This window comes from Platichthys flesus, chromosome 5 (assembly GCF_949316205.1).
Source record: "Platichthys flesus chromosome 5, fPlaFle2.1, whole genome shotgun sequence".
NCBI classification, from domain to species: Eukaryota; Metazoa; Chordata; class Actinopteri; order Pleuronectiformes; family Pleuronectidae; genus Platichthys; species Platichthys flesus.
The window spans coordinates 23,861,124-23,966,932 of NC_084949.1; the positions used below are offsets into that span (position 1 = coordinate 23,861,124).

The 105,809-nt window shown below is 43.9% G+C and overlaps 10 protein-coding genes across 12 annotated transcripts; 5 read left to right on the forward strand and 5 right to left on the reverse strand.

Moving 5' to 3' along the window:
• The first annotated feature begins 3,075 nt into the window (after positions 1-3,075).
• Positions 3,076-6,685, forward strand: actb1 (actin, beta 1). Its single transcript, XM_062387689.1, has 7 exons — positions 3,076-3,181; positions 4,054-4,179; positions 4,274-4,513; positions 4,979-5,225; positions 5,316-5,507; positions 5,608-5,789; positions 6,011-6,685. Exons 2-7 carry the CDS (start codon positions 4,057-4,059, stop codon positions 6,152-6,154), a joined length of 1,128 nt encoding a protein of 375 aa, XP_062243673.1. The 5' UTR covers positions 3,076-3,181; positions 4,054-4,056; the 3' UTR covers positions 6,155-6,685.
• A 2,085-nt stretch (positions 6,686-8,770) lies between these two features.
• On the forward strand, positions 8,771-13,950 carry fbxl18 (F-box and leucine-rich repeat protein 18). 2 transcript variants are annotated; one of them, XM_062387692.1, is made up of 8 exons: positions 8,771-8,906; positions 10,168-10,365; positions 10,537-10,886; positions 11,574-11,709; positions 11,790-12,868; positions 13,048-13,266; positions 13,385-13,585; positions 13,714-13,950. In XM_062387692.1, exons 1-7 carry the CDS (start codon positions 8,853-8,855, stop codon positions 13,539-13,541), a joined length of 2,193 nt encoding a protein of 730 aa, XP_062243676.1. In that variant the 5' UTR covers positions 8,771-8,852; the 3' UTR covers positions 13,542-13,585; positions 13,714-13,950. The 2 variants fall into 2 exon arrangements, with proteins under 2 accessions (XP_062243676.1, XP_062243675.1); XM_062387691.1 differs by having other exon boundaries at positions 13,385-13,950.
• LOC133953464 (stonustoxin subunit beta-like) lies at positions 13,856-16,780 on the reverse strand. The gene is made up of 5 exons (XM_062387389.1): positions 16,616-16,780; positions 15,466-15,517; positions 15,163-15,195; positions 14,928-15,064; positions 13,856-14,881 (listed from the first exon to the last, which is right to left on the reverse strand). The coding sequence occupies exons 1-5, from the start codon at positions 16,649-16,651 to the stop codon at positions 14,462-14,464; spliced, it is 678 nt and encodes a 225-aa protein (XP_062243373.1). The 5' UTR covers positions 16,652-16,780; the 3' UTR covers positions 13,856-14,461.
• A 307-nt stretch (positions 16,781-17,087) lies between these two features.
• Positions 17,088-21,361, forward strand: ptcd1 (pentatricopeptide repeat domain 1). The gene is made up of 8 exons (XM_062387693.1): positions 17,088-17,659; positions 17,746-17,886; positions 18,363-18,581; positions 18,677-18,778; positions 19,167-19,823; positions 20,305-20,421; positions 20,564-20,746; positions 21,001-21,361. The coding sequence occupies exons 1-8, from the start codon at positions 17,195-17,197 to the stop codon at positions 21,232-21,234; spliced, it is 2,118 nt and encodes a 705-aa protein (XP_062243677.1). The 5' UTR covers positions 17,088-17,194; the 3' UTR covers positions 21,235-21,361.
• A 415-nt stretch (positions 21,362-21,776) lies between these two features.
• On the forward strand, positions 21,777-29,597 carry zgc:112980 (uncharacterized protein LOC503706 homolog). Its single transcript, XM_062387696.1, has 20 exons — positions 21,777-21,888; positions 22,874-23,009; positions 23,090-23,198; positions 23,290-23,383; positions 23,671-23,821; positions 23,932-24,049; positions 24,166-24,291; positions 24,402-24,464; positions 24,598-24,720; positions 24,845-25,000; positions 25,097-25,150; positions 25,581-25,807; positions 25,913-25,992; positions 26,476-26,565; positions 26,668-26,745; positions 26,846-26,950; positions 27,384-27,489; positions 28,202-28,274; positions 28,518-28,578; positions 29,232-29,597. Exons 2-19 carry the CDS (start codon positions 22,883-22,885, stop codon positions 28,534-28,536), a joined length of 1,899 nt encoding a protein of 632 aa, XP_062243680.1. The 5' UTR covers positions 21,777-21,888; positions 22,874-22,882; the 3' UTR covers positions 28,537-28,578; positions 29,232-29,597.
• Positions 28,851-38,477, reverse strand: smcr8b (Smith-Magenis syndrome chromosome region, candidate 8b). Of its 2 annotated transcripts, none has more exons than XM_062387695.1 (6): positions 37,046-38,477; positions 35,119-35,531; positions 34,275-35,011; positions 33,090-33,539; positions 32,008-32,500; positions 28,851-31,210 (listed from the first exon to the last, which is right to left on the reverse strand). In XM_062387695.1, the coding sequence occupies exons 1-6, from the start codon at positions 37,229-37,231 to the stop codon at positions 30,808-30,810; spliced, it is 2,682 nt and encodes an 893-aa protein (XP_062243679.1). In that variant the 5' UTR covers positions 37,232-38,477; the 3' UTR covers positions 28,851-30,807. The 2 variants fall into 2 exon arrangements, with proteins under 2 accessions (XP_062243679.1, XP_062243678.1); XM_062387694.1 differs by having other exon boundaries at positions 33,090-33,542.
• Positions 38,478-38,537: 60 nt separating this feature from the next.
• mief2 (mitochondrial elongation factor 2) lies at positions 38,538-47,120 on the reverse strand. Its single transcript, XM_062387697.1, has 8 exons — positions 46,971-47,120; positions 43,639-43,799; positions 42,592-42,751; positions 42,387-42,466; positions 41,564-41,740; positions 41,279-41,442; positions 40,954-41,106; positions 38,538-40,621 (listed from the first exon to the last, which is right to left on the reverse strand). The coding sequence occupies exons 2-8, from the start codon at positions 43,774-43,776 to the stop codon at positions 40,114-40,116; spliced, it is 1,380 nt and encodes a 459-aa protein (XP_062243681.1). The 5' UTR covers positions 43,777-43,799; positions 46,971-47,120; the 3' UTR covers positions 38,538-40,113.
• Positions 47,121-47,914: 794 nt separating this feature from the next.
• Positions 47,915-52,713, reverse strand: alkbh5 (alkB homolog 5, RNA demethylase). Its single transcript, XM_062388655.1, has 4 exons — positions 51,346-52,713; positions 51,159-51,239; positions 50,927-51,055; positions 47,915-49,755 (listed from the first exon to the last, which is right to left on the reverse strand). Exons 1-4 carry the CDS (start codon positions 52,062-52,064, stop codon positions 49,596-49,598), a joined length of 1,089 nt encoding a protein of 362 aa, XP_062244639.1. The 5' UTR covers positions 52,065-52,713; the 3' UTR covers positions 47,915-49,595.
• A 387-nt stretch (positions 52,714-53,100) lies between these two features.
• myo15ab (myosin XVAb) lies at positions 53,101-94,026 on the reverse strand. Its single transcript, XM_062387390.1, has 73 exons — positions 92,419-94,026; positions 92,194-92,313; positions 91,756-92,073; positions 91,023-91,220; positions 90,653-90,885; positions 89,839-90,232; positions 89,451-89,533; positions 88,763-88,826; positions 88,514-88,623; positions 87,301-87,375; positions 87,080-87,170; positions 86,962-86,967; positions 86,768-86,871; positions 86,379-86,442; positions 85,999-86,112; positions 84,272-84,433; positions 83,940-84,053; positions 83,763-83,821; positions 83,327-83,450; positions 83,125-83,220; positions 82,042-82,173; positions 80,929-81,054; positions 80,441-80,518; positions 80,140-80,291; positions 79,516-79,561; positions 79,286-79,410; positions 78,660-78,777; positions 78,361-78,536; positions 77,676-77,764; positions 77,528-77,546; positions 77,362-77,471; positions 76,816-76,946; positions 76,457-76,552; positions 75,778-75,906; positions 75,582-75,688; positions 75,209-75,387; positions 74,368-74,440; positions 74,032-74,223; positions 73,127-73,194; positions 72,896-72,969; positions 71,337-71,445; positions 71,017-71,103; positions 70,859-70,923; positions 70,372-70,779; positions 69,476-69,542; positions 69,239-69,334; positions 69,062-69,122; positions 68,679-68,772; positions 68,474-68,591; positions 67,460-67,575; positions 67,311-67,370; positions 66,263-66,338; positions 66,028-66,143; positions 65,810-65,928; positions 65,199-65,340; positions 64,743-64,854; positions 64,580-64,654; positions 60,428-60,633; positions 60,226-60,344; positions 59,114-59,183; positions 58,914-58,986; positions 58,743-58,816; positions 58,534-58,616; positions 58,288-58,418; positions 58,102-58,196; positions 57,223-57,300; positions 57,030-57,126; positions 56,097-56,257; positions 55,881-56,014; positions 55,124-55,257; positions 54,257-54,390; positions 53,978-54,118; positions 53,101-53,856 (listed from the first exon to the last, which is right to left on the reverse strand). The coding sequence occupies exons 1-73, from the start codon at positions 94,024-94,026 to the stop codon at positions 53,755-53,757; spliced, it is 10,110 nt and encodes a 3,369-aa protein (XP_062243374.1). The 3' UTR covers positions 53,101-53,754.
• Positions 61,353-64,572, forward strand: LOC133954294 (E3 ubiquitin/ISG15 ligase TRIM25-like). The gene has a single exon (XM_062388654.1). It carries the CDS (start codon positions 61,393-61,395, stop codon positions 63,055-63,057), a length of 1,665 nt encoding a protein of 554 aa, XP_062244638.1. The 5' UTR covers positions 61,353-61,392; the 3' UTR covers positions 63,058-64,572.
• Positions 94,027-105,809: the final 11,783 nt, after the last annotated feature.

Genomic DNA, 105,809 nt, shown 5'->3' on the forward strand with positions numbered 1-105,809 from the left:
CTAATTCAAATTTAATTGTCTGAGAATAATGCAAGCTTGATCCCACAGGCCTAACTGTGGGATCAATGTCCCTTGGTCTGTCCAAAATATCTCGGAGAAGTTCCAGTCAGAACTAGATCACGAGCAGAGCAGACGCCTGTCCAGTGGCCCCAGACCCCCAGGAGGCCCTGAGGCCCTGCTTGTTGTTTGTACACAATTTGAGTGGAAGTGCAAATATGTTGAGGACATTACTCATGGGCCCTGTTTGACAGAGGGGCCCAGTGTTAAATTCTACCTACGAGAGTTTGTTGAATGTCCAGAAGCAAGTCGTCCGCCCCTAACACCCCCGAACAGGTTAATCATTGTTCAGGAACAACTCAATGGTGAACATTTTGAACCACATGCTGCTTGGGCGTGTTTATTTTGAACTGAAACGGTCACAGCAAATGATCTGAGAGGCAAAGAGGGGGTCATGTGGTTCCAGACAGTCAAAGCTGTATCTGGGAATAATCCACAGTATCACACGCTGTGCACAGACCTCACCATTGTTTGGAGAATTGTGGTATTGTTTTTGACATCTGTACAAATGACTGTCTTGTAATATTACATTTCCGACAGCATTGCACGTATCATCCTACCTTCCCCTCTTCTGCTTTCTTGCCACACCTCTTCTCGGAGCCTGTGTATGAAACTCGACTGGAATGCGATGCCTCAACCGACTGAGAAAAGACCGGTAGGGAGCGAAACAGGCAAAAATGTGCCCTGACCTCACACTGCACTCCTGTAACTTACCTTACCCTGGGAAAACCCAAGAGGGGAGATGTTGATTCAGGGGTGAGGAGCAATGTGGCAAATAAATGAAACAACGTGAACGTGATTGAGAGAGAAAGAGAGAGGGCTGGAGAGAGGAAGATGGATGGGAGGAAAGTGGACCGAAGCTACCTGCTAGCTTCTTCCATATACGGTCTGAGTCAGAGCCGAGAGCCAGGCCTGTGAGTTTCTCTGACTGTGCTAGTGAGCAATGCAGGGAGGGAGCTTGCATGTTTGTGTGTGTGTGTGTGTGTGTTTGTGTGAGAGAGAATGTGTGTGAGTGTGTTGTAATGCATGCATGACTCACGCACAATGACAATTTTTGAAATATCTTGAGCAATGGTATGAGTGTGCAGAGGACACAATGGGGACTTATTGTCAGGGAGGAGATGGTGAGAATAAAGTGTGAAAAATAAAAGAAAGAATACAATTATTGAAATATAAATCTGTGTGTGAGTTAAGAAAAAAATGCACATTCATTCCCATAAACATACACACACACACACACATACACACACCCCCCACCACACTCACCCACCCTTTAAAAGGGAGATTCATTCATTTCCTCAGAATGGTCACATGACCTGAGCAGTGCATTCTCTCCCCCCATGTGACTTGCTCCAATATCTCCTTATATGGACGTCATCCAAAGGAACTCTTAAAGGGATGGTTGTCCTGCTTTATGTGTGTGTGTGTGTGTGTGTGCGTGTGTGTGTGTGTGATCCTGCCTGTCTGGAAAGCCAGTCTTATCAGCCTCTTCTCTGCTGTCCTCAGCTGCTCCACACCTAAGGATGTATGTGCATGGGCATCATAGGTCTGTGTGGTCACTTCCTGCGTGCACCTGCACTACTGAGCCTCCGGGAAGCCGACTTCCTGTCTCTTTTTGGCGTTCCAGCTCCCTCATATATCCTTATTAGGAGCACGTGGAGCCAGTGAGAATTCCTGGTGTAAGTTTATGATTCTTTGTCCGGTGCCCTTATTGAGTTGAAGCAGCGCCCCCCCCCCCCCCCCCCCCCCGACCCACCCTCTGAGTCTCCGGCCAAATTCTTACGGTAGCTTTGCACCCAGATTCTCCCGGAGAAAGTGTGCGTTTCTCAAGAGTTAACGCAAACATCATAACAAATTTCCCACGCTGGAGAGATTCTGTGCGTGGAGTTGTGTGACATATGTGGGTGTGGGCCGGCGTGTACGTACATGACGTTGTATCAGGTACATGAGTCAAATTTGGGAACAACGCTGTCACAACAGGCCTCAGTTTGATGTCGATACCAATTAGAAGTGTGAGGAGGTTGTGACACACCTCTTTCTGACCCCCCACACCCCCCCTCCCACTCACTTTAAGATAATCAGGCAGGTGATGAGAGATAAGAGATTCACACCCACTCAAATGTTTGCTGTAAACATATCTCACTCAGCTTGACCGCACATATCACTGTCAACGCGTGATCTGTGTGTGTGTGTGTGTGCGTATGTGTGTGTGTGTGTGTGTCTTTGCCAAGGGCAGACATGTCAGTTGAAGTGTCAACGCTGCTGTCAGTGCCCCTGAGATTTCCCCCCCATGTCCTGGCATCACCTGCCAAAAGTGTCTGTGATGAAAGAATGAATTTGCACTTTGCAGCAAATGCATGACGCGGGTTTGATTCTTGAACCAGTGGATTTCTAAACCTCCTTCAGAAATCAACTTCTGAATAGTGGACGTGTTTAGTCCGAGTTGTGCACTTTGATCATCTTTCAATGCTCGGGAAGAAGCCTAGAAGAAACTATCACGGGTTTATCGTTATAATAACTTTATTATTTGCATATGACACCTTTAAAACAGCAAAGGCAATAAGTTAATGCCACAGTGTTGTTTCAAATCAAAGACATTGGACAAATAGAATAAAAAATGGCGGCTCCCTCTCAGTATGGATGATGTCAGGGATTAAAACTAATACCAGTGAATTAATATCAGCTCAATAAGAAAACCACATACTTCTTACAAACAGGGCCATGTTGTATGCTGTGCTAGCCCCGCCCACATGTGTCACACAGTAATCGAATTAATCGCGAACAACCAGAGAGAATCGATCGATCATCGACCACCTCCCGTATCGATCAGTGTTTGATAGTAAAGTCGAGGCTCTCTTTTCACGCTGCCCGTCCCATCCGCGCGCAGGGTTGGGGGGGGGTCATCATCCGCAATTTACGCCACGCCCAGTGGATGCAGCGGGACCAATGGGAGGCCGCCGTGCGGAAAGTTCTCCTTTTATGGCGCGGGGCTGCAGCACGAGCGCTGATAAAGCGAAGCGGCTCCTCGGCCTCCGTCGCAGTCGAGATCAGACATTACACGGAGCCGCATCTTTGCAGCGTTTCCCCGCACAGACCAGAACCCGCAAACCAACCCCGCACACAGGTGAGACCCCCGCACGCACCGACACGGAAGCTGCTCTGATTCATGTGTAGTTTAATTGTGCGTGTTTGAGCTGCATTCATGCACGCAGCGAAGTTATGATGCGATTTCTGTGCGACTCAACTTTTAAAATCCACCTCATTCATTCGTGTTGTTGTGTTGTTCCTGCTCCGTCGCTACACAATATCTTTTAGTTTATACACTAGTGGTTTTGCGGTGTGATTGTGTGTTTGAACCGGGGGCTGCTGCGGATTTAACCCGGGTGCTCCCGAGCTGTCACCGCAGAACAGATCACACTGACCCGGGTAAGAAGATGCTTTGGCCCCAGAGAGACGGATGAAGGGAGATTAGTCGGATTAAAGTTAAAACCACTTAAACTGAAGGTGGAAGCGTATCAAGAGGTTATTGTGACATTGGCATAAAACAACAACTGTCAGTCCAACCTTTTCTTACATATAACCCTTATGGTGACGACATGACCGTTACTGATGGAAGTTCATTCATCACAACCGTCAGTGGTTGGTGGGTCGGTGGTGAAAGGGAGTGGCCGGTCGGTCGGTGTTAGGACACTGGGCGGTTTCACTGGGGGCCACCGCCTTTTCCAGCTGCCCCCCGTTTTTCCTTATATGGCCATGACCAGACCAGAGTGGGAGAATCAGCCTTTTGTCTCCCAGCTCCGGATCCGAGCTGGAGCGTGCGCCACTGCGACATCCAGCGTCCACTCCCCCCCCACGGCAGGGGTTCAAACGGGTTTGCCAGATGTGAGGCTTCACTGTCACAGGGCATCAGTGATTAACAATCCCCTCCTCTGTCTCCGTCCTCCTCCTCCTCCTCCTCCTCCTCCTCTGTCTCCCTCCTCCTCCTCCTCCTTCCAGAAAATGGAAGAAGAAATCGCCGCCCTCGTTGTGGACAATGGCTCCGGTATGTGCAAAGCTGGCTTTGCAGGAGACGACGCTCCCCGTGCCGTGTTCCCCTCCATTGTTGGACGCCCCAGGCATCAGGTACACAGCTTCCCCCTAAACACAATATAAATCCAAAAAACCTTGAATAACATACAGTTCTGTACGTACTCACACTCTCTTCTTTGCTTCCCAGGGTGTGATGGTTGGAATGGGCCAGAAGGACAGCTACGTGGGTGATGAGGCACAGAGCAAGAGGGGAATCCTGACCCTGAAGTACCCCATTGAGCACGGTATCGTCACCAACTGGGACGACATGGAGAAGATCTGGCATCACACCTTCTACAACGAGCTGAGAGTGGCCCCAGAGGAGCACCCAGTCCTGCTCACAGAGGCCCCCCTGAACCCCAAAGCCAACAGGGAAAAGATGACCCAGGTAACATTGGCTTGATGCACTCAGCTCACCTGCAGGGCCGACCAACGGGAAACCATGTTGTCGCCCAGCAGTTTCTTCTTCTTCTTCTCAATCCATTTCCTTCCTTGCTGCTCCTTCAATCTCCAGGTTTCTTCCTTCCTGTGCTGATCTTTTCACATCTGCGGATGCTTCAGGTCTTTATCTCTCTGCTTCAGGAATGACAATCTGCAGCATGGTCACTGCTGTGTTGCAATATATGAAAAGTCTCTAACCACACTCTGGTGTTTGCATGATGCAACAGATGGTAGAGCGGGTTGTTGCACTCCATCGTGTAGAGTTAACATGATCAAACTAACGGGTAATGAGTGGTGTTAATATTCAAAACACAACGGCTCCTGTTCTGTGCCCTTGATCTGATTACACTAACCAATACCAGTTTACTTTAACACAGTTCATTGACTCATCCTTTTTCTCCCTCTCCTCCAGATCATGTTTGAGACCTTCAACACTCCTGCCATGTACGTGGCCATCCAGGCTGTGCTGTCCCTGTACGCCTCCGGTCGTACCACTGGTATCGTGATGGACTCTGGAGATGGTGTCACCCACACAGTGCCCATCTACGAGGGCTACGCCCTGCCCCACGCCATCCTCAGGTTGGACCTCGCTGGCAGGGACCTGACAGACTACCTCATGAAGATCCTGACGGAGAGGGGCTACAGCTTCACCACCACAGGTGAGCAGCGCACAATGGTTTCAAAGCAAGCTGCTATTTAAAGCTAAAGGAACAAATCATGATGGAGATTATTGTTTTCTTCTCTCTCAGCCGAGCGTGAGATTGTGCGTGACATCAAGGAGAAGCTGTGTTACGTTGCTCTGGACTTTGAGCAGGAGATGGGAACCGCTGCCTCCTCCTCGTCCCTGGAGAAGAGCTACGAGCTGCCCGACGGACAGGTCATCACCATTGGAAATGAGAGGTTCCGTTGTCCCGAGGCTCTCTTCCAGCCGTCATTCCTTGGTAATTAACATCATGACACTTGCAGAAGATGAGACTTGAATTTCAAACACGGTCACAACACACATTTCCTTCGGTTTGACTGAACACCTTCTTTTCACAGGAATGGAGTCTTGCGGTATCCACGAAACTACCTTCAACAGCATCATGAAGTGTGATGTGGACATCCGTAAGGACCTGTACGCCAACACTGTGATGTCTGGAGGAACCACCATGTACCCTGGCATTGCTGACCGCATGCAGAAGGAAATCACTGCCTTGGCTCCCACCACCATGAAGATCAAGGTAAAACTCGTCTGCACATCCTCTGAGGCAACGATGCAAAAAATGTTAAAGGCTCTTTATGCTCTACTGGCCCTTAGTGGACAAACTGTGTAAATGCAGTATTCAATCTCTTGCATTCCCTGTTTTACTGTATTTAATTGTAGACTTAAATACTTGCAAGAAGTACAATTATAATAACAATTATGGTATTTCTAACCCTATTTCTATTTTGGTCCCTGCAGATCATTGCTCCCCCAGAGAGGAAGTACTCTGTCTGGATCGGAGGCTCCATCCTGGCCTCTCTGTCCACCTTCCAGCAGATGTGGATCAGCAAGCAGGAGTATGATGAGTCCGGCCCCAGCATTGTCCACAGGAAGTGCTTCTAAACAGACAGTCTCCACCTCCCCACCCCCTCCCCAAAACACACTGCTACAAACCCAAACTACAGGCTCTGCATACATGCCTACACCAACACACTGGTGTATGCTGAGCCCAAGACACCTCTTCCATTTCCCTCATCACTATGGCTATGGCACCACGCCCCCTGATGGGGAGAAACTCTGCTGGAAGTACAGAGCGTCCGAGGCGGTGTGAATGTGTGAGGAACATGATGTTCGTTGTTGTGTTTGTGTAGGTCATTCCAGATGTCTGTGTTCACCATCTTATTTGCCTCTATGAAGGTTTATTCTCTGGTTGGGGCCGTGGCCCAAAAGGCCTGTAGTATTACTTAATATGTAAATTATATAATCTGAAACTTGTTTTGTTTTTTGTACTATCAGCCTTAAACAATACTTGGTCCAGTTTGTGTTTGTCATTATGCAAAAGACAAAGCTTCTACCTTGTATGGAGGTGTAAGGTTTGTGCATTATTCGTGGTGTTCACAACAACCCAATAAAGTGCACATGTCTGAGATTCCAGTCTGTCTACTTGGTCTTATTCACGTCACTACTCACTACTACACTACTCTGTCCCATGTTACTGCACAAATTTTATAATCAAGGGTCGGTGCATAGACTGTTTATAAAAAGGGTCGGACACATGTTGCATGACAGACAGCAAATTAAAAGATCTATACATTAAAGTATAGACTCTGGGTAATTGATGGCAGTTTGTCTTGCAACCATAACAATGGGTCTTTCATGGAAGAAATGACATCACAGCAGGTGATGTCACTGGGTCTAATGGCTGAACTCCAGTAGAGTTGAGTTTCAGGCTCTGTGTATTGTGCCTGCTGGCTCACTGTCAAGATGAGGGCAGCTGTAAGGAGCCGAGGGAGATACAAAGACAGCTGTGTGTGTGTCAAGTCAAAATGCACTGTCATTTTCTTATTTAAATCTGTCATTTAAATATTAAAGGCATCATTTGAACTATTTGAAATGCTACAGAATTCTATAAATTCCTTGATCTCAAATGATGTAATGAAGCCATAACTTTCGATGTCAGCAAGGACATTTTAACCCGGATATATTTAGCCCATCCTCACCTTCAACATCTCATCTTGGTTCAAGGCCCTCACAACCAATCAAAACTCCTATATAAATAATAAGGCCAGCAAAATACCTGGTATCAAACACCCCTATCTACCCCTATTAGAGATGACCAATCTCTCTCCCTCCACCAGTCTTTCCAGTTGCTGCCATCAGGCAGATGTTACCAAGTTCCACTGGCCCCAAAAAGCATCTGCCGCAAATCCATCACTCCTTTGGCAATAACCCCCCTCAACAATTAAAAATGGACACTTCACTTCAACCTGTTTTTCACAATTGCGGTTTCTAACAGCTCCTTATGTGTCTATTTAAGAAGTGAGTTCAGATGTTTAAATTTAATTTGTGAGCATTGCTGAGCCATATTTTTTAATATGTAATGTGTATTGTCAATTATGAACTAGGTTTTGAGCCTGTCAAAGATCATTTCTTTCACTTGGATGGACAAAGTGGATCTATATCTACCCTCAAGATACGACTGCAGTAGTAGTTTTAAAAGTGTGAAAAAAAGAAATCAAATTCAAAGAGTCAACAAATAAAATGATTATAACATTTATTGGTAGAGCCCATGTTCACAAACTAAACTTCGCTTGAGGCTTGTGTGCGTCATCCTCTGAACTTTAACCTTACCATGGGTGAGGAAAAACCAAAGAACAACATTTGAAAAGGTAGAAAACCAGAGTGTCTCATGTGAGGGATTCTTCATATAGGACGGTCATAAACGCAATAGATGTATCATTTACATTCATGAGAAAAGACAACGATTAAAATAAGTGTATGAACACTTGGACACCCAGTCCAGGGCAAACTTTACTGCCACCTTGTGTTGTACTCTCAAGACAGACTGTAACATGTTTAATTATAGTACCATCATTTACACATCTAAATTAATGTGAGAATAAATCATTGATGATGAATTATTGATTGTTAATGCACGACTACTTGAACAAGTACAACATATAGGGTTGTAAAATTAAAATAATATATAGATATCAATCTTGTTTTTAATCAAACTAATTTACCACATTTTTATTCTCATAAAATTACAACTTTATTCTTGGGATATTGCTACTTTATTTATAATGTTTAAAATATATTGTATGGAATATTAAGTGCAGAGTGTCAGATGACTTTTAAAAAACATTTCTAATGAATAAAGTTTCTAAATTTTGTCTGCAGCCGGGTCCTTTAAATTTTGCCTCCTGTCAATGCCCTAACATGAAATTAAAATTGATTTTAGAAGCTTTAACCTTTTTATTAGATTTTTACTGACCTAATAAATATATAAGATGTATATTAAAACCACAAATCTTTGAGCCACATGAAAACCATATAACATTGAGGTATTTTTCATTATTTTTTAATCTGAGAAGCGTGTAATTTATTAAATTTCCCTTTTTATTGAGTTTTAATAAAATAATTAAAAATAAAACAATTCATTGGAACGGACTGACAGGAAATGGGTCCGTCGCTGTAAAACCCTCCGCCGGCGTGCAGCAGTGAACCCTGTCCGTGCTCTGAGAAGTCGTTCCGCCGTGCTGCAGCCCGGTGGAAACATGAGCTCTGTGTGTTTGCATGAACCTTTAACTTCCTGTGAATCATGAGTGGGACATTGACAAGTGTCTCCGAGGACATGGACCGACAGATCGTTCAGGTTGGTTGGACAGACCGAGCTCGACCACACACGACACCGGGCTCTGGTCGGTGCTGCTGGGAACTGGTTAGCTAATCATGTCAATGCTAGTCAGGACTTTACTTCCATTAAACTGTGGACTTCTTAAATCAGGAGAGGGGGGGATTCAGTGTCACTATTCAAACATTACACGCAAGTTAACCTGCTGATAAACACAGGTACACGTCGTCTGTGTACAAGCGGACCCTTCAGCAGCTGATCGAAGTGAAAGTGGCTCCACACATGTCTGTCTCAGTGTCTGGAGTCAGGAACCCGAGCAGCTTCATCCTCAGAACATCTACCACAAAGGGATCCTCTCACATGTCTGTTCCTGTCTGCAGGAGCTGCAGCTAATCCTTATTATAATAGATTCATCCGCCTGAGGATTGTTTCTCTAGTTGTCGGTGAAAAAGCCTGAAAGTAGAAAACTGCACCGTTATAATTTCCCTGAGTCCATAGAGACGTGTTCAGTGCTTTGTGTTGACGACACGTTCAACACAAAGTGACACACAGTGACACACACTTTACATGTGCGACCATCGGGTTCTCACGTCTGAATACAACACAGCAAATATTCTACGTTTCTACTTATGATATAAACTGTAGCATGGTAATAACTCTGAATGAAAATACTTCACTGATTGTTTCTTGTATACTATAAATAAATAATCTGTGTGTTAATAAAGGCCAATATGGATAAAACCATCTGCTATGACAATAACTCCAGTGACAAGATACATTAAATTCTGTTTTTAGCTAATTCACTTTTTTATAAACTTGACAATTAACATTAACATTGATGCAAACGTTTCCTTTAATAAATTCAGTATTGCCATGAAGCAGACCTGCTTACTGATTTGAAATATTCCATAGCACAGTATTGAACACCCAGATGTTGCTCACAACATAATGATTGATCTGTAATCCATTTGATTATTTACGGCTTTTACTATTGTGACGTGTCAATTATTCCCTTGATAGATTAATGGTAAATTGAAGACCCACATGGGGCTTTTGAGTATCCATAACGTGTTTTATTCTCTTCTCAGACTTTTATTCCTACTTTACTTAGATTTGTTCCTGTAATGTCTTTCATGAGTTTTATTATAAAACACTTTACATGTGCTTTATACATGTTTTTGTTGATTTTACCACATTTACAGTCTTAATTGAGTTAATGATTAGTGAAGGACCTGTTGCATCTTTTCCATAGTGGTAATTTCTCCCTTTCTGTTGATCTCAGGCGGTGTGCGATGAGGACACCATGTCTTCCACCTCAGTGGGCATGTCAGACCTGAGCGATGAGATCCTGCTGTGCATCCTCCGCCATGTGACCGTGTGTGACCTGCTGCTGAACGTGGCAAACGTCTGCCACAAGCTGCAGACGCTGTGCCACGACAAGACCCTGCTCACACACGTCAGCCTGTCTGAGGAGTATCTGGTAAGACTACGCCACCAAGCTCTTCATTATTTCTGTGCACTGATCAGGAGTGTTTCAGGATCTCTGCCACAAATTACCTGCAGATCTCGAAGATCATTTGAATGTGTGGAATGTTTTGTATATTGAAATCAATGTTCTTTAACAAACATTTTGTTATTGCTTCTCCTTCAGGCTGATGATCAGTTGGTTCGGCAAATACTGAAGCAGCTGGCCAATCACGTCCAGTCTCTGAGCCTTAATGGCTGCTACTGGCTGTCCGGCTCCACCTTGGATCAACTCGCCCGCTGCAGGGCCGTGACGCACCTCGATGTCACCGGCTGCCGCCTCACCTCCTTGCGTCTGTCCCGCCTCCTCTCCTCCCTCTCCTCGCTCCGATCGCTGGCTTTCGATGTGACAGCAGGTTTCAACTCGGCGCAGCTCAGCTCAGAGGCCGTGGGTTCGCTGAGCCGCCTGTCGGAGCTCAGGCAGACACTGTTGACTCCGAGTTATGGCGTGGTGCCGTGCTGCGCCCAGCTCCGCAAGTAAGCATCCGTCAGATCGCTGAGATTTCAAAATATGTATCAGTTTAAATGTAATTATTGGAAAAGCAGCATTAGCATTTATACTCTATGTGGCTGCTCTTAATATAAAGTACAGATGAGGATTGTGTGGCTGTCATTAGTTTCATGTCGGTATTGGGGAAAGTAAAATTCTCACTGATAATACTTAAGGAATTCTCAAAGTTATTACAGCTCATCTCAAATCTTCCTTTTAAGCCACACGTTGCAACTTTTTCACCTTCGGCTTCTAAATGAGTTTGAAGGTTCACTGACTTGGAATTAGGAAAATGGTGCCGCCTTCCTTCCCACTCCTAACCGTGAACGTCTTTCCTTGCTCTATCTAACTTTGGTGATTGGGTACAAACTCCGCTTAGAAGTGTGGAACTGACCGATAGTCACATCTTAAAGTTCAATTTAAACACAATTAGAAGTCATTAAAAACCAGCGTTTATGTCGATATCAGCCAGAAAACTGTCAAAATAGGAAAAGTTCTTAACAGAGTTTGGTGTATTTGTGACAATGGCAGCTCCTCTGGCTCAGGAAGCTGGGGATCATGGGTAATATCCACCATTCACTTGTGTTTCAGCTCAGTGAGTGGGACCCTGATGCTTTAATGATGGCACTGGGTCAAAGGTCGAGGCGTCACCATTTTCTCTCTGTGTCTTTCAGGCTGATGCTGCAGTTTGACATCTCGGATGTGACCAGGGAGGGCGTCGGTGTCTGCTGCCAGTTGATGGTGGGTCAGAGCAGTGTGCCACATTACCAGCAGCTGGAGGAGTTCACCGCACGTTTGGCTCCAGGAGAGGTCAGTTTGTTCCTATACGTACACACCTGTAACACACACCGCTGTGAGTAGAGTCTGTAACCATGAATTACTGTCCACAGGTGAACCAGACCTTGCTCCTCCTCTACCTGGCCGTGTTCAGCGTTCACGTCCCGAAGCGTCTCAGAGTTTTCCTCGTCTCGATTCCCGGCCCGAACCCGGCCCACTGGCCCGCTGCCCCCTCGCTCGCCCAGAGTTTGGGTCAGCGAGGGGAGCTGGAGGCCCTGCAGCTCCCCCGCTCCTGGCTGGACTCCCTGTCTCTAAAGAGAGCGCTGGAAGGAAACAGCCCCAAGCACCTCAGCTTCAGCCGCTGCCCGTCTCTGTGGCCCCAGGTGTTCCAGTCGCTGCTGGAGGGGGGGGTCCGAGACGCCAAGCAGCTCACCAGCCTGAACCTCAGCGGGATCAACCAGGTCCTGTACTCCGAGTGCAGGAATGTTGACGATCACCTGGTGCCTGGCACGATGAGCCGGCTGGCGGTCGGCTGTTCGAACATTAAACAACTGAACCTGATGCACACACACTACCATCATGAACACACACCTGGGCCGGCCGGGGAAACACACCTGTGTGGCAGCTTGGCCAAATTCAGACACCTGCGCTCTCTCACTCTGCCGGCCTGCGCTCTGTCAGACAGCTCAAACTCCCATCACATCTCTGCAAATAACACATCTCCCTCCCCGTTGTTCCTGGGGCTCAAGAAGGTTCCTCGTGTGGGGATCCAGAACCACAAGCCTGATTCAGAGTCGTCCCTGTCGGGGGACACCACCTCAGGGCTCGCTCAGCTCCTGGCTGGCTGCCCTTTTTTAGAGACCTTAGAGCTCATCGGCCCAGGATTTGTCTCCACGCTGCCTCGGCTCGAGCCCTGCGCTCGTGCCAGCGTCGAGCCCCGGGGCATGTGTGCGTGGGCTCGAGGAGTCGGTGATGCACACTTAGCTGCACTTGAAGCTCTGCATCGATTGCGTCGTCTGACGCTCGCTGGGCTTCCTGGGGTCTTGCGGGGGACGGGGCTGGTCCAGCTCGTCAGGCAGTGCAAAGAACTGCAGGTTTTATCCCTCGCCAACATGGGATCACTAAAGACCATGAACTACACCCCGGCCTTGCTGGACACTCTTAAACAGTGCACACAGCTGCAGGAACTCCGGTGAGAACACGTTTTTGTAATTTACTGCAATAATAGACACTCACCATCAGATGAGTATTGATAATAAACATGAAAAATCTTATAGTTTGATGTAGAGTTTTTGTTATTAAACGTTCTGGGGCAGTAAAACACTTTGATTTATGTTTCAGTGTTGAAGATTGTGTGTGTCTGTTCCTCAGGTTAGAGCAGCCGCACCTGAACGCCAACGCCTCCTTCTTCGAGGCCCTGTCCTCCTGCTCTCGTCTGAGACGCCTCTGCCTTATCTCGCGCAGCGGCACCTTTGACCCGTCCGCCACAGAAACCTTCATGGAGCGGTGCTGTCACGTCGTCATGTGTCACATGTTCATGGGCGGCACCTTGGTGGCTTGTCGCACGCTGCAGAAAGTGCTGCTGGAGAGGTCAGTGAGTGTGTGAGTGTGTGAGTGTGTGAGTGTGTGTACACATATTGAACACCTTCCATTTAATTGTGAGATGAGTCTTTAATTTTGCCTTTCCGTGTGTTTGTCTCTCTGTCAGATTTTCGGCCGAGCGCTCGGCACTGAGCGTGGTCATCTATCCTCTTCAACATGAAGACCTGTCTTCAGTCATCAGAGACATCCCTCTGACGCTGCTGGATCGAATCACGCTGTTTCAGAGCCACGTGGCCCAACCGCCGCATCTATCACCTCTGTGACCTCAGCAGAAAGCTTCCCTGTGATTGGTGCTCAACAGCTGAAGGTGTTCAGACTGATTTTTGTTTTTTGTTTTTCGGTAGGAATATAAATTAACAAATGAAAGTGAGTGTTTGTCATCTGTATTGTTATCAATGCTTGTTTACATTTACTCAGTAATGATGGTTTTTAAAGGGAAACTTACTTCAGAAGTCACGTCGGCTTCGGATCGACGCTCTGGAGCTCGGAGGGATTTTAAGTCCCTCGTCCAACAACTCTTCACACTTGATGCCACAAGGGCCTCAACTCTGGCTCCTCAGTTAAAAATCATCTCTGCTATTTTGAAGGCAAGTGTCAAAAATATAACTCAAGTGATGTAATTGTTCTGAAACTTTAATGTTGTAATAAACCTCCATATTAACGCATTTTCAATTGTGGTCTGTGTACTATCATTATATTTGTGCTCAGGTCGCCTCACATTGTCTTGAACTTGTGTTGTTCCTGTAGGACACAGACACTCAGACATCCTGCAATGACATCAAGTTTGATTTATTCATATCATATGTAACCACATAGAGGCTTTAATACATTTTTTTTGTTTTGCATCAAAACATATATATAAATGTATATGTACTTTTTAAACAAAGTGCCCAGTGACACTTTTATTAGTTAATATCTGAATTACAATCAGATAAAGCCCTAATCTGTTATAATTCTATTAAAGTGTTTTTTTACTATAGTTTTTACTTCTCAAATAAAATACACTAAATTAAATATTATACATATTAAAGTGTGTTGGCTATCAATTCAATAGTTGTTCAAATATTTCAGAATTTAATTTCTCGTACGGCCATGGATACATTATTACTTTTTTGGATTTCTAAATCAATCTTTGCATGATCAACGAGCAGCCTTGATGTTTTGTGTCACACTCCTTCTGAAATCAACATCCCATCCCCGCTGCTGCACATCCGAGACGTCCCACTTGTTGGCTGGACGTCAGGTCACACAGCCGGGCACTGCCTGCGACCCACAGCCCGGGGTAGAGCGGCTCGGTGAACGTGGTCTCGACTCGGTGCATCAGCTGCAGCGTCGTGTCACAGACGCAGTAGTGGGTCAGAGAACCTGCTTCATAATCCAGGTACACACCCACTGTGGAGGACTGGGACTCCGGCACCGAGGTCTCCTGGTCGTTGTGTCTGAAACACTCTCTGTTCACGTTTAAGTCTAAACTCCAGGATTTGTCGTTGCAGCCAAACGCACACTCGTGATAATAATCTGACCTTCCAAGGCCTTTGTACGCCACCGCTACTTCAACCGACCCCTCGAACTCCACCTCCCAGTAGCAGCTTCCTGACAGGCCCTCTGTCAGGAACCTGTCTCCCCAGGTGGGAGACAGGTTCTCCCACCTGGAAGCGGTGGGAGAACCTGTCTGGGTGTTCAGGGTACGACTGGACCGAGTCTGTGAGCTCTACCTTTCTGTCGCTCTCGGACAGAAGCAGCTCTCTGTACGCTGTGTTCGGGTCCAGGCTCAGGTGACGGTAATCTGGAGAGGTGAGCAGGAAGCGTAGGTCACATGACATGTCCTTCATTCATATGGTAGAAGTAAGTGTTTAACCTCAGGACTGATCTCATTTGACTCACGTAGCAATAAGTCCTCTCTGGTCTGAAGTTCATCTGTTCATTTTAAAATAGAAACACACAAGAGATAACACGTGAATTCAGAATCTCATTTAAAAAATAGAGCTTTAAGTGACTCTTTATAAACTGCAAAGAGGAAAACATATTTTATGAAACAGGCATCTATTAAAATGTTAAATTGAAACAATAATTGTTGGTTTTGATTACAGCTGGAACAAAACTAAAATGCGATAAACTAAAAAACATAACTATAATAACATGTTTTCATAGAACATGCTGCTTGTGTGTGTGTGTGTGTGTGTGTACCAGGAGGAGGCGTGTCATTGGAGGGTGGAACTTGTAGTCCATGTGCAGGTTCCTGTAACAATTGTCACAAACTTTTACGATAATACATAAACATAACAACCTGTTAATTTTATGGATTCTAAAGTAAACTATCGCCAGTAAATCACTCACATGCTGATCTTATAAGTTCACTTTTAAATCACATCAAGAAATATCTCACCATGAACGTACTTCAAAATAAAGGTCAAATTGTTTCCTTGGACTTTGGAGCCCTCTGCTGAGACACTGCTGATGCACTGTGATGTGGTTTCCTCAGATTCACATGTTTAGTCATTGCTTGATTCAAAGTGTGAATTTGGAAATTTTAATAGTTTGTAAATCTACATTAGCTGTTGGCAGAATCAACAGAGGTTCCAGTTTTAAGCAACAATGTGACTCATTCATTATAGATGCAAACAAATGCATGTACCAAGTCGTGTCTGAGAATCATGTGAGTACAATAGGTTGGATCATATCAGATTAAGCCCGACTTTATTTGGTTAGGTTGTGGATACACACACACACACACACACACACGTACACACACAGGTTTTTGTGTTGTTTGCTTTTTGTCGCCATTTCAAATCCCTTCTCAAAACTCATCTTTTTAGGAAAGCTTTTTATTAATTATTTTAATCAATGCAGTTAACTGTTGTTCTTTTATTATGTCCCATCTGTCTCATTTGACTCCAAAACATAAATTATTGAGGGGGGGGGGTCTTATATGATATGAATTGATTGATTTTATTTGCCTCTGTCCTGCCATCTTCATCTTGTTTTAACTTTGTAACTTTGTTATGGAGTTGATCATTATAATAACAAGCAAAACATGTTCCCTTAATGTGACTGTGAAGACAGATTTAGGTCCCTACAACATGAGTAATACCTGGACACACACACAAACACACACACACACACACACACACACACACACACACACACACACACGCACACACACACACACACACACACACACACACACACACACACACGCACACAAGTGCATGATCTGAGGGTCAGAGATTGTGTATAAGCCCTTCTGTGTTCTGTGTTATTGTATCAACAGAGTGTGTTATTGTGTATTATTATGATAAATACTTTCAAGGCTAAAAGTAGGAGGAATAGCTTTTACCAGTGTTGGTGACGCATCTCCAGCTCTGTCCTCCATCACCGGAGTGTGTATCCGTGAATCGGTGTGCACTTTGGTTGTTTAAATGAATCATTTAAATCATTGACTGTATATAAAAGTATATAATATAAATAAATGTCTATAATAAATGGCTGGACCCGTTTTCACCTCACGTCACCCCAGGAAGAGACTGGAAGTGTAAAAACAGTTTGAACCAGCAGGGGGCAGTGGCGTAAACAGAGAGGCCAGAACAACTCAGCCATAACAATCAATCACCAATAGAATAGATGGAACATCTTGTTTAACCTGGACAAACTACGTCATTTTAAACACTTAAATCAACACAGTAATTAACATTAATGTTTTAATCTAAAGAAACCCGTTGTTTAATCTCTCTGTGTCAAAAAATGTAGGTTTATGAGTCTGCTTGGATATCTGTTGCTCGGGTCTGACTCCGTGTCATTGAACCAGCATGGTGATCGTGATGTGCGCAGTCGCTGATAACTAGCAGAGAAGACGTCTCTTAAAACCGCGTTGATCGATTAACCGGTTAACTAGCGAGCTAGATAACAGAGGTCCGACATGCTGGCGGCCGTCGCCTGCTCCTGTGTGCGGAGCGGGAGGAAGATGACCGCCCCCGTGGCTCAGCTGTCGCTCCTCTCTGCGAAGAACTCCCCGAGGTGTGCGACTCCAACCGGGGTACGAGGTGCGTCGCAGCACCGGCCCCCCCGGCTCCTCAGCCCGGCTCCCTGGGTCCTGCCGAGCGGAGCCTCCCTCCGGTGTGTGTCCCAGTCGCACCCCAGCCACGGGGCCGCCTCAGCCCCAGAAGATGGAGAGAACTTCGGCTCCCTCTCCATGGACATCTCCTCCCGGAGGTCGTTCAGGAAGAGCGGGCCAGAGACCCGGGATCTGCGGCACCAGGAGCAAGTCTCCCGGGTTGATGAGGAGGTTGAGGAGGAGGAAGAGGAGGCTGTGAGGAGGCCCCAGAGCAGAAACACACAATACTGGTACTTCTTACAGTGCAAGAAGCTGATCAAGGAGAAGAAGGTGAGTGTGGTGGAAGTGTCATGTCTGTGTTTGTTTCTCCATGTGTGTGTTTGTGTGTGTGTGATCGTGTTTGTGTCGCCTCTCAGCTGCAGGAGGCTCTGGAACTGTTCAGCAGGGACATGCTGCAGGTGGAGAAGCTGCAGCCGGAGGAGTTCAACTACACCATCCTGATAGGAGGCTGTGGACGGGCTGGACAGCTGAAGCAGGCCTTCAGACTCTACAACGATGTAGGCACACGTCATCTTTAATTCATATTTCACACTTAAAACTGATCCAGAAACTGTTTCAGTCTGAGCAATAGCTAACAACGCCTGTACGGTGGCCCTGAGGTGCACAACACAGCGACAAAACAGAGCGACAAATTACAAAACATGACAACAAATCACAAAACAGACCACAAGTCAGAGCAACAAATCTCAGCAGAAAACACAGCAACAAATTACAAACATGACAACAACACAAACCACAAATCACAGCAACAAAACACAAAACCAAACACTGACAAATCTCAAAACACAATGACAAGATCACAAAGCACGTAAAAAAAAGCGACAGAAAAATCTTGCCAAACATTTGCCGTTGTGTTAACAATTTACGTCACTCTTCTCTGACTAATGCATCGTCTTCAGTTGTACATTTCTTGCACCTGAGACACAAACACTGACGTCCCCTGGTCCTGTAATAATCTGTGTGTGTTTTCCAGATGAAGAAGCGAGGTCTGGAGGCCATCGATGCGACCTACACCGCGCTGTTCAACGCCTGCGCCCAGTCGCCCTCGAAGCGAGCCGGTCTTCAACAGGCTCTGAAGTTAGAGCAGGAGCTCCGGCGCAAGAACTACCGCCTCAGCACCATCACATACCACGCCCTGCTCAAGACTCACGCCTTCACCAACCACCTCCAGGCCTGCATCCACACGCTCAGGGTACGTGTCGGACAGAAGGGAACCCGTTCAGTGGATTGTGTGATATTTCTGTGTTAGTTATGAATGTGTGTGTCTGTGTGTGTGTGTGTGTGTAGGAGATGCTTCAGAATGGACACGTGGTAACTCCGGAGACGTTTCACTACCTGCTGATGGGCTGCTTGAAGGACAAAGAAACAGGATTCAGACTGGCTTTACAGGTACATGCATGTTTACAGGAAGACGCCATGTCTAAAAGATTTTCGAGGGGAGATGACGTTAAACCTGCCATATTTAACAATAAGTGATTTTAGCTCATGTATTTATCTGCAGATGATTTAGAGATTATTTGATAATTCATCTGTTCCATGAAATGTCCAAAAAACTATTCCTGAAAGGCCAAACTAATGTTTCAAAAAGTTTGTATCATCTGAACATAAGATTATAATCCAAAAATATCTCATTTACAAGCAAGTGATTAATAAACCCTGTGTTGTTGACATTTGAGAAGCAAGAACCACACTCTCCAGAGCAATGGAATCCTGAAAAACTGTTATGTTTGCCTTTTTCTATTTGATTACATTTCAATATCGTTCATATTTGTTTCAGGTGTGGCGCCAGATGTTGAAGTCAGGGATTCGTCCGGACGCCAAGAATTATACCCTACTCTTGAGAACTGCAAGGGATTGTGGGATTGGTGATCCCGCCCTGGCCTCTGACGTTCTGCTCGGGCGCGAGTGGGAGAACCTGCGAGAGACGGCACAAGCGTCACATGTCAAGTCAGAGTCCCGACGTAAGGACACAATAGACATTGAGCTTCTGGAGAGGCAGCTGTTTATCGAACCTGGTTCACACAGACACGGGGACAAGTCCGTCAGCAGACGAGAATCACCCCAGTTGGTACCAGTCGGTCAGAGAGAAAACCTCTCGCTGTCGGTGGACTCAGTGAATTCCTCAGCCCCTAATCTGCTGGACCTTTTTGAGGGGAGGAAGAGTGCCGTGGTCTCCCTCGGCGTTGTAGACGGAGCTTATGATCGGCTTGCCCTGATCGGAGGAGCAGAAGGTTTTCTGGAGAAGATGGCGGCCAACGGACTCAGTCCTGACCTCAGGACGCTGACGCTGCTGGCGGATACGATGGAGCCGGGCTACCAGTCCCTGCAGATGCTGCTGAGAGCCGCCAAGCAGCATCACGTTAAGCTGGACGCTGCGTTCTTTAACTCTGTGATCCGCAGGGCGGCCAGAGCTGGTGACCTGGAGGCGGCGAAGGTGCACAAACTAACACAAACACAAACACAAACACAAACACACACACACACACACACACACACACACACACACACACACACACACATTGATCCATCTGTAGCTGTGACGCTCGCTGTGTAATGAAATGAATGGAAATTTGTGTCAGGTATATTTACTATGCTTATTATATTTAAATAGAATTACATTTAATTGAGTGCATACCAAATTGTAAACACTTATAGATATCAGTCCCCTAAATATGCAAGATATTTGTGTTCATCAAGATCCATGCATTATTTGTGGGGAAATAAAACAAATGCCCTACGATAAAGAAAGTAAAACCAATTCCTGGATCTTTACCCTGATCCGGATATGCACCATATTTAATGGGTTCTTCCCTGAACTACACCACATCCTTCGGGTTAGGAAGATGTATTCTTCTTGTAATTTGGACAAAGTGATGCTGGAAGTGTGTTATTGATTTCTTCTTTTCTCCTTCCAGGGCGTGTTGAGTGTGATGCGGCAGCGTCACGTGAGCGTGGATGTGCAGACATTTGGAAGCCTCGCATTAGGCTGTGAGCGACAGAAAGACGCTCTGCAGCTGCTACAGGACATGGAGGTGAAGAATGACACCTCCTAAGAAGTCAGAGTAGACATTGCTGTGTACTGTTTGCAGTATCTGATGAACCATAACAAACAACAGTAATAGTATTCATACAATCTGTCCATCATGGCGTCGGTCGCTTTGTGTTTTTCTGCAGGGGGCGGGGCTCAGGCCGAACGTGCATGTGTTCTCAGCTTTGATTGGCAGAGCAACACGGAGACTGGATTACATCTACCTCAAAACTATCCTTCAAACCATGAGTGAGATGGAGGTGTGGCCGAACGAGGTCATCATCAAGCAGCTGGAGTTTGCTTCCCAGTATCCTCCCAACTACAACCAGGTGAGCGCCCAGTCAGTGTGAGCCTGGGAATCAATATCTGCCGGGGTGGTCTGGTCAAATTCCGATCTCAAGTGAAGAACCTGCAGACTCTCCTATAATCTTCCTGGCACAATAACTTTGCTGGAAGTGAAGGAAACAGATTTGAAATGAATCACAACCAGCTGTCCAAATGCTTCTTGTAGTAGAGACCTTTTCTCTCTTTCCTGTCTTTTTATTTCAGCCCCCCCTCATCTCTCCTATTCTCTCATTCCCAGTACAAGTCCAGAAACAACTACCTGGTCCAAATTGATGGTTTTCGTGGTTACTACCAGGAGTGGCTGAAGTTCATGCCTGCCCTGGATGCGAAGGATGAACAAGCAGAACTTCACACTGAAACAGAAGCTGCAGAGCTGAACACAGAAGCTGCAGATGGACTGACGTCGTCTCAGAGGAACCAGAGAGCAGCCGCCAGGAGATACGGCTCTCGTAAAGACAAGACTGCTCTGTAACAACAAGATATATTTCTTCATTATCTCCTTTGGAAACTGAATGGACTGTATGCAATTTCATTAAACACAACAAAAAAAAAATTATGATATTGTTATTTATATTGCAATAAAACATTTTTTCAGATTTCTACAGATTTTATCTTTGATTTCTTCTAGATTGTTTTATTTTAACACTTTGCTTTTAATGTAATAGTTGAGCGACCATTTAAATATTTCAGCAGAGAATATTCTGTCACACGAATTTGTGGTGGACTGGTTTGGACAGCATGGGCTATCAGACAATAAGATAACACACGTCAACTTTCATTTAAAGCTTTACCCATAAGACCGTTAGAGTACAGAGTAGAAATACGTTTTTTAAATATTCAATTATTTTGGGGAAATTAACTTTAAATATACTTATCCATAAGGGTCACTAATGCTGGTCTACACTTACACATAGTAGTTTCGTTATATTTTATTATATTATACTATATTATATTTGCTTCATATTTTACCCTGAAGTTCCAGTCCGGTCCAGCTGGGGGCAGTAAACACAGCTGCTGATCTGCTAATAAAGTCGACGAAGAAGAAAACCAGCGTTTTCCGGTTACTATCAGATTTAAGAGCCCCGGCGCGAAACATTTTATTTTGGTGACGCGACAGTAAATAAAGGTAAGAAAACGAATAAACAAACAACACAAACATTTAAATACACTTTTAATCAGCTTCCGGTGCACGACTAAGTGGTAGGAAGTGAGACTCTGGGTTTTTAACAGTGTGTTCGCTTCCCTGATGGAAGCTAATAGCTAACTTCCGGGAAGTCAGTACAACGTGAATGTGTTTTGGTTTTGAGTGAAAAAGCCACGTTAAGGTTTCTGAATAACACAAATTAAATATATACACGTCTCATTTTGGGACTTGACAACACAACAATGACGATGAGTGTCGCACTAATAGCACTACACTCAAAGTCCTGTTTGTTTACATGTTGTTTACGCTCATTTAGGAGCTTTTTAACGGGTTTTTAAAGTGTTCTAAAATGTTTTGCTGTCATTAAGACTAAAACCTTTATTCAGTCTTACGACAAAGATAAAATAAGTTTTACATTCTAATGTATTAATCGTTGATATCCAATTCTTATGAACATTGTCATCGCCCAGCCTTAATTCACACAACTGGAATCATCTATAAACATTTATATATACACCTATTGACTGTATGTCTGTCAGTGTTTTCTATTTATTCAATAATGGCTCATCTCATTAACTTGTGTTTATTGTTGAGGACCCAAGGAAGTACAGAACTGACCATGAATCATTTTAGAGGAACCACAGTTTCCTCCTTAAGGGCAGCACAGCACCTTACACACAATAAAACATTTTATATCGGTTACAAAAAGTGCCAAAATCAATCTGAGGTAGATAAAAAACTACAAGATCTGCTCTCCAGAAAACTGAACCTGCTTTTATCAGACCCATTTTCAATGAACACTGCAGCTCTCCTCGAAAACCAGTCATTCCGCTCTCTGAGGTCATTACTGAGGAATGAAACATGCAGGGTTTGATGAGCGAGTCATTCAAACACATAGAGAACTTGTATAGTGATAATTCGAGTACAATAACTTAAGAAGAAGTTTTCTTTTCCTTGTTTCTCCCAGACATTTCTGATGTGTACAACGGGGGACAATGGAGTGATAATAATTCTCAGTGATGATGAGGAGGATGAAGAACACGACGTATCATGCAGTGACGCCTCGGTTTTCATAGTGGAGACGGAGGATATCAAGAAGAATGGTAACAACTTTGTTCACCTGTATCATGTGTTAAGATCGGAGCTTAAAGATGCTCATCGGCGACTCCTCCTCCTTTTTCAGATGTTGCGTTATCGCAAACCGCTCTGGACGAAGACCTGGTCGTCACGTTCTCCCGCCGCGCGGAGGTGCTGCCTCACGCCCGCTACGACTGTGCCATTCATCCTTTCACGTGAGCAAATTGGTAAACACACTTTGTGAAATACTGCCACCCTCCCCCCCTGTATACCATGATAACCCTGCTTCTCTTCTGTCCTGCTCAGGGCTACAGATTGTGAGGTTGGTTCTCCCGTGGCCAGTAACCAGCTAATATGTGATCAGTGCTTCTGCTACATCTGTGACAAGCTGGCATCAGTGGTATGTGGTCTGTAAAGATGCTTGATGTGTTGCAACAGTGATACTGATATACTTCATATGGTTGCACTCTACTCAATACTGGTGGACTTGATCACCTTAATAAACGTATGGAAGGGGGGGGGGCAGCTTTTTCATGAGCTAACACGGCATCTTTGGCCCATTCAGTCACGGCTAACAAACAGAGAACAGAAGAGCAAACCTGCAGAGGAAATGTGACTGAAAATAGTTTTTCTAGGTGTTTGTCATAAATGATGTGATGTGTGTGTGTTTGTGTGTATGTTCTTTAGTGTGTACTGTGGGTCCAGAGCGGCGTGTGTCACTGCAACAGCCACAAAAGAAGCGACTTCTGGAACAGCCAGCGGAGCACTGGACTGCTGGGAGGACTGAAGCCTTTCAACCTCACGTTGTCTGAAATCGATGCTCACCTCCGACATGCAGGTACTCGCTCACGAGACTGATGTTCACATCTTGGGGGAACCTGAACCTCTTGGTATTGTTTTAATTACACGTCATTTCACTGCCATTGGATCTGTCTTCTTCTTGTTTAGAGACACTGCTCCAGAGGTTCAAGCAAGAGCTCGCTGCACGGTTCGCTACCTTCCAGAAAGGAATGACGTTTCAAGAATATGGTTTGAACCTTCCAAACCAGCCCGGCTTCATCTTTGAGTGAGTGACACGGCAGATGTGTTCGAAATATCTAGGGACAAATTACAGCCATCCACCCTCAGATGATCTTACTCTGGTTATATGCAAGAAATTTGTGAATTTTCCGTTTTCTGCAGTTACACGCAAGTGTACGAGTTTGTGTCATCGTTCCTCAACCAAACAGACAATCAGAACGGCAGAGCTGCTGCCATCTTGAGACTGGGAGCCGCAGAGCAATTTATTAGACATTATCAATCCTCAGGGTAAACACACTCAGACAGACACACAGCATTTTCTGTTCTAGATTCCTTATCTGCCTTACTTTGAATTCTGTGGGCACTAATTTGATTGTGATTGATCTGATTCTCTCCAGAGGTTACATCTCACCATCGTCCATGGCCAATGCTAACCAGGCTAAAGTGGTGCTACTGCAGAGGTAGCGTCACGCCCACAGGGGGCAATCCAGCTGATTTGTCCTCACTATTAGAGAGCTGTGATATCTCTCCTCTCCATAAACAGTCTATGGATATTCACCTGCTCCCTCTGTGTGTCTGCTTGTGTTGTTTCAGGGTGGTGGCGTCGGTGCAGAGACAGATGGTGATGGATGATTTTACTTCAGATTTCCTCCAAAAGCTGCAGGAGTTTTACAAAAACATAAGTTTACCAGCTGAGCTGAGAAGCATGAAGAACAGGTGTGTGTTCAGATCTCAGGGTGAATAGACCATGTACGTGGTAAATGTTTCCCCAAAGGTTACATATTTAAGTCTCTTTAGGTTTTTAATATAACTTTACGTGTGTGTGTATGTGTGTTCGCAGCCTGTGTGTTCGTCCCTGGGATGACGTCCTGCTTGTGTCGGTGTTGAAGGGACAGAATGTGTCGGGCGTCCGCAAAGACAAAGGCAAGAAGGACGTCCTGTTTGAACAGAGTCCTGTAGTTCAACTGAGAACAGAGCTGCTGCAGCGACAGCACAGGTGCTCCTCCACACACACACACACACACACACACACACACACACAAACACACACCCTTGGCCTTTAAAACCAAACTTGTCTGTGTTGTGTCTGCAGGTACAGAGAGTTGTGTCGCTACCTACGAGTTGTCCAGACTGATGACTCCAAACTGTGAGTGTGAAAAAACAAAGGACCCGATTGCTTTCCTCAAATTTTGTTGTAGAGTGAATTAAAAGTTGTATTTAATCACAACTTAAATTTTCTGTAAATTCAATTTTATTTTACAATTGACTGATTGTTGTTTGACTATTTAGAATTCCAGTCCATAACAATAAGAAGACATTTTCCTTTAATTCTAATTACACCAAACAACAATTTGTTTTTTTTATTACCAAATGATAATATAGAATTATTAAAAGAATAATAATAATACAGTTAAATCTATAAATGTTTAGGTTTTGGAACAATCAACTAGATCATATTGATAAAAACAATCAGTCATAGTCATGAAAATAAACAACAGAGTAACTGATAATCAAAATAAATAAAATGTTTGGAAAGTTATCTATTTAAAATCTCACCATCTCAATGTCTCCAACAGCCTCCAGCCGCTTCACGACCTAATGCCGTACTTCATGTGCATGGACGGAGACTTCATGTCGGCCTGCCACAGTTTGGTTCCGTCGGTGAACCCCCCCGCCGCGAGCTTCACGCCGCTCATCTTCCTCTTTTATCTCCGCATCTTTGAAACGGCGATGGCACCGAAGCGGGCGGTCGGTCACATGACAGAGCTCTGCCACCCTGATGTCACATGGGAGCCAATTAAAGGTCAGACTGAGCTTCAGGACAACATCAATCTTTTTTACTCTAAAACACAAATCTTGAGGATTTAAGTTGAAGGAGATGAAGTCTAAGTCCCTCCTGTCTCTTCAGGGGCTGTTGCACTGAAGCGTGCTGAGCTGGTGAAGTTTGCTCTGCGGGTTCAGAGATGCTGCTCGGCTGTCTACGCTGATGTGAGTCCACAACATTCATCACGGTTCAGTCTGACCTCAGTTTTTAATGTAAAAGAACCGAACATCAACTTTTTATTGCTTGAAAAAAATCCAATCTGAGGCTTCTTGTCAAAATTGAGAGACTGGGAGACAAGTTTCCAAACTTTTTTAGCTTTCTAGCAGAGAATTTTTTTTTTTTTTCTTGGAACATGTCTCATCCTTCCACTGAGTTTTGTGGAAATCTATCGAGTAGACCCTTACCTGAAAATACATATTTTTGTTGACGTCTAATGGCTTGAATGTGTTTTAGCCATTTGATGCAATTTGCATGTGCAGTTTTGTGTGCTTGTTGTGCCTCAGTGATTGTGAATGTCATTGATTTGCCTTTGAGGCCACTTGAGTTCCCCCTTGTGTGGGAACGCTGCTACTGCAGTTAAATTCACTTTGCCTTTGTGAGCATTTTCTGATACGTGATATTTTGTCTGATTTTTTTTCCTGATTCAGTCTCAGTGTTGGCACCGTTTACTCACACTGGTCAACTCCCCCTGTGGGTCAGTCACCGCTCTTCAGGCCCCGAACGCACAGTTTCTACACGTAGGCATTTCTGGCTCTTTTACCTATTTCTTATTTAAAAAAATTAAATGTCCTTTTCCATTTATTTATACTGGTTTTGTTCTGATTCTCAATTAACTTCAGGAAGCAAAGGATGTTGTGAATTCAATACTGCTGAAGCCGCCCGGGTCAAATATACAGATCCCGCGTTTCTTTCAGGAGGTGAGTGTCTGTGTGTGTGTTTGTTTGTGTGTAGATGTCAGATGAGTGTTCAAACTAATGGTAATAAGCTGTTAGTAAATGTGTGTTTTTGTTTTGACAGGTTTACCCAGATCAGGCCTTGTTACTGCTGGTTACAGGAGCGTTAGGGTTGAGAATCCTCAGTGCTGCTCTGACGCCAGCTCTCCCTGTGCTCAACACATTCCAGGTATTTTACTTTTCTATCTTCAACGTCACATCCTGTTTGTGGACAAAACGTCTCTGATTAAACATTTTCCCAATTTCTCACATTTTTAGGAAACAATTAAGGAAACAAATGGTATCACATGATTTATCACTTATGCACTTTGCTTTTCTGAGAGGTTAACGTGAAACTCAAAATATTGATTATGATCTGTTAAATAACTGCAGTGATTTAACATCAGAGTGAGAAAAACATCAGAATTAACTCTTGTGTTAAATACAGCAGTTTTTGTAAAATACTGCAAAGTAACAAATAAACAGACCAGAGTGAGAAAAAAAGTTATTTGTCATGGATGAAATCTGTCAAACTCTTTCATTATGTGTTTTGTGATAATGTCTGGATGAAATGAGGATCTCAATGTTTGATGTTTTTAAACGATATCGTTTCTGTCTCTCAGGAGAACCAGTGGGCCCTCTGGTGGCTGTGGGAGAGTTTGTCCTCCAACGTAGAACGTCTCAACTCCTTCTTACAGGAGATCACACAGGAAGTGGATAACGCCACAGGTATGTAGCGTCCACTCATTGATATTGCTCTACAGCGCCACTAATGGTGAAAAATCACTTCCTGCACACAGGCGAGCATGTAAAGTTTTCACCTGTTTGCCCACAAAATAGCTGATTCAAATTTACATATTTACACCAAACCTCAGATAATAGATATCAAGGTCAAGGTCAACCATGGTCCGAAGAGCACTTTTCAAAGATATCTCTGTAAACGGTAGAGAAAATCTAAAGTTTAAATTGATATGAAAATGATTCTCCATCATATGATCTTATATGATCAGTGCTGTCATGTCAGAAAATGACTCAGAAATTGCATGGTTCACAAATACATTTATTTCAATTAAACTCTGCATCCTATCGGACGATAGACATGACCAAAGGCTTATATAGTTTGAAAATTGATTTATAATGAAACGTTGGTGTGATGTCATCAGGAAATCCCTATAAATACAGGAAAAGACATCATATAATGTTTTGAACGGATAAGTTCTACAATCAATAACCTTAGAGACATGAGCTGCAGTTTATTCAGAAAAAACATTCTGTTGTCATCATACGCAACGTGATTATTACAAAGTTTTAAAAAAGTTACCTGATGAGGATATATAAACAGAATGCACACACCGCCCCTTTGATGCTTTTCAAGAAAACAGCTGCTCTGAGATGAAAACAACTGCTTCACAAACCATCTCTTTGTTTCTGTTTCTGACAGGTGGGGATAGTTCATTTTCCTTTCTCCGCGCTATAATACTCACTCTGTCGTCTTCAGCACGGAACTGGGACCAGTGAGTCTGATTCATTTTAAACCACAAACTTCCAGCTGTAGAGTTTTTACCATTTCCCTTTTTAAAGTGGATTCTAAGAGGTGTTAAGATCTGATCTGTCGCCCCTTTCCCCCTCCATGTCCTCTCCTGGTGTGGTGGTGATCAGCACCTACTGTAAGTTGTCACATGGGGTGATCCTTCACCGTGGATCGGACCTGCTGTGGCTCTGATCGGTAACTCTGTGTCTCTGTGTTTGTCCTGCAGGCAGCCCAGCAGCAGTTAATCTCTTCTCTTCCCTGGTGAAGGCCCAGTCCCAGTGTTAACTGTGAGTCCCTCAACAGCTCCTCTTTCATTAGTTTGGTTTCTTTAAAGAAAAGTAGGATGTTTCTTTATTTTACTGGAGGATGATGTGTATATGTTTTGAATCAGACTGTAAATTGAGGCATCCTGTGGAGTTTTGTATTTTATGCCTCCACACCAGCGACACCCAGTGGCTGGAGGTTTTATATATTATGGGTTGTCCGTCCGTACAGTTCACGACTTTAAGATGAACTGATTAGAAATTGGTGGTTAAAGATTAAAGGTCTATTTAGTCCATTTAAAAAAGGACTAATCAAACAATTTTATTTAAAAAAAAAATGACAGTACTCAATTTTTTGGGTTCTTTTAGAAATTAACCTTCAGATTAACTGTTCGTGAAAATAATCATGAGTTGCAGCTTTAAGTGAAGTTTGTGTCTGATCTGTTTTTAATTGGTGTCGTTGCAGATACAATCAATCAGGTTCAATTACTGCATCAGAAACCTCACTTCTTTAATAAATACAATCAATTAGTCAGTTAATCCTTCAGCACTAGTTTTGATTCAGGGTTTCAAAATACTCTCTGAGTGGATGTGTCAATATATTATTCCCCCTTCAGTGTGAATCCTCTCTCACATCAATATATAACATCATATAAATATTTGCTTTGTCTTCGCAGATTGTCCTGATTGCACATCACTACGCCTCAACATCCTGGAATCGCCACAGAGTCGAGCACTGGGAGATTTACACATCACACAGAATAAACCTGTACAGACCAGGTAGTGTCGGCATAGTGAAGAGAACAATATCTCCACTGTAAATTACATTATTAACACCTCAGAGACACTATATTCTACTTTATTCTTTAATAATCTACTTTCCAGTCTGATCTGAACAGGATAAAAAAAGTTGAATTCTTCTCTGTGGGATTTTGTTCTATTTGAACTGAATTATGTTTACTTTCTGGAGATACTTTTAGATATTCACTATTTTATTGAGACATTTATGTAACTGTAAATAAAAAAAATAACAGCTTTATGAATTACTTGAGTCAAAAGAGAAGAAGAATTCTGTCTCTGGGTTATTGTTTAACATTTTGAAATTCCAGTGTAAAAAATGATGTGATATATTTTCAGGGAATATATAAAAACACGTTAAAATCAGTTCAAGCTTGTGTCGTAAAAATAAACGGTGATTCACAAGAAGAGGCTGTCGTACTGTCTAGAGTTGAAGGACAAGTGGTGGAAGTTTACTGCATTCAAATTAAACTAAAGCTTTCAAAATAAATGTATTTCCCTGCGCGTGGTGGAGGATAAATATTAAGTATCATAACATGGACTTATCTCTCAAACCTCAACTATTAAAAGTAAAACTCACCAAACTGCACATTGATTAACTGATGACATGAATATTTCAGAAATAAGAGAACATTTAATTTTACGTATTTGTTATTAGAGGTAATTTATATTGCACTGATACATTTCTAAGTATTTCTTCCACCACTGCCCATTATTGAAATTAAACTAAAAGTTTTTTTTTAACTTCTTTACCAACAGGTAGAGTTGAACTATAAACTGTCTAAAATTTAAAGATGGACGACTCGAAAAGACAAAAATAAAGCCCGGGTTCATGATTGCCCCCTAGTGGATAGCTGCAGTATAAACAATCTGAAAAGTCAAAGTAAACATTAAATATATTTTTTTTCTTGAAGAGGTTTTGTGTCATCATGATTGACAGCTGAGACCGACTCAGCTTGTGGGACGCTTCCCTTCTGGATAACGAGAGGAAGTGCAGATGTGTCGTCCATCTTTATAAACAGAATCAAACTCAAAGCTTCAGCTCATATCAAACTGCAGCTCGACTGTTTCACTACTGAATATCCATCATCTATCAGAATCTGCCTTCAGATTGTTCCTCATTTTAAACTTGCACAGTGCACATACGTGGCTCAATTGTCAGTTCACATGTTAAACCTACATTTTAAAAACACACTTCAATAAAACGTAAAAGCTTCGGGTGCTGGAGATGTGGAGGCTGCCAGCGGGTTCAGGGTTCCGGTGCCTGAGAGACACTAGTGCACTAATGTACAGTAAACAGAGCTACGTGATGGAGCAGGAAGCATGTAAACACACGTGTGATTGTTTTGTCTTCACATGTTCACAGTGTCAGATGATGTGAAACCTTCAGCATCGGATCAAATTACACAGGAATCAGTGCGTTTAGTTTTTGGGGTTCTCCCGACTCGGTGGATTTCATGTTGTGTACGTGTTCCTGTGAAGCTGCACTGCGCTGTAAGAGAATCTTAAGACCGGGGGTCCGCGTCCCGCGTGGCGCTGCTTGATGAGCTCGGACAGGAAGTTCATCACTCTCACATCCTGTTCACTGCTGGACAGTCCTGGTGTGGAGAGACGGTGTGAGGCAGGACGGAACGTGTGCAGCAGAGCCTGGTTCACCAGCGCGGCCAGGCAGCTCTCCAGGTGCAGCAGGTAGGTGGAGCCGCGGCTGATGCCACTGTGAGGATCGGTCATTCTGCTGATGAGGGAGCCGGAGTAGCACGGACAGCGCAGCGTCTTCTGGTCCAGGTCCAGCAGAGCCAGGTACCGACTGTAGCGGCTCAGGGAGTGGATGATGCTGGACGAGGAGCTGGAGGGGGATCTGGTGCAGGGGGAAGGAGGAGCACACGTTTAAAGGCTGATCGTGTATTAAAGGCAACATTTAAAGCTGAAATAGTTTATTTTGTTGTTATGGCTGTGTGTAAATGTATGTCCTCTCCTTGTCACATCAACAACACCTCAGTCATAAGGGCAAAAAGTCCTTTTTAGAAAGTTGTCTTCAAAGTAAAAGCACAACATTTGTTTTGTTGCTGCTGTGCTTTATATTGAGCTGAATTACAGAGCTTTTATTTTGAAAAGATTTAATCTTCTGACATAGCAGCGAATGCAAAGTCGGAAAAAATAACAATTCAGTGAAGCATTCAAACTTATATATACACACTACACACGTGAACGAAAATACAGACTATAACAGCTTCATTGCAGATAAACCAGGTCGGATAATCACAGGTTAATTCACTCTGCACCTTAGACTCTATAAAAAGAGCTGTACAATAGAAAGTGTTTGAGAAGACGACGCTACAAACAGGCAGGTTTAGAATGGGCCCTGCACTCGTTCAATTAAAAAAGGATTCTGGGTGAGAATATATGGTTCTAATGTAAATGTTCTCAAGCTGGTTGCTAACTTGGCTGTTTGGTGCTAAATGCCACTCAGATGGCAAACCTCTACCAAAGGCTGAGGAAAGTATTTCAATATATATATAAAATAAGGATTGTATTTTTCATCCTGCGCCCTATGTTTATGTAAATGAATGGTCATCAGTGGCTTTGATCTAATCTTATGGGTACTGTATAGATACTTAAGGATTGGCTGGTGCCGTCGGGGGGGTGTCGTGGTACCTGTGTATCCCGATCAGTCTCCAGGTGAGCAGGTCGGTCAGTTGAAGGGGCGTGGTCAGACACGGCGTCATGGCGTTTCTGTCGGGCGCCGGCAGGAAGAGACTCAGAGCGTCCACCAGCTTCCTCACCAGGCTCTCGTCCCCCCCGAGGACAACCAGCGGCCGGCCGCTCAAGAGGCAGAACACGGCGTGATGGGAGAAGGAGAAGTGCTTCACGAACCTCAGGGCTCGGAGACCGGCCTTCCTCCTCCTCTTGTCTGAGCGGGGGTTGATGTGGATGTGCTGAGTCGGGGAGGGGGGGTCCGAGGAGCCTGTGAAGCTGGTGCAGTCTGACGCCTCGTCGATGCTTGGCACCCTGAGGGGAGCGCGGGGGGGGGACCAATGGTCTGCCTCCGCCGGGGCCACGGGGGGGGCAAAGTTCACAAGGAGGTCCATCCACTGGACCATCTGATGGACTTTGGACGAGTTGGACATCGGCTCCACTGCTTCATGGACTGTGAAGTAGAAAGTGTTTTGTTATGTCATGTTACCACTGGAGCTGTGTCCTCTGGCACCATTCAAATCAAACTGAATGGAATTACATTAAAACTAAATTGTTCTATCGTGTGCACGCTGTTAGAAACTCATATAAACTCTCATGAAAACCCCTTTTTGGTATGAAGGCAACAAGATATAGAGGAATCATTTTTATTATCAATGTAAAATACAGCCACACTATGATGTACGCCTCCTCCTCCTCCTCCTCCTCCTCCTCCTCCTCCTCCTCGTTGGAGGTTTACGTCCAACCCAGAGGAGACCCCGGGGTCGAACCAGAACTCAACAGGATGGACTACGCACAAGGGAACTGAGCGACCCGAGAAGATAACGGAACAGGAAATGATCCTACGCTGCCCAAACTAGGCTTCTGTTATAGTTTTGATCAGGAAACCCCTAGAGGCCGAAATACGTATTGCACATTGTGAAAAAAATGGCTTATTAACCAGCAGGAACAGGATCAATGTCTAAAGAGATCTGTGTAGTCTGAGTAGATTATTATTTGAACCCATAAAAGTTTAATGAATTCTGTATCAGATGTTTTATTACCTTGCAGCTCGTTGGACGTCTTCTCCGTTCTCTCGTCTTCGTGCTCTCGATTCTTCTTCCAGCTCTCCACTGGCTCCTCTTTGACCTCCACGCCATCACCGACAGTTAAATCCTTTAGAGGCTCGTCTTCATCAACATCACCTTCCTCTCTCCGAGCAAACTGTTCGTTTCCATGTTCACCTCCTTCACCGGTCCCATTGAGGATCTTCTCCTCAGGTCTGCCCTCCTCCTCCTCCTCCTCCTCCTCCTCGAAGCCGTTGCTCAGAGGCTGCTGCTCCGCCTCCTCCTCTGTGATGGCGGTGAGGTCGTCGGGGAAGATGGACTCGGTGGTGCTCAGGACCTCGATGCTGTCCTCGCTGTTGGCTCTTCTGGCGTACGCCCGCACGCGTCTGGCGCCGGTGTCGACCGGCACTCGCCGGAGGGGGGGGTCCATCAGCATGACCGGGGTTTCTGCTGAGGAGAGGAAACTGTCAGCTGCCTCTGTTGGTGGCATAGACCGGAATATATATATATATTATCTTTAGATTCATTTCTATTTATCAGTTGATCATTTAGAGTCAGATTAGAACTGCTCGTCTTCAAATTGAATGTTTAGTTTGAACAAAACAGAAAGATAAAAAAATAACTATGATGAAAAACATTGAAGAAGAAATGTCACATTTTAGAAACTGGACCCATAAAATATAATAAATCACAGTTTATGAGTTATTTTGAGTTACAATTTACCCTTTTGACGTGGACCCAAACAAAAGGGTAAATTGTGTCATTTTTTTAATCACACTATTTATCATTGTCACCATTTACCCACGGAATCATTCACAGAGAAAGTAAATCTGACATAAATGGGGAAGTGATATCAATGCAGATTTAAATATGGACTGTTGGAGGAAACATGTGTTTCTAGTTCCCTTTTCTAGTTTCTTGTTTTGTTTTTGCACTTTTTGTTGTTACTGATTTGTGAGTGTGTGAAAATGTGGCTTGATTGAATCTAAGGGGACTGATGGACCTCGGGGAAGGCTCGTGCCCGACTGAGTGACTTTCTCATGGCTTCCAGAATCCAGAAGTATGAATTATGAATTTGTTTTCAGATTTAAGAAGCTGATGTTTGTTTGTTGATGTTTGTTTTCGTTTGTTTTGATGAATAATTCCAGCAGCTAACTGACGATCTGAATCTGTCGGACGAACCTCTGCTGTCGGATCCGTCCACGTCGTGCTGCGTCCGGTACGACTTCTCTGTGCCGAGCACCTCGATGCTGTCGCTGCTGCTCACGCTTCCTGCCATCTCCGTCACAACGCCGGGGTCAGAGGTCAGCGCCCCTCCGGCCTCCAGCTTGATGGGGATCTCCTCCACGCAGGAGTAGAAAGAGTCCAGGCTCCTGGGTTCAGAGCAGGTCGCCCTGACGCCGCTCTGACTCGCCCTCGGCAGCTCCTTCTCCTCCTCCTCCTCCTCCTCCTCGTTCTCGGTGCTCCAGGAGTCAAACAGGAAGTTGGTGAGCGCGAGCCTCCTGGACAGGGAACGCGAGACCCGGACGGTTCGCAGGACGCTCCTGTCGCCCCGGAGGCGGCGCTCCGTGTCCGCCAGCTGCTCCTTCGTCAGGGACAGGAAGTAGTCGTTGCAGAGCTCCTGCAGGGGCTTCAGTTCGTGCTCCGACCTGCAGGGGGTGGGGGTGGGCCTGGGGGGGCTCTGCTCAGTGGGCAGCAGGGCAGTGGGATCGGTGAGGGAGTCGGCGGGGTCGTAGGGCAGGAAGTCAGGTTTCTTGAGCTTCCTGTTCGGGTAGGAGGTGACCTGGCGGAGGAGGTCTCTGTGGGTTGAGATTGAACGCTCCACAGATTCCAGATCAGCCGCTTGTCCTGCGTCTTCTGTGAAGCCGTTGACAGCCGACAGGTGTTTGGTCTCCTGGAGCAGCGTCAGCCTCACGTACCTGAAGCAGAGAGTTTGATTTGGTCAACAGTCGTAAAGTGTGGTTATCTAGTTTCCAGACATTTGCAATAAATAACATCAGCTGTGTGAACTTCCTTCCGATCTTACTCGAGCTCCTGTAGTTTCCTCTGCAGCTCCATGGAGAACGCCTGCCTGTTCCCCGTCTTGAGGCTGTCAGCCGCCCGGGAGAAGCACGAGGACAGTTCGGCGAAGTTCTCCATCAGCTTGGCCAGGTCGGAGCACACGTAGGCCATGCAGAAGGGCCGCACCATGCCCCGGGCCTCCAGGTCGTACAGGGTCAGGTGGTGCACGTACGCAAAGGCGTCCTCGGCCGAGTCTCCTAAGATCACCTCGGAGTCCTCGCTGAAGTTGAGGCGGGGGCCGGGGCCGGCGTGGGAGGCGTGGACGGGGCCGGACGCCTGGTAGTCCACGGACATGATGCGGACGGAGAAGTGGTTGAGGTCGAAGGAGCCGATGACTCTGGGGTCGTCCGGGATCGTCAGCACGGGCTTTGGACCCACCTGAACACAAAGAGGAGGTTTGAATAATAAACATCACAAACATGTTCACCTTTAATCCTCTATTTAACTCTTAACTCCTTTGTAAAGGCTTGTTAAGTTGCTTTTACAATTCTACAGTTATATATTAATAGTATTATTTATTTATACACATATTATAATGTATTATTACCTCAGCCAAGGAGCTTATGTGTTTGTCTGTTTGTTTGTTAGCAGGATCACATGGAAACAACTAAACAGATGAAACTTTGAATAGGGATGGGGTTAAACTTTCTTCAGATCCAGGAAGTTTTTCTTTTCACTTTCTTTATCGTTGTGAGAAGAGTTTTAAATTTTCATTGATTTCTCAGAGGATGATTCATGGATCTTGATTTTAAAAATATGTATTACATTTATGAGTGTGTGTCATTTGTTGCAGATCCCCCAAAAAATATAGCTCTAGCGAATCTGGCAGTTTTTTGTCTTGTTCTAGTTATATATTCAATGTAAAGCTCTATTTTTCCCTCTCTGTTGAAATGTTCTTTAGAAATTCATTCATTCAACCTTTATTTCAACAGACCTCCTCTATAACTGAGCCTATTAAAGAAAGAACACATGCCAAGACTTCAGGAAAACACAAACAGCCAAACGTGCCAGACAACAAACTCAGGAGCAAAAGGAAAAAAGCCTCATGAACAAATACAGAACATAAAGTTTAATATAAAGCAAATTAATTAATTTAAACAAGAACAGCTGGTAAGATAAGGTGACATTAAAAACTAAAATTGTCCTGAGAATGAAAATGAGTTGAGCTTTAGATTCACCTCAATGTTATTACATGTTTGCAAACCTGGATGAACCAATCTCAGGAACACAGTGTTTATTATTATTATCAGACAGCAGTGATGTAATGTCAGGGGCTTAAAGTCCCATAAGGTACGAATAGATAAATAAAACACATCGATGGACATCCAACCTACATGTAAGTTCAATTTACTAATTATATTTTAATGAAGGATTTTTTACCTTCAATTTAGTTTCTTTACATAGTTGTATTGATACTTTAAAATACTTATACACTAAAAATGATGTATGTATTTATGTATTTCAATAATAATTATATTTGTATTGCCCATATTCACAAATCACAGGTTGTCTAGTAGATCTTAGAGTAAATCTACCAGAAAAACATTAACATGGGGGAAATAATGTGTATTTCAATGACATTTTATTACACAAGTTCAAACTGTAAAGAGTCATATTTAATGTTGAGCTGGTGAATAAATCAAATAAGTTGAGTGAATTACACTCATACAAAAATATATACACATGACACACACAAGTATGACTTTAACTTAATTGAATCAAGTCACTCTCAAGTAATTTGATTTATTCACATTAAATCTGACCCTTTACATTGAACTTGTGTTATAAAGCAACATGGACATTTCAAATGTCATGGAAATACATCGTTTAGGATTATAAACAGTTCTCCGGCACAGACGCAGCACAGACAGACGCAGCACAGACAGTCCCACCTGCTCGGAGAACTCCGCCACCAGGATGAAGTCCCGTTGGAAGAGAGCGGAGCAGCTCCAGGGGTGTGAGAGAGGCAGCAGCGGGACGGAGAAGTCCTCCGGCGGCCCCGCAGACCCCCGGTCCTCGTCCCCTTCCCCGAAGCCCTCGGAGCTGGTGAACGCCAGGAGGTCCGGTGACCCGATCATCTTTCACACGGGCCGGAGGCGGCGGACGAGGAAGAGGAGAAGGAGGAGGTGGTGGAGGAGGAGGGTCGACCCATGGAGGATCACAGCCGAGAAACAGGAGGGCTGTTCGGGCTGCGCGTCCCGGTGTCCCCCGGCCTTCAGCGGATCGGACCGGACACAACAACCGGGCAGTAGGACACTTAATAACTTCACGGATCCTGAAGTTGTCACATGTTAAAAACTGATTCTAAACTTTCTTGTCAACAACAACAACAACATCAAAAAGTCCCGTTAACAAGCGTCGTGTTCGGGGGAGAACCTGGCGGAGAAGTGAGCGCCTCTTGCGGGCAGCGGTCACTCAGTCACACGGTGTCTCCGGGTTTCTCTTCCTCTTCCTCCACGATCCAGCTTCCACATTCATCCAGGCTCGGTTGTTTCACCCGCGGAGTGAACCCTCGTCACCCGGCTTCAGCCATGTGACACACGCCGGAGCCGGTACCCGCCCGCCCGGGCGGCGTCTCCGCACAAAACAAGCTGGAGTTAATATAGACTTCTGCTCAGCACTTTCAAAGTAAAACCTTTGTAATTTTGGGAATATCCGCTGGTAAATACTCTCAAATTGCAGTTTAGTAGATAAACGTTACTACTAATGATACTACTGGAGGCTGGGCAGTAAAACTGTGTTTCATTTGTATTGTGTAAACGCAATTATAACCTCAAACTTATAACATGTTTATAAGACAAACTTAGCATCTTCTTCTAAATCTCTCCTTACAGGAATAGTTCAACAAAAAATTTGAAATTCACTCATTATCTACTCACCATCGGCATACTGGTGAGTAGATAAATTAATTTAAAATTGGGTGAACTATCCCTTTAAAGCAGGGCCCCCCTAAAGTCCCTCTGAAGGCTGCACAGGCCAAGGCAAGTTCCGAAGCTCAGTGCAACTTGAGCAGCAAAAGCTTACAGCTCAGTGACCCCCCACGTGTGGTACAACAGCCACCCATATGAAAGCGGGGCCTTGGGGGGGAACTGAACCACCACCTGCCTACAGGAAAAACATAAAGAGCAGGAATGTGATGATGACCAGTGAGTCATCATCACATGTTAGTGCCCAGCTGATGGTGGAAGTGATCAGCTGATTACACAACTGAAAGTCACATGACACGATTTCACCATCTTTGATGCATATGATATCTGCACAGAGTTTAAAACTCTTCCTGGTGAATGAACCTGAGGTCGACTCTCCTCAGACAAAGTCCCCGGGTGATTCACACATCATCTGCGGAACATAAATTAAAATAGGAGCAAATGAGCGAGAATCAAAAGTGGTTTTGTTTTTTATTTTCAGTTTCAAATCACAGAAAATCTCTCTTACATCCACAATGAAGAAAACACAAACGACCCCCCCCCCCAACACTTTCATTCTGTCTTTAAAAGCAATGGCTTAAAATCATTAGGCATCTTTAATCATAAGTTAAAGGGTTAATTCACCCAAACATTATTGGCAGACATTAAACAAGCCAAAAATACTGCACACTTCAATCTCAAGTATGAAAATATACACGCTGGAGTTAGATAAGCCCAACTCTGAATAGTTAAATAAGTGCAGCCACACCTGATGGATTTCAGCAGCTCATTCTTTCTCTGCATAGTTATAATCTATTAAAGGAGATTCAGGAAAACGAAGCAGAGCGAGCGCCATGAACGAGAGGCAGAGTTAAACCAACTGTCCTCCCCCCCAAGCTGTTAAAGTACTGAGCTGTATGTGGCCATGTTGACCACCTCTTACTCCTTGTGAAGAATAATGACAAAGGCCTAGCTACTGTATATGTGTGGGTGTTTGTGTTCACATTGACACACACCACAAAGCCACCAGGCATTGGTTTGTCAGGAGTATTCATAAAAAAATACAGAACGTATTTCCATGAAACTTGGTAGAAGGATGGGACAAGGCCCAAGAAAGAACCCCGGTAAATTTTGGCATGGGTCCAGACATTTGTTGAATTCTGAATGGATCTCCTGCAGCTTTAAAGGCTCAGTGTGTAGAACTCAGTGACATCTAGTGTTGAAGTGAACATAGCATCTGATTACCCCTCACCTCACCCTCCCCTTCCAAACAGGAGAACCTGTGGAAACCTTCAGTTGTCATGAAAAATCAAAACGTGATAGTTTGTATGACTGTAAAAAAACATGGCGGCCTCCGTAGAGAGGACCCGCTCCTGCTTTAAATATAAACTGTTTAAATATAAAAGGACTCATTCTAGAGTAAAGAAAACAACCAGAGAAAACATGACTAGTTTTTTTTTTATATATTCCATTTCTACCATTAGATCCCTTTCACCTAAATCTTACACACTAAACCTTTAAGGCAGATTTGACCAATTTAAGGGAAGGAAGTGTTGATGCTGTGGCTTCAAACAAATCAACGCATGGACACTGAGGAGTGTAATAATATGTTTGGTTCATTGTGTGGTGGATCACTCAGGATGGATGTTAGTACCACATCTGACTGAGTTCTATGAATGACTGTGTGTGGCTGGATTAAATCTGAGGTGAGTGTTGGGCCTTGACGGAGGTGTGCGTTCTACTGAGACCCATTCTGGTAACATTTGATAAACACTTCCTCAGCTCCTTTCCTTGGCACATTTCCTTTCCTTGATTAACCCTTTCACATCTGCAGCCTCCTTATTGCCTCTCGTCCGGTCAGTCCATGGTACCTGCCATTTTCTTATTGCAACTGTTCCCTCTTCCCTTCCAATAACACCGGATGAGGAAGCTCCACAAGCCGAGATCGCAGTGGGAATAAAATGTCTTTGCCTTGAACCAAACGTCAAGGATGAGGAAAGATTAACTTCCCGACGTCTGTGTGTCAAGTAAAGTGTTGTGTGTGTGCAGCTCGGTCATATGAGCAGGATTTCAGGCTCTGACACGGCGCAGTAGAGCATGAAGCCCATCTGGTCCACCTGGTCCTCTGACAAGCCGCTCAGCAGATTGACAGCTGGTTTGAAGTAGCTGTGTAACGCCCCTTGCTCAAGGTAGCCAATCAGCTCTGTGATGCACTGCTGGAATCTCACATGCAGGCTGGACTCGCTCCAGTCGCTTTCACCGTCACTGAGGTGCAGGATGAGATTGGCCAGCGGGGCAGCTGGGAGCGGTCGCAGGGCCGGGTTCAGTCTGCACACCGCCTTCAGGATCTTGAGTGTGTGTCTGCGGCGGCCGTCGTCTGCGGCGTCGAGTTGTGCCAGACGCTGAGTTTCCCACGGGTAGAGCGACAGGTGCCAGGCGTTGACCCAGGGAGAGGTGAGCTCGGGCTGGGCAGTCAGGACAACGTCCTCCTGCCTCAGCAGAGGCAACATGGAGATGAACAAAGGTGGATCACTGGTCTCTACTCCCTCGTCATCACGAAGCCTAAAGGATTAAAGCAGAAAGGTTTATTTGAAAGGTGAAAATTACAAGACACAAACATGGATTTTCTACATCTATGCCTCTGTAACTGTGGCAAATTGTTTATTATCACTCTGAACAATCAACATGAAGGAAAACAAGGAATAACTTTTAACATCCTGTATATTCAGCGCATTCAAAGAATTGGCTGCAGACCATTAGAGACAATGGGAAGGTTGTTACTCATCACCACCTACAGATTCTTACCAGTGATACTTTGCCTCCTTGCTGATGACTTTTCAGATTTAAAGCAAAGGTACTTTAAGTCAACTGTGGCTAATTTCCAACACACTCACCGAATCTCCAGTCTCGGGTCCGATCCTCCCGGTACTGGTCTGATGAGACAGTACATCACGCTGCTGATTGACGGCCAGTTTATAGTTTCCAGGACAGCTTTACTCAACATGTTCCCAACAGCTTCTGCAGACAGGTAGCCACCCACCAGGTGCCTACAAGACAAGGGGAGAGAATGCTTTTAGAGAAAATACTCATTTTCCAATGATGTTTCTGCTTCATGCCTTTACCAGCGTACTCCAGAGTTTGATGAAATCTCGTGGATTCATCTCTGTCATTTTAAAAATATTGATTTGATTCTATGTTAATGTTAAAAGTATTAATCACCTGTCCCAGTAGCTCCGTCCTCTTGGGAAATATTCCAGATTAACCCGGCGGACCATCCAGTGCAGAGGGTGTGTGATCAGAGTCTCCTCCCCCGGGATGAGCCGCCACAGAGAGGGTTCCAGCTGCAGAGGCATGAGCAGACACACATGGTCTGCAGTGACCACCTAAAACACACACACAGAGAAACAAACTCAGCTGGCAGTCGTTTTACATCTCACCATCCCTGAGGTGCAAAGCTTAAAGTGAAAATCAGCAGCACATTTTTGAGCGTGTCCATGTTTGTACCTGAAGGTCGTCCACCAGAGAACCGCCGAGCCTCATTTCCCCCAGCGGCATGTCGGGGTGACGGCTGTGCAGGAAGCCTTGGATCTCCGTGCAGATGTCCAGAGCCAGAGCCTGGGCTCTCTGGACCTCATGTGGAGTGAGCGCTGCCCTCGTCTGATAGTACTGCTGCAGACGCTCCTACACACGGTTAATCAATGATTCAGAACATGACAGAACAAATCAGACACTGGGACAATCTTGACTGTCTGTCTGTACAGAAGCAAATCATTCACACCAAAGCTTTTTGCCAAGAACAATCTAATATACTGCTTTGTTTCAACTATTCTTCACTGAGTCGTAAGTTCCAGAGATGCCAAATAGGAAACTGTGATGTTCAGCAGCTCGTAAAAGATCATCTGCTCTAGCTTTATTCAAAGGCAAATCACATTGTTTCAATTACCCTGTTATGTCCAGTTATGCATTTGCAGCCGCTCTACTACCATTTAGTGAGCATATGATTTCATGTTGCTGTTATAGAACGACTGTGGCTCTGCTTGTGTGGATGTTCTGCCCACGAACACAAAGCCGTTTCATGCTTGTTTGACTTCTTCCATATAGTCAGTGCACACACTCACATCGTATTTTGATGATTCAGGGCTCTAGGGACTCAGTGCAGCCGAAGCAGTGAATAACAATGTGCATCCCCTAAGCACTGCGCTTTAAAAAACATGTTACACATGAATAAATGAATGAGCCAACACTGAGCAGGGCTGTTAGAGCAGCTGTTGGGACTGAATGCATAATGTGTCTCTTCAAGAGCTCGGAGCTGAAATGTCAGGAGTACCTGCAGAGTGAGGACACACAGCTGGAGCCGCTTGGACTTGGACTCAGGTTTGGACAGCTGAGGCTGCTGGTTCAGGTCATCTGAGTTGGAGAAAGGTTAGAGCAGCTGTCAAGTCACATCAGAGGGTTTACGAGGAAGATTAGAATAATGAAATGTGAAGTTTAGTATTTGGGATGTCTTATTTGAGTCTTCCTACTGTTAATACCTTTCTGTTGTCTCACTGCCTTGGTAACATGTTTCTTCACCACGCCCTCGATGCCCTTCCTGATCATCTCGGGTGAAGCCGAGCTCAGCTCCTCCCAGCTCTCAGCCAACTTCTGCTCCACCTTCTCATCATCGGTGGCGCGGCCTGCGCGCTCTATCAGCTGAACACAAACAAACACACATCGTCACAATCACGCAGTCGTGCATGACAGCGCAGTGATAATGCCCTGCACTAATACAGAGCACAGTGCACACAGACAGATAACTTCAGCCTCATGGAACTTCAGACTGAGCAAGTTTTTTTTGCATATATTACAAACTGCTGACAACATTCTGATGCGTTGTATTTTCTGAGGCCAGGCAGCAGTTTATCTAAGAACATATAGAAATCTACAAGTTCATGTCAGCGTTTTGCTGCTTTCAGTGATGTGAGCTGATAAGACTTATATCACAGGGTCTAATCATGAGTCAGTCTCAGCTGTCAATCATGAGGTTTTACATTATTATTCAAGCATCAAATTAATAATTAAAACCAAACTTCTTTGATAAATGAATACTTGAATAAACATCAGCGTAATAAGAACTACATAAAAATTAAAGAAAACATTTTTGATAAAAAACTGATTTGACTAACATGGAGGAGGTGGGGTTTATGAGCTATGCTGCAGCCAGCCACCAGGGGGCAATCAAGATGCTTTGGCTTCACTTATGAGTCATATCATCTTTCTTCACCTAAAGTGAGTGGCACAGAGCTGCTGTGTAACTAGTCAGAGGCAGAGGATAATATGTTTATCCTTATTAAAGTAAAGCGCTATGGAGGAAAACAAATTTATAAATATACATATACCATATAATATTGATTGATTATATTTAAGCAGGAACAGTAAGCACATGACAAGGGAAAATAAAGAAAAATAACTTTCTCCTGAGTCTGAATTATGCAATGATTCAAGTCTTGTCCAAAATACATATGATTTTTTTCCGTATTCCCAAGACGTAAGAATATGAACGACCCAGACGTGCTCCTGACAACCTGAGAGACACTCACCCGTTTCACTGCCAGTGTAGCGATTCCCAGCACGGCAGCTCCCCCAATTCCCAGAACCAGCCGAGCATTGGACAGCAGGAAGTCAATCACCATGCCAATCCCATCCTCTCCTCGCCTCCGACTCCCCTGGAAGTTCATTGCTTCCTTTCTTTGTGGTTACCCTTGGAAAGAGAGAATGCATAAATTGAGGCGAGTAGAAATAACAGGAGACACGACAGTCAGGTGGAGGTGACATAAAGTCTACCTGCTGCATTCTGTATCTCTAGTATCATGGCAGAGTAAACCACGAGACGATTTTAAATATTACATTTTCTCACCAGCAGAATATTAACATATTAACATACAGGTAAAAATTCAAGGACATATTTGGATAAATAAGTCAAAGATATACAAATTCCTTTATAGTCGGAACAAGGAATCACTGAATAGTTTGATAAAAGTGAAGGAAATTTTAATTTGCTTCATTTCCACCAACTCTAGACTCAACTGAACATCTATGGGGAGATTATTAGATTAAGGAGATAAATAAATTTGACTTGAACTTGATGGTGAGAACAATTTTTCCCACCATTCATGACTCCGTCAACAAGCTGCAGTTCTGGGAAACCGCCCACTAAACTGCAGTGTTTTCAATGGCTTTACCCAGGGTGCATCTGGGGTCATATTATAAATCTTGTTTTTGCAAACAAGAAGCTCACAGGATGATTAGACATGCATTCCTCTGATTAAACAAAAGGGTGGCTGTTGGAATGTTTCTCTTGGCTGCGTGTTGGAGAAGTTCCAGTTGAATATGTGGTTCCTCTTTAAGCAGATACACTGACTGTACAGCAGGATTAAAAACCACAGGTGTAATTAATGGCATTACCGATGGTTATAGCTTCTGTTCCAGTGTTTCTGACTCAGCCACATGGAACACAGCCCATTGTTAACGTTATTAATCACAGTTTGGAGTTTTTTTTCAGAGGCCGAATCAAAATGTCCGTGGTTGCAAAGGCCTATAGTTAGAACGGACACCTGTCTGAGCAGATGGCCGGTGATAAGGCAATATGTCTCCGCAACTTTGTTCCTAACTTTAGGGGAAACATTCTAGTTTGATCAGAATCGACAACAGTGAACTCCATGAGCAGACCCATGCAGTATGAATGGAGTATGTATGATTTACCCTGGTTCTTTTATTTTGCTGAACACTGAACACGTGTGTGAAGCTCATAACGTTTCAGCTCCTGGGACCTGAGCGCCAGGAATAACCACTTCAACAGACTGCATGTCCTCTCTCTCTCTGTCCTCTCGTCAGAGCAACAGGGTCCCCAGAATGGCAACACACTATTTATAGACCCAACACATGCCTGAGTCACACAGGCCGGGTCAGATTCACGACAACCTTCCTCGTGTAGTTACAACACAACTAACGTCTGCAGCACGTACAGTACGCAGGTGGCACGTTCACCACCGGAGCAGAGGCCACTTTCTATTTAATGTACAAGGGCTGGCCAATAAAATAGTATCAAATCATAATTTTCATCGATAGCAATACAACAAAAGTTTAATATCTATATAATCTTTATGCATTGTACCAACAGTGAGGTATAACACATAATTGCGACTGATATGAACACTTTATATATTTTAGGATATAATTTTTCGCCATTTCTACCAGCCTCATTAGTTACATTACAAACTGTGGAAGGATCCAGTGTAAGGAACGTATATGAGGGTGAGGGAAAGCTCAATGGACACCACTCATGTGGACACATGTTATCCAACAAGGGTTGAGCTGATTGTAGAAAATGGAGCAGCAGATAAAATCAGTCAATAAGGCTGATGACCATTATACTGATTGTTGTTTTAATTCCCTACAATGGTGAGGAAACATGGCAGCATTTCCAAAATGGTGTTTAAATTGTACAATGCCAACTTAAAATACAACAAGCTGAAACAAATGTGAAGTATTTGTTAAGGCTGGATAACATGGTGAAAAAGATTTCATCATCAAACATCAAATGATATAGATAATTATCACTATAAAAGTCTTTTGATTTGAAAGACTCCTGAGTGAGGTTGTGGTCTTTAACTCTTCTTGAGTAGGAATCTGAAGTAAATCCTTTATGTGTTATAATCCTCTGCACAGTGCCTGCACAATTCATAAGCATTATATCAATATATATATTACAATAATTATCCATATTGTTTCATCGCCCAGCCCAAGTGTTAGGAGCATACCGCCCCCCCCCCCCCCCCCCCAGTTTGTTACTGTCAATGAGGGGACAGACAACTTATCTACATAATACAATGATAATAATGATAATAGAAGTTAATCAATAATTAAGTTAGCTCGCTGCAGCACTTCTCTGTCCTCACTGAAGGTAGCAGCTCTGCGAGACAACAACAGTGAGTTGTTATGTAAGGAAACTGCAAAGAAAGACAAATGGGACTTCTCCTTCTGGGATATTAAATGAAAATGCACTTTTTCACTACTGTGCCGATGGGGGGGGGGGGGGGGGGGGATGTTTGAGTCCGCAAAACACTTTGAGTTGCAGGTGTAGACAGTGTTGCAGCCAAACCCAATACAAGAAGTAAATGGTGACTGACTGTCTAACGTATAAAACTATAGAAAGACAACATAATATGCCTCCAGTCCATACTGCTCCTGTGGTGTTGTCCAAGTGTCTGTAAGCCCCGACATTTAATTGGACTTGAAACTGCTTCATTAACACTATGTTAACTGCTCTTAAATTTGAATGTGTTGGCTTGTGGACACTTGGACGACACCACAGGAGCAGATTGGAGGCTTGTAATGTTGTTTTTCCATTGTTTTATACGTTTGAAGAATTGGTCACTGCTTACTTCAATAGTTTTGGATTTGGCTGTAACACTGTTCACCCCTTAGACTACAGAAGTGTTTTGTGGACTCTTCACCCCCCCCCCACCTTAGTGGTGAGTAGATCATGAGTGGATTGTCAGCTGGGGTGAGTTAGAGGAGAGTTCATCTTATATAAAAACACGTCTTCCTCCTGACTGGATGTCCCACATGTATCAGCTTCACAGATTCAGTTTGAACTTTCAGCTGCTGACTTCTTTCCTCCTTGTGATGCTAACGCCTCCTCCATCCAGTGTTTTTCCACTCAGGCTCCCAGATCGGCCCAGTAAGACGTCCCAGTTAAACACACCGACACGTGTGCGCATTCATCCAAAAGACAGAAATCTAATCTGAAGTATTCCAAACACGAAGAAGAGACGAACAGCTGCCAGTTCCTGTTAGCAGCTAACCTAGCTAGTTAGTGAAGCTAGCCAGTTAGCCGCATTAGCTGTGTGTGCTGGTTAGAAGTACTCACCACTCAGTGAGGAGAGGAATGAAACCGCCTGAATCCGAAACATCAGTTTGTTAAAATGCGTCTTTTTCAATTCGTTATCATCGATAAAACGCAACGTAACTGTCGCTCATCGGTTTAAATATAACTCAGGTAGCTATCAGCTGCTCTTCCTCTTCCTCTTCTTAATAATAATTAGTGGCTTGCACTCAACGTTAAAGCGCACTAGCGCCCCCAGCAGCCATCCCGGGAACTGCTACTATAACGTTCATTCTATTTATTCATGATAAATTCATAAAAGTTTCCTGGAAAGAACCTTGACGTTTAGAATACAAGCGATTCAAATGATTGTTGCTGTTTCAAAATTGATTCCTGAAAAGAAACCAGCTCCATTTAAACACCAGAGAAATATTTAATAATCAGGTATTAATGGGACATTTGATTGTTGTGTGTTTGTAAGATCCACCCCTTTCCTCTTAATATAAATTTAGCGAGCTTAGCAGAAAAAACTGGAAATGCACCAGCTGATCACTGATGTCGACTAAATTAAATGGTTTCTTTCCAGGAAACATTTAAGGAGATTAGTTGGAACTAAACCAACCCCCTGTAAAATAGAGCATTGCCAATAACACCATTACAAGAAGGGGCACTTACAGTTTTGCTGCTTTAAATCAATACATTGTTCTCCCTACATATTCATGACCTGATATGTTGTGATAGTCTCTTACAGCTAAGGCCAAATCTACTATTAATGTTTTATATTTCTTTTTAACTCAAGACCCAAACAGAATTATGTCCAACTTAAGTAGATGTAATGTCTCCTTTTTCTTTACCAGTGTTTATTGTAAAATATCAAATTTAATTTAACTAATACAATTTGCAAACTTTATTTCTCATGTATTACCGGTAATAAGTTTGGAGACTGTGCTGCCTCTGATTGTGCAAATGAAAATATTTAAAAGAAGACAAAAAGTACAAACCCTTTATACATTTGATTGCAAAGATCTCAACACACACAAAAACAACAGGGTGATAATATGATTACTAATGTGATTCGTTAGTATGTCGTCCATCTTCATATATATCGTCTATGGTCACGATTATATAGCCGCTGCATCATTGAACAGAGAAGTTATCATGACACTGCTTGATCAGTTTAAACAGGTTACAAACTGCCTCAAAGTAATGTCACATCTAACATGAACTATATGAACAAGTTACACTGATCACGTGAAGCGGGATCATATAAATTATATGTGAATCTTAACGGCTCCATCGATGACATGAGAGTCAATGTTAATCCAGTCAAATTGAAGAGTTCTGTGATGTTTCAGTGGCTGATCATTTAACAATCAGCATAGTTTTAGGACAATTGTGATTTAATGATGAGAAATTAACTATTTTCAGCCATATTTTAATAAGACGTCACCATCTTTATAACCACTGAAGCTCATTGCACCACTGTAAGTGCTGCCACTGCCCACAAGGCTTGGTGTCCGTTCCCTGGCAGAGGAGCTCCAGTATTCTTCATGAGAAGTTAAAACTTTTTACTAACATGTTCACAACTCCAGCAGCGCTTCAGGAAAACCATGAACGCCGCCCATCCTATTTGTAGAAAGTAATATCTGCTCTGTGGTTATTTTTATTCTTGTGTAACTCCAGACTAACCAGTCGGCTAATGAGTGCCTCTGGAAATATGGCTGACTCAGCAGAAAAAAAATGCATACAGCAAACAAACCAAACTATGACAGTTTCATCTGAAGATACCAACCAAGAATTTAAACCCAAGAAAACAAGACGTAATAAGTTTCGGCTTTGCTCCGAAATCACTACAACTCGAATGAGGAAAAGTTAGATTTAATAGAGATTAGCAATAACATGGCATCTGTCACTATATCAGGAACTGCAACCTCAGACTGAAACTAAAGTGTAAAACAAGGCCTGAGTATATTTCCTCACTCCATTAAGCATCAGTTAAGTTGACATCCCATAGTGTGACCTTCAGGAAGAGGAACCACGGCTGAATCAAATAAAAACACAGAGCCTGGTAGGAAACCGGACAGTCACTGCAACCTGAACTGTGACAGAGGCTAAAGTTAACAGAGAGGAAGGAGATGGGATGGCACAGTAAAGGTTTGGATTAGAGATGAAGGTGAAACATAAAACAAACAAAAAAGTTTCATTCTGCATAAAAGTTCCCCCCATCAAAGACTATACAAATGTTTTGTACATTATAACAAGTTAGATCACAGCCCAGGTTTTTCTTTTGTACAAGTCCAGAGGTGCATCTTCCTTTCAGCTCTTAAGGTCTGTACATCTTGGTTACAAAAAAATACATGCCATTTCGTATCTATGCACATTAGGAACAAAATAAATGTTTGATTTAAAGGTAATCGAACAGTTAGACAACAGAGTCGAGCTGCAGCAGGTAACATGAAGTTCTATAAGGTGCAGCTTCGTCTGCCAGGAAACAAATATACACTCAAAACCAAACTCAAAATGCAGACGCTACGATGACTGGGCTCCGTGCGCCAGACTAAAACTGGAGCAAGAGAAAAACGATGTCTGATCAAATCAAGTTACGAGGCTAAAATACACAGAAGAAACGATAATATTTTAATAGTGTACGTGTGTGTGAGTGACGGGCGCTCAGTGGCGCCTCATTTTGACTTTGCGTCCTGAGCTCTCCCGGTGTTTGTCGGAGTCCTGGCCGCGCCGCCAGTAGGTCTCCGAGCTGCCGCTGCGGCGCCGCTGTCGGGAGAATGACGGGTGTCTGTTCTCCTCTTTATCCATCTCCAGGACCCTCGGCCTGGTGGGGGGGGGGGAAAGAGAGAGAGAGAGAGAGACGTCAAGTCATGTTTAGATCATTTTACAGATGTGGACTGATTGTGCATTAGTTTGCCTTTATGTTCTTTACACTAATGTGTGTTAAGCCCATTTTCAACTGGTCAATAAACCAACTGACATCTGCCTTCTGTCTGACACCCGAGTTGTTTTTTTACATCTTGTGAACAACGTGCAAACAGTGATTCTTTTATTTGCATCATTCAAATTGCAGCTCAGGCAAGACAGCGACATGAGAAAGCTCAGTTTCCGGCGCATTTGTGACAGCAAACACTTTTTAAACAGGTTTACCCGTGTTTAAAAACTAAAAAGAGGTATTATAATGTCTCTGTGTTTTGTTTTGCTTGTATTGAACGGAGGACATTTGTCCGTCTGGAGGTGATTTGTGATTACAAATACACAGCGGAGTCCAAAAGTCTGAGACCACTTTTGGCTGACTGGCTGTTGGGACAACCCCCCCACCAGCCACGACTAATCTGCCGCATCGTTGGACCGCAAAAGAAAACCCATTAACTTCTCACTCCATTCCAACTGCAGGGCCGGTCCCAGTGGTTAAGTCCAGGGCTGAATCTCAGTCCCAGTCAGACCACGGCTCTCCACCATGTGACTGTCTGTTCATTCATGTTCTTACCTCCGTTTCTACCACTCTCTGTCTTTGCCTCCTACAACAACAGACCACTTTCAAAATAACATGTGTCATGATAACAGACGGAGGACATGACAGCTCCCCAAAGGTAAAGACAAGTGTACAAGTCATAAACCCAACCTCCTCCATGTTAGTGGATGGGACATGGATCAAACTCAAACATTGATGTACACCTCAAAGATGGTTTCTGTCATTTTAGGTAGTAAGATTGATTGTAATTAGTATTTAAATTATATAAACACAGGGTGAACTATCATGATTGACAGCTGAGACTGACTATTTATTGGTCAAGCTTGCCCAAACACCCCCCCCCCAGCACTACTGTGCAGAATCTGACTCCAGATGAAACCAGCGTACATATCTGATATATTACTGGATAGTGGGAGGAAGTGGAGGTGCGCTGTCCATCTTTATTTACAGCCTATGGTCATGATCGTGTAGCCACCATGTACAACAGAGTCTGTATTGGGGGGGGGGGGGGGGGGTATACCTGTGTGCAGCATCGGGCCGTGCTCTGCGATGAGAATGAGAGCGTTTGGCCTTCAGAGGAGCGGGTCTCTCTACAGGGGGCGAACTTAAAGGGCTGTCGCAGTCCACTCGAGGGGCATCGGCTCTGGTCCTGGCAGGAGGAGGAGGAGGAGGAGGAGGAGGAGGAGGCACATGGGTTAGACCTGGATGTTATAAAACTACCATATTGTCGGGGTCAAAGTTTGCTGACTCACTTTCGAAGGATGATGACAGCACGCCGCGCTTTGATGTCCTGGGGCCGGATGCAATGGGTGATGTCATCTGCAGCGTAGCCACTGAGGAGGAGAGAAAGCTTTTTTTTTAAGTGACAAAGACAACAACCTCAGCAGCTGCAGAACCGACAGGGATCGAACATCCAACAGACAGTCCGGCCTGAATCACCTGAGCACCGTGACGCTGCCTCTCCTCACGGGCAGCACGAACACCGGCTCGGACACCCGGATGGGTTTGAACTGGAAGCGGCAGCCGAAGCACAGAGCGCTGTCACTGAAGAAGGACACGGACACGATGGGCCGGGCGAAGATGTGCAGGGGGTCCACGTGGGACACGATGCACCCCCCGGGCTGGTAATCATTGATCACCGCACTGTTGACAAACCCTTCCGGGATCACTCCGTTGGCCACCAGCCGCTTGATCACCAGCTCGTCCACCCAGCCGGGGATGTCGTCCACCTCCCCTTTGCGGTACAGCCTCTCCTGGCCCGGGCCACGCTTCTCCAGCTGGGCCCCGTACGTGTAGCCCTCCCCGAAGAAGTACTTGTTGCGGAGGGGCGCCCTGTCCACGGTGTGTTCCCGGTAGAGCCCGGCCTCTCCCTGGGCCACCACCTCGTCGATCTTCTCCTCGATGAGGGCGCACTCCTCCGGGGTGAAGGCGTCCTCCTGCAGGATGCTGCTGCTCACCCGGCGGGCCTCCTGCTCCCGGAGCTCCGCGCTGTCCTCGCCGTGCTCGCACTCGTCGCCGTCTGACTCCCGGTACTCGCGCTTCCGCCCCTTCCCGCTGCCGTTGCTCGTCCCGTCCACGTATTTATTTTTGGACTCGTCCCTGTGCGGAGGCATGGACTTGAGCTTCTGCCTCAGGTCGGAGAATCCGCCGGCTGCCATGTCAGCCACGACGCTAGAAAAAAGGCACTGTGACGGGCGTGTTGCTGCGTGTGCTCCCGACCAACAGACGTGTCAGCGCCGCATGTCAGTGCCGGGTTCACCGACCCTGGAGAATGTGACCGCTGTCAAGCCCGAGTATCGATGAGGGGGGGATCGGTGGCTAAAGGGAGCGTGCAGCGCTTACAAGTAGCATAGGCTAACGTGCTACACCGGCCTGTGGACACTACAACAACCGACCGGTGTGGAGCTCAACAACAAACAAGAAACGAGAGATTAATAAACAAACAGATGATGCGATCAACGCTGCGTCGGGGCCGCGACACGCTCAGCCAGCGGTGCGGCTAACGCTAGCCCGCCGAGCTTGCTAAGGTAGCCTCGCTAGCCTGGCTCGGTGTGTCAGTCGCCGCCTGGAAGAGCCGACAAACCCCGCAGAGACATTTCACATGTCCCCGCCGGACCTCGGAGCACCGGACACGTTCCACCTCAGGTCCGCGGAGCCCCCCGGAGCAACATGGCAGGAGACGTGACGCAGGGCTGGAGCTCGGTCGGTTGTCAGCATCACAGACGGATCACAGACCGAGTCCCAGGGAGAAAACGCTGGAAATAAACTCGTGGAACCTGCTGGGGATCTGCGCATGCGCCGTGGAGAGCTGCCACCGAGGGGGCGTGTCCGTCATGTGTCCTGGACGCGGATTTATTACAGGAGCGTGAGGGGGATATGACGTCACTGCTGCTAAATCTGTCCCATAATAATAATAATAATAATAATAAAAAGTCAAGAAGTGAGATAAGTACAAATTTATTTAAACTCACCCCTTTACCAGATTCTTATTTATCTATAACTATATCAATTATAGTAGTTCATACTTATGGGCCAATATTCATATCTTCTATTCATTAATTCTTTGTGTAAATAATAATAATAATAGCAGAAAATAGAATGAAAAGGTTTTCAAATCAAGCTCTATTCTAATTTCAACATTGTCCTACATGATGGAAGGAAAACATGTAATTACTTAATTGCTTAATGTTTTTATTTGAATGATTTAATATTCTGCAGGAGAGCTTGAACATTTAAGCCTTAAACCGATAAAGCCTTTTCTGAACCTAAATGTTTTTATCAAAGCATTGATACAAATCATTTCATTATATAATCTCAAACTGATACAGATTGAAATAAAATATTTGTTTTTTTATTGCTGTTTCATCATTTTAATAAATAAGCACAGAAGTGCACATATATATCTTTAAAAACTTTTTACAAAATAAACAGGTTGATATGAACATTGGTTGAACAAAACAATGATTTACACCAACATCAAGTGTAATAGTCAAAAGTAATACAAAATTTAAAAAAAACATCAGTTATAAAACACTGTAATAAAGATACAGATAAAAACCTATTTAATGTGAAATAAATGAAAACCACAGTAGGAAAAACTATTATCAAGTTGTAACTATGAAAAGAAACATTAAATAATATTCATATTCTTGGTATCTAGGCTGAATTCTGTGCAGTAAATATAATACATTAAACCAAAACACTTACGCACTGACTTTAGTGACTGAGTAAGCTGTAAAACAAACACCTGAAGTCAAGAGGTAGATTATTTTTGCAGGTTTCATTTCCATGTGTGTTTGTGTGTGTGTATGTGAGCTTTCAAGTGTGTGTGCACAGTTCAGCCCGGTGTTATAACATGGTGATTTCGCTGGGTGGTAGGGTGAGCCTCTTCTCCCGCACTAACATCATGTTTTCCACCTGCATGGCGATGACTCGACACAGCTCCAGACCCTGTGGACAAACACAACCAGTGTCAGCACGGACACTGAACCACAGCGACACAAAAAAATCATTACCAGCATGCGCTGCCTCTGAAGTGTGTCCTTGTCCGTGTGTTTGCTTGCGTAATCACCTGCTCCAGCTGCATCTGAATGACCCGTTGTGTGTTCATGTCCCCCAGGGTGAGGTCGACATACGGGTAACTGGTTCCAGCAGTGGGCCTCTGGGTGCGGCTGGACTGCACGTCCACCAGGGGGACCACTACCATCAGCTCCTGCACCACAGAGTCCACACGTGAGACACTTCAGACTGCAGATACATGAGACTACGTCTGGGCTCAGGTTTCAGTCACGATGAGCTGAGTCATATTAGTGTTTGTGTGTGTGTGTGTGTGTGTTGGGGGTGTCCTTACATGGGTATTTTTGTGCAGGAAGTGCAGCCCATGTTGATTGACAGCGACAATGCAGGGGGCATAGAAGGTAGTGGAGCTGCTGCTGTGGATGTAGAAGAACGAGGAGCCGAACATGGGGAACGCACTGATCAGGCCTGCACACGCCCAGACACAAAAAGATCTCGTTAAAGGGACAATTCACAGATTTTGCAAAATCAATTTCACTTAAATTAAATTATTAGTTGTATAATGCTTTTGGGCTCTGCTTGAGTTTTCTCAAAATAACCCTGAGGCTGGAGGAACAGTGTTTAAACAGTCTGTGTTCCACATAAAGGAAAAGAAGATTAAAAACATGTGTAATTACCAGTTCATTTAATGTCTCATGAAAGATTCAGGGTTTAGTTTAATTATTGGAAATGTCCGACGCAACATTTTGGAGGCCACTGGAGAGGAAAGCTCAAAGAACTATTGAGCTTTGGTGTTTGTAGTTAGACCATTAAAAAGAAAAATCTATCTCTTAACTTAATGGTAGAACAAATAAAATCACTTTATTCCTTCTTGTGAACAGAGGAAATATCTGTAAGTGTGACACATAACCAATGATTAATTCAGCTTCACAGATCATTCTTTGAAATGTGGAAACAGGAGAATAAAGCCTTAATCTACTTTTAACTGTATGACATTGTTCAATCACTGAATGTGGCTTTATGAATAATACTAATGTAACTTGAAGGACATAGTCTGGTCTTTTTTAATCTGCTGATGGTGTGACGGTTGATTTATATGTTTGCTGTTGTTTTGTTGGGGTACATTGTGAATTTAAATGTGGGGACAGTTGGGCTTTGGCAGAAGGTTTGAGCTCCACTGATACACAAACAAAGATCTTACCCATGAACTGCGCTCGGGCCTGGTGCGGATTCAGGGCCTGCACTTGTTGCATGTGCTGCGTCACCATGGTACTCCACTGCTGGGGCGGCTGCTTCTTGAACAGAGGTGCGGAGATGTACTCGGATAACTCATGTCTGGAGGAAGGGGGGGGGGGGGGGCAGAAACAGAATCTAAGATAAACACAAGTCTGCTTCGCTCTGTGATTTCCAGCATGTGTCACAATGATTTTCAACGGCTCAGTGAGTCGCCTCTGCTCTGCGGCTGGCTGAGTGTGTGGGCGGAGGGGGAGACGATGATAACTACAGTAAGAGCAAGAAACAACATTCAACAGTTGAGAAAGATAAAAAAAAAAAAGAAATCATGAAGTCAAGCAACCATCAAGTGAAAATGTTTTCATTTGATGGTATTCTTCACATTTCAAAACTGTTTAAAGAATAAAATCTATAATTTTCTTTAATTTGAATATTATATATAGGATGTTACATCAGTTTTTTCTGGATTAATCACAAACGACAAGAATAAAGCAGTGAAGATGTCTTCATTCACTTTCTGTGCATCTTCATTGTCTGCACGTTTCAATAGGGTGGTAAAAAATCTAATTATGATTTCTCGTGTTTCCATCTTGAGGCAAACAACACGGAGAGGAGTGAGCAAACGGAAAGAACTGGTGAAGCAAATGAAAAACACTCTTGAGACCACGATGGGTTCTGTAAACTGAAAACACGTCGGCCATTTCCCCTTGTTTCTGTTTGCTCACATGCTGGGGACGAAGACCATGTCTTTGGCTCTGTGCTGCAAAGCCGCCAGTTTGGAGATCTGGTGGAGCTGTTGATCGCTCACTTTCCCGTCTGGGAGCACATTAAGAAGGCCTTTACGGTAGTCCGGCAGGATCTACAAATACACACATACAACATTTACCCACACACATAAACGCCACATTTATACTGTGTGTATGTGATCACACCTGGTGTACCTGGTTATAATGCATCGCCACACACAGCTCGTTCTCAAACTTGAGCGGTTGAGTCCAGACGACTCGTCTGAACCAAAAGCTATAGCTGGAGTCGACCACCTCGGCCTCGGTCGCAACATCCAGGATGTACTCGTGTTTGTTCAGAGGACGCACATTCTGACCTGGACTCACACGCAAAACAACAGACGGTTATTGGTGACAACGAGATATGAATATTATCTAAATTGAGCATAAGCTACTCAGATAAAGAGCTAATAAAGGTTTCTCTGCAGTCCAGAGCTCCGGATCAGTTTCCGACCTCCACAAGCAGAATACAAACTACAAAGACACAATATAAAACTTGAAAAGTCATGTAAATATTTGCGAAGCCGCGTGCTGTGTGACGTGCTGTGTTTCTGAATAGCATAGAGGCGTGAGCAGCTGTCAGCTGTTCTCATGTGGAGATGGTTAATGTTAAAACAGGAAAAATAAACAGCAGAATGCAAAGTGTGCTGTTGGAGCGCTGCAAGGGGAGAAATCAGCACTGGAGCTTTCAACACGGGAAACATGTTAAAGCAGAAGAAACAGAAGTGAAGGATGTATTAATTCACTCGTGGGATATAATTGACTCATTAGGCAACATTTTGTAAGATGGATACATGAGAGGAAATTGTGTTTCTGATTGTTACAGACAGAGACGTCAGTGTTGTGTGGTATCTGTATCGGAAATGAGAAGCTGTTATTGAACACGTTCGTGTTATTGTTCCACGGCAGCCATATCAGCACTCGATTGACTTTTCTCCCGCAGCTGGAAAACCAAAGAGCAGCCTGATCTGTGATCTGTGATTGGTTCTGCTCCACTGACAATGATGAGGAGATTAAATGTGTGCACTCATACAACGTTTGACATGTGTGTGTGACAGAGAGGGAGAAGCAGACGTCTAGGGAGCACACCTCTGTTGGTGACTAAAAATATGGCATATTCCTCCATGGCCTCCAGCCTGTGTAAACCCATCTCATAGCACAGCTCCTCAATCACCTCCAGGGCAACCTGGAAAAAAACACACAACAGCATCAAACCCGCACGTCTGTGAGCACCCGGCTCCTTGAGGATGGCTGTGCTGGTGAACAGAAGCTGAACACCTACAGAGCAGGTTTTGATTTTCACATGGCGTTCGATTCCTCCAGGAAACAGAACGAGCTGCCGCTTTGAACTTCGACCCGCCTGAGGAGGAACAAGCACACAGTCATTCAATATAGATACGGTTCACACACTGGACAAGTTGTACTGGGGCTGAAACCTATATCCAGAAATAACAAAGTATAAATATATAGGTTCAACTTTGAGAAAAAAACATAAGAATAATCAAATATGATGCCTTGTGGTTTAAATTACACCAAATATGTGGTAGTAGATGTTTCAAGGAAAAGGATGAGGATATTCTTTAGCTTCCTTATTGTCAAAAAATCTTGTAAAAATAACAAATTGAACATCTTCCTCTTTAATTATGTTTAGCCCCAAGCCCTCTGCTCCCTAAATAAATAAATTTGTCTTTTCCTAAAACGGCCAAGAACTTTATTTATTGTTTGGGGAACTTATTACTCAAAGAGGAGTTGATAGTGATTTTGTTAGCAGACTGTTTTCATGCTATAGTGGTCGTCTTCATCATTATGGAAGAACATGTCACCAGGATTTTATCCTCAATGTTGTGTGCGCTCAACGTTGAGGATAATATCTGTCAGCATTAGGATACACAGGAAATTCATTGTTGTCATAAACAGATTTAATGTAAAGAGAACTTCATCAAACTCATCCTTCTAAATTTGCTCCATTTTTTAAATCATCTAGATGCTGCTTACATTAATATTAGTAATATTATAACATGAAATAAAATTAGCTGCCAATACTTCGACTCTATAATTGAATGAGAAAAGAAATTGTACATGTATTTGAGTATATTTACACTCTAATTACTAGTTCTGAATACTTCTAGGACCTGAATACTTCTTCCACCAGTGCACTGACCATCATAGCTTTCAGCTCCATGCTGTTGGGCGAAACAATGCGGCCGCCATATTGGAAAGTCTTCTTCAGGTTCTGCTCGCATGCTTTAGCTATACCTGTCATATTAAAAGAAAATGTTACATGCTAGTTGCTTGGGCAGCAGATTGTCACATGTCAATCACGTGTGTGTGTGTCTGTGTGTTTCACCCTGATACTGAGCCCCAGCGCTGCGAGAGGCCTGCTGCAGGTACTTCAGGAGGAACGGCTTCAGGACTTCAGAGCAGCGATGGAAAGCAGTCAGGATGTACAGCAGCCTCCAGCCTCGTTGGCAACTATCTCTGCTCCACACAGGAGACCACAGACACACAAACACACAAAGCATCATGGTGAAGAAAGAGACGCGTGGCGTGCGTTGTTTGTGATGTGGAACGTGCAGTGGTTCAGCAGACTCACGGTTTGGAGCTGGTGTTGCCATTAAGCTGTTTGAGGAGCTGGCAGTAAGCCTCATCCCGCATCAAGGTGAACTCTCCTATGAGCTGAGGACACACACACACACCGTACACACGCACACCATACACACACACACACACGCAAACACACACACATTAGCAAACTGTCGAAGAGAAAAAGTTTGTCTACCACATAACTCTGCGTGTCCTCACCTTGAGGAACGTGCTGACTGCCTCGTGCTCCGTCAGTCCCCTTGATGGCGAATCACCCATGAAACGCATGGCCACTACACAAAACACACAATCAGACACACACAGAGCATCTTTTATCAGAAGAGGACGTCTTAGGAGCAGAGTCACTGTAACAGGAGGAGAAAAACTTACATATGAAGAGATCAGCGGCCACTCTGTTCATGTGCGCATCCGTGAACTCTATCAGAGACTCGGTCAGAGGAGTCTGAAGAGGAGAACATCATGAGAGAAGTGTTATAAGGAAGAGCTGATAGAGCCCGAGACCACACAGCCTCTGGAGAAGAGAGCTGGTGTGTTAAGATTCTGTAAGTTACAGGAAGAAGAAGAGGCACCTTAGAGAACTTGATCATTTCACTGGGCTCCCTGGAGTCTCGGTTCTTGCCTTTGCCTTTCAGGGAATCTCTGAAGAGAAGATCAGTGACAAATGAAGACTTGAGATCAAAAAAGGAAAGAGAGCTTGAATAAAAATATATATTATAGAAATACAACATTTCCAGAAGATAAACTCCTTATTTTAAATTTTTTATTCTATGAAAGTGTAGAATCATTTACATTAAACTGACTCTGATTCTCTCACTATTCTGACTCGACCCCATCTATGTATTTGTATCTAGAGAATTCCCTGAAATCTTTAAAAATAAGATGGGGTTGATTTCAACCACTGAAATATTTTACAAAATAATATGTTTTGAATGTAACACCTGCAATCAACAGGTGTTTTCTGTGTGTGGTCAGACTATTGTTTGAGTGACAGCTCTGCTCTCCTGGTAATTCTGCAGCCCCTGCAGGAGAGTACAACTTGTTGACCTGTTATCAATATGATCACTCATATTATCGCTGGAGGCAGGGTGTTGTTTTTGCCCCTGTCTCTCTCTCTCTATATATATATATATATCTGTGTGTGTGTGTGTGTGTGTGTGTGTGTGTGTGTGTGCGTGTGTGTGTATGTGGGAATGGGTATAACTTGGGGAAGTTTCTCTGGATGACTTATTTGTATTGCCAACCTATATCATTTCAGGTATTGGAATGATTTAATCACAAAAAAGTCACACAGTGTCCTCATATTGTAAACATAATGTCACAATGACATAATTATTAAATAGCATTATTACAATATGAAAAATATAGCATTTGCTGATTAGGTACATACAGCATGAAGTATTATACTTTTCATAAATTTCCATCATAATTTTACCCGATTTCAACCTGACTATGTCTAATTAAGGAAATTAAATACAACACTGAGGGTGTTTAGTGGTTAAAAGTTTTACGTAAATGCAGTGAAATATTTCTATAAGTATAAAGTATCTTAAAATTGTACTTCTGAACACAAGTTGAGTAAATGTACTTCAATTATTTTTACCAGTATATATAATAAACTAGGTGATGTGTGTCTTTCCATGTGTGAGTTTATATGAGTACATTATTTCTCTTTTTGTCTCACCCCTTCCCGCTGGGTCCCCGTCTGAAGTATTTCCTGGCAAACTCCAAGATGTCATATTTACTGTCCTGCAGGCTCCTCTCATCCAGATCTCCATCAGGGAATCCATCCAGGGAAACTTTCTGAAGGGCAAAGATTGACAGTTAAAAACCACCTGACAGACAGCTGCATGTGTGTATGTGTGAGTGTGTGTGTGCATGTGTACCTCAATCGTCTGATCTATCTCGTGTGCAGCCATGGTGGACGCCACAGCAACAGCAATGGCTGACGACACAGCAAACTGTCCGGCTCCTCCACGAGGCTCGGCCTTACGGTCCAGTGGCAGTGACAGGAAGTCCGGAGCAGCAACGGGATGGACGCACTCGGCCGGAAACGCACCTGAGCGTCCGAACACGGCACCAAACTTCCAGCCTGAGAGAGAGATTACAAAATGCAGTTAAACAAACACACACACACATACACCTGGCTGCTGTGGCCTCCCAGGCTGAGACGTGATGATTGAAAGCTGACACTGACTGAAGAGGACAGTGTTTGTATCTTAATATATTTTAATATTGTAAAAAGAGCTAATGGATTCTTCGTGCTTTTTGTGTATGTATGTGTTGTTATGATGTGTATTGGTTGTGTGTGACTACTTTTTACAAACCAATTGGTCCCTCTGGGACAGTAAAGACGATCTTACCATTAACTTTACCTTTATTCTACTTTTTTAGTATTTCATTCTTCAATGAGTGAGTTTTTATTTCTTATTTTTACGAGTTTTTCTTTATAAGTTTGAGATGTGCTTTGTAAATAAAGATGTGATTTATTATTATTAAATGCTCCTATGAGATTTGACTTCAATGGTTACTGTATGTTGTGAATGAAGGATAACACACTCTGCATCTCACTGAAAGCTTCTCTGAACACCAGGCGAGAACAGGCCACTGCGAAATGCACTTAGTCCTGAAAAACCAACAACTACTTCCTCAACCACAACCAGCTCCACCCAGTTAGGATCTGTCTGTGTCTCCTCCCTTCACATGTGTGTCAGTGTAAGAACCAGTGAACAACAAGCCGTGCACTGTGGGAGATGAGTCACTGCAGGAAGTGAACGAGAAGGGGAGGAGCAGAGAACTGTTTCTGTTCAGAGGAAGTGAAACTGTTCAACAGTCACTGACACCAACTGAAATGGCGGAGCAAGAAAATCAACTGGACAGAGAAAGATTCTGCTGTTCGATCTGTCTGGAACTACTGAGGGATCCGGTGACTACTGGCTGTGGACACAGCTACTGTCTGAGCTGTATTAACACCCACTGGGACAAAGAGGATGCGAGAGGAAGCTACAGCTGTCCTCAGTGTAGACAGACCTTCACACCGAGGCCTGCCCTGGTGAAAAACATCATGTTAGCTGATTTAGTGGAGGAGCTGAAGAAGACTGGACTCCAAGCTGCTCCTGCTGATCACTGCTATGCTGGATCTGTAGATGTGGCCTGTGATGTCTGCACTGGGAGAAAACTGAAATCTCTCAAGTCCTGTTTGGTTTGTTTGGTCTCTTATTGTGAAAAACACCTCCAGCCTCATTTTCAGTCACCTCCATTTAAGAAGCACAAGCTGGTGGAGCCTTCGGAGAAGCTCCAGGAGAGCATCTGCTCTTGTCACAATGAGGTGATGAAGATGTTCTGCCGCACTGATCAGCAGTGTATCTGTTATCTCTGCTCTGTGGAGGAACATAAAGACCACGACACAGTTACAGCTGCAGCAGAAAGGACTGAGAGGCAGAGAGAGCTCGGGCTGAGGAGACAAACAATCCAGCAGAGAGTCCAGGACAGAGAGAAAGATGTGAAGCTGCTTCAACAGGAGGAGAAGGCCCTCAATGGCTCTGCTGATAAGGCAGTGAAGGACAGTGAGAAGATCTTCACTGATCTGATTCGTCAGATGAAGAAAAGAAACTATGATGTGAAGCAGCAGATCAGATCCCAGCAGCAAACTGAAGTGAGACGAGTCAGAGAGCTTCAGGAGAGACTGGAGCAGGAGATCACTGAGCTGAAGAGGAAAGACCATGAACTGAAGCAGCTCTCAGACACAGAGGATCACAACCAGTTTCTACACAACTACCCCTCACTGTCACCAGTAGCTACACACTCCAGGATCAGGATCCGTCCTCTGAGGTACTTTGAGGACATGACAGCAGCTGTGTCACAGGTCAGAGGTCGACTACAGGACATTCTGAGTGAGACAGAGACAAAGATTTTACAGATCGTGTCTCAAGTGGATGTTTTACTGCCACAACCAGAACCAAAGACCAGAGCGGATTTCTTAAAATATCCACAGGAAATCAAACTGGTTCCAAACACAGCACATAAACAGCTGTTATTATCTGAGGGAAACAGAAAAGTAACATGTATAAGCAAAGAACAGTCTTATTCTTATCACCGAGACAGATTCACTGGTTGTTGTCAGGTCCTGAGTAGACAGAGTCTGACTGGACGTTGTTACTGGGAGGTGGAGATGGTAGGACATGGAGTTGGTGTAGCAGTCACATACAAGAATATCAGCAGAGCAGGAAACTCACTTGAATGTGGATTTGGATTCAATGATAAATCTTGGATGTTGTTTTGTCATGTAAAGAGTTATCACTTTAATTACAACAACATCAGGACTCCAGTGTCAGGTCCTGTGTCCTCCAGAGTAGGAGTGTACCTGGATCACAGTGCAGGTGTTCTGTCCTTCTACAGAGTCTCTGACACCATGACTCTCCTCCACAGAGTCCAGACCACATTCACTCAGCCTCTCTATGCTGGAGTTTGGGTTTGTTATCATGGAGCCACAGCAGTGTTCTGTAAACTCAAATAGACTCGAGTCATTAAAAGCAGTGATTTAGATTCTGTGTGTAAATCTTTAACTTCTTTTGTCTCCATGTTTGTTGATCAAAGTTCGTCGTGGTGACGTTTCTGCTCCGCACAGAGATCAGCTGTCAATCAAACACTGACCTTCCTTTATCACATATATTTAGTTCTCACTTTGTAAAGACAGAAATCTATAATGACACTGACATTATTGTGTTTGAAAGAACAGGCCCATGAAATAAAAACCCAAATATCGTATCAAAAGTTTTGTCTGAAACCCAGTAACCACAAGACTCACCTCTTCTCCACAGCTAGACTCGTAACCAACAACCTGAGTCTCTTGTGCTATGTAAGGTTTGTTTATAGGATTTCTGTTGTCCAGGTGTAAAAAAAAAATAAATAAATACATGAAGATAAATTACAAATGTGAGTGTAGCTGCACTTTCATTGGAATCAGTCTCATCCACTATCTGTTTGACGTGACTTCTCCTCACCTGTGATACTTTCTCATCTTATGTGTCCTCAAGAAATGACACAAATCAATATTTTTCAAATTGCATCGCCCTCGTCCATCTGGAAAAAATTTTCTTCTGATATGATATTGTATTCCAGGAGCACCGCGGGGAATGTTAACATCACTGCACCTATTTCTCCTTGACATAAAAAAATACTATCATACCTCCAGGCTGCACAGACATGGGCCAGGTTAGTAAATCTCTCCAAGCTGACAGTTTGAACTGTCACTTTGTTTATTCTTGGACGATGCAAACACCTGGTTACAGACATCTGGATGAACGATGGGATTCTAAAGTAACGTGATACAAATATTGAATCTTAAAATATCAGCTTCTAATGGAATTTGGTGTTACAGAGGGAGAATCAAACCCTTTTCATTGCCACTTCTCACCCTGAGCATGTCTTCTTGCTCTGTGTATCTTGATTGTGAAACTGATGAGAGTCATAGCATCAGTTGTCAGAGTTTGGCCAAGCCGACTTGAGAGTGATGCTCAACCGTAGATCAGTTAAAAATTCTTAGAAGTCATTAGAGACCTGTGTTTATCTCCAGTAATCAGCAGGAAACCATTAAAGCATGAAGGACATTTTGAAGTCCTTCATGCTGTAAAAAAGTAAATGGTACTTACTTATAGCAATTTGTAGTTTTGCTTTATTTTTAAAGAAATTGTATTTTCTTGATTCTTGTTGTTCTGGGTTTGTACCCTCGAGGTTTAATGCACTTGTTGTGAGTCGCTTTGGATAAAGCGTCAGCTAAATGAAATGAAATGTAATGTAATGTGATGCAATGTAATGTAATGAAGTGGCAGCTCCCCTGGTTGAGGAAGCCCGGGATCGTTCAGTTGTGTTCAGAATGTTGACGGCTTTTGTTTTTTCTACATATAAAAACACTTAATTGGTCGGACACAGATCCCAACAGAATTAATCACAGCATGTAAATGTAGAGGGCGCTGTTGCTCAATAAAATTTGCATTGTGTTGCATTAACCTGGGAATAATAAATCTGTAAAAACTCACCAAAGTCTTGAGTGTCTCTCTTCAGCTCCTCCAAAAACACCACCTTCTTCCTCACCACACAGCCGTAGCTATAACCTGGAGGTGAAAACACACACACACTTGGATCAGAGACTCACATCACACATACCAGGACATGATTTCCACGACAGGAGCTGTGTGTCACCTTTCTCCAGCCCGTCCATGACCTGAAGCCTGATAACGTCTCCTTTGTGGAAACTGAGCATCGAGCGGTCGTCCGTCACAAAGTTCCGTTCAGCGATCACGTAGTCTGAGTCCTGAGGGGAAGGAACACACAGAGAAATGCAACCACACTGTTACATGATGCTGTATTTGATCATATTTGAACTAAATTGATTTTCGCTTTTGCATTTTTGCACTTTCACCCAAAGATCTGCTGATTCCCTGTATCACAAATAACTCTTTCTGACATCTTCCAGGAAAGAGCGTTGGGGGGATTTAGCAATCCCCCCCCCCCCCCCCCCCCCCCAAAATTGGACTAAACTACAGCCATGTCAGGTTGAATGAAAAGTGATGAGTGTGTTTATGTGTTGGGTGTCAGCAAATGAATAGAATTTCGTCTGCCCTCTTTAAGCTAAGAGTGAGTGTGTGCGCTTCTCACCCGTTTGATCTCACAGATGAAGGTGTCTATGAGGTGTTTGACTTGCAGGGCCTTGGCTGAGAACAGGATCAGCTTCTCATTGGTCAGGTTGAACTCCAGCATGTTCTCTGACGGGATGGTTACAAACAAGATGTCTGCGTAGCTGTAAAAAAAAGCAGCGAGACTTAATAGATGACGTTTTCAAACACTTTCCGGGGATCTAGTGAATTTAAATGTGTTTTTAGAAAGGGGGAATGTTGGGCTTTAGCAGAGGTTCTAGTTTAAAATCTATTACAACCTATTTCTTTCCTCTTTCTGACACCTTATGTCAGTCATCGTGTCACTTTACTTTGAATAGCACCATTGAATAGTACTTTGGAAAATTTGTCCTTAAAACATATTCACAAAAGTGCCAAAAGGCTTTAAATCACATTTTTCTGGCTTCACTTCTAATCCTCAATTGTGAGACAGGCCCCAGCTGAACACACATCAGGGAAAATTGAAAACTCACCGGATCCTTACTGATCTGATTTTTCACAAATCAATAAAACAAATATATCTGGCCATTGAAAAATAGGAAATGAAATGTTTTTGCCGATTTGCAGAGAACAACATAAAAGAGAAGCACATACGTGTAGGGTCGCAGGACTCTGAAGTAGTCTGGGGCTGCAGCGCTGCTTCTTACGGTCTTCAACAGCTTAATTCCGCTGTGTGACACTGATAACACCTGCACACCTGTTCCTACACTACCCTGCACACACACACATAAAGTAAACATACAGAGGCTTAATAACAAATGACAGTAACACATGGAGAAACAATTTCCCCTCTGAGGATTTACCGCCCTCACCGAGGCAGGGAAGAGTCGGGAGAAGTAGATTTCCCAGGTTTCCCTCGCTGCCGTCACGACTGTCTTCTTCACGTGCTCCTCAACCGGATCCATATTCTGCTCCACCCCGTGTTTAGCTGTCAGTCACACAAACACACACACACACATTAACTCATGATTGTTGAGGAGATCTGTTTAGATTAGAGATTTTTACTGTCCAAATGAAACATGTCTCCAGGAAGAACAGACAGACTACCGAACAGAGCTTTCATTCTCTGCCTTTCATCACGAGTGATGCGAACGCACGCCTCTGACAGAGTGTCATTCACGATCTGTGGGAGCCAAAAGAGAGGATAAGGAATGTTAGTAATAATTTAGTTGAACTTTCTATGATATATCTGTGGTCAGAAAAATACGGAGCGCAATTGGCAGAAAAGATGGTCAGTGATTTAAGAAACATTTTAAAGGGGAACTCTGGTATTTTAAGCCTGGGCCCTTTGTTTATAAATGTGGTTGTGTAAATTAATGGTACTTTGTAATAACTTTTGGAATTGGTCCACGGGCTGCCACGACACGGCGGCAGTTTAACCTTACGGAGCAACTTCCAAAGTCCATTAAATGTGCACTTAAAGGGCTTTTATTCACCAAAAATGTTATTCTGGGTCTTTGTGAAGAGTCTGGCAACACACGTCTCATTTAACAAGATGTCTCATACTCGAGGTGCGTGAGACTTGGGTTGTTGTAAGAAGATGGAGGTGGAGCCGTGAGTGAGTGAGAGAGAGAGAGAGAGAAAGAGAGAGAGAGAGAGAGAGAGAGAGAGTTGAAGAAAGAGAGAGTTTGGAGTTTTTTTACCAGTCTACTGACAGATGGCTCCTACAAATTGAAAGATAGAAGAGAAATGACAGAGAGAGAGAGAGAGAGAGAGAGAGAGAGAGAGAGAGAGAGAGAGAGAGAGAGAGAGAGAGAGAGAGACAACTAGCTGCTGTACGGCTATGAAGCTCTGGAAACTCCCAGAAAGACCCAGAATAACAGTTTGATTCTATTAACGGGAGAAATAATTTAACTTTTAGTGGACACATCTTGGACTTGGCACATTTGCCCCATTTGATTGCATTGTAGCCACTGCTGCCGGTGGAGGTGATCGCCTGAACCTATTCCAAAAGTTTTTTAAGGTACCATAAACGTAGGGGCCCGGCTGTAAATGACTTGAAATCCACTTTAAATAAAAACATATAAAGCTGATATTAAACACAGCTGTTGATGTCGTTTCCATCCAGCTTTAACTCAACCTCCTCTGAAGTTACCTGTTTGAAAATGAGGTCGAGCACCACTGGGTTGTTGAAGCTGTCTTTGGGATAGAAAACCTGTCATAATAAAAAATACACAAACAATGAAACACAAACATTTTGTCAGTGGATCATGATGTTTTTTGTGTATCTCTGCATGTACACACCTCCTTCCTGAGGTACAGTCTCCAGGGGACGTTGGTGTAGGTGTAGTGCTCTTCGTTGGTGCTCTGATGAAGTTGTGTCTGGATGCTTTCAGTCTCCACAGGGAGCTCTCGAGAAACTGCATCAAATACATCAGATCACACTTCAGCTTCAGTCTTACACAACACGTTAAACGCTCACAGACAGTTTGATGGCTTCTCCCCGATGCTCAAGTTTAAATGAGGTTGTGGAGGAACAGACGTGAAGATAATGTGTGAGGTGGAAGGGACAGATTTTCTAAAAACAATGGTTAGTTGTTGAAGCTGTGGCTGTTTCACAGCTCATGGAAATGAATAAAGCTCGATTGATATTCATATTTGGGGGCGGATATATATAACTATATATATAAAAAAATTGGCAATGATTTTTAAGATGTTCTTATCAAACCCTTATGAAAAGGAAATATAAGTGAGGCTTGAAATTGTACAGTTTAACCACAAAATGTTATTTAAATAATAATAAATAACTTAAAATTAAGTAAACTCAACTACAACCAAAAATATAGAGCTATAAAATAATTTATTAAATTAAGTTACCTCAATGCACATCTTTTTATTCCGTAAATAAATCACTGCATATTAGAACTAATACTAATATATCTGTGAAATGTTTGTGATGGCTGATTTTATACATATTCATTCTGTGATCTAACAGGTGCTTATCTGTATTATAAGATATATGAGAAAACTTTAATGATAATTACCATTGAGTAAAAAGCCTTCGTTGTTTATTGAACTAAAAAACTGTCTAAAATAACAAATGCTGTGGGGCGAAGAAAAAGAAGCAGCATAAATAAAAGGTTAGAAACATTTGAAAAAGGCTTCTCTTGAGGAAAGGAAGGAATTCAACAAGATCTCTCGGGCTTTCGGCTGCACACAGTCTGTTCTTGTGAAAGCTCCACAGGACACAGGAGAGGATGTTAGCCAAGCTCCTCTTGGAATATGTGAAGTGAGCCTAGTGTGGTGGTGTGAAGTTACCTGGAGGATGTTTGGGGAGAGAACGCTCAGGTGCTCTCGTCTTCATACTCTTGCTGGGTTTTAATCCCACCTCTTTCACTGCAGGTGTGGAGGGTGGGGGGGCAGCTGTGCGTTTGGGCTGGACACACACACACACAAGCATTTCCTTGCAACACAAGTATCACTATTATAAGCATCAGAATTCAGGTGTTTGTGTGTTTTTTACCAGGGGAGCAGGAGGATGTTCCATCTGGGGTTTGAGAATCTGTAAAGCTTCATCATGAGCAGTCTGCCTCTTCTTGAACTTCCCCTCTGGTCTCCTGAACACATGCACTCTGTGTCAGCTCTGCAAATTACAAATCTTCGCATGATATAATTGTAATGTATTGTGTAATCTACGCTGTGTTTCTTGTGTAAACACAATCATTGTGGTGCTGTGTGCTCACTGCGAGCCACAACATTGCAATCAGTGTCTGTTGGTTGTTTGTCTCAGTCGGGGATTTCCAGTGTGTGACCAGTGATTCTGTGACTGGAGATAACATCGTGCTGCTGTCGTACAAAACTCCACCATGCAAACTCCTCAGTGTGTTTGTTTGTGTGCGACCTCACCTCTTGCCCGGGGGCAGCTGATCTGTCGGTGGAGGCGGTGAGTTGTATCTTTTGATGATATCTTTAAAGTATAATGAATAAGATGAGCAACAAATAGATAACACTTTTCAAATTACAATTCATAATTTTATTCTCATTCAGCTTTAAAACTCTACATCCAAGGTAAAACTCAGCTACCTTGGATGCCTTGGCTAGGGACGACCTGATCTCTGGTCCCAGCTGAGTACTTCACCACCTCTCCAGCAGGGGGCGGAGGATTCGTCACCACTGGGGCTGAAACACAGACATGAGAAGAACAGGGAGGCAGACGTTAAAGCTTTCTCGTGTTCAGCTCTCTCTGATAAGATGTTTTATTTAGAAAGGGACGTTGGGTTTATTGCTTTCTCACAATCTCACGTTTCCTCTGTTTCTTACCAAACTTCCTGGCCGGCTGGTCCTTATTTATGGGGATGCCTGGAGCTTTCCTCCGAGAAGCGCTGTCCTTACCTGACTGTGCCTAAGAAAACAAACACACACACAGAGTGGATTTGCCATATTTTGCAATCCTGAGATTTTATTTTGTCACTTGGAATAGGAGGAAAGTCAATGTCAGAGCAAAGACAGGTGGAGAACACTATGAGAGCTGAGCTGGTGATAACCTGCAGTTCTGCTTGATTCTTTTTTATTTTGCTGCTGAGTTGTTGTTGTCTTTTGAATTTTTCTATGGAGGTAAACTGGGCTAATTGTCCTGTTGCACCAGGCTGCATACGAATGTTCAGGTTTTGCAGAACTGAAATCATGAAAACAATTTTTTAACCTAAATTTTCCTCCATCACCATCTCCCCTAAAAATCTAGACCAGGTGAAAAAAGAACTTTAAGCCTCACATGACTAAAAACTATCCAATTAAAATACTGAATTATTTCTGAGCATAAAAAGAATTGCTTAAAAAATGATCTCCAAACATTCAGACGGTGACTAACCGGCAAAACTGAAATGAAAGACAAGTTGCGCCACAACCAGGGAAAAAAACTAAATAATTGGCCATAGATATTATCATATTTCTCATCTTCCCTTGATGCATTTTTCTGTAGATGTTGCTCGGTTTTATTCAACCGGTAGAAGCTTATTATCCTACAACTTCACAGCTCTTCTTTTTATTCAAATAAATGTTTTATCATTTCCACAAAACATAATATTTTTAAGCGGTGGCTGTTGCTGGGAGTTCACAGCAACAACCACCATACCATCTTTGACACACTCAGCAGTGCTGAGTCATTATTGCTCTTTGTCACTGCGGACTGTTATCTCCCATGTCTCAGAGTCACTGACCTGTGCGGCCGGGTTAGCTCTGGGCTTTCCTGGCTCATTCTTGTTAGTGTGAGTGGAGCTTAGCTGGGGTTTGGGGTTGGCGGCCTGAGGCTGAGCTCCGGGCTGCGTCTGGGGCTCGGCGGGGGGCTGAGCTTGAGGCTGTGAGGGAGCTTGTTCCCATTGAGCTGGGAGAGGGTAGGTGCTTGGCGGGATTTGTGTGGCAGCGTAGGGAGTGGGAGTGAAGTTGGCGTAAGGGCTGGGTGGGATGTTAGCGTACGGACTTGGAGGCATGACAGCGTAGGGGCTCGGGGCGTATGGGCTGGTAGGGTGGTGAGGCAGAGGACTCGAGGGAGGGCTCGTGATCGGGGTCATGGGAGGGCTGGACACTGGGCTGACCAGGGCCATGGCCTGCATGGTCATCTGCTGAGCCTGGTAGACCAGAAACCACAGAGTTAGAATCCAAAACACGAGACAGGTGAACAGACACAGATTCTCACAGAGGGTTTACCAGGATGATGGCCTGCTGGTTCACGATTGCCTGCTGCTGCCGGGCCAAAGCAGCCTGCTGGGCATCTGGAGGAGAGAGGAGCAGATACACAGTGAATGGGACAGGAGGGGAATTATGTTTTTCCTTTCCTCATATTTCTTTCCATGTTTGATGCGAACCAGGTGTCACAGGTGTCACAGGTGTCACAGGTGCCACGGTTGCAACGCGAGGCGACATCACACCTCCCACAGGAAGGACTCTCACAGCTGAGGACACGCAAACAAACACACACAGATTTTTAAGTGTGTTTACTGCACTTTGTAATGATTTGTGTAGCTTGTGAGTTACTTCCTGTGTTTATGTGTGTGGCTCTGGCTTTGTTCATTATGTTTGACACAAAATGAGGTGATTTACTTTAATCACTACAGTGTTAATTAAATTTAATTATTAATTAAAGTGTTGATGACTGCGTGAGTGACAGTTGTCCCTTGTGTCTGACCTCCAGGTGGAGGCGGGGGGCCTGTGGATGGCCCCTGCTGTTGCCACCCCCCTCCAACTCCCCCGGCCCCCTTCATCCTGCTGGAGAGTCCAGCAGCCGACTCCACTTCCTGTAAAATATCAAGCCCAATTACATTTCTTTGTCACAATGGTTTAAAATAAAATAGAAATCATTGAATTTTTTAAGTTTTTTACTCCTTAATAAAATATTGAAATGGTTTTTGAATAAACTGATGTTTAAAGACTTTTTCTTCTCTGACTCCTTTAAATATTTGATACGAAAGACATTTGCACAGTATTTATTTAATCAGTGCATTTGTGTTGTCCACTTTCCTGGGAAAGAGATAAAAAAAGTGAATAACATTCTTGTGACGTGAGATTTGAGTGTGAGATCAGTGACGACCTTCCTCTTGAATGTGCAGCCGTTCCATCAGGAATCAGCCACTGACCCAACAAATCCACGGGACCATGTGCTCGTAGGCCATGTCTCATTAAATAGTCAGCCCTTCATTTCATTGAGTGTCAGATCCTCGTAAGCGGATACACCCGTTGCCTGGGTCGGAAATCATAGTGGCGATCTAGTCGACGTGACAGTTACGGTAACTGGGTAACGTAATAAGTTGCTGGGCGGGAGAGGTCTGTAGAACACACCTGATACATGCTAATTCCTGTCAGTCACATCCGATAGCACGGCTAACATTCACTGCGCTGCCGTCGCGGCTGAAGACTGATCGAGCCGACGTGGCCAGGATTCAGAGAAGCACTGACCTGACTAAGAACGCATTGAATGACTCAACCCCAATCATCTGCTACGACTGGAACTCCAATGTTTATAACAGTGGAGAAGTGTAATGTTTAAAGTCGCTGTCATCTTTAATTCTCCTCCAAATACTAATTTAATTTATGAGCTTTATTTTATTTAACTTTTTCAATTATTTAACTATAAAATTCGTTGAATTGTTGTCTTGTAAAGCACTTGTGTTAAAAAGTTCTACATATATTTTCATTATCATTATATTGTGATTAATGAAGGAGATAATTAATCCTGTACGAGCTGACGTAGGTGTTGTACTGCTGCTAAACAATCATCTTATTAATATTAAATCATACAAGCTCACAGCAAACACTTCATCTCTACAAATCTGGCACATATACAATGAGGACGTATTAAAGAGAAACTTTCATATATCTTAAAGTGCATCGGGAAAGACCTTCACTTCTTTTATATTTCCTGTGCTATAGCCACAATCTTAACAACTGTATTTTAGGAAATGTTTGAAAATGTACTTAAGATGGAAAAAACTGATATTATCACATTGATGTAAGTATTCAGCTCCTTCGCTCTGTCCCTTAAAGTTGAGCTCAGGTGACCACACATGGGGATGAGAGCCAGTTCTCCTTCTTCATCTTCACACAGTATGTAAATATAAGGTTCCTTGCTCATTAACACAGCTGCCAGCATGTAAATAACAACCTTGATTATGATGTGGGCTCACTCCATGCTATTTTCTGGCTAACAGCTCTTCAGAGTGGTCAGGTCAAGCGAGTTTCGTAACTTACCCCAGTTCCATCAGACAGCACAGGGTCAAACAGGCTGTCGAGATAACGATCCATCCCTCTCTGGGGCTCCGAGTCTGACAGAGTGGAGGAGAGGGGGGGGAGAGGGGGGAGAGGGGAGGAGAGGAGAGGAGAGGAGAGGAGAGGAGAGGAGAGGAGAGGAGAGGACGTCATGGTCTGCTGTAAACAAAATCAATTGGGTGTTAATATGTTTACTTGAATATGTAGACCTACCATCCGAGCCGGGTATGGGTGATGATATGAAATCATCCTTTCTGTCGAAGCCACCGCCCAACAGGCTTCTGTTAAACAATAACAAACACAAAACATTCAGAATAACTGCATCTTCATCAGTGAACCAGTCAGTGGAGGAAGAAATGCACCAAACCCTTTTACTCTACACTGCACCAGCCGATGTGGCGAACTTGTTACAACCAGCTGCCTTTCATTCACACTTCACAGGCCAATATTCACACTCGTTTTAACTGCAATATATAAATATGATATGATATCTGGCTCTTTAGATTCAAGTCTAATGTCCGAAGGAAAGAATCAAAATCTCCAAGAAATTAAGAATTGTTAAGACCATAACTTTAGACCATGTTTAGACAATTTGAGATAAATTGATTGATTGATTGACCATAAGCACGATCTAAGTTCTCTGAAAAGGATATTGAGTTCAAAGACAAAATGAAAACACTGTAGGGTCTTAGAAATACTGGTAATGAATCTTTTTACAACTGGAAGAGAACCTGGAGTTTCACTGAGACACTGGTTCCTCTCCATGCTCACTACACTTTGAGGTCCAATTCTCAAAGTCAAGAAATATAGCTCAGAAATGTCTGACTCTGATTCAGGATGTTCGAAAACAGCTCTGAGTCCATTCAGTTTTGGGTTCAATCCTTGGTGAATTTTCAGTTTGAGTCTGTGACCGAAAACTCACTGTGTTAGAGAAGTTCAGTGAATTCTGAAGAGGCAGAAAAGAGACTGAAAAGCACCGAGATAAGCTCATGTGTAAAATGTTGAAATGTTAAAACAAATGATCAGCTTCTGAAAGACATCAGTTATAAATTCACATTATGAATTAATTATAGTGAATTAATTATTGTAATAAATTGCCCTTCATGTAATAATCTCACATGCTAGCATTGGTCCGCACTCTGGTCGGTTCCTGTGCAGAGATGATGAAGTAGCTGCTGTGTTTGGGGAAGTCGGCAGGAAGCTCCAGGTCCGACATCAAGTCCAGGACATAGTCAGAACCCTCCAGCTCCACCCACTGGGCCGGCTCCTTCAACAGCACCGACCAGCCTCGACGGCCCTCCACTACCCCCCTGAACACACACACAAACACACACACACACACACACACACACACACAAACACACATTAAATATATGTATATAACAACCATTTACAACATTTCTTTATAATCCAATCTGTGTATTCAGTGCTTATGTTTTACTGTCATGTGATACCTGTGTTGTAAGATGTCTTTGGCCATTTCTTCTCCTGTTGTCCAGGAGTGTAGAGGACACAGGAAGGACACACCTGACGGAGAACAATCACAATGCGGACATTAAAAAACCGACTGACACACAGATATTACTCCATCAGAAACTACCGGTGTGTTTTCTCATCTTGGACGATATTAAAAGTCGATGGAATAAGATTCAAGAATATCTCCACAGCCAAGTTGGTGGCACTGATCCCTGTCTGTCAGTGAACATCCTCCAGCAGCGACAGACACAAACTCAGCTGCTGAGCCAGAGCGAGTATCAGGTGTGGTCTAATCCTCTGAGGACAGATTAGCTTAATGAGAGGAGGAAATGAGAGAGAGAGAGAGAGAGAGACTTAAACTCTTCTGTTGAATAGAGTGTACATCGACGGGGCTCAGGTAAACAACACAAACAAGACGGGTGAGGTTGTGTCGACAAGAGGAATCAAACAGTGTCAATGGTAATGGGATGGTGTTACTTGGATATGGTGCAGGGATGTAACCTGTGATTTAGACCAGTCACAGCACAAATGTATTCATGGGAAAAAACGGTAAATAAAAATAAGTACTTTTTTCTAACTTGAAAAGTTCCACACAAGCACTCAGGTTTATTCCTCTGTATTTTATTTCTCCTTTACTTAAACAAAAAGTCTCTTCAGAGTCCAGTAAATGTATATTCTTACTGAAGAATAATGCTTATTTCTAGATCTGGCACAATATGTTTATAATAATGATTTACAAATGCAGATGTTTGTCCAGGGCCTTCCTCCAAAACAGTCCACACATTTAAAAACTCATTGTGTGTAATTGTGTGTACTCACCATCAAAGCAGTGGATGTGAAGGACGGTGTGAGCTCTCTTGCGATTGGCCGTCCACTCCAGCAGACAGGGCGGGTACGTCCGGACGTACTTGGGCCCGACGCTCAGCCGCTGCAGAGCCTGAAGCAGCCGGTGCTGACACAGGCAGTCGTAGCCCTCCGGACCGTAGTCTGACACAAACCTGTGACAACAAACATGAACAGAGGAATATCTGTACAGCAGCTGCATGGGAATGTGTGCACAGGGACACAGGTGAAGAGGAAAATAAGGGAATAGAAAGTCCAGAGCTGAAAGGACTTCAATTGTTATGTCAATATCTCTAGTAGATAGTTTTGTTCTCCTGCCATCGAGATTATGTTTGCACCCATGTCTTACTTCAGCAGATACTTGGCCAGTCTTTGAGAGGGAAGGAAGGCAGAGAGACAAGAGGAGAGGAGGAGCCAGCCGCGCTCTGAATTCAAGATGTTCGGATTCCTCCACACCTAAAAGAGGAGAGGAAATTAGAATCTTAACTGAGATTATGTGCCATTCTGACAGTTCAGTCTTTCTTTAAAAGAGGAAAAGCTCCCACCTGATTGGCTACTTGAGCCAGGATCTCATCTCGGAGGCTGGGATTGGCCAGTCCTCTCTGGATGATGTAGTTCCCAAACAGATTCTCCTGAGCCCCATTCAGGTTCGGATCACCCATGAACCGAAGTATCTGTCAAAATCACACAAACAGATGCACAATATATTGTGTAACTTGAAAAACCCCCTCACATTTGTAAAGGCTTTAATGTTTGTTTGTTTTTATTAAATGCTTTTTGCCCTCTTATTCACAAATTACGTTTCAGGCCACTGAATATAGAGCTTTTGCTGAAGTCGGTCTAGGGTTAGGATTTTCAAAAAAGCTGTAGAAAATGTATCAGTGTAGAAGCTATGGGACACAATTAAAGATGATCACATGACATTTGACCAAATTAGGAAGAAATACAAGAGTGAGAAAGCTCATTCATTTATATAAAATGTCTCAATTTCATAAGGGTTCCTCCGGATTCACAAAATCCACTGGAAACTTTGCAGGTTTAACTCACTGGCAGCAAGAATAAAAACCCTTTAAGCCCATGCGCTCTTAAAACAGCTTACGACACATCTGTGCTTAGAATAAAGTTAAATGATGTTAAAACAAGGTTTGGCTTCTGCCTCTGAGATCCTGGATTTACACTTTGAGTTCCCTTGTTAAACATCAATGCAACATGATGTTTTCATACCAGACTGAAAATGTTCAGGGATCCTTGTCTCAGCTCCTCATCCAGTCTAATCAGAGAACAATCCAGAGGCGCTGTCAGCGACCCGAACAACGGCTCCTACAACACACACACACACACACACAAACACACACACACACACACACACACACACACACACATACACACACACACACACACACACACACACACACACATAAATGATTATAAACAAAAACTGTTGATAATATTTAATTGGACAAGCAGGACAACAATACTGTTCTTTTATCCTGTGAGCTGCAGAGTTCAATCTATGTTTTATTCATATCTTCATGCAGTTTAACAATAATATCATTCTTTGTGGGTTTTTGGTGCGTGTTTACCCTAAATATGGCCCGGATGTAGTGTGTCATGAGGTAGTTGTTGATGTCCAGGGGCAGGGTGAGCTGAGGGTCAACCTGAACCTTTGGAGCCTGGACCACGGCCAAGCAGTCAGAGTGCAGCTCTTCACCACCTGTGAGCACACACACACACACACACACACACACATACACACACACACACACACCAAAGGCCATGTGTCATTGCAGAAATAGTGCACAAAGCATATTGTGGAAGCTGCCTGCACACAAGGTGGAACACATCTGTAGATGAAAGTGTATTTATAGACTGAGTGTTGTGTTTGTCTAGGTGTGAGGTTTGTTATTCATGTGCTACATCTGTTTATTCAGTCACATGATGAAGATGATGTGACCATGATGATGACCTCACAAGCTCTTCGCCATGAGGTCCAATAGCAATAATTAGATCATTCTGATTGTGTGTGTGTGAGAGAGAGAGAGAGAGAGAGAGAGAGAGAGAGAGAGAGAGAGAGAGAGAGAGAGAGAGAGAGACAGTGTGTGTGTGTGTGTGAGTGTGTGTGTGTGTACCTGAGGCGACCTGCAGCAGGACTGCCAGTTCAGCAGGGATAGGCAGTGTTGTCACATTCACCACTTCTCTATTGACTCGATCCTGCACAAGTTGCAAACACAAACCAACACTTACGTTGCGTCACACACTGACACAACATCATCTTGTCCCTCCTCATTCTCAGACACTTCACATCGTTCCCTCACTCACCTCCTCTGCCTTCCTTGCCGGCTCCACCACTGTCTGACAGAAAGAAAACAGCATCACACTTGTTTTTATTACTGTAGATATCAATACAAGTTTCTCAGCTCACAGACACACAAACCCAGTGCACATACCCTCATGTAACGCTGGCGGCTGACGATGAGCAGCACGGCCGAGCGGAACCTTCTGAGGTACTTCCTCCTCAGAGCAAACTTTTTTCTGTCCAAGAAAACACAATAAAAATGGAGGATGGATTATTCATACATCAGAGAGACAGCAGAGAGTGGGAATCTTAGAGAAGTTATAATTTCAAATCATTTCCTTAATTCGATGAAATTTTGATCTCTGAAACCTCAATACAGTAAAAATAAAGTGAATATTTCGCATTTGAATGATATGTAAACTTGCATCATGTCCGACTGGCTCTCAGTGAGAAACCCATCCCCTGTGATGGACGAGCGTGGCCTTAATTCTCTGTCCTCGTCTCCTCACATCGAGGACAAGAGAAGTGGGTTGTGTCCGTGATAAGCTTCGACCTATTTGGCTCCCGTGAAACCAAACACTAAAACCTAAATAGCAACGCTCAGGACTGAAACTCCAGACTGGAGCAGGACAGTGGGCTAAAGACAGTTTAGAGTCCATGATGCTGACGAACTGAGGACAAGGGGAAGAAACCTTCTTCTTCTTCTTTCTTTGTACAGCCAGAATGTTACGAAGAGGCATTTATTTTGTACTTGTATGAATATAAAGAAGTTATGAGCCGTTAAATCTAATAGTCGTGAATGCACTGGCAGCTGAGCTCTCGGGAGCATTACCTCGCCACGTAGCCTTTGCAGCGAGCTTCAAACAGGGTCACGCAGCGCCGGAACTTGATGAAGTTCTTTCGGACGAAGCACATGCGAGTGTATCTCTGCAGCGTCATGGCGGCGAGGTGCAGCACACGGTCACGCTTCCCCTCCAGCAGCTGGTACAACTCCTCTTTCAGGAAAATCTAAAACACACACACACATATAAATAAATCTACATTCAACCGGATTTATTTTGAACACTTGGTATTATTTCACCTCACATCTCCTGCATGTGCGTGGGCCTTCGTTTTACTGGGGGAGCTCACCTTACTGACTCCCAGCTGGTACGAGCCGCTCTTCACCGGGCCGAGCTTGTGGAGCATGATGACACAGTTTTCACCGTCTGCAGGCGGAAGATCCCTGAGGCAGAGGAGGCCTTTATACCTGTGTGCACATACAAGCCCACACACACAAAGTTCAATATGAAATCTGCATTCTGAAGTGAGTATGAAGAAAGCTTACAGGTGTCTTAACTCTGTGAATCTGGGGCTCAGTGTTAGTTTGATTCACTTCATTCTGGGTTTTAACATTTTGAATTTAGTCGTTCCACTGTGAATCTGATGGAGTGTGAATGTTGTTTCTTGTGATAAGTACTTCAGCAGTCAGTAGTCAGAGGTGCTGTGAGATCAATTGGCTCTAACTGCCTTCCTGCTGCAGGAGCAGGCGAGAGCCAAATGGCAATTTCAGCGTAGAAAAATGGTGTGTGAACTATTCTTTTGGCAGAGAAAGCAAATAGGTCAAGTAATTTCGACAGACTGAGAGTGTCGAGTTGTAATGGGCCCGAGTAAACCTGCACAGGAGGCTGCTATAATCTGTACTTTATCTTGAGGGTCGCACGGTTCAATTGCCGCTCACATTTGTCACGTTTACTGAAAACGAGTAAATCACCAACCTCGATAAGAAACTGCGAAAGTTCAATCTGATTGGATAACCGTTCTTCCTGATAAGGATGGTCTCCATGATACCAGAGTAATGCAGCTGAGCGTTGACCAGCTCCATGTCGAACGCTCCCGGCTCCTACACACACACATAATAACTCAAATGAGCTGCATACAATAGATCACAAAAATGCAAATAATCACCGCAAACCTGCACACACCATCCAACTTGCAAAAAATATACCTTATGGTGGTTTGGCTTGATGCATCGCACAAAATAAGGGTTACACCTGTCACAGATAGATGAGAACGAACGGATGGGGAGAGAAAAATGAACGAACAGATTGATAAAGGATGAGTAATGTTTGTCCTGTGTAAGGAAGTCATCTCTCAAACAGGAAGGGAACCGAAGCAAAACCAAACGTTCTGAGCAGAAAATTGAAACGCTGAACTTCTTCAGAGCAAACTGATCTCCAGAGGCTCCTGATTTCATGTGTGATTGAGCTCAAATTAAGCAAATAAAATTCATCTGCCTGAGAGAGGAGATGGCTCCAACCAACGGTGACATTTGGAGATTTTAACGTTGCCGAGGTTGATCCCTGAACATCGATACAAAACCAATGGTTCAGATCTCATTGTCAGTTTTAGGCCCAAGCCCATAATATTAGAAGTGTCATTGATTTGGGCTGTGGAATAAATCAGTCACTCCTCAGGCATCATCATTTCATACACACTCTCGATCTTGCAGGGAATTTGAGACACTTTGTTCAGGATAGTATACATTATGTGGTCATTGTCATTATAGTACAAAGACGTGTTATTGGGGGGTTTTCCTACAGATTAGGTGAGAGGTGTTTTCAATGCGAACCTTTCCATCTTCTCCAGTAGCTCCTGCAGGCTGCTCTGAAACTTCGCACTGACCGTGTTGGCCTGGTGGCGTCGTGCCGCGCTGCTGCGTCGCACATTCGACCGCTGCTGAGACACCGACTCCGAGTGCTTCAGGAAGAGACTGGATACCATCTGGATACACGTATCATGGGATTAGCAACAGGCCAACTGACTGACAACCTGTAGTTACTGGTTATTATATTGGGGAATGTTTCCCCGATAGGAAACAGTGAGAAATAACAAAAAAAAGTGTGTGTTTGTGTGTGTTTGTGTGTGCTCACTTTGTTCCTGCTCTGGGTGAAGAGGTCCAACACGTCCTGACGGACCATGTCAAAGTTCTTATCCAAGAATTTAGTCACCTGCACCACAAACCATGAAAATATATTTCTAACCGGAAGGAGATGAGGTCGATATAGAAAGAGATAATTTATAGAAAACATATTGTTTGAGGGTTCAATGAAATAAGTTGACAAAAAGGTGTTGAAAGTCCAATTAGAGTCAATTTCTATAAAGGAAAAAGGGAAAACAATTGAAAAACGGTAGCAAACAAAAATATATGTCTAACCGGAGGGAGATGAGGTCGATATAGAAATAAATAATTTATAGAAAAGATATTGTTTGAGGGTTCAATGAAATAAGTTGACAAAAAGGTGTTGAAAGTCCAATTAGAGTCATTTTCTATAAAGCAAAAAGGGAAAACAAGTGAAAATGGGCGCGAACAAAAATGGAAAACCAGTAAGAAAGAAAGAAAGAAAGAAAGAGGAAGCACCTGGTAGGTGACCCTCCCGGCGTAGTGCTTCAGGGTGAACTCCGGCAGGGGCATCTTTGGCCTGGCGTACAGCGGGTTGCTTCCATGGTGATAGTGGCACTTCTGAAGGAAGGTGTGGTCCGTTGCCTGGCGACGGTCGGAGACAGTTAATGGAATATAAATCTCTACAGCACAAACACATGTTGCCCACGTGTGTAGAGCAGATTGCTCCAGTCAGTTACTTGCGTTGAGCCGTGTTCATATTTCACTTTGAGCATCGGAGACGCTCTGTAATGCGTTTATCTCAATATGAGCTCAGTCTGCTCCGCGCGTTAGGAGCCCCAGGAATAATGGTAGCAGCAGGTTAGCAATTAAGTGTTCACGTGGGATAGTTGTGTATCGATCGGAAGGGCGCAACAATACGCTTCGGTCCCCGGGTTTATGAGAAATCCAATATGTGAGATGTTGTTTTTTTCCCCAAATCAATTTCTTCTGAAATCTGGGGAATTATTTGAGCCATGAATTGGTCATTGTCTTCTTTCCCTTCCATGATGCTCAAATAGAGAGAGATTTGTAGAGTTTTATAGTATATTTAGCTAAGACATCTTTTGAGCATGGTTATAAACCATCTCAGGCTTTTTAATTACTATTCCATATGTCTATGTTAGTTCTCCCCCTTCTTGGAATGATCTTTCACCTAGGGAATAGTCTCTGACCTGCTAATGGATGGGTAAAGATTTAGCAGGCAACTTCAACTTATGGTACCAAAACATGTTCTTATTTAGGCAGAGGGCCCGGTTGTGTGATGTAATGCAATCTCTAGTCTTGGGGTCCCGGCCCCCCAAAAAAATGTGTTGTCTTGCAAGAGGCAAGTCAGATTTTCACTATTTGGCTGTGTGATGTCTCCGAGTCTCTAGAGCTCGTCCTGACCTGGGAAACTTCTTGTAATAAACATCATTATACTTGTAAGTACTGAGTCCGAGGTGTCCTTCCCTCAACATTAACAACTTCAACGACAACATCGACCTCTCGGCTGCATAGAATATACCAAAGTTTCTTGATTTCTAAGTCATCATGTATCTATATCTTTAAAAAACATAAATGAAAAGTTCGGTTTCACAGGTGTGGACTTACCTGAGGGAAACCGCACTGGTCGTCCAGTATGCGCAGTATCCCATGAGGCTTAGCAGCGATGAGGTCGAGACAGGCCTGGTTGTGGCTGAAAGGCTTCTGCTGCCACTCGATCTGCTCCCGCATGTACTCCTCCTACACACAGCACACAACAGGTCATCAGGTTGGTTTATATAAAACTCTTCCGACTCCACTGTTGCTTCTTTTTCCTCCACTTCATATGGAAGTGCTTCTTTGTCCACTGTGGTTTGTGAGTTTTAACGACTTGTTGTCAGTTAACTAAAGAGGCTGTTTGTCTTTTGTCTTTTGACTTTACTGAATCTTTCCAGGCCTCCTGATTGGAAACAAAGGGCGTCTAAATCTCTCCAAGGCTTCAGTTTATGGGTGATTTGGACCTTCAGACTTGTTCAATTGCAGAAAGTTGAGACAGAATTAAACAATAGAAGAAGAAAAAGAAGCAGAAGCTTTACCATTATGTTAAAGGTCTAATTTATAGGATAAATAAGAAGTTTTCTTAATCAGCAGTCAGTAATTCGTCTCCCCTCCTATCCTTGACCTTTGATAGCATTTATTTTTATGCATCACTGATGTAAGCTGTGATGTGCCGCGTTCTGACTTCTTCTTTGTGTGTTGCTGTGTGTTGACGCCTGTGTACAGACAGTGAGGAGCTCTGCAGTGAGAGCACACAGCTTTTTGCTTGTGGCGCTAATGTGTCAGAGTTTTTCTAAATAATCAAATGCTGAGCTTCCGGAAGCCGACAGAAGCGACTTACTTTTACTGGGGCTTTAAAAGAAATTAATCTTGACTACAAGGATGAATTGCTACTCGTAATGACCTCTCGCTTCATCTCCACGCTCTGCCGTCACACTCAGACTCTCTGTCGGAAGTATTAGTCATGGACATGTGCACATTTAAAAAGCTGATTAGAAGACCTCTAACACAAATATAGATATATGTATAAAATGCTGAATAACTATATTTCAATGTGCAGTCTCACTATATTAGCTTTTTGAGACACAAATCACCCAATAATTCCTCGTTAAGAAAACGTGTGATAGAAAAAGAACTTGTAGTTTTTTTGCTGACCTGCTCCTCCTGGAAGATGACCTTGTTGAAATAGAACTGCAAAGTTTCATTGGCGTAGTTGATGCACAACTGCTCAAAACTGTTCACCTGTAGCTCCTGCAGGGCAAAGAGCAGAGGTGTTGGGGGGGGTCGTTTGTGTGGGTTAAACATATACGTCAGCTCAGATGCATTATTGAGCGTAATCGTGTTTTCGGGGCGTGACCTCAAATCCATAAATGTCCAGTATGGAGATGGAGAGGGCTTCGTTGCGAGGGTAGACCCGTCCGTTGATGCGCTCCGTCAGCCAACTGAACAGGAGCGAGTACAGGATCTTGGCAACAGCATCTCTATGAAGAACACACAATAAGGTTTCTATGGAAACAGAAAGCCCGGTTCCTATGGAAACAGAGGACATCTGAAAACCGCCCCCCCCCCAGCCCCCCCCAAGCCCTGACATCCTTTTGTCCTCACATGCCTCTGCCAAAGATTGGAGGGGAATATCAAAGATGGCTCACTATCTCTAGTTTACTCCTGGTACGACTTTAGAGAGTGAATGAATGAGGGAATTCAAAACATTTCAAACAGGCCTGTCAGACGACTGATCGGGGGGGAAATGATTGAATTTAAACTATTGATACTCGACTCAGACTTTTATTCACCTGGCGTCCACAGCGCTCTCCACAGTGAGCGGAGTGTAGATCTTCTCTCGCACTGTATCCTATAGGAGTCAAGCACACCTGTTGTCAAACAACATCTCTTTAACTACCACATACAAAAAGTGTGTATGTCTGTAATGAATGTGCGTTTGTTTTATGTAAAGTGTGTGTTCTCCTCACTGTCAGTTTGAAGGTGACAGATTTCTGCAGGCCGTCGGGTGAGATCTGCAGCAGCTCAGCGACAACCCGGATCTCCTGCCCACTCACCACCGACGCAACCTTCTGACCCTCAGCCTGCAGGGACGTGCACCACACACAGACACACACACAGGCAAACACACACACACACACAAACCCACACACACACTCGCATAAATGAATTTTCCTTTTTGCAGCTGAGGGAAAATGATGATAATGTTGATCGATGATGGTATCAATGTGTGTGTGTGTGTGTGTGTGTGTGTGTGTGTGTGTCTGTGTGTGTGTGTGTGTCTCGTGTGTGTGTGACAGACCTGGTGTGGCTGGAAGTAAACGTTCCCCAGATGAAGAACAGAGGACAGCAGTCTGTAGATGCCGTTCTGCTCCTCTGGGGTGAAACGCAGAATGTCCATGGCACTCAGCAGACGCCTGAAGTCCTCTCCGTCATCCTTCCCCTCTATGGTACAATCCCCTCCCTACACACACACACACACACACACAGACACATACACACATACACACATCATTATCAGCAGCCGCATACTTACCCTGAGCACAATTCATCACCGCTCTAATTAAAGAGTGACTTATCAGGAGCTGAAACTCTTGTTTCTGGGAACATTCAGAAGTTCAGAGTCTCACCTTGCTGCAGTGAGATGGAAAGGCAATGTCGAGATGTGACACTTTCCACCAATGAGGACAGTGAGGCAGGACTATTCAGCCTGCTGCTAAGATACTCTTTAAACAAGAATGGCATCAGTAGAGAGCATACCTCAGTCCACTTTAATTCCAATCAAGCCTGAACAGTTTCACACACTCTTAGAAATCCGTTTCCTTAATGTGGCAGATTGTTTTCCCCTTAAAGACCAATTGATTCTCCCCTTTGGAAAACTGTGAAAATGTCAAGAAAACACTTGCAATGGTGTAGAAGTGAAAAACGAATCCTGGTTACATCGGATTGTCCAGATCTGCACTAATTGCTTCATTCTTGGGCCATGTCCCATCCTTGGCGATGGTAAAAAACCAGACCCCAGTTGTTAGTAGTAGAAACCACAAACTCTATTTCAATCTGAATCTGAACAGTTAAGCATCTTGAATCACGGAGCTATGAGCAACATGTTGCTCAGTGTTTCATCAGGTCTCATGAATGAAGCCAGGAGAGCTGGAAGAGGATAAGAGAAAGAACAGACACCTGAGCAGTGGTTAAATACCCACGAGTCAGTGTCTTAATGGGAGAAACTGTCTGTAAAGCAACCTGAGGGTCTCAATGCAAAAAAGTTCCACAGTTAAATCTGATGATTCATGAACCTGTAGCTAATATAGTTTATCATTTAGCTAATAACCACTTAACAACTACACACAGCTGAGGTTCTGGTGAATGTCATTAGTTCTGCGGGTATTTGGACAGACAGTTGAAAGGATGATGCTAGATGAAAAGTTAAAGAATTATGAAAGTTATTACAATTCATCCTGAGGGGAGCATGAATGTCTAGCATGAATCAAATTGCATGTCAATCCATCCAGTACCTGCAGAGACATCCCAGTAGAGACCAAAAATATCTAATTCATGGAGTGTTGGAAAAGCCAGAGTATCCTACAGGGGCCACAGACAGTTGCATAAACCTTTAATGGCGAATAGCTGTTGAGACATTTCAGTGTGGAATAGAGTGATGGACGTCTACCATTTTTATTATTCACATGAAACAATCTGAAAAGGTAAAATCCCGTTGAACTACTCACAACTCTCACTATGTATAAATCGGCTAATTGCATTTTATCGTTCATCAAACGTGAAATGCAGAAAACTTCCCCTCAAAGGTTACTCACTCGGAATTTGGGCACAACAATGAGCTTTATGCTCGTGTCATTAATCACGCGGTAGAATAAATGTCACGTTTTATAGAAATTGACATCTCATTTGTTAATGTGACTGTTTAATTGATTGCGGTGACCACTCCTTAACCGTGTCCTATGTGTGTGTGTGTGTGTGTGTTTGTGTGTGTGTGTGTAGCGGAGTGTGCTTCTTCATTTGTGTGTTAACCTGATTCAGATAGTAGTAAGTCTCAGGTTCCTGCAGATACAGTGGGGTTTTCTCGTGGGGAGGAAGACCAGCTAACATCTCGTAGAAGATGTGGTAGTTCCTCTCCGATTTGGCCTGTGCATGAACACAAACACAGACACACACACACTCTTAGATTTAGATGTGCGGTGGTAGATTTCCTGACATTCAGATGTTACAGCAGAAAAAGGAAAGACACATATAGGCCCAGTTAGATGAAGAGCAACCTGTTAGACACCTCTAGTGCTGTCTACTGCTACAATCTCATCTTTCTCACGATGACTCACATGTAAGAAGACTCCACTTGACCTGCTGTGTGCGTGTGTGTGTGTGTGTGTGTGTGTGTGTGTGTGTTTTTTCACCTGAAAGACAATGCGAGACTTCTCCAACAGGTACTGAGACGTTATGGCACCGCTGATTACACCCCTGGTAAATGACACGCACACGCACACACACACACATAGAGTTAAGTAACAGGTCATGCATGTGTAATGTGCTCAGGTCTCTGTCACAGCTCTGTGTTACTGGGACATGTCAGAATATTCAATACTTCAAACCAAAGCAATTAAATACAGTGACACATTTATCAACACATTTATCTGACATTTTATGATTAAAATCTTTTTTGCCCGATTGTTAAATATGTTGGGACTTCTTGTCAAAATGTTGTTTCAGTAAAACAAAAGTCCAAAATGGACTTCAGTGCTTTCTGTTGTTGATGTTCAGTTCTTGTTTAGTTGTAATCACTCACTCCTCCATGTAGATCTGCGTGTATTTGCCAAAGCGTGAAGAGTTGTCATTGCGCACCGTTTTGGCATTCCCAAAAGATTCCAACAGGGGCATGGCCTCCAGGATCTGACCAATCACCGGAGACAGTAATGTTACCTTTAAACAGGGATGCTCATCATGTCAGGAGAGGAAGAACAAGAGGAGGAAACACTTTACCTCTATCTGAGGGTAAATGACAGAAAACAAGGGACAGGAAGGGAAAACAAAGTTAGATTAAATGACCACAGTATTTTGTGAACATTTTGTATTTTTACATAATAAAACATATATGTACCTGTTGTGTGATGTTGCGTTTGTGATGTATGGCTGTCAAGTAACGCAGGATTAGTTTCGTAGCTTCCGTCTTTCCTGACCCGCTTTCTCCGCTGTAATAACAGAAACAGTTCACCGGAGTACATTACATAACTTTTCCATTTATTAGTACATTTTGAACAAAGTGAAATTGACAGAAAACTAAATGTATATTTAAAAAATATACTAGAGGCCATTTTGTACCTGATCACAATACACTGGTCCTTTTTGGCATCCATCATGGTGGTATACGAGAGGTTAGCAATGGCAAAAAGATGACTGCAACACAACAAAACCTTTTCAATTAACAAATGTATTGTGCGTGTTAAGTGTGTTTGTCTTTGTGTGTGTGTAGACCAACCAACATCAGTGACACCGGAGCCTCCAACTAACACCGGAGACTGGTGGCATTTACACCTTTATTTACCACCATACTGCATCTCGGAGCACAGCTCACGACACATGTAGACAGATGTAGTACAACAGTATAATCACAGGAGCTCCCAGCCTTAGAGGTTTCAGTTAAAGGTTAGAGGGTTTGGTTTATCTACTTCTCTCTGAGGCAGAAAGCTCCGCGAGAGCTCATAAATCTACCAGGACCTAACCCTCCTCTGCATTTGTTATTTTAATGGGACAATAATGTTCAAACTGTGTTTCTTTCTCCCTCTTTTTAAACAAAATCGACTAAAGGGCAAAGTAATAGTAGTAAAAACATATCCCTAGAGGGGCTGGAGTAAATCCCAAGTGACATTGGCCAAGGGGGGGAAGGGCGGACACCCTGGACAGGTACGCACACAAAATGACACACATCGGGAGAACTCTAAACACCAGCTGCACTGGGATTCAAACCAAGAACCTTCTTGCTGTGAGTAAGCAGTCCCAACCACTGCAATAAATGCTTTTTTGATTAATGTCTGATGTCATTGGACTTAATCGTGACGTCTTCATGGCATCACTGATTATATGATTTCATAAGGTGGAGAATGACTTTCTGAACATTATAATATTTAGACTGTCTCTCTAATTCTAATAAGTAGAAAATCTTTCCTGAAAAGCAGTTTCTCATCCCTTCCCATCAAATTTAATCAAAATCTACAATATTTTTCCTGCTTATAAAAAAGAAAAGCAACACAAACACACACACATCCAACACAATCCTCCGTTCTGATGTCACACTGGAGATAAAACTGACGTTAATTGATTTTAATTTCCTGGAGACTCATCAAACCTTGACCAAACCTATTACTTCCTGAACTCCGACCTGAAAATATGATTTCACTATAAAATGTATACAATTACTTTAGATTAGACCACATTATTTGACTGAGTAAACCGATTAGGTAATAACACACACACACCCACACACACACACACAGACACACACACACACACACAGACACACACTCCTGGGTCTTACGGAGGGTTGTCGCCCAGGCCCCGGCCTTCATACTGAAGCACCATGTCTGTGCCGTAAACGTTCAGCAACTTGTAGGGATTCACAGACACCAGGATGCTGCCTATGTACGTCTGTGTGGTGGAGGTAGAAAGAGAGAGAGGGAGAGGGAGAGAGACAAAAGGACAAAAGGAGAGTGGATGAGTGGATGTAGCTGACCATGACATTTGAAGATATTTATTATCCAATTTGCATTCTGGAAATGAGGTATACATAGACGTGTTCCTGGTCGTAGCGCTTCTTCAGGTTCATCAGAACAGTGGTGTCATTCAGCTCACTGAAATCAAACAACGAGGAAATTAAACACACACACACACACACACATGCACAGAGCGCATTTTGACCCACTGGAGCACAATTCCCACACTTGTTTTGATTTCCCCAAAATGAATTATGCTTCAATGTCACTCAATGACTTTCTCGGTGCAAACTAAAATGATGGGATGTTATGAATCACACAGGGGAAGTTTTGACTTGAAGCAGCTTGGGATCGTGAAGGCTTGTGTCTTCACCACCATTTGCCAATGAAAATCTCCCTGACTGATGGGATAATGTATTCAAGTTTTATTCATGTTAAGCAGCAACTTGAAATTAATATTCCTGAAGCGTTATACAAACAGCTTACTGGCTAGCATTGTGTTTCTCCTTCGTCATTAAGTGTGTAAAGTGGATATGACACAAAATGTATGCTATCCTGAATAGAATTGTTGATTTCTCTCGGTGTGAACATTGTTCTTAGACATTTTAATGAGGAATTGTTACATATTGTGATTTTTTTTACGAACTTAAACCCAGGATTTCTGTCTGTCTGTCAGCACAATGAATGGATCTGCTCCGAAATGAGTGTGACACGCGACACAACCAGCTGTGAGGCTGCTTGGTTAAACTGGTTTGTGCTTACGGCAGTTGTGTCATGTCCTCCATTCCCTCCGCCCAGTTCTTCACCCTGTGGCCTGTCGTGGGCAAGCTCAGGATGGAGAAGATCTGGCCAAACAAACATAATTATTCCAATGCTGTCATGCAACATTGTCAAAGCTTGAGGGACATTGTCATCCGCTTGATGGAGAGCTAATGTAAAATATGCAGGCATTTGAATATTGTTGTTGGTGAACTCTGCAGGAAACTGATGTTGGTCATCCACCTTCTTTCTCCTGTGTTTTATAGCTACTGCTCGAATAATGTTTGTATCACACCCATCGCTATTCAAATATTTTGTCAGCTGTCACAAGGTATCATATACAACTTTCAAATCCACACATGTAGAAACACATTAATGAATATTTCCCTACCTTGTCATACCAGTTCTGACCAGGTGCTCTGTCTCTGTCAGGAGTCCAGTCTGGGTCCTGTTGTCCGTCAAGGAATCGAGCTGTGGGTAGATATCCTTCCAGCACTCCATCTTCTCTGTACATGGCCCACTTTGTCAGATTCTGGACAGTCCCATGTGGTAAAACCCTCTCAGCTGCCCAAACGTCCTCCCCTCCCTCCCCCCCTCCTCCTTGGGCATTCCTGGCCCAGTGGCCTGAGTGTGGCCCATAGGGAGGAATCACAGCGTAACGGTTATCCTCCCCCTGCAGGCCCGTTGGCACCCTGTAGGAGGCGTAGCGAAGATCCTGGTTTTGGATGGCGTCGTTCAGACTGGGGTTGTGAAACCGACGCGTCAGAAGAGACCTATCCGGCAGCCTGGGGGGGGCAGACAAAGGCTCTTATCAAACAAACATCATGAAACACAGGGTTGCACAACATGGAGCAAGATGGTGCTTGATTTTATGATCTATGAGTCTTTTTCCCTTTCATTTTGTATTATAAATATAGGATTGTGTGGTCTCGGTGGAGGCATTTGCTCTACTGAATTATAGTGTAGTTAACATTAAAACAAAGTTTGGCTTTGTGGTCACCAGCCTAATTTATTTACTATGTCAGGAGCCAAAATTAAAGTAGTGATGACAGAAAAAATAATCTAACGAATAACTGAAATAAAACACTTGCTTAAATAGTTTTCAGGGGGTTTATGTTTAAATTCAATAAACATATAACCATCGAAAACTTTTCTCTATGATGTCATTCTCTGTCCCAGTTCCCATTAATGGTGACGTTCCCTACCTGTATCTGTCACCATGGAGTTCCCCATTCTTCATTACTGAGGTGAGATTGGGAGGGGTGGGTTTAGGTACGCCTGACAGTGCAGAGTTTTCTGACAGGTGATAGAGACCTGTGGATCGAAGTGCCTTGTTTTGCCTCAGGGCACCGGAAAGGTTGGGCTTCTGGCCGGGGATAACCAGGGAACCATCACGGAGGTGGTATGATGCGTTTCGAAGGTTGTCATTCAAAAGAGCCTGCGGGTTAAGTTACAATTACATGCAACTGAATAGAACAAATAATTTTTAAACACACGTGGTCTGGATTTGGGAAAGATCTGACCGTAAAAAAAGAAGGTAAAACAGTAAAGTTAAAATCAGGATAAATTACACACCTTAGACAGGTCAGGGGTAACTGGCTTGCGTGGGTCAATAATGATGGTTCCGTCAGGCAGGGTATATGACAGACCCTTTAAATAGGGGTTCAGCAGGGCGGCCGTCAGATTAGGGCTCTTTGGTTTCCTCGGGTCCACTATAATAGTTCCATCAGGGAGCGTGTACGAAGCTCCTTTCAAGGCAGGGTTGTTGAGGGCCTGGATATAACAACAGAAGTCAAAAAAGGTCAGAAAAGTTAAACAAGCCTGAGAAATTAAACAAGTGCATATTGAATGAAATGGTAACAGTGTATTTATATAGGGCTTTTCCAGTTTTTAGACTGCTAAAAGCACTTTACAGTTCAATTTTTCCCATTCATGTACATAATCATCCAGCACTTTACGCAGCTCTTTTTCTTTCATAAACCATTCACACACCGCCAGCACACTCATCAGGGACAATTTGCAATTCAATATCATGCAGGAAAATTCAGTATGTTGACTGGAGGAGCCGGGGATCGATCCCCTCTACCTCCAGAGCCATGGGGACTATAATGTAGTTATGTATTTATTTATCAAAGGAGCAGATGAGTGCGTTTAATTAGCAATAATTATCAGCAGATAACAAAGAGCTATATCAATTTGTTAAAAAAATAACATTCTACACTATTATTACTATTTGGATGACAGGGGAGGAAAGAGTAATAGAACAAAACACACACACAAAAACAAAGAGTCTGTATCTACGACTAACCTTGGCCAGGTGTGGTGATACGGGAATATTGGGGTCATGCATTCCTTCTGGTAATTTGAAGTGTGCGTCCCGCAGCATAGAGCTTTGAAGAGCACCGGACAGGTTTGGAGAGACAGGTTTCCGTGGATCGATGATGATCGTGCCATCTGGCAGCGTGTACGACGAGCTTTTCAGGTAAGGGTTCTGAAGTGCGGCGGCCAGGTTCGGGGACTTCGGTTTCCTGGAGTCAATCACGATGGTGCCATCAGGAAGAGTGTAAGAGGCTTCACGCAGAGCTGGGTTGGTCAGGGCCTTAGCCAGGTTTGGGGAGATAGTTTGCTGCACAACACAGGCATTAGTTCAACTTCAGTGGATAAAATGTAATCAGAAGAGGCAAGAAATGTAATTTTATTAAAAGGCGAATTCAAATTAAGTCAAGGATAAAGAGTCATGGGTTACTTGCTGTCTGGGATCTATAATTGTGCCATCAGGGAGAGTATATGAAGCAGACATGAGATCTTGGTTCTGAAGAGCTCTGGAAAGGTTCGGAGACATGGACCTCTGGGGCACACGGGGGTCCTGTGTGGATAGGAGTGATAGGAGAGTACAACAAAAAAATAATGCAATTTGTCATCTTAGAACTGTATGCACAAAAACCCTTTGAGATGTTCCTTTTCTACCTACCCTGATAACTGATCCATCAGGCAATGTGTACGAGGCGCCGCGGAGTTGTTGGTTTTGCAAAGCATTGCCAAGCATAGGGGAGGAACGTGAATTTGCATTTGGTGGCACCAAGGTTCCGTCTGGCAGTCGGTACGATGCCTGCATCATCTGTGGATTTTGCAGGGCACTTCCCAGCATTGGAGAAGAGGGTGGTTGGGGCCCATAAGGTGACCGTCTGAGCTGTGTCTGATAAGACGCTTGGCGGAGGTTAGGGTTCTGCTGTAATGCGCTTTGGAGGTGAGGCCCAGCCGGGGCATAAGGATTTCGGCGTTGCATCATTGGTGATCGTAAAGATGAAACACCCTGCATGTCACCTCGGTTCAGCAGGGCATCATGGAGCAACGGTGCTGGGCCAGGTTCAGAGATATAATCATATGGGGTAACCACAGTTGGCCCGTAAGGTGAATGAAGCTGTGGAGTCTGATAAGACGATACACCTCTTAGTGCCTGACCATGTCTCATGGCTCCAGAGAGCATTGGAGATGAAGGCACAGATGCAGCATATGGGGACCGAGGCCTCTGAAGGGTGGACACATAGGATGCATCTGTCACTGCCCGATTCTGCAGAGCACCAGAAAGCATTGGGGAGGAAGGTGGCATGGGTTGTTCATAATGTGACATTGGTCTTTGTAAAGGAGAAACATAGGAGGAATCTCTCACTGCCCGATTCTGCAGAGCTCCAGAGAGCATTGGGGAAGAAGGTGGCATGGGTTGTTCATAATGTGACATTGGTCTTTGTAAAGGAGAAACATAGGATGAATCTCTCACTGCCCGATTCTGCAGAGCTCCAGAGAGCATTGGGGAAGAAGGTGGCATGGGTTGTTCATAATGTGACATTGGTCTTTGTAAAGGAGAAACATAGGATGAATCTCGTATAACTTGATTCTGCATAGCCCCAGACAGTGAGGGAGACAAGGGAGCCATAGGCTGCTCATAAGGTGACATTGGTCTCTGCAGGGTGGTAACATAAGATGCATCCCGAATGGCCTGGATTTGCATTGCGCCAGACAAGTTAGGGGATGAGGGATAATAAGGTTCTACATATTCAGGAGCCATGCCTACCACCTCTGGGCCAAGGGGTGAAGAAAAAGATGCCTGCCGGACAGCCTGATTCTGCATAGCATTAGATAACATGGGAGAAGAGGGAGCCACAAGCTGATCAGCATATGGATCAGCATAGGGATCAGATACATGCGCTTTTGGTGCATAAAAATGTGGATGGGCTGCTCTAGGGGGAAGAAGGGGTGAGGGCTGACGAGAAAGACGAGGTGAGAGGCGTGGGGATGCAGGATGGCGCATTTGTTTCAGAGACGGTTGAGGAGAAGCAGGAGGCATCCTTCTCCTGGACTGCATGAGGGGACGTCCTCGAGCCACAGGGCGAGAAGGATATCGGCCAGATTCTCTCCTCCCAAGGGGAGCACGGTGGACCATGTGAGGGGAGTGAAAAGGGGAAGAGTAGAGGGAGGAGTCCACTGTGAGAACAGAGGACCTGTTGCTCCTCAGAGAGGAGGCACGGAATGGACGCACATTCTGGGTGGGTGGGGGCACTGGACGCCCTCTGAGACCCATAGGGGAGGGTCTGACAGTACCTAAAGGAACATTTCCCCCCATCCTGAGCCTGGGTAAGGGGGTGGAATCCCTGAGCAGCCGAGTTGAGCGGCGAGAAAGGGTGGGAGACGATGGGCCTGGACGGCGCCCTGCAGGGGATAAACTGCGATGGGATGGAGAGGGAGATGGTCTCCGGCTGAGCTGTGGAGAGAGAGGGGCAGACATATGACCAGGTGAGAGTGGAACAGAGGGTGGCCCATGCATCCTCCTCTGCCCAAATGGACTGCGGGCAGCAGTGGGTGAGGCTGGGGGACTTTGCCTCCTCATGGAAGCACGTGGTGAGGAAGGTGGAGAACGTTGCCTCATTGATGCTCTTGGTGAGGTTGTAGGACTTCGCCTCCTCATGGAAGCACGGGGAGAATGGGGGGGTGAGGGTCCTCGGGTTTGAGGAGAAGGTGATCTCTGAGGTTGCATTCTACGCTGGGCGAGGGGGGACGCCATGGGAGATAAAGGAGGGGAGATCTGTCTCAACATAACAGAGGGGGGTCTTTGAGCACCAATGAACCCACTCCTTATGGGTGGTTGTGGAGAGGGGCTTCGTCTACGTAAGAGCATAGGAGAGGGTACAGGGGAATGCAAGACAGAGGGATGGCGTGGCATCTGAGGGGAGGGCATCATGACAGAGCGGCGGGATGGAGTCGGAGAGGGTTGCAGATGGCGTGCAGGACGAGGGGACATATTTGCTTGTTTAATAATCATGGCAGTTGGAGTAGGGGTTAAGGGAAGTCCATAACCCTGTTGTTGTGGCATCATCATTGGATCTGTCATCATCTGCTATAAAAGAAGACAACAGAAATACAAGAAGTTAAGGAAGCAATACATTTGGTGAAAATAAGATAGAACATGCACAAGTGGCTTCACTTTACGGGGGGCGTCTAATATCTATATATATATATATATATTTACTTTACTTTAGTTTAACAAAAAAAAAATTAAAACTTACTATTTTAAATTTGACAAGAAAAGTTACTACAGATACTGAAAAAACACTATTATAATTAAAAGTGCAACCATCCTACTATTGAGTCATTGAACCAGTGTTTTTATGACAAACAAAGTAATACTATGATCTGCTGGAATTTGCTAATTGGCTGTTTGGTAACCACGAGTAAACCTACAAAACGATCTTATCTCCTAAGCTACAGTATATTATTAGATTTACCTACTAGGTGCTCTCTAAAACACAGTAGAAATGTGTTAAGGTTCTACAAAACCAATAACATAACAGACACAACCACATTACCTGAGAGGAAATCATTTGAGGAGCCATCTGTTGCTGCGGCAGCATCATTTGCTGTGACATCATCTGTTCTTGTGGTGACATAATTTGCATCATCTGTTCTTGTGGTGACATCATTTGCATCATCTGTTCTTGTGGTGACATCATTTGCATCATCTGTTCTTGTGGTGACATCATTTGCATCATCTGTTCTTGTGGGGACATCATTTGCTGTGACATCATCTGTTCTTGTGGGGACATCATTGGCTGTGACATCATCTGTTCTTGTGGGGACATCATTGGCTGTGACATCATCTGTTCTTGTTGGGACATCATTTGCATCATCTGTTCTTGTGGGGACATCATTTGCTGTGAAAACATCTGTTCTTGTGGGGACATAATACGTTGTGGCATCATCTGCTGCTGTGGTGACATCATCTGTGGCTGTGGTGACATCATCTGTGATCTCATTTTGGGGGACATACTCTGTTCTTGTTGCATCATCATCGGTCGCTGCTGTGACATTACCTGTGGGCCCATCATCATTTGATCTTGAGCAGACATCATCATTTGACGCTGCGGTGACATTGCCATTTGTGGCCGTAATGACACCATCTCACCCATTTGACCTGGAGCAAGAGAAAACTGGTCTTCATATTGGATTTCTGACATGTCTTCAAATTCTGGATCAGGTGGCAAAGTAGGTGGAGGGGGCAGGGGCACTTCCAGACGCTCTTTACCAAAGAGGCGCACTTGAGGTCTAGGAACTCTGAATGTAATCTCCCCTCCCTGACCATCGCCGATTTCATCCCCATATTGAGCCAACTGGTCTGCATACTGGTCGCCATACAGGCCCTGCACCTGATTCATCCCCTGTCCTCCAAAGGCCTGCTGGCCTACTGGTGGGAAACCCATTGCCTGTTGAGAGCTGTACTCCTGATAGGGCATGCCTGTATCGGCATAGCTAAGTTGGTGGTCCGGTTGAAACCCCCCTTGCATCCCCATTGTTGCTGCATAGGGGTTCTCATAATAACCCGCATGTCCATTGTCATAATAGCCCCCTTGTCCATCATCGTAGAAAACTCCTTGACCATTTTCATCATAAAAACCATGAGTCTGAGTGTCAAGGAATCCATCTGCTGCTCCTCCATACATGTGATTCTCGCCCACTGGTGCATAATAGTCCAGAGCCTCTTCCCCATACATCGCCATTGCCTGTTGTTGCTGGTAACCATAGGGATCAGTGTCCTGGCTGTAATGGCCGTGGGCAGAGGGATGAGGGTTATAGTAGTCCTCCACGCCCTCATTGTAGAGCCCTTGTTCATAATATTCGGCAGTTTGATCATACAGGCCATCTTCCTCATAGTAACCCAGGTCCTGATACTCTACTCCCCCTGCCCCATTATCGTAGTAACCAAACTGACCTTGGCCTCCATACGCTGCAGCTGCCTCATCTCCATAATCACCATAACTATCGTAATAGTCCCCATAACCTTTCTGGCCAGCTGAATGTCCCTGGTTGTATCCGTAAGCCTCCTCTTCATAACCATCGTTTTGGTAACCATAATGTCTAGAGCTGGCTTGTCGGCCTTGTGCTCTACGTCCCTCCCAACCATGGTGTTCTGAATTTCCTCCCATTTTAGTTGACAGGAAACGTTTGGTCAGCCAGTTAGTTGCCGCTGCAACTTTACCCAGCAAGAGACTTCTGTTCTTGAACTCATCAGACGGCCCGTCACCATCCTTTTTTTTAAATAAGCCTTTGAAGAAGCCCCCCTTCTTCTCATTTGAATTACCGCCCAGACGAAGCAGCATATAACTTGGCTTCTTCCCACCATTTGCCGCTGCTTGCTCTTTCTCCTTAGTCCTCTTTTTGCTGGCCTTGAACCTCATCATGAATCGAGAGGTGTTCTTCAGCATTGACTTGCGGCGTTTCTTCTTGGCAAGTCTGGTTTTTCTCCTGCCCAGCCCCAGGAACAAACGCGACGTACTTTTCAGCTTCTTTCTGCTGTTCTTGCGCCGCTTGAGACCGGAAAACTTCATGAACATCTTGGACATGTTCTTCAGACCTTTCTTTGGGAGTTCCTTAATTGGAAGCTGCGGAGCTTCCTCTTTCTTTTTGCCTTTCTTCTTTTTCGCGTCAGCATCAGATTTCCCTCCTCTATCTTTAGATTTATTTTTTCTGTTGTAATCCTCATCATCCTCGTCATCCTCATCTTCGTCTTCATCCTCCTCATCCTCCGAGTAGTCACCACGTCGAGACTTCCCCCCTTTCTTTCCCTTGGCACCTTTGGCTCCTCTTCCCTTCCCTCTTCTGTCATCCTCTGAGTCTTCTTCGTCATCATCTTCATCTTCACTAAACTCTTCATCCTCTTCCTCATCACTAAAGAGCTCATCCTCTTCCTCCTCAGACTCCACCTTCTTACCCTTCCCTTTATCTTTTCCTTTCTTTCCATCGTCCTTACCCTTGGCTGGTGGCTCTTTACCCTTCTTCCCCCCTTTCTTGTCATCTTTTCCTCCTTTCTTATCATCCTTACCACCTTTCTTATCGTCCTTGGCGGCTTTCTTATCATCTTTTCCTCCCTTTTTGTCATCCTTCCCTTTCTTCTCCTCCTCTTTCTTTTTCTCTGGTTCAGGCTTTCCACCCTTCTTTGTGTCCTTCTTGGTATCTTTCTTACTGGGCATCTTGACACGTGGCTATGAGCACAGCATGCCCTCTCTTCTGGATGCAATGCTGTAAGCCTTCAAACAAACAGACACATACATGTTACATACACACTGAATGGAGGACTATTAAAGTATTTTAACAAGAAGAAAATATGATGTCATATTTTTGTTAAATATAATAATAATCAAGAGTCTGACCTTTAGGATTCCTTGGTTTAGATATTCCTGCTATACTCTGTGGCAGAGTTGTGTGCAGGGCTGGTATCAGTGTGAGGACAGGTCCTCCTGGCCAAAGCAGGTCTAAATTTGGTCCCCATGAAGACTCCTGTCCAGACATAAACAGTATAAGTAATCTTTTTACCCCAAACACACATACCCACATGTTTATACTACACATGCATATAAGTAAACACAATCTATCTTTCTATTTGTCCACACTACACAGAAATCTTGACTCAGAGCGATTTCTTACTCTTATATAGAGACATAAAACTCGGATTCTGACATTTCATATTTGCACTGTCAAACTGCACTGGATCAATATGCAAAATACAAAAATGTCTCTGGGAAACTTTAAAAATTGGACTTGTGTTTATAAGTGTTATAGGTGTTTATAATTAATAAAACACCTCCTTTACATTCAATTCTGCCCGTATATAACAAGCGTAGACCATATTATCACGCTTAACCTCAGTTTGAACTTTAACATGAGATTTTTACTGTTTTAGTTTAAATAAGTTCCACACAATAGGATCACTGCAGCATTTGCTTTCTGTAAAACTAGAGATACAAACAGAAATGCAGCTGTTCCTTTAGTTCAAGCTCTACCCCCTCTGCGGTCCAATCTTTCTCCTGTAGAGTTGTAGTTAAAGGGAAACTCTTGTGGCACTGTCACCATGCTCATTCATCAAGACAGATCGCCGTGATAGTCACCTCCACATGAAATGACAGAGAGCACAGAAATGCAAGTGTGGTGGTCGCCGAGGATCTCTGAGGTCCTCAGATAAGCTGTATCCTTGTTGGAAGTCTCTTCTTCCGCAGTTAAAAAAAATTAAGCAAAAAAATAAAAAAACTCCAGGACAAAGTCTGTGGATCACACTCAGCCTCTTCCTCTGACCTACTCCGTCTTCTGTTGCTCACAACAACACATTCTCTCACTCAACACAGCTCTGTTCACACTGCCCTCCTCAGAGCTTGTGTCAGCTACTGTGTGTGTGTATGTGAGGGAGAAAGAGAGAAGGGCAGATGGGTTGCCAGTTTGTGTGTGTGTGTGTGTGTGTGTGTATGTGTGTCATTGCATGTGCATATATATGTGTATGTGTATGCATGCATTTAAGGAGTTCCTTTTCATAGAAGGAGTCTTAATTTGTCATCAGGCTCAACAGGTGAAACTCGAGAGCTCTGGGCAGCCGAGGGGGCGGGGCATTAATAATACAAAAGGTCCAGGAGAGAGAGTGAGAGAGAGAGAGAGAGATAGAGAGCGAGAGAGAAAGAGACAGACAGACAGACAGACAGAGAGAGAGAGAGAGAGAGAGAGAGAGAGAGAGAGAGAGAGAGAGAGAGAGGAAGACATAGGATGCATACGATAAGCCTGATTGGCAGTAAGATGCAATCAAATCCAAAAATAGCCAACTAGCACCTAGCAGAGCACATACCTCCGCAAAGGCCCAACAGTTGCCTTCAAATCCGCACCAAGTTGGGCACGTTCGTTTGGCCATAGGTGGAAAACTAGTAAGGAGGCATATCATTTGTCTCAGCTACACAGTGGTGTGTAGTTATAGTTTTTTTCCTTTGGATCTGCACCTCATAAACAACCAACCAATGAACCACAACCAAACAAATCGTTAACCAACCAATAAGACCAGACCTGAGAGCCAACCAACCAACTAACCAACCAACCAAATTAACACACCGAGGTGAAAACATAACCTTCTCGGTAGAGGTAATAATTAACAACCTCAAATAGCTTTTTCATTCATGTGTAACTTGTGAAATTGTGAATAAGAGAACTCACACAGAAAACCTGATGCTCTCTGACCGTAAATCTACTCTTCCTCTTTTTCCAGAGTAACATTTACTACCAGGCTTATGTGTGTGTGTGTGTGAATATATATTAATATGTGAGTGAAAATGAGTGATGCATCGTTCTAATAAATATTATATTAAAGTAGCATCAGCGTGACAGATGCAGGCAGCCATAACCTGCTTCCATATAAGTAACAGCGAGAGAAGAAGAAGCAGAGGCAGGAGGAACACCCACTTGCTTGATATATGACGTCTTCCCTCTACGTATCAATAACAGAGGAATGACTCTCACGAACGCACACACACAAAGTGACGGATCGGTAACAGGGCTGTGATTATAAGTGCCATCAACCAAATTATTCCTCTTCCAGAGAGAAGGGGTCGGATTGCCAGATCTGTCATGTTACAGGCCGAGGTGTCAGGTTGCCAGATCCTGATCTTTTGGCCTCGGTGTGTAAGTGTATCTGATCATGACCAACCAACGTGTGTGTGTGTGTGTGTGTGTGTGTGTGTGCATGTGTGTGCTCATTCAGAGTTATGTCTTTTAGTGGGTACACGTGTGCATTAAAGGGGGGAGGGGGGCGTGATGAAAGAGTGATTTTTCCTGGATTTCCGGTGGTTTGTCTCTAACCGTGCATCTTCCTTTGAAGCCGAATGAAAAGACCCTATCAAATGTGATAAAACCCTTGAGTTTCAGCCAGAATCTCTCTCTTCCCGAAGCAATCGCTGCTGGCAGGTGGTCCTCCATCTTTTGATAGAATTTGTCGAGAAGAGACAACACACAGATATACGTGCCCCGGAGAGAGAGGCAGACTTGTGACAGAGGTGGACTTAATGAGTCTCATCAAACAGCATTCAGGTCCTGAAGCAGAGCAGTCAACCATCTTTTGACATCACACACGCACGCACACACACACACACACACACACACGTGCACACGCTCAGTAATCTGCTGCTATCTAGTGGGGCAGTATTACACCTGCAGCACTCTTTCACAGTTTGGAGTTGGTTAAGCTTACAGGCCTGCAGCGGGTGTGTTGATGTCGCTCAACCACATTACCCAGTTAGGTGTTATATTACCTAACCATTACACATTGATACAACACAGTCTCATAAACAAGCAGACATCTTACACGTTTAAAATCCATTATCGTTTATCTGGCAGGAGACAAGCAAACTAACCAGTCTGCAGGATTGATGGGTGGTCACAAAGAGGAGGGAGGGAGGGAGGATGGATGGATCCACCTACCTGTCCTCTGGCACGCCCAGCCTTGCACTGGAGCTCTGTGGTTGGGTTTCTCCATCGTCTCCTCGGTTCTCAAGAGTCAAAGAAAAAGCCCCCAAACTGATGCACCAGCCCCGTTTACATTCTACTTCAATCTACAGCCCCGTGCCCCGGCTGCTCCTGTGGCCGGGCTCGGAGCAGCGGGGGTCGGCCAGCCCAGGGAGGGGAGAGAGAGAGAGAGGCACCGGGAAACGGGGCAGATTAATATTTAATGACGCCTATTCTTCGGTGCCCGGCCCCGGGGGTTTGAGTTCCACACACGCCAGTGAGAAGTGATGAGCACCGCGGGTGGGCACGGTGATGCACGATATAGTCAAAGAAACTAAGCTAATGTAGCCTAGCTTAACTCACTTAGCCACAAAGCAGCAGGTAGCTAGTGCTACTTAACCTGGTAAAAGTTAGTTTTGTGTTTTACGGATATCCTGTCATTTATAAGTTGTAAATTGAACACTTTCTCTAAAACCGGTGTGAACATATTGAAACAGGGTGGTAATAGTTAATAAATAAAGCTAAATTAGCCTAGCTTAACCAACATAAAGCACAGGTAGTCAGTGCTAATTAACCTGGTAGAGGTTAGCTTACTGTCAGTGCCGGCATGTTTTCCAAAGGTTGTGTCATATTGAGCTTAAAACACTGTGGTACAGGCTAATAATATAAAATAAACAAAGCTAAATTAGCCTAGCTTAACATAGTATCCACAAAGTACAGGTAGTTAGTGCCACTTAACCCAGTAAAAGTTAGTTTTCTTCCACTTCCTACCTGTTTCTCTGAGGCTGTATCGTATATTGATCTGTGGATATTGAACATTTCCTCCAAACAAGGTGAAACAAACTGATAATAGTTAATAAATAGAGCTAAATTAGCCTAGCTCAACCAACACAAACCACAGGTAGTCAGTGCTATTTAAGCTGGTAAAGGTTAGCTTCCTGTCAGTACCGGCCTTTTTTCAAAAGGTTGTGTCATATTGAGCTTTTATCACAGTGATACAGGCTAATAATTTCAAATAAACAAAGCTAAATTAGCCTAGCTTAAAATAGTTTCCACAAAGTAATGGTAGTTAGTGTCACTTAACCCAGTAAAAGTTAGTTTTCTTCCACTTCCCACCTGTTGTTCTGAGGTTGTATCGTATATTGATCTGTGGATATTGAACCTTTCCTCTAAAGAAGGTGAAACACACTGATAATAGTAAATAATCAACCTCACTTAACTCAATAGCCACACAGCACAGGTAGTTAGTGTTATTTAACCTGGTATAAGTTAGTGGTCTGTCCCTTCCTCATGTTGGTGTCATATTGATCGTGGATATTGAGCCTTTCCTCTCTCCAGGTGTGACCACGTGTCATGAAGAGGACGAGCAGGCAAATTGAGCTGAAAAGGTTCAACGTCCCTTTTATAAACTGCACCATTAACCCGAGCAGTTCTCCTGTTGTCCACCAGAGGGACCCGCCTGACTATAAACAACTCTCCATCACCCAGACGACCTTGTCTTCCCCCCTGCTGTGGAGAGACACGTCCAGAGAACCTCAGACCTGCTGCAGCCGTGACTTCAACCAGCAAAGGAATGTGTTGTGTTTAAAGGGGGGGGGGGGGGGGGGGACAATTGACGACAGCCTTCTGTTGTGTGTCTGCAGCAGGTAAACAGTCTGTGCACTTGGCTCCTCAACCTGAACGCTATGAACTAAATCTACAGCTTTAATTACTTTTGTCCTCTAAAGGGGTCACACTCGGCTTCAATAGCTGTCTGCAACAACACAATTAATGTGTCGGTTATTCACTACTTTCATCTGTCAATTTGTCATAGGCATCAGACCGGTGGTTTATTATCAGGGATTCAAGAACCCCTGGAAGGTATTGCAATGAATCTCTCAGGGGTTCATGAGACTGTTTCCCCAGTTTTCTCAAAAATGACCTTCATAGGTTTTTAAATAGAGATTCTTGATTTTTGTAAACAAAGCATAGGAAGCAAAATTGTTGTGATTTCAGAAATAACTGTTCTCTTGATGTGTTAGATCATTGATCAAATTCATACGTGGACCTTAAATAACGAGGTTATTTCAGGTTATAAGGTTATAATTGGTTTATTTATCTGATTTTACATCTGTTTCCTGCTGCGTGTCCAGGTCCAGGTCATATTTAGGAGGAGGAGGAGTTTGCATGTTCTCCTCTGTGTTGTGTCTGGATGGTGTTTCTCTGGCTTCTTGTCACAGTCCAAAGACATGCAGATTTCGGGTAAGGTCGATTGGAGACTCTAAATTTTCTGTACTAATGAATACCAGTGTGAAAAACTTGTCTAGTACATTAGTGAGGATTCACTGGCAACCTGTGCAGGGTTTAACCCGCCCCTCAGGTCAGCTTTGATTTGCTTAAATATCAGCAGTACTTCACACTAGATTCTCTATATTGTCCCCTCTTGTTTCATTAATATCTTTAAAACCTTGGTTTGGACGACGGCTACACAGATGTCTAGTTGAAAAGGTCTTCAAAATCTTTTAAAACTCTGTAGAAACCCTGTTTTCCAATTCAGCATATTTCTTCTATTTTCTTTCTCATGAATTACTGGATAATTTAACAGGACTCTCAGGGATTAGTATAAAAAGCAAATTAACCAAACAAACAAAAAGCAAACCACTGAACGAGATTTAATGACGGTGGAGGGTTGATGTTTTTCCCTGGTTCTGTTGTGATCCTGTAAAGCTACAGGGAAGCAACACCTTTAGGCATCTGTGTTATCTCATCCGCTAAACTCCACCTGAGTTTTTGCTGGCAGTGTTGCAGCCAGGAGCTGCTGCTAGAAACTGTCTTCTCCCTTGAAAACAACTCGCTCAGGGCCCAGAAACAGTAAATATACATAATTTTTGGCGTGTTCCAGGGCCCCTGTCCAGTTTTAGGCTCTGTGAATCATTCAAGGAAAGTAATGGATTCATCCTGCAGGTACGAGTTGCTTTTTTTCCTGAATAACATACACAGCAAAACCTCGCTCCAGAGGGGGGGGGGTCGATGTTTCTGCAGGAAAAATGCTGCAACAGTTATTTAGTCAGTGCTGCATTTTTTCTCGCCTGCGACAGCAAGTGGCTGGAGGCTTTTTGTCTTTTGGTTGTTTCTCCATCTGTACGTTCATCTGGTACAAACGTTCACTTAGGGGAAGGCTTATAATAATCTGAAGGTCAAAGGTCAAGGTCACTTTGACCTCACAAAACTCTCTGTTGCCTTATGAACAGGTTATTTTAACAACACCATGAGTGAATCCTTTCAAATTTGGCTCAAACGTTCATTAAGGTTCAAGGATTAACTGATCAGATTTGGGTCAAAGGTCAAGGTCACAAAGGCCTCTTGAACATGATATCTCAAGTCTGACACAGGTCAATAATTCTAGCTTGAGAATAAAATAAATATCAGGGGGAGTTTTAACAAAGAAATTAATTGTATGTAGCCTAATGGATGAAAAACACAAATTCCAGGTGATGATAGAACAGGGAAAGTTACCCCAGCTTTCTGACTCTGACATTGAAATGGATGAAAACGTGATATTTCATACCGCCCGGCTCTGCTGTAAGACAGCAGGAGATATCATTGAGCGGAGTGTGGACCTGGAGCAGCTGCTAGGAGACACCCGGTCACTGCAGCAGGTCAGAGGGAGGATGTCCAATGACCCCAGAGGGACAGAAGAAAGAAAGAAAGAAAGAAAGAAAGAAAGAAAGAAAGAAAGAAAGAATGGATGGATGGGTTGGTGGGTAGGTAGGTAGGTAGGTAGGTAGGTAGGTAGGTAGGTAGGTAGGTAGATAGATAGATCGATAGATAGACAGACAGACAGACAGACAGACAGACAGACAGACAGACAGACAGACAGACAGATAGATAGATAGATAGATAGATAGTTAGATAGATAGATAGATAGATAGATAGATAGATAGATAGATAGATAGATAGACAGATAGATAGATAGATAGATAGATAGATAGATAGATTGATGATGGATAAAAGCAGTGGGGTACATCCATCCACATCCACTTCATTCTGGCTCCAGCTGGACAGGCTGGCTGGCGGAGGACAGCGAGGCTGCAGGAGTAGCGAGGGTCCCGCTGTGTGTCCATCAGTTTCAGATAATCCCTGCTGCTGCTGCTGAAGTGTCCTTGAGTCTCACGTCGAAGCCCCTTCCTGTTCAGAAACACACCTGACTGCTGCTGCACTGCAAAGAAAAAAAACTACAGTGAGTTTGTCCTCATCACTCACAAAACACTCAATTTATATCCACAGACCAGATTATGTCAACCAACAGCTATCCACCAGTCACACGTCCAAGATGGATGAGAGAGAGAGTGTGTGTGTGTCTGTGTGTGTGAGGGGTGTAAGGGTTCGTTGACTATGACGAATCGTCCCAAAGATGATAAGAAGCTGCATTTGTGGAATATGAGGCAGAATGTCAGAGGAATATACGACTGCACCTTGTATTTATGGACCTGAATAAAGAATTATAGGAGCCCGGCACGAAAGGAATGTTAAATCGTGCGAGGGAGAGAAGCACAAAGCATCAAAGTTTTGTAATGAGCAGCG

Coding starts and splice junctions, on each gene's coding strand:
- actb1 (XM_062387689.1), top strand. CDS start 4,057: ATGGAAGAAGAAATCGCCGCCCTCGTTGTGGACAATGGCTCCGGTATG. Junction 4,180..4,273: donor TTGGACGCCCCAGGCATCAG/GTACACAGCTTC, acceptor TTTGCTTCCCAG/GGTGTGATGGTTGGAATGGG. Junction 5,508..5,607: donor CTTCCAGCCGTCATTCCTTG/GTAATTAACATC, acceptor TTCTTTTCACAG/GAATGGAGTCTTGCGGTATC.
- fbxl18 (XM_062387691.1), top strand. CDS start 8,853: ATGAGTGGGACATTGACAAGTGTCTCCGAGGACATGGACCGACAGATC. Junction 10,366..10,536: donor GCCTGTCTGAGGAGTATCTG/GTAAGACTACGC, acceptor CTTCTCCTTCAG/GCTGATGATCAGTTGGTTCG. Junction 10,887..11,573: donor TGCTGCGCCCAGCTCCGCAA/GTAAGCATCCGT, acceptor TGTGTCTTTCAG/GCTGATGCTGCAGTTTGACA.
- LOC133953464 (XM_062387389.1), bottom strand. CDS start 16,651: ATGGAGGACAGAGCTGGAGATGCGTCACCAACACTG. Junction 15,518..16,615: donor GAGATGCGTCACCAACACTG/GTAAAAGCTATT, acceptor CAATTGTTACAG/GAACCTGCACATGGACTACA. Junction 14,882..14,927: donor GGTTCTCCCACCGCTTCCAG/GTGGGAGAACCT, acceptor TTCCTGACAGAG/GGCCTGTCAGGAAGCTGCTA.
- ptcd1 (XM_062387693.1), top strand. CDS start 17,195: ATGCTGGCGGCCGTCGCCTGCTCCTGTGTGCGGAGCGGGAGGAAGATG. Junction 17,887..18,362: donor CCTTCAGACTCTACAACGAT/GTAGGCACACGT, acceptor TGTGTTTTCCAG/ATGAAGAAGCGAGGTCTGGA. Junction 20,747..21,000: donor ATCCTCCCAACTACAACCAG/GTGAGCGCCCAG, acceptor TCTCATTCCCAG/TACAAGTCCAGAAACAACTA.
- zgc:112980 (XM_062387696.1), top strand. CDS start 22,883: ATGTGTACAACGGGGGACAATGGAGTGATAATAATTCTCAGTGATGAT. Junction 24,721..24,844: donor CTGAGAAGCATGAAGAACAG/GTGTGTGTTCAG, acceptor GTGTGTTCGCAG/CCTGTGTGTTCGTCCCTGGG. Junction 26,746..26,845: donor TCCCGCGTTTCTTTCAGGAG/GTGAGTGTCTGT, acceptor TTGTTTTGACAG/GTTTACCCAGATCAGGCCTT.
- smcr8b (XM_062387694.1), bottom strand. CDS start 37,231: ATGATCGGGTCACCGGACCTCCTGGCGTTCACCAGCTCCGAGGGCTTC. Junction 33,543..34,274: donor GGACGGATCCGACAGCAGAG/GTTCGTCCGACA, acceptor TCCTCTCCTCAG/CAGAAACCCCGGTCATGCTG. Junction 32,501..33,089: donor GACGTCCAACGAGCTGCAAG/GTAATAAAACAT, acceptor TCTACTTCACAG/TCCATGAAGCAGTGGAGCCG.
- mief2 (XM_062387697.1), bottom strand. CDS start 43,776: ATGAACTTCCAGGGGAGTCGGAGGCGAGGAGAGGATGGGATTGGCATG. Junction 41,741..42,386: donor TGTGTGTCCTCACTCTGCAG/GTACTCCTGACA, acceptor AACCGTGTGTAG/GAGCGTCTGCAGCAGTACTA. Junction 41,443..41,563: donor CTCTGGTGGACGACCTTCAG/GTACAAACATGG, acceptor TGTGTGTTTTAG/GTGGTCACTGCAGACCATGT.
- alkbh5 (XM_062388655.1), bottom strand. CDS start 52,064: ATGGCAGCCGGCGGATTCTCCGACCTGAGGCAGAAGCTCAAGTCCATG. Junction 51,056..51,158: donor GCTGTCATCATCCTTCGAAA/GTGAGTCAGCAA, acceptor TCCTCCTGCCAG/GACCAGAGCCGATGCCCCTC. Junction 49,756..50,926: donor CGGCCCGATGCTGCACACAG/GTATACCCCCCC, acceptor CCCCCCCACCAG/GCCGAGGGTCCTGGAGATGG.
- LOC133954294 (XM_062388654.1), top strand. CDS start 61,393: ATGGCGGAGCAAGAAAATCAACTGGACAGAGAAAGATTCTGCTGTTCG.
- myo15ab (XM_062387390.1), bottom strand. CDS start 94,026: ATGGGTCTCAGAGGGCGTCCAGTGCCCCCACCCACCCAGAATGTGCGT. Junction 80,519..80,928: donor CCGGGAGGGTCACCTACCAG/GTGCTTCCTCTT, acceptor TTTGTGGTGCAG/GTGACTAAATTCTTGGATAA. Junction 66,144..66,262: donor GAGAATGAAAGCTCTGTTCG/GTAGTCTGTCTG, acceptor TGTGACTGACAG/CTAAACACGGGGTGGAGCAG.